General features: G+C 43.5%; 1 long non-coding RNA gene across 1 annotated transcript; it reads left to right on the top strand.

Moving 5' to 3' along the window:
• The first annotated feature begins 18417 nt into the window (after nucleotides 1-18417).
• On the top strand, nucleotides 18418-121162 carry LOC149873643 (uncharacterized). Its single transcript, XR_016439873.1, has 4 exons — nucleotides 18418-18546; nucleotides 18636-18692; nucleotides 112940-113021; nucleotides 120923-121162. It is a non-coding gene; the product is annotated as an uncharacterized LOC149873643 (long non-coding RNA).
• Nucleotides 121163-144179: the final 23017 nt, after the last annotated feature.

The raw sequence follows: 144179 nt of genomic DNA on the forward strand, positions 1-144179 counted from the left end.
CAACTTTTTTGTAACAAAGAGCAGTTAAAAATGATATCAAACCTGATTTCTACACACCTTTAAATTTCAAGAGCTGAAGCACTGTGATCGGAGCTGAGTCAGTGTTTTGGCTTGGTGGGTTCCCCCATTGGAAAATAAATTGGGAATGTGCCTGCTTAATTTGTGGCTGCCTTCTAAGACTGACAGGGGAGTAAGGGACAACCCCACAGATATTTTACGGGGCTGCCTGGCCCTACTGTATCCTGTGGAAACAGGAGTTGTGCCTAATTCAGTTGCTCCAAGGTCTTACAGACACTGTAAAAGGTCTTACAACATGGAGAGCAAAACAGTGCAAACTGATTTAGCATCAAGGATGCAAGTCTGGAGGAGTCACCAGAAGGACTTGTAACGGATCAGTGGAACATGGCACAAAGATGGAGCATCCAGTTGCCCACACTCCTTTCTGCTCTTTTTAAATGTTCAATTATTGGAAACCTTACCATTATCTTCAGTGTATTTGGAGAAGAGCCTCGCTGAATACGTTTAACATGCATACTGATCTTGCCTGTAGTAGCTCCACATTATTCAGCCTTAGCTGTACAGCTTGCTTCCATATCCAAACTTTTCCATAGTTTGGGGATATTCTGACCTAAGTTTTTTGGAATGACGAATAAAGGGCCCAGAAGAGAAATTCAGAAGTCAACATCTGCCCATCTCCTGATTACACTTCATTTGATTTCCTCCTATTTAATCTTTTTTTTTTGAGAAGTTGTGCAAGGATAACTATCTCACTGAGTTATACAACCGTGAGTAATCAATATGAATATATTCATTACCCTAATTATTTGGTTGCACCAAGGAACAACATGTTAGCTAATGATGCCCCATCACTGTGTTCTTTCAGCATTTGTTTCATGTACTGTCTACAGGAAGTGAAAGCAATTTATGCAATTATGTAGATTTTTAAAAAAATCAGACCTGACAAGTCATAGGTTTCTGGGGAGCATTATTTTATGCCTTGAGAGTGCTTTTAGGCAGGGGGTGACTTTGACAGTACAATGAACCCAATAGTCACCCAGGAGTGCACACCCACAGGGTCTTATTGCTTCTCTGAATGTTATTTTTTTAAGTATAGGTTATACCCATACAATGAATTAGGATTTCAACACAGGTATTACATCATTGGCAGCCAATCACATGGCTGTCTCTTGCTCATCATTCTAAAAGCATGTCAAAATTGTTAACGTCAAGCATTTCCAAGGTTATTAGAAAGTGACTCTGTGGAAGACACAGGCAACTTGAATCAGTAATATGAAATATTTAATTTTTTGACCTGTTTTTTTCCAATGGTGATTTCTGCTGTGAACAGCACATCCTTTATCAGTAGAAATCCTTGTTTGCTCGCATGAGGATTCCATTGATTTGTGATATATATTTTACTTCGGGGAACCAAGAAACGATTACCATTTAACAGGGAATATTCACTTAGTGGACACAAAATTAAGAGAGCTATGGTATATTTAAGAAAATATAGTGCAATCTTGTTGCTTGAAGGTTTTGTAGCATTTGGTTGAAAAAGGTAGGTGGAAAGCTAGATTTGAAAATACTATACTTCAGCCAAATCTGAAGAGCAATGAGAAGAAAATGTTCTCATAGCCATTTGAAAACCCTAGGAAACATCCACAGCTTGAATTAACCAGGAATTTTCTCTAACCAGGAATTTCAACCAAGCAATTTAGAGAATACTGAAAACAGAAAAAATTTCCATGACAAATTTCATAAAAATGTTGTCCCTATAAAAAAAAATAAAAATTTGATCCCCCCCAACAAAAAACACACCACTTGTAAACTAAGCCTACTTGTCTTTTATTTAAATTTCTCTATGGGAAAGTATATGCTCTGACTTCCTAAGGGTCTAGAAAGATATTATTTGGGTGATATTTCAGGTAACAAGAAAAAATTCAGTATTTGTTCACCAGGACCATAGTCCGTATTTTGATTGAGTAGATTCAGTAGTGGATCCAGGAATGGGGCAAGGGAGGGCATGCCTCCCGCCCCCTGGCCATCCCACTTCGGGTGTCATATGTGCACAGCGAGATCTGAGCCAACTGCTTGATCAGTGCAGGCTCCTACTGGAACCCTGCATGAGTTGTGAGCTCTGAGCTCACCAGTTAATCAGGGTCTGGCCAGAGCCCCTGCTTTTACATAGCTCTGGAGCCCCAGGGGTGAATGCTGCTGCTATTTGTCCTCTCCTCCCCACTGGTTTCAGCAGTAGGGAAAAGAAGGGGAAAAGGGCCAGTGGTAGCAGTCGCCCCTGGGGCTCTGGAGCCATGTGAAATCAGAGGCTCCAGCCAGACCCAAAGCCCACTTACATGCAGCACAGGCCAAATAGGGGTGTGAGTGCACCACCACATCCCCTCTCGTTCCCTTGCTGAGCAGCTCATGGATTACCATTTACTTGCTCTGATAGGAATTTAGACTTGGTTCAGAATATGAAACTTTCAGCTACACAAACCCATTTGAGATAAAAGGCATAGTTTGATGGAATGGCTTTGCCTTCATTATTAAAAGTATTGTACAAGGATATAGTGCAAGTACTGACAGTACACTCCAGTTCTGTTTAAATGATTACAGGAACAGGAGTGAGATCTTAATTTTTTTGTTGTAAGTACTGCAGGTGGTCATTGCAGCCTGTAAGAGTGAAACCTAATACCTAAGAGAACTTTCTCACTCATTAAAGAGGAGGTGATGAAATTTATCATTTGAGTGTGGTAGTGAAATTCGAAATTAGTGGTGCATTGTATGAGAGGTTGACTTGGTATAGACAATTTATAGAATATGTTATCACTGTTATATACACTTGGGAATGCATTGGCAAATGTTACTGAAAGTATTTCTCGGCTGATATGGAGTGTGTTCAAATATTAATTTGTGGCTTTTTCAAATTGCATAAGTTAGGGATTTCAAATATTTGACATGAAGATAGGCTTTGGTTTCCAAAGCTATTTTCTCCTACCTACTCTTCATCTCTGTCTAATTGGTCTGAAGTAACTGAGCTCCTTCTCTGCTTCCTGTTGTCCTTTCTGTACACTGTTTAGGGCAAGCACTTGTCTGAGGGGGATTTTAATATTTAGGAAGTTATTTGTTTTTGCAGCTAGATAGTTGATTCTTTGCAAAAGGCTGCATCTGAGCTGGAAATGGTGTTTTGGTCCATCCACATTTTTTGACTGCAACCCCCCCCAACCCTGTTTTCTAATCAGTTGAATCTTAAACCTTTTGAAGGTTTTCCACAGAGAGGGAGAAGAAAGGAAGTGAGCCATTTATTCCAGAATAGCTTGGTGGTTAGGATGCTCACCTAAGATGTGGAAGACCCAGATTTAAAACCCTACTCCAGTGATAGTTCATCATTTTTACAAGAAGGAAAAATCTACAGTATCATAACCAACAGCTTGGTAGCCTTGACACTTGCATAGGATGTGGGGGACTGCATTCAAATCCTGGTCTGAATTAGGTAAAGCAGGGCTGCTTAACTGGTAGCCAGCAAGAGTCCCTAGGCTCTCACCAAGTTGCTGTCCCCATATCACTGGCTGTACTGGAAATGGCATCCAGAGTCTCCAGGCTCGCCTCTCCCATCTCTGGCAGCTGTTTTCTGTCCTCACCCCAACAGGGTGGGGCAGTGTGGCAGCGTGGTGAGGTGAGGGCAAGTCTGGGGCTGCATCTTGGGGGAGGAGTGGGCAGGGCATGGGGCTGCATGTCATGGGGTTGGGGTTGTGCCTGCATGGTGCACTGATGGTGGGGGTACATGTTGCAGTGGGGGCAGGGAGCATCTGAATAACATGCCTGATGCACTCCTTATGGTATGGGATCCCTGCTGATGTGACCCCCAAGAGTACAGCTCCCCAGCCCTCACGGGCTTAGAAGGTGGTCATCCCTGAGCTAAGCATGGCCTTTTACCTGGGTGTTTTATACCTCCAGTGTGCACTGACCACAAGGGCCTTTTCTGGTTTTGACCAGAAGTTCTGTTCTGGACCCCAGGAGGTATTTTTTGTGACATTGATACATTTCTACAAAAAGTCTTGGTTTCAACAAATCCTAATTATCTGATACACAGCATTTTAGTAAAATTCCCAGCTAGCTCTGTGTACAGTCCTAACTTGCATGGTTGAGGAGAATAGTCCCATCAAAGTCCAATCCATCAAATTACTAAACCAATACCTACTCTGCAGCACAAATAAAGATTGTAGAATTGTGACTGCATGAGCTTCATGATGTCATTTGGGGTGGGATTGTTGTCAAACTGAGAGAGACCTGATTATCAAATTAGCATGGATTTAATTGTACATGTAGAAAATATCAAATAATTTAGGGATTGAAATTCAAAGTATGGCCAGGAAGGTCACATGCAAGATGGGGTTGTAACTAAAGCTTTCAAGATGCAGTTGCTGTCTGGTGGTTCTTTATCTTAACACTCGATGTCCCTGGCACTCATTCTGGACAGGGATATATCTATTTTTGTACACATAGCAGACTGCCTGGAAACTGTATTTAAGCTCCTATTACCCATAGTAAATGGTGAATGAAAGAAATGCGTGGAAAAGCTTTGTAAAAAACTTGTAACATTTCAGTCACTATGTGGGATTGCTACTTTATGGTTATTGGACATATCAAAAGTCAGCTATCTGCTCACCCAGAAAGATGGACAGTTCTGGGACTTACAAGTGGTGCAGTGAGTTAATCTTCAGTCTGGTCTATACTTAACAGTTTTGCTGGCATAGTTATGTTAAGCAGTGTTAAAAATATCACTGGTACTGGTAAGAAGTTGGATTTCACTAAGCAGGTTTGTTGACCTAGCCATCCTGGCAAAGCCCTGCTAGTGCAGATAAAGCCTTTACTTTTTCCATGCAAATCTTCTGCTGCTTTTGTAGGTCCAGAGACATCAACAAAAGCACAGAATGTCCTCCTTGTTAATGAGACAGTAGACTTTTTCTACTACTTAAAAATAACTTATTTCTCCTCCCTGCTTTCTTTACATGCCCCTCAAAAAATCTAATTTGTTCATATTTTTTGGAACATATCAGCAGGCCTTCCACAGCAGTGCTTTCACTAGAAAACCCATTTGTGGGACTCGTGTAGAATCATAAGAAGTTAGGGTTGAAAGGGACCTCAGGAAGTCGTCTAGTCCAGCCTGTTGCTCAAAGCAGGACCAGCCCCAACTAGATCATCACAGCCAAAACTTTGTTTAGCCGAGTTTTGAAAGCCTCCAAGGATGGAGCTTTTACCACCTCCCTGGGTAACCTGTTCCAGTGTTTTTCTATCCTCCTAGTGAGAAAATTCTTCCTAATATCTAACCTAAACTTCCCTTGCCACAACTTGAGAGGGTTGCTTCTTGTTCTGTCATCTGCCACCACTGAGAACAGTCTAGCTGTATCTTCTTTTGAACCCCACTTCAGGTAGTTGAAGGCTGCTATTAAGTCCCCTTTCAGTCTCCTCTTCTCTAGGCTAAATAAGCCCAGTTCCCTCAGTCTTTCCTTAGAAATCATGTGCCCCAACCCCCAAAACATTTTTGTCACCACCCTCTGCTGGACTCTCTCCAATTTGTCCACATCCTTTCTGTAATGGGGGGACCAAAACTGAACACAGTACTCCAGATGTGGCTTCACCAGTACTGAATATTGGGGAATTATCACTTCCCTTGATCTGCTGGCAGTACTCCTCCTGATGTAGCCCAGTATGCCGTTAGCCTTCTTGGCAACAAGGGCATGCTGCTGGCTTATATTCATCTTATAAGCTTATATTCAGCCACTGTAACCCCCAGGTCCTTTTCTGCAGAACTGCTGCCCAGCCAGTCAGCCCCCAGCTTGTAGCAGTGCATGGGATTGTTCTGTCCTAAGTGCAGGACTTTGCACTTGTCCTTGTTGAACCTCATGGGAGGTTTTGCCCAATCCTCCAATGTGTCTAGGTCACTCTGAATCCTATCCCTACCCTCCAGCATGTCTACTACTCCCTGCAGCTTGGTGTCATCTGCAGATTTGTTGAGTGTGCACTCTATGCCATCTTCCAGGTTGCTGATGAAGACATTGAACAAAACCAGCCTCAGGACCAATCTCTGGGGCACTCCACTTGATACTGGCTGCCAACTAGACAATGAGCCATTGATTACTATGCTCCAGCCAATTTTCTATCCACCTCACAGTCCATTCATCCAGCCCATACTTCCTTAGCTTGCCTGGGAGAAAGTTGTGGGAGACTTTATTAAAAGCCTTGCTAAAATCAAGGTACACCACATCCACCTGTCTTCCCGCATCCACAGAGACAGTCATCTCATCATAGAAGGCAATGAGGTTGGTCAGGCATGATTTGCCCCCGGTGTATCCATGCTGAGTAGGATTGCTTCTCTGTAAATTACCTCAAAATTGCTATATACAAGAGGGTACAGACTTTTTTCACAGAATTTCAGTTACATAACAATCTAATAGTACATAAACAGAAATGGTGTAGCAATTCAGCTAAATTGATTTTAAATAGACTTTTACTCATATCACTGCAACAGTGTAAAGTGAGCCTAAATTCTTCAATTTTATTTTGTTCTTCTATACAATTGTTCAAATGAGTAAATGAATAAATTAGGATTAGTGTATGTGCACATAACAGCATGCTCACTCTCCCCTTTTTTCTAAACAGGACTCTAGATAGTTCTGTTTCCTGGAGGGAAAAAGTACATGGTAACTAAATTGCCCTACTTACTTTTGCAATGCCCCAGGATCAGATTTGCAGCCTACAAGCAGAAGACAAGCTCACTTTCCTCCCAGGCAGAGACATAAACTAGGCTCAGAGAGCACCAGGGTATGGGCTGGTGTGTTCATCAAGGTAATTCTACAATATTTTGGTTAGTAGCAATCTTTGTAAAAAGCTTGTAACATTTCAGTCACTATGTGGGATTGCTAAATCTAAATGTTAAATAAATCGTGCCCCTCAATGTCACTTTGAAAACCAGATTAACCTCTCATTACACACTGAGCTGTTGCAACACACTTGGTTCAAATTTTCTGTGAAACCATGAGCATTTTTAATAGAAAAGAAAATATGTATGTATTCAAATAAACTCAGTAGTTGGTCCTTTAAGACAACCACTAGATATTTGTGATATCCGTCAAAGAATCATAAGTCCACAACACTGGATGTCTTTTTTAACGTATCATTTTTGACTTTGTGATTCTTTGTATTTATTTCACTGGATACAGTTGGCAAAAAGAAGTAGATTACATAAAAAGTGGATTGTATTTTTGCTTTAGACTCTTAGCTTCCATTACTTATGTGATGCATGTTTGAGGTGGTTAGAAGCTGTAAGGTGAATTTTCTGGAAGTGGTGTTTCAAACATTTGTTTTCCTTCATTTAAGCTGAGAAAATATTCAATTATTTCAGCTATATAACATGCAGAAAATGAAGTGATTTTTAGATAGGAAGTGGGAGAAAACTTGGAAGCTTTGTGTTTCTTTGACTTGCTTTTGGATGTGGACATTTGCAAGGTAATCATGAATTAGATATTTCAAAGCCTGACCACAGAAACTCAAGAGTTTATTATTGGGATAGATTTGGTGAAATATCTTGTACCGGTTTAGTTTGCTATGGAAAATAAACTTAGCTCACTAGATAGTGGTATTTGCCACAATGAAAAAAGGATGTGGCATGGGACTTTAGACTATTGGATAGCCCAGCAAGTTTTGGAAAGGATTGTGGAGAAAGGTAATGATTTGAAAGTTAATCTTCAAAGCTTTTTCAATAATGCATTGGATATCAAGGATTGTTGGCATATCTTCAGATATTTTGAGATAGAAATATGAATGTTATATACCTAAGTAAATACTGATGATCAGAACTCTTGTGTGCAGTATGAGCTTTTTTCATTGGATGATCTCTCTATCTTCAATGGTAGCAATAGGCATATCCCATGCTAATTTATCTGATAAAGGGTATTTTTTAGGATTACTGGAATTTAAGGAGTGTTGCAGGGTTTGGCTGATAAACGGCACATTCCAGAATAGTATGCTATAAGATAAAGTATCTAATTTGAACAAAATAGTAAGGTAGTATGGAATGCATCACAGTCTTTTCCTATCAACTGTTATGAGTATGCTTTTAAGGGAAGGAGACCACTGGGTATATCTTATTTTCATGAGGGAGAGAAGAAAAGAGTCTATTTAAGTCAAGAATCAGTTTCTCCCCACTTAAACGTGACTTTCCAGAATCCCAATTATTGTTTTTTTTTAATAATTGGTCAGTTTTTGTTTACAGAAGGCATTTTTTGAAATGCCTGTTGCCACCCTTTCCCCTGTGTTAGTTAATAACTAATATATTTTTGAAACTGTGCTTTTGACTCTTGTGATTTTATGTGTGCAAGATTTTGTTTTTGAGTTCTTTCTTTTTTTTTTTTTTTTTCCAGATTAGGTTCTAACTGGTACTTCACTACTTCTTTACCTGCCTTACCTAGAAGACCTCTTTGGGTTGTCTTTATCATTTATTTGAACATACTGAACAATGTTCTTCTTAACTGCTGCAATTTGATTCCTGAAAAGTAAATGATCAACTTTTCCAGGAAGCAGATCTTATGGTTCTATCCCACACACCAACTATTACTTCCAGTGGGTAGGATCTGACCATAAGAATGGCAGCTTCTGCTGTTATGACCTAATTCATAATTTATATAATTTCATTTGGTTTATTTTAGTACAGAAGATATGGGCATGAATAAAATTTATGCTTTCATTCCATGAAGTGTCATTTTTTCTTCTTAACATACTTTATTTATTTATTTTTAAAATATAGAAAACAGCTACCATAGATGTATGCCAGCTTCATTGAAACACACACTTCATGGTAAACAGTTACAGCTCAGATGTTCCTTGGTTTCTCCCACTCAGCTTCTGCTTAATATTCAGAAATTTTGTCAGGTGTCTGAGTCATTTTGTTTGCTTTACTTCTGCCCTTCCTTGTGTGTCTTTCTTTTTTATCATTTGTCCATTTCATGGTTTCAAAGTTGGTTCTGATTTTAGTAGCAGCTTATTGGCATCTTCTTGTGCACCTGGAATATGGATCTCTATCACAAGTGACTGAAGTGTAATTTCTCTTGTTTGCAGCTGCTTTCCACCGATATTGGTGGCTCCAACTCAATCCATTGCTTTATGTGTAGTCCCTGAAATTGTCATGGACTGACACTCAAGTCTACCTGAAGAAAGACCAAGAACCACTCATAGAAGGTTATACCTTGAGCCATATGACTCTGCCGACACTGCAACCTCAAAATATCCTGAGCTGTTTTTCAAGTTTTCTTAGTGATTGACTTTTGGGTTTTCTATGTTATGGGGCTGCCACTGCTTTACTGGAAAAGTAATACTGGCAAAGACCTCTACTACAGATGTAGTTTACAGTGGCAGATTTTTTTTCTGATGAGTTTGCTACTCCATGGGCATGTCTACATGAGATTAGAGCAAAGTACTGTGCAGTGCACCACTGTCTACATGTGCAGACGCTTACTGAACAGTAAATTTGCTGTAATGGTGAATAAATTTGCTACCTGTAAATACAAGTAGCAAATTTACTCTCAAGTAATTACTGTGCAGTATGGCACAGATAGGTAGCTGACTGGGAGCAAATTTGCTCCTGGTCACCTTGGCAGCAGGGGGTGGGAAATTGCTCCCAGCCTCTGGGAGTTGCTTGCTGTTGGGGCAGGCTCTGCAACCGGAGCCTGGGTAGGGACAATGTCCCTCTGCCTCAACAGCAGGGAGCTCCTAGCCCCTGCTCCACAATCACAGAACTGGGGCTGGGAACAATCTTCTTCCAGGCCCTGCTCTGTGATCCCAGAGCCAGAGCCAGAGCCAGGAGATAGGAATGCCCTGACCACCACTCCGCAATCACAGAGTTGAGGCTGGGAGCTCTCTGCTGCTGGGGCAGGTGGACACTGTCCTTGCTTGGGCTCTGGTGGCAGAGCCCACCCCAGCAGCAGGCAGCTCTTGGGGGCAAGGAACAACCTCCAAGTGTCTGCCAGGAGACAGCTGTTTCCTGGCCCCATGCTCCCTGCCATTACCTGGGCTAACAACCAGGGGGAGACTAGAGCTCTCCCTGGCTACTGCAGGGGGCCAGTACAGAGCCACTGGGGGTGGGAGCAGACTGCTGCCATGAGCAGCGAATCTGCTTCTGCTTCTCTGCACATGTAGACACCTGTGGGGGTGGGTGGGGGGGTGGGGCGTTACTCTACAGTAAATTACTTCAGAGTAATCCCACCCTGTAGCTTTTGTACATGTAGATGTGCTTCATGTCTCCAAATAAATGGAGCTCTAATTGCAGAAGCCCTTCTTCATTGGCCTTCTGCCACAACTGCATGCAGAGTAGGGGAAAAAACTTGGCTAAAATTGCTACATTAGCCATGGACTGAGATCTTTTTATAGCCCTAAATGACAGATCTGCTGGCAAAACTTAGTAGATTGAGTCTGTGTGTACATAGTTTATATACATTCTGGGGGGGAAGAATGTACCATTGTTTAGAGACACAGGGATTAGTCCCAGCTCCAAGCCTGAACAACACAGTCATGATCTTGATTGGGGTCTCTGGGGGATACCTCAGTTACCAATAAGGAGAACTTGTTACAACAATTTACAGTTTCTGCTGGGTAAAACCAATAGACCACATGAGGGCACCATAGCCTAAGTAATAAGGAGATGAGGCCATCTCCTCAAAGGCTAAGTGTGGAAACCAGTAGCATTCAATTTATATTACAAAGGTGTCTAGCAATGACATGGGGTGGTCAAAGGAACAAACATATCCCATGGTCATAACAACAACTACATAAGGTCAACTCCTGCTCTTTCTGCTCTTGCATTTGTGGGTCATTCTCTAATTGTTGGCATTGTGTCTATCCAAATTAGATTGTAAAGTCCTTGGGGTAGGGACCTGTCTAAGCAATGTATTGCTATGCACACCTATGACACTATGTAAATAATTAACAACCATAATTAATGTGCCAATAAAGCAGTATTGCTTGACATTGCTACTGGGCAATTACTATCATTTTCAATTTTTTTAAGAGGGACTGTCAACTAGAGTTAGACCCTGAATTTAACACATGGGTTTAAACCCTCCCCACCCAAACCCTGGTGTTATATATTTAAAAATTGTAATGAAAACAGGGTTTTGAAATGCAAACATCTCCCTGCAGTGTTACAAGCATAACAAGGATGAGAAAGTGCCATTGGCTGTCACGATATGGCTGGACATACAAGGAGCAGTGAAAGCTCCCCCCATGTATTTTCATTGCTGAGGTTTGAATGAAATACCACCAGGAAAGGAAATACTATTTTTAAAAACATGTATTTTGGTTGTTCAAAACTGTATTCTTTTCTTTATTGCTGTGACTCTTTGTCATGGGTGTCTGGCACCACTGGATGCAGAGAGAACACTGTGGAAAGGAGAGGAAAAAAAGATTAGCTCAGTCCTGGTCATGGTAAAACTCCCATGATGTCAATGGGAGGATGAAGAAGCCTTAAGTTAGACAAAGACATCTGAAGCACAGGCTGGTAATTGAAAGGGGTAAGAATGCCATTTCCCTTTAATGGATATCTTTCTGGCTGATGTATACTTGGTATTGTTTGGTACAAGAGCAAGCAATGCTTGAAGTCAATCTCTTCAGCACTTATAGCAAGAGCTTTAAAAGCTTGAGCTAAGTTCTAGGACCAGTAAAGGATTCAGGCTCTTAAAATGAGACTTAGACATCTATATTGTGCTCAAACTCAAATTTTGATCTTGAAAACCCTCAGGATGCTGGCCCATAGAGACACTTGAAGTCAGAGCTACAGCTTTTAAGGGGAGCCTTGAGTGTCCCAGTTCCAAACTGAGCATATACTGAAGGAGTTTCTGGTTCTGTATTTCACTGTATGATAATTTTAGATTGCATCATTAGAGCCTGCAGCTTATGGCCTATAAAACAAGATATTTTGGGATAATAAATGGCTGGAAAACAGAACACCAAACATTGCAGGATGCAAGCCTGAAATTTGCCTAAGAGTATTTTACAGATATTGTCTTCCTTAAGAAAAGCATACATGAACATGCACACACACACACACACACACACACACACACACACACACACAGAGTTAGGCTGAAGTTAGTTTGTATGAAATCCAAACAAATGTCCTCTGAATGAAGCATTGAAAAAATGTGTGACCATTTTCCCCTTAATTCATAAATAAAACGTGGTATAAATACAGGATGACCAGTGAGAGCTTACATCTAATAAATAGATTTCTTCAGAGATCTGAAATGCCCTTTAGTCAAGGCCCATAGGTTCTTAGAAAACACTCTACTTCCTTCTTGTTGCAGAGTCAGGCTTTGCAAGCTATCTAGGATAGTATCTGACATTCCCGAACATTGCAATGAAGGCATAATGAGAAAATATATATATGTATGTGTATATTGATATCTATATCTATCTATCTGCAATTAATGAAAATATATATGCATGACAAATATATAGGCAGACAACATTCTTAGACATGATGCCTTTTATAAGACCAATTAAAAAGTTGGAAAAATTGTTCTTCGCAAGTTTTCATGCACAAACGCTTTTCTTCAGGCATAAAGAGGGTCTGTCTCACACACACACATGCACACACACACACACGCACATTATATATGTGGTTTTGAAGCCTGCACCTGGGCTCCACTCCGCCACCTCGAGGCCACCCAGTGGGGCAGTGGTTGCAGCACAGGGGACCACAGGGCAGCCCGGGCACAGGCTCCAGGCAGCTGTAGTGGGGGGGGGGGCGCACACAGAAACAGACACAAGCATCTGTAGCCTGCATGCTGAGTGTAGAGCAGCCGGTAAGTTTGCAGAGAAGGAAAGGAAAGGGGGACGGAGGGGGGGAAATTGAGGCCCCCACAGTGGGGGGAGAGAATGGGGCAGGGGCAAGCACTGGGGTGAATGGGACCCCAGGGCTGGGGCGGGTCATGGGTTGCAGGATTGAGCCATGGGAGGCTCATCCAGGGATGGGGGGAGCTCCCCTGCCCTTTCCCGCTCCCTCCTCCCCTCCCTCTCCCACACTTATCTGCTGGGCACTTTGTGTGTGTGTGTGTGCGTGCGTGCCCCTCACTCCAAAGCCATGGCCCCCTCAGCCCTGCTGTTGCCCCTCACTCCTGACCCACAGTACACCGCACCCTTTACCCTGCATCCTTCCGGGCCATGTGGAGACTCTTCCTCCTCAGGCTCCAACCCCCCCAATATACCCACAGCCCCTCTTACACCTTCACAAATCCCCCTGCCAACATTCTCCCCATTTCCACCCCCCAATCATACAAAGTACCTGCATAATTTTGCATAATTTTGAGGTTTTCTGTATATAATTTTGAGTTTTTCGCTATGCGATTAAAATCACAATTAATTGTGACTAATTTTTTAAATTGTGCGACTATTCACAATCATATTTTAAATCATTTGACAGCCCTAACATATATATAATATCTTTTTTCTCTGTCACTATCACTTTGTTGCAGTGTCAGGGAATATCAGAGACTATTGTAGATAGATTGCAAAGCCTGACCCTGCAACACAATGTTTTCCAAGAATTTATGGGCCTTGACTAAAGGGCATTTCAGATCCATTTCTGCAGAAATCTATTTGTTAAATGTGAGATCTCATTAGTACCATCCCCACAACCCTTAAAATAAGGTTTAACTGACTTCTTCATAGAAATTAATATGCATCCTATTAATACCAAAAGCTAAGTTCTTCTCTTCTCTTGGACATGTGTACAGCTCTGTGATACTTAGCATGATCAAATGTAACTGTAACAGGGACCAGAATTTCATCTTAACTATGCAAAACATTTTAAATGAATTATTGAGAGATGAAGAAAGAGAAGGATTTCCAAAGAGTAACATAGGTTGTGAAATTGGTAAGAGATTAAGTTTTTTGAATCATGGCTCCAGCTTTGTTAATGTAGGTATACATTCATTTAAATTCTTAGTGGATTTCAAACTGCCAATTTCTGAGCTTTCATAGAGCTTTGATCTGATTCCAGAGGTTTATGATGTAAGTGGATTATTTTTTCCTTAATACTGAGGAGACCATTTCTTTCCCTGCCTTCTCCAAAAATTATAGCAATTAGACTGTAAATGAACACTGGTTTTGGCCCACAATGGATTTTAACCCACTTTGTGCTGGAGGCCATGTTCTCTGTACTGCTACAGAGAGTTGAGTGTGAGTATGATGAAGACACACTAATAATTAACTGCTATTTTAAATAGGAAAGATCCTAAAACATGCAACAGACTGCATAATCCAGTTCCAAACTGAATACATAAAGAACACTTAATCCATCATTTAAATTCAGCCAAGTTAGGGTGGGCCACATACAGCTCTTGAACAACAAAACACGATCATTTAGGTTAGAAAATGAGAATAGCTGACCCAGCAGAAATCGAAGGGGAAATATAGGCAGGATGAATGTAATTACTGAGATAGGATTTAGCCAAGATGTCTATGTTTAACTCCATATTCTTGCTGAAGTGCCATAGAAGCTTTACTGAAGGCACGGGATCGAGGTCTTAGTTGTCTATCTCATCCAACAGATGTCCTCCTATAGGGTTTGGCAGAGTACCAAGTGTACTCTGTCAGCGCATAGGTTCACTGAGTTCAGACAATCACCCAGAATTTTGGTTTCTTACATAAACTGAGCATTAGGGTATTTTGAGGATCATCCACTGCAAGATTTCGGAGATGTAAGTGATGAGTACTGTGCCTGGGCAGTCTTTTATTCCTCCTACTCCTGTACCGTCCCACTTTCCCTATGGGGGATGGGAAGGTGAATGTCCCCCCTTCCCCCCTAACACCATTCTGGTACCTCCATGCTTTAGGTAGTGCCTGGGGCTTATGCCCTGTTCATGCTACTGCAAGATTTAGTAGGTCTGTTGTGTATGCTTGGTACTTTATGCAATATACTGGGTTTTCAGTATTTTTTGGAATTGTATTAATTTAAAATGTTCTCAAACTGAAAAAATATTAAAAAATTAAATTCTTTAAACCCCTTATTAAGAGGTATTAATAAAACACAATTACAACATACTTTTTAATTTTTTTGAACTGTCCAGTGACTTTGTTCTAGGTCAGGTCTTCACTTTCTGATGGTAGTATGTGGCTGAGGTTATTAATCTGACTTGAAAAATGGGGGGTGGCGTGGAAATCTGTCGCAAGATTGGTTATGAATCTGCCAATATGCAGGGAGGAAAATAGATTCCCCAGTATACAGAAAGCTAGCCTTAATGCAATGTTAACCTGGTTATTTTATATTGGCTTGGAATGGTCATTTTTGAGGAGGCTGCAATCTCTGAAACTATATAATAAATAATGGGCTTGAATGTTAAAATTACCTTTATGAAAATACTGGTGTAATCTAGTGTCCTGTTCCCAGTAGATGGCAGTGTTTTATTGCTCATGCACAATAGTTTGCCTAGGGATGAGTTTACTGTAATATTCCAGGAAACTTGGCATTCAAATAGTTGCTATGTTTAAAATACTGGTAAACAAAATCAGTGCCTCATGCTGTATCTGATTGTTGCCATTTAATGTAGTTTGGCTCAAAGCAGAACCCTAGCTCTCATGGGCCAGCAGGGGAGCTCCGATCTAGGTCTAGATTCCCAACTAAGGGCCAAACTGGATCAACAAAGACAAAATCCGTTAAGATTTGGGGACAGGCTACCTCTGCTTCTTGGCTTTGCAGTTCCCATCTGTGTAACAGGGATGACAATCCTTTCTTTTCTCTTAGTTTTGTCTCTTACCTGCCATGATAAGGTGCTCCCATCCCAGTTGGGGACCTCCTTCAGGAGTAATAGCTCTTTATAACAAAGGTTCATGTATGTCAATATGAAGCTATAATGAATACCTGAGAGTGAGCTTCGTCACTAGCATCACAGAAGATGTACTGTGTGGAATCAAGAATGAAAATAAAAAAGTTCGAGCTCTCTCACCTTTCATAGCGTTGTTGTGGTAGCAACAGTAATAGCACATTGTATGGGAAGCAGTACTACAACATCAACTACAACATTGTTTTGGCCCACTACAAATACGGGTTTGTTTGAACAATTTTGGGATTCTCAGCTGTAGTTATGGCCACGCGATTACATCCACACGAATCATGGGTGACAGAAATTTTGAGCTCTGTGGCCATTTATTCTTCGAAATGTGAGCATCTGACACCAATCTAGGCGCGTAAATTCAAATGTGTCCAAGTGAAAGTGACCTGATATTTCAGGGATGTTGAGCAGATGTTTTCACTGAAGTCAAAGGAAATGGCACTTTTACTTAGTGCTTCACATTACAAATGCAAGATTTAATTTAAGGTTTCAATTCAGGAGTTCAAATCCAGCCCAGGTTGGTAATAACTTAATGGAGTTACCCGTTAGTGAAGGGCAGGTTCCATATACGATGCAGTGTAAAAAAAACCCATTGCACACCACTCTTTAAAAAACAAACACTATCAGTCTTATGAGTACAGGGAGGTCAAAGGCTAAATGAACCCCTCCAGTGTCAGGCATGTTGGCAGGATGGAGCGGAGAAGCTTGCACTGCTACTCTCCCCTGTTCTATGGATAGAGACAGAGCTTTATTTTCTAGGGCTGCTACACATACATATTTCACCCATCACTAAAGACACATATGTGTTAAAGCTGTTCTGCTATATTTATTTTCCTTTGACATTATGGCCTCCAGAAGTACCCAGCCAGTAGATACTTTTATGGTAGTGTGTGCGCGTGCTGTCTGGAGTAGTTGTTCTCGACCAGGGTGCTAGGGCACCGGGAGGTGCAGTGAGATCTTTTGAAGGGTGCTGCAGGAAGTGTAAAGAGATAAACAAGGGGGGAAGTGACAAGCAGATGAAGGCAGACTCAGGTTGTCTCTGCCTACCTGCCCCTGACCTTCCACTTCCTGCCGCCTCTGAATTGAAACAGGGTGCCCCTCAATTCACAGAAGTTATGGAGGGGTGCCTTGAGTCTGACGAGTGGTGCCTTGAGTCTGAGAAAGGTTGAGAATCCCTGCTCCAGAGACTCATTTCAGCCAAAAAAATGTGGAGTGACTTCACTGGAACTTGGAAGATGGGATCCCCAACATGATGTTCCTTGTGAGTCAGTGCAGAGCTTGAACCTGGCTCTTCTGCAACAGGGAAATGAGAACAACAACTCTGTTTGGCACCTAAGCACTTTTGCAAAACAGACCGACCTTCCAGGCAGTTCTTAGGAGGCAAAGAGCTCCTTTACTGTGCCAAAAGGAAGGTTTTCTCTGTTTGCATTCACTAGATGGCACAAAAGCATAGCAGATGGATTTGGAATGTATTTTTTTTTCTGCTGTTTTTATAGTTGATATTATAACCGTGCCTAGGGTAGTTCTGAATGCACAGCCAGAGCCCCAGAGCCCATTTCTGCAGCAAGTTGCATGCTGGCTGTGATGTGCATATTCATTTGGGGGCAAGTTACCCTTCCTAGCATTCACTGTCTAAGTCCTTCTTGTCCCGCTGCTGTGGTGCGCCGAAGGAGTCGTACATGCTGCTTGCAGCAATCTTGTCATGTGGGTGTCTCTCCACACTTGACTTGTATTTTGCCCCAGGTGTCCAGTACTCATCCAAACAGTGAGGCAGACGGATGCTTTTTCTTTTGCCAGAACAATGCTGACACAACAGATCATAATGCACAATTCTGTTTGCTAGGCAGGGAAACTATTTGGATTTTAGAATAAATCTGATTTCAGCTTTCTGGTTCTAACCCACTTTATTCTGAAGTAGAAGAAATGAATTAAGTACACCCTGTTCCTTTACCTAGGTATTCAGATATTAGATGCTATTTTCCCCATAACTAAGTAGAGTGGGATAAAAAATGGAAACTATTTTTCATGAAAAATGCTGAAAGCCATTTTCATTCTACAGGGTTAGTAAAGAAACAGTGTTGTTTTCAGTCTTTTTCTTGCAAAACACTTAATAGAAATATGTTAAAAACTATTTTGGTTTTTCAGTTTTTCTTTTTCCTTCTTTAGCTTTTGCTTTCCCATTCTTTTTCCCCTTTTGATTTTGTCAGGGTAGTCAAAAGGGAAAGCCAGAGGGAGGAAGAGTGAAAATAAACTTAAAACCCAAGGTAGAAATGCAGGGTAAAACTAATTTTACAGTTTTGTTAAAAAATGGATTTCAGAACTAATTTCCCTACCTCCTCCAATGTTTACATTTTGGGGATTTGTATAGAGAAATCATCCATTTGAAAAATGCTGACCAGCTCTAGTCAAAATAAAAAAGTGATGGAAATTTCTGTAGTGCAGCAGGGTTGGTCTGGTACTATTAAAATGGTGTCAGAGGGAAGCTGAGATAAGTTATTCTTCAGCTCCTCTGGGGAATAGAGTTCAGGGAAGGTAAAAAAAAGTAGCCTTATGTTTGTAATGCTACAGTGCAGGGCTGAGAAGAAGAGCCAGATAGTTTGATTGCCTTTCTGTCTCCTCTGTCTGGGGGTTATAGTGCTGGAGAGCACTGCCAGGGGCTTACGAGGTGAGAGAGGATGGAGCACTGTTGATTAGATTCACATTCTTCCTCTCTCTGCATGCTTTGATTTCTCTACCCACCTGTTTTATCATTAGATCATTTTTATCTTCCATGAGGAGGAGCTGGAACCAATTTCTGAAATCCTGGAGAAGGTGAGGTACTGTATTCCTGCTGGGGATAAGAGTGAGAGGAGCAGGGCCTCAGCTTCTGTGACTTCTTGTTTTGCATGTTGCTTGTCCTTTGGGGGGCTGGGGTGGGGGTGGGATTCAGCTGATGATATGAATTTTGAAGTGTCAGTTCTTTCTCTGAAGCCCATTTTGAGTTGAGTTGTTCAGTTTTGCACTCAGTGCTTGTGTTTTTAGGAACTGCTAGCTCAGATCCCTGCAGATCTGTCTCCTCTGTGCTCCTCCCCAATCCCCTTTCTAAGGATCTAATTTGCTACTTAAGATTCTACCGACTTAGCTTTTGCCAAGTACAATGTGTGATATTTTTTTGACTTTAGACCTCAGTAAATTCCTTCTTCTAGGGGAAAATGAGCCATGGGGCTCCTTCCCTGCTTCTGCTGTTGTGAGAGAGAGGCTGACAGAAGTCATGTGATTTCAAAGTCAAGGGTGAATACAAGATCTGCTGATTCCAGAGGTTTGTACTGCTGCTAAGGAGGTAACAGGTAGTGGCAAAAAGCCACCACAGGCATTGAAATGCAAATGGAATACTGAAGGTAGGGAGGGCTCAGGCTTTGAAAGTGAATAACCCAAACATTTTCTTTCCAAACATCTGCAAATTGTTAGCCTGATTTATTTTGAATTTAAAAAATCTTTCTTAGCAGACTGACAGCTTATTTTCATTTTCAGCTGTTAAACGTTTTCAGCCATTTGAAGTACGGGCTGTGCCACTGCCTTTGATGTTGGCGGAATGTGCCTTTCCTAGGCAGGTACACCTGGAGTGTTACCAGTGATGGTGGCTTTCTGCCATGATGGAGATAGCTTTTTAACAGCTTTACTTCCTTCTGCCTGAAGCTGTGAGTTTTCCCTATGTGCAGTCAAACTGCAGTGTGGCTTCTAAACCTGCTAACAGCAAAATAGATTTGGTTCTTCTTACAGTCAGATGAGGCACCCTCCAGTTATAAGGGCTGCTTCCAAAAAGGTATGGCAGCAGAAGTGAAACCTTGGGCTTTCTGCCTTTCCCTGGGGGATGCCTCTTTGGCTTGAAATTATATCCAATAAAAAAAGTTTCAGAACCTGAAAAGCTCCTCCCCCAGCTTTCCCTTTCATTGCTGGCATTTCACGTAGCCACAGTGGTTACTGTTTGTTAGAGGAACATTGTGTACTCAGATTCTTTACCTGGGAAGCTCAAACTCCATTAGCAGCCAGTTTACCAGTTGTTCACCTGTAGATCTGCAAAAGCTTTATAGAAGGTGGCACATTTCTTTATTCCCATTTCTTACAATTCAGCAACCTAAAACACGTAGGTTTTAAATTTGTTTATGGCTAAGTATGGGCCAGATTCAAATGTTCTGCTGGGTGCCTCCACTTAGGAGTCACAGGGTATGCCCCTATGAGCATGCATGTGCAGTTTACAGCACCTCAAAGTCATCTGAGGCACCACAAAGTGCATATGGCACATGTGCACCCGTGCACTGTGCTGCTAATTAGCAGTGTTTTTTGACACTGGGAGATTCTGGTGTAAAAAAAAAACACCACTAAAAAAATTAGCGCGGTACATGTGGCAGCAGTGTGTGCTGCTAGTAACTGGAGCCTGGCCAGCAAGAGCCATGCTTTGGCTGCCGACCAGGCTCTTGAGTGCCCAGCTTGGTGCCACTGCTGCCCCAGGAGGGCCCCAGGACCTCAGGGAAAGCTGCTGGGGCCAGCACCTCCCCTACCCCACCCAGACCCCACTCAGATTGCTGGAGCACGTGTGCAGGGGTGTGCCACTGCTATTTGTCCCACGGAAAATGTGTGCCCTTGCATGTGCACACTCATAGAGATTAGGGCTGTGCAAAGCTTCAGTCCCTGATTTGATTTGGTGGAAATTTGGCCTGAATTGGTGGCCGAGTCTCCGAATCTGAATCAAATCAGAGGCACAGCTGGAGCAGAGCTGAGAGCAGCTTGTGGGGGGCAAGGGTGGATGCAGGCTGCATGCTGTGGCCTCGGGGCTCCCTGCCCTGGTGCTGTCACCTCAGGAGTCCTGTGCCAGTCATGCTGCCATGGCAAGTTGCCCGCTGGCTGCCCAGCAGCACAGGGGGGCACAACTCCATGCTGCTGCCCTTTCCATTGGGAGGTGGGCAGGGGGTACCTCACCATGGTGGCATGGCTGGTGCAGGGCTCCCAGGGGGACAGCAGCAGGGAAGGGAGCCCCAAGGCCACAGTGGACAGCCTCCATCCACCCCTGCCCTATGCACAAATCTGGGGGGACATGTGCCCCCCCAATTGCCCCTCCCTGGAGTGTGTACAGCAGCAGGGAGATGGCCCCCACCCCACACTGGATGAGCCCTGGATGAGCTGCCCATGTACAAGCAGTGTCCCTAACCCCTGCCCCACTCCCTCCCTCACCGTTGGGGCCTCAATCTGTTCCCCCACCCATAGGCTTACCTGCAGGCAGCTGGGGGAGATGCTTTCCATTGCTGTCTGGGGCTGTATTCCTGGCCATGTGCATGTGGTGCCTCCTGTGTTCCACTCCCTGCAGCTCCAAGCAGCCAGTCCCAAGCAGCTAGCCAGCCTGTGCCAGCCTGCAATGGGAAACCTGCCATTACCCATATTTTTCCATGGTGAATGGAAAACCCAGATCCCTGCATGGCCAATTTCTGGAGAGCCACAAGTACCATGCTGGCAAGCCGCATGAAGCTCATGAGCTGTGGTTTGGTCACCGCGGTACTATTCTATGGTGGAGTTATTTATAATAGCCATAATGAACGTGTAGACGGTTACTAGGATTGTCTGGGACACAAGGGTGCTACAGTGTGGGGCTGCCTGTTGGCTAGCTCCACACTGCTAGCCAGCTCCTCTGCAGCATGTTGAACTAGGTTGGAGCCACTCTGGGCTGGCACGCTGACCCCCCCAGATCCTCTGCCAACTGGGGTGCACTGCCTCAGCTTAACATGCTGTGGTCCCAGGCACACATGTAAATGCTACGCCTGGGAGTTTTAAACTCTGGCATGAACTGTGCTGGAGTTTATTCAGGCATACTAATTTCACATATAGATGCACTTGTGATGTACAAAATTAGGTGCCTGGCCCCAGCATTGTGATCCAAAATGGCAGGGTTAGGCATGTAAGATTCCTGGAGAGTTAATAGAATGAGACATCTCCAAAAGGCAGTATGGAACATCTAGACATTGAGAAGAGGGTGGCTATCATCAGCCACTAGAACAAGGTAGGCATAGAATCACTTGAGATTTTGTCTCTGATATGATCTGTAGTGGTGCCCACTTCCTGTACTGCCTATTGGTTAAGTTCATACCCAAGACAAATGAAGTATGGATTCTAGACCCTACTCAGCTGGAGGGAGTCAAGCCCACATCTTTCAGTTTCCATGACACTGAGATAACTGCTATAGAATACTCGAGAGGGGGTATTTTTCATCCTCTGAAGGTAGCCCACTGGATGGCCAAGAGATTAAGACTTATGGGGCCAGGAGAACAAGTAAAAGGAAGCCTGAACCTATAACCCAGTGAGTATAACAGGGCTGTTCCAGTTTTTTTAACAAACAACCGTCCAACGGACAATATAAATAGATCTGGCAGCTGGGATCAGAACCCAGAAACCCTCTCTTCCAGAGGAGTATGCTCATTACTGAACTAACCAAAAATCTTAAAACATATCTGAGTGTGACCACAGGGCCTCGAACGCACGGTCATGTGTGGTCTTGGTTTGAGTGGCTGGTGGTATATGCCCTACAGTCTCCAGTAAGCTGCCAAGTAGGTGTCTGCTATTTGAGTGGCCACCCCCAATCTCGCCTGCCATGACTTTGAATGTTCCCCAGTGGTGGGGTGGCTACTTGGGGTTCCTTGGTAGCGTGAGATCTGTCCGGCAGTCACCTGTGGGGCTCCACCACCCCTATACCCCGACCTTACACCACCTTGATGGGTCAACGGGTCTTCCTGGCCATGCTCCCATTCTTGTCAAGTTGTGGAAGCCTTGCACGCCCCTTTCCATCCTGGGTAACTGGTTCTTGGGATGGACTCGCTAGTTCAGCTTAGGGTTGCTTGTAGTCCATATTCCCCAGCCTCCTAACCTATTCCCTCCAGGGAATGACTTCTGGCTAATACTTTAAACAAAAATAGTGGAGCCCATAATGGCTCTGCAGCAGCTACCTCAGCCATGGCGTTTACTCCTGCCTCTCAACCCCTCCAAATGGGGAAACACAAAGAAAAATACAAACTAACAATCTACTCTGTTGCAAAAGGGGTCTGTGTAGTTCCTCCCAGGCCCCTATGTTAGGGTGCCAGGTGCCTTATTCCCTAAATCTCTCCGGGGGATGATCCCCACCTAGGGGTCAGCTACCCGTGACCCCTCACTTGGGTCGCCTTTCCCCCTCCTTCTGGCTCTTCCCCAGTTATGGCTCCAGTCATCTTCCCCTCCTTTAGTGGAATCACTACTCGGGTGCCTCGTGGCCCCTCTGTGTATGCCCGGTTGCTCCTCACACCCAGAAGTGGCACTCCGCCTCTTTGCAGCCCTTCACACTGCTCCTGCTTGAAGCCTCTTGAAGACGGGTTTTCTTCCACCTCCCAAATGTCCTCGCTGCTCCCACCTGTTAGGGTGTCGAACATCGCATCCCTCTCTCTGCTCCCTCTGTTTTTGCCATCTTCACCAGCTGCAGGAGCTTTCTCTGGCTTGTTCTTCCCTCTGGTGAGCTGTTCCTCACTGCTGTTGTCCCAGTCAGCATTAGAACCTCCCTCTGGCTCCTTGTTAGCCCATATGGGCTGTTCTTCTGTCTCCCTGTGGGACTCCCAAGAGGCACACCATGGCGGTGCCTCACTCGGGTCTGTTTTCCCCCTCCCGTTTCCTCCACCGGCAGTTTGTTTTATTCTTACCGGCTGGTAATTGCCGGTGACATCACCAGCTGGCCTCAGCTGTATGAAGACGTGGCTGATGAGCCGCGCGGGTTTCACTCCTCGTTCCAGCTGCGTCACTGTTCCTGCTGCTAGTGAGTATTTTCTTTATTTTATTTTTATGTTCGTTTTCTTTTCTTCAGGGGGATTTCTTTCCCAGGGTTCCCCCTTTTGGGTACAGGGTCCTTCCTCCCACTCTCTCCTGGGACACTGAGCTAGATGTATAGTTCTGTCTGACTTCAGGTCAAAGCCGTGCAAAACTATGGGGTTTCTCAGTTTTAATCACACCCCATTAATTGTTTGTCAGAATTTGAAAAGCCAGCCTATATACTCAAAAGTAGATCCAGGGTCACTAAAACTTTGTTTGAATAGATTGCATTTTTGGTTCCTGAACTGGATCATTGCTGATAAGCTAAGTACAGACAGTCAAAAAGCCTGAGGCTGAATCAGTTCAGTCTTTGCAGGTTAGTCTAAGCTGCAGAGGTTAAACTGAGAAACAACTGGACAAACATTTACTTTTGATTCAAGAAATGCAACCACATGCCTACAATGGCTCAGGCCAGCACCAGGGGGCACTAAAGCATGGCTTTCTGGTGCATAGGCTGTGTGTTTGCTTCCTCTTCCTGCTGCCCCTGAGGTCTCTGGGATTTGCAGTCCAGAATCACAGCAGCAGGACTCTTCAGTGTTGCTCATCACTTCTTTTTCCTGCTTCTATATGTCTCTGGGATAAGCAGTAAGTTTAGCAGGGCAGGGCAGGGTAGCTCTGTACTCAGGAGGAAGCGGGGGGTTAACTACCTTCCTTGGCCCCAGGGTTTGCCCTGAAGGGCCAGTCCCTGCCTACCCCCACTCCCCTCTCCTTCCCTCTCCTTTCCTCCAACACTTCTGTGATGGAGCAGATGGCACAGCCCAGCCCAGGCCTAGAAAGCATGCTAGGACTCTGAGGGACTGTGATTTAACTTGAACCAGCAAGGGGTCTGGGACAGAAGTTTCAAAAACCCGTTTGACCCAAATCAGTTAAGTCTGATACTTTATCTTAAACCAGTTTCAGCCATTTTGAAACTGGTTTATGTGCACTGAACTTCTGTTCTGTTACAGGTTTAAATCAGTTTCTGATGATTTAAACTGATTTATGTGTAACTTCTGTCCCTAGCCATAAAGGCCTGGACCTGCTCCCACTGAAATTCAATGGAACTTCAATAGCAGCAGCACAGTTGAGCCCTGCATACAATTCTGTAGACTTTCCATAACATTGTCACTGAATATTATAAAGTTTTGCAGTGGGCAGTTGATTAATTCTGTCTTTTTCTTCTTAAGGTATTCTGGACATTCTGTAATAAAACTAATACACAGTATCTTAACTTGTTTCTATGCGTTATATTTTAAAGCCTATTTTAATGCCCTGTTACTTCTATTAATTCCTCTTTTCAGTAATTTCTAAATGTTTAACCTCTGGGACAAGTTTTCCATGGAATGTAGTGCTAGTACATCTGTGTAAAAGTTCAGCTGTATGAATTGTACCTCTTTAAGTGTACTTAGCCAGAGATATTACCAACGTATGAAATAGGATTTCTAGATTTAGAACTCTAGTCTAAAATTTTTAATGCAGATCTTCCTGAGTAGCTCTTTCCTGCATATGAAAATATAGATACAATGATTATAGGGAGTTCAGTAGAAAGTGCTGAAGAGACACTTGTCACAATATTAATTGACAAAGAAGCAGATCCTTGATGGATCCTGCAACATGGATATCCCTCATTATCACTTCCCACTCTCTTTAGCTGTGCCAGATGTAAACTCAGCTGAAGATTTAGCTTTACATATTCTAAGGCATACATTTACAATAACTACTAAAGTTATACTGTATCATAATAGAAGGGTGGATACCCAGGCATTGACCTAAGTGGCATAAACTTGCAAATGTGGATTTAATGTCTGTGCATCTGTTTTGGTTCTTAATTCTTAAAGCATCTGTAAGCTGCTTTTGAAGTCCTCAGACCATATAAAAGACAATATTTCAGGTAGTGCTTAATGACTGGCCACTGTTAAAACCAAATGCTATTACTGCTGATCCAGCCTAGAGATTACGTCAAGCATCTAAAAATTCAGCTACTTCTAGATACTGCAGAAATTGGACTGAAAATTTTGCCAGATTAGCCTTCCTTGTGTGATTAATGGTATTATTTTTCTATTGGGAGCAGATTACTCAGGAAACATTTCTTTCTTATGGCATTTCATCTCTTCTGTTTCTAATCTCTTTTGAAAATAAAGGGGAAGTCAACTGATCTCGATCATTAGAAAAGGTATTCTGTTTAGTGTCAGTGAAGTTTTGTATGAAGCATGTTAGTTTTAACCAGCTAATCTAAGACCATATGCTTTACTAGATTATACTGCAAAATGTGTATATCTTTCTAGTAAATTGAGAATGAAGAGCATCTCATCAAATTGTAGGAAATCCAGAATTGTTTCATGGGAGGTCTGAATGGCTTTTCCACATCTCAAGTGGCTGGCTATTCCTCTCTGTAAGTCTCCCAACAGCAGTTCTTGGTTGAAGAGTTTCACTGGCCTCCAATACACTGACAAGATAATATAACTTAAGAGCTCAGGGAAACCCACAATAGTTGCTGTAATTTGTCCTTTCAGTTTAATTAATGGCTTGTGAAGGTGGAAATCTTTGCTGTGAATGTGATAGATTTTTCTTGGAAATTGACCCTTTTGAGAGCGTTCCAGGAGACAACGCATGTTCAGGGAAATTTATGTAAAGCAATACTCATCCTAAAATATACAGCCAGGGCAGAGACAGAAGAGCAATTCCCCGTGTTTTAAAATGCCTTGCATGTATTTAGTATGCACACAATAATGCTGGGTGATTGTTAAAGCCTGAAGAAGCAGAAAATGTGGGGTCCACATTGGTTGATACAGATTTTGAAGAAGCAAGGAATCTTTTAACTATGGGCAGGCTCACATCTATACTCTTCTCTTTTTTTTAAATGCATACATCAGACTTTGAGTTCTCTTTGCTCGCTGTCTTTCCCATGGCAGTGGGCCAACAAAGAGGGTCATAATGGCAATCCAGGAGGAAAAGGTCAGACATTCTTATCCCACAAAAGAGAACTTATCAATTTAGTTGTCAAGACATGAAGTGAGAACTCAGATCCTAAAGAATGTCTCAAATAGATCATCATAAACACCTTGCAGCTCCTCTGTAAGATGTGTGTGTGTGAGGAACGTGGGAGGAACCTAGCTGGCCATTTCTTCAGGTCTAAAAGAAAGTGTCATCTTTCAAAACCCCTTTGATAAACCGTCTTCCAGTTCCAGCAAAAACAATACACAAAGACAACCGTCTGCAGTATATTGTCATCTCCCTATCCGTTCTCTGGTTAGGAATTTTAGACCAGAAAAGGAGGGGGCAGGAGAAGGTAGAGGAAGAGTAGAGCAGCTACGAGGGATTCAGATGGGTTGTTTTAGTTTTCTCTTTGCTGTTAATTGTTTAAATAATTGAATTGTTGTTGCAATATGGTTTTTTGGGGTTTTTTTTTTGCTTTGTGTATTAACTATCTCAGGATCCTGATTTACATGCGTTACAAATATATAACTACATCTCTGCTCTGAAGATATAGGACAATCACTATTAGTGGCAACCTGGGGTATTTCTTACAGATACAAGTGCACAAAGGGTTCACAGAAAATGTGGGGTCCATATTGGTTGATATGGATTTTGAAGAAGCAAGGAATCTTTTAACTTCGGGGAGGCTCACATCCTTACTCTGTCTTCTCCTGGCCTTTAGAGTTGTCTGAACCTTCATCTGAGGTGATATAATTTATAAACTAACTATTACCCTAAAGGGAGCAAAGGCAACTCCGGATGCAAATTCCATTAGATTCTGAGGAAGTTTAGGATCTGGTTATGGCCTTTGTGGATGTAGTCCATTCCTCACATTTGAGTTGCAGATGTTAAACTTGAGCCACAAGGTGAGGTGAAATTAATCACAGTTCAATACTGTAAACTGATGGTTTGGTTTATGGCCACTGACTGTCTTGAGAGCTTTATGGGGCTTTTGAGGCCTTCGCTGTTTTTGCATACAGCCTTATCAGAGGCCACTTCATTTCAAATCTGAACCACAGGTTCTAGGAAGTCTCTTACTGGTCAAGTTGTGGTATTTTCCAATTATGGCCAGAAATCCTATTTTTGGATAAGCCAGTGAACTTCTATGAAAAACTATGTGGCTTTTTATATTTCAATCTTACTGTATTTGTGTGAAATACTGGTAGTTTCCTTCCTACAGTGTGTATGAGGTGCTTATATACGTGCATTTTATCTATAAACCTGACTCATTCCATGGATGTGCAAATTGCTTGTGGTAATTACCTTACTTCTGTGCCCATAATGAGATCTAACTTGTGAAAATGAGATTCGAGAGAGACTGGAAATTTTTTATTTATGAAGATGAAGAATGAAGACAAAAGTATTTGATCTCATTCTCAGCTAACTATGGAGTAGTAAAAACAGCTCTAGGTTTCAGTACATATGAGCAGATTGGGGTGGGGGGACATTCATTTCTGCAGCCCCTTATTGGTTCTGGTTTATTTAGGAAGTCCAAAAGCAAAGATGGCTGAGATCCAGGTCCCCTTTTGTTAAAGCATCCAAAGGTGCACAGTGGAGAAGGGTTCCTATTAATGGAGACATAGACTCAAAGGTTGGACCCATCTTTTAAATGCTCCAGTATTCAGGTTCTGGGGGTGGTGCTATTAGGCTCATCATAATAGAAGCTACTTGCTAATTTCATATCTAGATCTTTGTTTGGCATTGGGTCTTTTTGGAGGCTGAAGATGGGCAAAATGATTGCAGCTTTGCCTGTTGCCAGCTGGAGTGATTTTAAAAAGAGTGGGAAGAGGGTTGGTTAATATGTTACTACCCTGAAGATAGTTTGTTTAGTCCTCACACCAGGGATTATACCAAGCAGCCATAAATAAGACACACACATTCCAAGATGATGAAGAAAATAAGGACTGATATTTTGGTTTCATTCCATTTCTGTTACCAGTGGCCAATTCTTTATAGTCCCCACCCTGACTATAATGGTTAAAGCCAAACTACAGAATCATTGTGAACTTCCTTCCAGCATTGCCAGCTATCACAATAACTGCAGCTAATAAGTTAACATTGCTAAGCCCCATCTTTCTCTGTAACTACAACTAAGTATGCAAATGATCCCATGCCCATAGGTACCATATTTAATATCTTCCTCCTGTGCACAGCAACCGTATGTTGCACCCCTCAACAGCTGAAGCTCATGGTGATGTGTGTGAATGCACATGATGGGAAGGGTTCTGATTAGCTAGACCCTACTGTGCTGACATGCCTCCTGCCCAACTTGGCTGTCACTTTGGCACCATCAGCCACAGATACCTCCTAGCTGGAGACCTGCAGGATGTTTCTTTTTAGTCCAGCTGCTGCTGAAGTCACAAGTCCATTTTTTGCCAGCATTTCTTGTTAATGAACTGTTCAGTTCCACCCCAGGAGGGGAAGATCAGCTGCAGCTGAGAACTCAATGAACTAAAATAAAAAGGATGAAGCAGGGAAAAGAAAAGAAATCTTTTAATGGGATTTTGGCTTTTGAACTGCGTGTCTTTACATGCTTACATGAAAAAGTTGTATGACAGCCTCCTGAACTTCATGCTTTATGTGTAAAAGACTTTAGGGAGCAACATCATTATTCTCAATGCTCTGCAGTTTGCACTACTTCTGGTTCTGGTTATTGTTATCAACCCAGCTGTGGCACTGTAAAGAGCTTAATTCAGACTGTGGATAGGCAGAATAAATAGCTTGAAGGCAGTGCCACATGATGGTAGCTATGCTGTTTCCCACTCAGGAGCTAGCAGGAAGCAATATCAACCTGGTGCTGCACCCAAGTTAATTATCTCTGGCTCTCAGTGGAGCTAATTAGTATAGCCACAATGACAAGCAGGGCTAATTAGTTGGCCTAGGTACAGCACTCTGTGAGTGTTGCTACACTGACTTCATGCTGCATCTTTTCAGCAGATGTAGATAACAACTGCCTGGTGCCAATATGGGACCAGATGCTCACATTTGGGGTAAAAGGTTTTTTTTTGGGACTCTTCTGAGATGACATGTCCCTGAAATTTGGACAGGTCTAGAATGTCTTCACTCGGGGGCTTCTGCAAGGCTTTGGGAAGGTGTCACTGGAAGTCCTTAGGAGCCACCCTGGATGCTAGTGGCCAGGAGCCACTTCTTTGGTAGGGTGGAACCTGCAGGCACTTTGTACTGTGCAAATCCAGCACAGCTGGTCCCTTTATGCAAAATGCAAAACCCCTACACCAGTGATGGCCTGCTGCCTAGTGAGCAGGGATCACTTGTTTTTGCAAGGTGGAAAGCTGCTTCATGCTAAGGATTCCCTTAGGGAAAACAAATGACCAATGCGAGTGGGACTCCTACCGGCCTTTCCTTAGGTACTTTGTATGGTGCAAATCCTTTTCAGATTTTTTTCTTTTTTAACCAACAGAGTTCTCCTCTCTCTGCATAACCAGGCCTGAAACTGCCACCAATTTTCTCTCTCTCTCTTCCCCTATTAGTGCTAAGAAATTTGTGTGTGTCATTGACTCCATCTATACAAGATGCTGACTATGTAGTAGTTTGTTACTACTGCATAGTAGTATTGTGCAGCATGAAGCATGATGCTATGTTAACTGTGCAGTAGGAATGAGCTACTGTGCCATCAGCATCACCAAGAAGTCATGCGGGGAGGCTATTGTGCAGTAAAGTCACGCCGGTTACTGCTCAGTCATTTCGTAGTTGTGTAAGCAAGTACTAAATCACTGTGCAGTAAAAACTGCGCAGACAGTGTCTTGTGTAGATACAGCCACTGTGTTGTTCACTGTAGCCCAGAACTTCATGAGAATAGGAAGGAAAAGAATTTAGATTTTCTTCCTCCAAAACAACATGTTCTTCCCACAAACTATAGTAAAGCAGTCTCCATTGGCTCTTAGCAATTGAGGCCTATCACATACTTCCGATTAACTCCAGTAAAGGGCTACGGTTCACATTCATCTTTATAGGTTCATTACAAAAATTAAATTTTCTCTCAGGTATGCATACATGTAAAACTGACATAAAGCAGCAGTGAATCAGATCTACTGCATGTGCCTATCTCTAAACACATGCACAATATTTAGAAGCAAGAGTCAGGTTTTCCATCTTAAGGTACATTTTACTCCATTGGTAAGTGCAGCAGGATTGTATATATACTTTCCCCTTTTCCAGATGTGAGGAGAGGACACCTAATTAGTTGGCATAAGCTGCAGAAATATCCCATCAGCATGAAGGAAGGATAACTCACAACAGTCTTAGCCTACGCCACTTTGGAGGGCACCACTTTTGTCATTTTCTCACTTCCTCAGGAATTTTTCCTCTCTGGGACAGTTCTATTTCTCTGTTCGGTTAGGCACTCCTATTTCAGAATACACTCAACCATCCAGCCTAATTATATGTGACGTTTTACTCATAGTATCATGCTCTTCTTCAGAGTAAATGCAAAACAGATTGTCTCCTTGGCAGCACAGAAAAACAAATGTGCTCCACAGAATAGTTGTCAGATGAAAAAGGGCTGCAATCTGCCTTCATGCCAGCCAATGTTAAGGACACCGTAAGAGGCAGGAGCTGCTTGCAGCTCCTGAGATTGTTAATAGTGCTCTTCAGTACAGTTAATGTTCTTTCCTTTAGATTATTTTGCAGCATTCTAAGTGGAACTGCTTAACATTTTGAAATGTCAGTATTTTATTTTGACAAAATTTCATTGGGGGTGGGGTTCACAAGTTTGAAGTGAAGTGTTTCCTTATCAGAATAGAATGTTTTGATATTTTTGTTCTGAAACAACCTTTTTATTTTTTAAAAATTGCCATTTAAAAATAATTACCAACCCCGTCATTTTAAAAGAATATAAAATAAAATTTTTTAGAAAGACAACATCAAATGTGCTGTTTTGCTTTCATTAATACAAATGTTTTGATTGATTTGAAACTTAATTTCTAATTTTGGGGGGGTTTTTGTTTCTAATTTGGAACAAAAAATATCGAGAGAATAGGAGTGCCAAGTTTTGACTAGTTCTGTGGCTAGTTCTTTAGCAGTGTAAAAGTTATGCTGCTAGAGATCAGTCATAGGCACCATGGCAGATTCCTCTGCTCTACATTTCTGAGAAACCCCTTATTTGGATGCAGGAATTAAAAGTCAGGGTAGTTCTATGACCTTACAGAGATGCAAAGACCTCTGTTACAATGTTCTCTTGGTAAGGTTTACAGATATTCCCTGATGAGATCAAAACCCCCCCAAAAATTCTTGTGCCATAAGTTTAAAAAAATAAGTATCCCCCCCCACCAACAGTGTTCTGTTTTTCTGTTTGCACAGGCTAAGATACAACCTAGTCTATTCCAGCATTTTGGTACTCCTCCTTTACCTGCCGTAGTGGTATCTGAATGCGGTTAGGATTTGGAATGCAGTGTCACTTCTTGAGCTGAACAAGGAGAAGCCAGCAGCTCACCACTGCAAACTGTTGCAGGCAGCAGAGATCTAAATACCTTTCCTGGAACTGGGCCGAATTGTTAACTATTTGGCCAACCCTTGCTGTAGTATATTCAACCTTTCTGATCAAAATGTGCCTGTCTCTTATTTTATCTTTGTCTTTTCTCATATTACCCTGCTTTGTCCATGGTCATGGTCCATGGTCAGTTCTGACATTCAGCTGGTTGCCTATTCCTTTCTAATCTGTAGAAGTTGTAGTGCCAATAGCTTTCATTTGACATGAAGTGTGATTCTTTTCACAATGGATTTGAATTGATACCTTATCTTGAAAGCCATATTTCAGGCGTTAAGGAATCTGAAAGCTTCATCAAGAACTTAGTTATTTATCTATGCCACCCTTCCCAACTAAAGCTTAGGGCAACTTACAGTAAGAGGACAGAATAACTTACAAAGCCAGGGTGTGACAAGAGACCAGAACTACTTAAAAGGGAACTAGAATATTGATATAAAACAGATACTTCCCCCTGCCCAATATCTCAGCCTAGCTTTTTTTGCTAAATGCCTGCCCAACTAGGAAGGCTTATATTGCTTTTAAAAGATGTCCAGGCTCTGCTGGGCATCAAGAGGGAGGGAGTTCCAGTGCCAGTGAGCAATTGCTGAGAATGTCCAAATGCATAGACTTGGTGTACTGATGTTATTTGCAGGAGATTACTCCCAGGTAGTGATGGGGTGTACAGGAGAAGCTGGTCCCTTAGGTAAATAAGGCCTGGACTGTTTAGGGCCTTATAGATCAAAACCAGCCCACCCCTGTCAGAAGGTAGGCTGTCATGTTCTGCACTAGCTGCAGCTTATGGATGGTTTTCAAAAGCAGCTCTATGTAGAGCTCATTGCACTAGCCTAGCCTTGAGATTGTAAAGGCATGGATGTGGTAGTCAGATCCAAAACTGAAAGAAAGGGTCACAACCTACACCAGATGGAATTGGTGAAAAGTGCTAGTACTGCCACATGGAGATCCAGGTGCAGCAGAGGATCCAGGAGCACCCCTAGGCTGAGAATCTGAGTGAGAATGGGAGTCTGAATCTCATCAATGATAGATGTCCCACTCCTCTCCCAGTCATACAGTGTGCCCATCACCACTAGCTTGTCTGGATTAATTTTCAGTTGGTTCACCCACATTCAGTCCCCAACTGCAGCCAGTCACTGGGATATGTAAGCCTAAGGAGTATCATCGTTAGAGCTGGCTTACCTCCTGAGCATCATATATTCAGATACAAGTAAATTCTGTCCACTTTTGACTTAAAGAAGAAGAACTTAATTACTTTCAATGGTAACATAAGAAATGTCCAGACTTAAGTGTTTTGTTTAGTAGCTAGACTTGGTCCTGGAATAGCACCAATGGCAGCAGCAAAGCAAAGTTTTCTGAGGTAGAGAAGCTTGGGAGAGCATTATGAATGGCAGAGGAAGCTAAGCATCAGGAAAACACTTGATGAGGCTAGGTGAGAATAGACTTGCATAGTGTGGAGAAGGGGGACATACTGTTGGGAAGAGAGGGAGTGTGATTGGGCCAAGGGATTTTGTAGTATGGAGTATCTGGGACTTAACACATTGCTGCCTCATCTTACAAATGTGCTCACATTTTCTTGTTGTGGAATCAGTCCAGACATCCAGACAGATTTTGCAGTCTATGGGGGCTGGGGAGAGGAAGGGTGGGGGTGTCAGGGGGTGGATAGAGAAAGGTTATAGAGCGAGGAGAGAAATAAGTTTAACAGAGTTTACAGATTTTAGAATTTCTTTTTATCTATAACAAGTAACTTTACTGTGTAGGACAGTCAAATCTCAGTCTTAATTTCTGCCTTAGCTTCTCTTTATGACTTATTTTCAATGCAGGTCAATTCATCTCAGAAAAGATCCTTTTTTTCAAAATTGTCCCTACTCTTCCATACAGTCCTTTCCTTTCTACCAGCTTGAACCACAGTGATATATTCACATAGTTGAAGTTGGCATTTTGACATGTGTACACACCATTTTCATCTCTTTCCTGGGGATGGCTCTAATGCTTGAGGTTTCTTTTGACAGTATGAAAAGCCTCTGCCTTTAAGTGAGGCTGGCATTCCCAAATAATATACTAACACTGTGGTTTAGCCAATGTTTACCTAATTTGTGGGAGAACTTTTTAATATTAGAAGGAAAACATTCCACAGAGGTAGATGGGGTTTGCACTTTTACAAAGAAAAAAGAAAGAAAAAAAAAACCCCAGGCCCCAAAAAACACTAGTTGCCGTTTCAGGGGAAGAGTCAGGACTACAATCAAATGATGGTTGTGGGAGGATGAAAAGATAAACAGAAATTGTTTTACAAAGTCAGAGGGGTGATTAAGAATGTGTCTGCTTTTTTAGTCTTCTCTAAAAATAGGCAGGGAAGATTGGTGGTGGGAAGCAACTGCCTTTTGACTCTTGAGAGAGAATCAGTTAATCTGGTCAACTTTTATGGAGACAGGCATAGAACATTGGTTATATGGGCCAAATACTGCATTAAGCTGATTTAAATGCAGGTAGCTCCAGTGACTATCTGGTTTTGTTGATTTATACCAGCAGAAGATGTGGCCTGATGTATCACACAGAAAGATGGTTCTAAAATGTTTGACCATGTTATCAGACCCTGATCTTGTTCCCATGGAAGTCCATGGTAAAATTCCCAAGCGCTTCAGTGCAAGTGGAGTTGGATCATTATTTAGAAAATCTGGTGATGTTAAGGAGAACATGCCTCTGTTGTCTGAGTAATAACTAAGCATACAGTACAGGGGCAAAGAGGACAAGAAGCAGATCTGAGCCATTTATTATACAGTTATGGCTCCCAAAGTGGCTGAATTAAATTAATTTGTAAATAGCATATACTCTGGAACCTAAAGCAGGCAGCGTATGCAATATATGGGTTGCCTGCATACGTGCGTGTTGCAAGGAGCAGGATTTTTTGGGGGATTCTTCTCAGGTACTGAATTTCTATTGCTGACCAAACCTATTTTGCTGGGTCTAACAGAAGCAAGGGATACTAGAACATGAGAACTGGTGGTAATGGGCTTTCACTGGGGATTCAGCACGTTATTCTTTTTAACTTGAGAAACATGCTGTCAGTGCTCACATGCATGGGCTGAAGACAGTTCATTCTAAGAACTACAAAGAGATTGCTCAAAGGAAGTATAATCAAAGTAAGCTTTATAAAGATGAGCTTTCATTCAGGGCAAATAAACTGACCCACAGCTTACTTTTTCTGCTATAATGACCCTTCATACCTTGTCCCCTGCTCAGCAGTTTATCCTTTTTTACGGTGCTACAAAATACAATGATGAACCATTTGTTTTGTTCCCACGCAAGATACATCTCAGTTGTTTCATGCGTTTTCAAATATTGTGCAATCAGCCTCATTAAACTAGCACAGCCTACAGTATTTAGCTCTGACAGCTTCACAAATGTGAAGAAAGAAGGTGCTGCTTTGTTGTTCTGAATCATTTCATGAAGATCAGCCAGTTCAAACAGATTTTATTTGGGTGTAAGAATTTTTTGTTGTTCTTGCCAAGACAGCTTCATGCACAATTAAAAACAAAATATGCTGAAGTCCAGAACTTTATACTAATTCCAAATCTGCTAATGATGTCACACTGGGCAGATGTGCACTGAGGAGACATCTATCAGCGAGGGGTGCAAACATCAGTGAGTAAGGATGGGCTTGTGGTTAAGCCACAGAATTAGGACTCAGGAGAACTATATTCAGTTTTTGAGCTCTGCTACACAATTTGCATGTGACCTAGGAAAAACAACTTAATCTCTTTCTGTCTGGGTTTCCCATATTAAATTAGCGTTGATAATTTTTACTTTCACACAGTGTCTGTTTAGGCTGTCGGCCCTTTGGCTGAGATTGTTTCTTTACTGGGTGGATCTACACATGCTATTAATGCACCTGAATAACTCTGGTGCAGTTTGTGGCAGAGTCAGCTGCTTCCTGGGTGCTGTGTCTTCACGTGTGCCGGGGGCTGCAGCAATTTGAGCTGGGGCAGAGGAGCCCTAGGCTGGTAGGGGGTTGTGGGGGTCAGCCCCCTGGGCTCTGGATGATGGCATTGGGGCTGGCTGGGGCATGAGGGTGCTACAGTGCAGCCCCTGCACTGTAACGCCCTCATGCCCCAGCCAGCCGCAGTCACAGTCTACACATGTGTTTGAGTGCACATATTATTCTGCTGTAGGATAGTCTGGTCCCAGACAGTGCTACCTTACAGCAGAGTGAATTAATTTACTGCTCTGTAATAGGGCCGCACATGTAGTCTGTGACACTTTACTGGAGAGCCAATTTGTCGACTGCAGTGAAGTGCACATGTAGATGAACAAATCCTAGATCAGGTTCTGCCATTTTAAACCAATCTGTGTGTGCTGCAGTTCTGCTCTGTTATGGGTACAGACAGATTTTATGTGCCAAACTTCTGTTCTGTTATTGGTATGGATTGGTTTCCGATCACTTATACTGGTAAAAGTGTAAAGTCTGTTCCTGGCTGATGTGATTATGTAATTTTCCAAAGCCTCTGTTTAGTTGCTGTCTAAGTTTCTAAGTGCCTTAGTTTTTGACATCAAAGTTTCCTAAAATTCTGAGACCCAGAAGTATCTCATTCTTGACATTGTTGAGCAGTTCAGTGCCTATATCACATCTTAGCTCCATGAGATCCACAAGTAGGTGTTTCTCTACCTATTATGTCATCTGGGAGGCTTGTGCTGGTACAATTTTTTAGAGAATATGTAAGAAATCGTGCTCTGCATAAAACACAGAAAGTGAGAGAGACCATGCTTTCCCCTTTTTATGCTCCTTTTATCCAATAAATCCATGGTTAAAAGGCTCACCCAGGAAGTGGGAAACGAGTAATTTTCACTCTTGTCTGAAGGGATTCTAAACTTTCTCTTAGGAGCATGGCTTAACTTTGAGACTACAGCCTATTCTGGGATTTAGGGCACTCTCAATTCCCTCCTGCTGAAGCAGTTCTAGCATACATGGGATAATCAGAAATTGTCTGGGAGAGTGAGAGGATGACTAAGACTGAGGTTGACTCAACTACTTGGTTCAGACGCTCCCAGTGGTGGGGAGAGATGTGGTTTCCAGTCCCACCTACAATGACTGTTTACATAGTTTATATTGAACAGTCATTGGATAAAATATGTAAACTGTCTGTGGAGCAGGAAGTGTGACCCAGGTGTCCTCTTTCCTAGCTCAGTGCCCTGTCCAGTGTCCACTAGGCTAGAAAGTCATGCTCACATTGACTATTTGTGACTCTGGTTCAATGTATCTTTCATTGTTTTTTGGGAAGTTAAACCGCTTCAGAGGCCAAGACTGAAAAAAGTTATCATAGCCTATTACTTAGAAACAAGGATTTTTTTGGGTGATATCTTGTTAATTAGAGCACTCTGCTAGAAGGTAAGAAATGTGGTTTTGAATCCCTTCACACAGAAGCAGGGCAAATGCTCTAACCAGTTAGCTATCTGATAAAAGGAGAATTGTTCCTCCTTCAGCTTTGGAAAAAGGGCTTAGGCATCAAATTTTGACAAAAGGTTCAGGGCCGGGATCCTGTATAGAGAGCTAGGCAATTTCCTTTACCCAAAGGGAGGCACGTGGCATAAGTTGCCAAGCTGGCTCTCTTGAATTCCACTAACCCTATTCCTATCCCTATCTCTAACCCTTCCTAAGCACTGTATAAATAGTTTAGATACCTAAATCAAGGATTTTAGCAACCAGGCCTCTAAAAGCTAGGCACAACTGTGTTCAGTCTTGAAGGGTGCAAGTTCTTTTACAAATTTAGGATGTAGGAATCTCTGAAAATTTTACTCAAGGTCAGCGTGTTCCAATATAATAAAAATCAACTGAAACACTTTTCAGAAACTCAAGGCTCCTGAAATAGAGCATTACTTGAGAAGTGAAGAAATAAGATAATAGGAATGTAGGGCTGGAAAGGACCTCACAAGTTCATGTAGTTCATGCCCTTTACTTAAGGCAGGAGCATCCTTGACTAAAAAATTCCTGCCAAGTATCTGTCTAACCTGCTCTTGAAAACCTTCAAGGATGGAGATTCTACAGTTTTTCTATGTAGCATTTTCCAATACTTGACCAGACACAAAGTCTTAGTCCTGTCCTTTATGGCTACAGAGAAAAGCTGATCTCCATCCTCTCTGTAATGTCCCTTTAGGTATTTAAATATCTCTGTCAAATCCCCACCTCCACCCAGTCTTTTCTTCTCCAGAGTAAATAGCCTCACTTCTTTCAACATTTCCTCATAAGTCTTGCCTCCCAGACCCCTAATTATTTTTGTTGCTCTGTACTGGACTCCTTTCAAATTGTCCATATCTTTCTTGAAGTGTGGGGCCTAAAACTGAACACTGTAATCCAGGTGAGGCCTCCCAGTGCTGAATAGAGCAGAAGAATCACTTCCCTTTATATGCAACCCAGTATGCCATTTGTCTTTTTTCCCAGCAAGAGCATACTGTTGGTGCAGATTTAGGTTATAGTCTACTGTAATGCCCAGGTCCTTCTCAGCAGTACTGCTGCTTAGTGAGTTATTCCCCAATCTGTAGTTATGCATGCAATTATGTTGTCCCAAGGGCAGGATTTTACATTTGTCCTTGTTGACTCTCATCTGGTTAATTGTGGACCATTTCTCCTGTCTTTCCAGGTCATTCTGGATTCTGTTTGCAACTCCACCCACTTAGTGTTGTCCACAAATTTGTTAAGTGTGCACTCAATCCCATAATTAATGAACATATTAAACAGTACCAGACCCAGGACAGAATCCTAGGGAACTCTGTTCAATGCCTTCTCTTAACTAGACATTGAGTCATTGATGAATACTCACTGAACATGATGATCCAGCCAGTTATGTATCCACCTTACAGTATTTTCATCTTGTCTGTATTTCCTTACCTCATTAATAAGATTGTCCTGGGAGACAGTGTCAAAAGCATTGCTAAGGTCAAGGTATAACACATGCACTGCTCTCTCCCCATTCACAGAGTCTGTCACCCTATCATAGAAGAAAATCAGGTTGGTCGGGTATGACTTCCTCTTGGTAAATCCAGGCTGACTCTTCCTGGTCATCTTGTTCTCCTCTAGGTGCTTCAGAATAGATTCCTTGATGACCTGCTCCATGATATCAAGGTCAGACTAACTGGTCTGTAATTCCCCAGATCCTCCTCTTTCTCTGTCTTAAAGATGGACACTATATTTGCCTCTTTTCAGTTATCCAGGACCTTACCCAACCTCCATAAATTCTTGGCGATGATAGCCAATGGATCTGAAATTATCTCAGTAAATTCCTTCAGTACTTTACGGTGCATCCTATCCAGACCTGATGACATGAAAGCATCTAGCTTCTCTAAGAAGTCGCTAACTTGTTCTTCTACTGTTCTACACCATTTGTCTCCTTCCCTGTTTTTGCATACCACTGCATTCATAATCTAACAGCTGCTTCTACTTGTGAAGACTGCAGTAACAAAGTTATCAAATATTTCAGCTTTCTCTACATCATCTGTAACAAGATTGCCTTTCTCCTTCTGTAAAGGACTTATGGTTTCTCTGGTCTTCCTCTTATTTTTGACATACTGGTAGAATCCCTTTCTATTGTCTTTTATATCCCTTGCCAGCTACATCTCAAATTATGCCTTGCCTTTCCTAATTTTCTCTCTGCATGCTTCATGCAATACTCTTATACTCTTACCAAATACCACATTTCCACTTTTTGGTTTTCAGCTCATTCAAGAAACTTCTGTCTAGCCAGGCTGGTCTCCTGTTGTGTTTCCCATTCATCTGTTGGATAGCTTGCTTCTGTACCTTTTAATATGATCTTCTTAAAGTAAATCCAGCTCTTGTGACCTTCTTTTTCTCTCAGACATGCCTCCTAGGGCATTCTTCCCACCAGTTCTCTGACTTTGTTGAAGTCTGCTTTTCTGAAGTCCAAAGTCCTTATTCTGCTGCTCTTCTTTTCTCTCATTAGGAGTTTGAACACTATCATTTCATGGTCATTTTCACCCAAGTTACCTTCCATTTTCACATTCTTAACCAATTCCTGTTTGTTTGCAGTAAGTCAAGACGAACTTTTGCCCCAGTTGGCTTCTAACACCTGTATCAAAATGTTATCCCCAAAATGCTCTAAAAATGTATTGGATTGCATGTGCACTGCTGTGTTTCCCTTCAGAAAATGTTCCAATTATTAAAGTCCTCCATGAGAAACAAGTCTTGGGATTTGGAAACTTTTGTCAGTTGTTTAAAGAAGGCCTCGTCTACTTCCTCGTCCTGGTTTGGAGGGCTGTGGCAGATGCCCACCATGACATCCTACCTGCTGCTCTCCTTTCTGACCTTTATCCTTTAAGTAGGACACCTTTACAAAAATCTTTAAAAATGTAAGTAAGGTTTCTTTAAAAATAACGATTCAATAATAATAATAATACACACACACATATAATCACATACACACACACGCAAATGCACGCATGTATACAAACTCTCACATTCTCTGACAACTATGTAAATAATTGAATATATGCTTTGGTTACCGGAAAAAAACTGTTTTGGGTAAACTCACAGTGAATTTTTTTTTCTGGAACAAAGCACTCCCAAAAGTTCCCACAGCGCTCCCAAAATTTCATTTAAGGTCAAACAGAACATATTCTTCAACCTAAAACAAAATGTTTAATTTTTGGCATGTTTTATTTTTAAGTAAATTTATTCTCAAAGTTTTATTTCAAAATAAAATGAAACAGAAATATTTTATTTTTCCATTTACAAATGTTGTTTTCTGCTTTCTTCAGGTGCAACTATTCTATGAATTCTAGGCCAGTTCATGAATACCGATGGTAACCCAACTCTGATTTTTTTTGGTGAATAAAATATTAATATAAAAAAAATCCCTTAGCTTGACCCCAGGTCTAATTGATCTCCACTTTTCTTCTTTGGTTGAAGAAGATGTGTCATGTCAAAAAGTTATTCTCATGGCATTCCTGCTTTGGCTGATTTAAGGAAAAAAATATTTTCTCTTTAAGTCTCTATTGATTTCATTATATATTTGACATATGTAGCATTACAGCATATATGTATGCTGTAACTCTACCTGTAGGCAGCCCTATTTAAATCAGTAGAACTACTTGCAGAGTGAAATGCTTTTCTGTATGAGTGAATCAGAGAACCTTGCCCTTAGTAATGTATTATTCTAAAAATAACCGAGTAAGTATGCTATTTTCTTCCTAGAGTTTGTTGTAATTTGCCTTTTTGTTGGATTACAAAGAAAGCTGATAGTAAATGTTGGACCATTCATAACAGTGGTAGAATGGAAGTGTGCTCTTCAGTAGAAGCAGCATGTGTTTTATTGGGACTGATGGAGGAGGAGTTGCTTTGTACTGTTGAATTCTGTCTTTGTTTGCAGATTATGTGCCACAAACAGAAAGGCTTTCAAATATAATTAGGATAAATTGATAAACTGAGCATCATGTGATTTAAATTGGAATGGATCAAGACTTTTTGTTTTCTGTAACAAGATTTTACTATTGATGTTTGATTTTGACATTGTGGTGGGAAGGAAGTTCATTCTCAACCATTGGTTACAAGCTAAACCAATAGAACTCCATGAAATGGGGTTGATATTGTCTTTTTAGTGACCAGTATTTATGACACTTTCCCCATCTGGCTTTAATAGCTCTACTTATTAGCAATATTGGAGACAGGTGAAGGAATGGACTGTGGCTAATGCATTGTGTTTTACCATGATCTTAAAATCTTGATCAAGTAATATTTTGTGGCCACTGTCCTTACTCTGTAGACAAATAGGGTATTTTATTATTCAGGGCTATCCATCTGACCTTTCGTCATCTCAAGGCTTGGATTTTCTAAAGGGATCTAGGAGAGTCCAGTGCACAATTTCCACTGAATTTTGGTGGAATATCCAGTCTGAACATCTGAACACACCATCTAGTCAACCAAAGACTGTGGTGCTGGTGTCATAGGGAAGGCTTTGGCTTCCATGACCACAGCCTGCCCTTTGGTGAGAGAGACAGCGAGCTGCTGGGAAGAGATGGCCTCCACCTCTCCCCTGGGGAGAAGGCTCTTCTCAGCCAGACTGGCTGACCTGCTGCGCCGGGCTTTAAACTAAGCCCACTGGGGAACGGGGGGACTACCGCCACTGCTGACCCACTGTGCAACCTTTGCAAAGTTAGCAGGCCAAGGCACTTAAGGGAACCCACCCCTGCTCCAGCCCTGGTACAATCTGTGGGCAAGGCAAGAGCCCCCAAGGGGACACTTGCCTGCCTGTACTCAAATGCCAGGAGCTCATCCTCCTGCTTAATTCAAATAATTATGATGTCATAGGGATAACAGAGACCTGGTGGGACTCCACCCATGACTGGACCTCGGCTATAGATGGCTATACTCTGTACAGGAGGGATCGTGTAGATAAAAGGGGTGGGGGTGTAGCTCTCTATGTTAGGGAAAGCTACATGTCCCTGCAAGCTGATATTGGCAAACAGGGTGGACAACTGGAGACCCTCTGGGTTAAAATCCATGGGGAACACAGCACAGGGGACACAATCGTGGGAATCTACTACAGACCTCCCACCCAAAGTCAAGAGCTTGACTAGGTGTTTGCCCAGGAACTGGCTGAGGCCGCATGCTCCAGGACCATGGTTGTCATGGGTGACTTCAATTACCCGGACATCTTGTGGGAGCATCACTCAGCAATATCCGAGTGGTCACAAAACTTCCTCTCATGTGTGGATGACTTCTACCTGACTCAAGAAGTCTATGGGCCAATGAGAGGCAAAGCGCTGCTCGACCTGGTACTGGCTACTGGGGATGACCTACCCAGCAACCTAGTGATCGATGGGAAGCTGGGTGACAGCAACCATGAGCTGATCACCTGCATCATCCGCCGTAAATCTGGCAAGTCAGTCAGCAACACGGAAGTCCTTGACTTCAGGAAAGCCAACTTTGACAAGCTCAGGAGGCTTGTCAGTAAGGCCCTAAGGGACCATGACCCCAGGGGGAGGGGAGTTCAGGAAGAGCAATTCTCAATGCACAAGCTAATTCTATTCCATCTGGGAGGAAAGGCAGAAAGAGGGCACAGCAGCCCCCCTGGCTCTCCAGGGACCTAGCAGACCTCCTGAGGCTAAAAAGAAAGGCCTACAAAGGATGGAGGATGGGATTCACCTCCAAGGAGAATTATTCTGCACTGCTCTAGTCCTGCAGGAAGCAAACCAGGAAATCCAAGGCTGCAACTGAACTCCAACTAGCTTCGAGCATCAAGAACAATAAACAGTCCTTTTTCAGATATGTGGGGAGCCGGAGGAAAAGCAAGGGCAATATTGGACCCCTGCTGAACCAGAAGGGGCAACTGACAACTGATGCCCAGGAAAAAGCCAACCTATTAAATGGGTACTTTGCGTTGGTCTTTTATCAGTCCCATGGGATGCCCGTGCCCGCTATGGGACAGGGAGGTCCGGGTGAGGTAGATCCCCTGCCCTCCATTAATGCTGACCTCATGAAGGAACATCTTGAGAAGCTGGATACCTTCAAGTCAGCTGGCCCTGACAATCTATACCTCAGGGTCCTCAAGGAGCTGGCGAGCATCATAGCCCAGCCCCTGGCACGGATCTTTGAAAACTCCTGGTGCTCTGGTGTAGTGCCTGAAGACTGGAAGAAGGCCAATGTGGTGCCTATCTTCAAGAAAGGGAGGAAAGTGGATCTGGCTAACTATCTGCCCATCAGCCTGACTTCTATCCTAGGGAAGATCTTAGAAAAGTTTATTACAGAGGCCTTAATGGACTGGCCGATGCCAACATCCTGAGGGATAGCCAGCACGGGTTTGTTGTGGGTAGGTCTTGCTTGACCAATCTCATTTCCTTCTATGACCAGGTGACCTATCACCTGGACAAGGGAGAAGAGATTGATGTCATATATCTTGACTTCAAAAAAGCCTTCAGTCTGGTATCCCATGATCACCTCTTGGTGAAACTGGCCAATTGTGGCCTTGGGTCCACCACAATCCGCTGGCTGGGAAATTGGCTCCGTGGTCGGACCCAGAGGGTAGTAATTGATGGAAGTCACTCATCATGGTGTCCTGTGACCAGTGGGGTCCCCTAAGGCTCTGTCCTTGGGCACATATTGTTCAACATCTTCATTAATGCTGTGGACATTGGAGTCAGAAGCGGACTGGCCAAGTTCACCGATGACACCAAACTTTGGGGCAAAGCATCCACACCAGAAGACAGGTGGGTGATCCAGGCTGACCTGGACAAGCTCAGCAAATGAGAGGACGTAGAACCTGGTGATGTTTAACACCAATAAATGCAAGGTTCTCTACTTTGGGAGGAAAAACCTGCAGCATCCTTATAGGCTCGGCAGTGCTATGCTGGCTAGCACTATGGAAAAAAGAGACTTGGGGGTCATCATTGACCACAAGATGAACATGAGCCTGCAATGCGATGCTGCGACTAGTAAAATGACCAAAACGCTGGCTTGCATCCATAGATGCTTCTCAAGCAAATCTCGGGACGTCAATCTCCCCTTGTATTTGGCCTTGGTGAGGCCGCAGCTGGAGTACTGCATCCAGTTTTGAGCTGCACAATTCAAAAAGGATGTGGAGAAGCTTGAGAGAGTCCAGAGGAGAGCCAAACGCATGATCAGAAGTCATGAAAACAGACCTTACGACGACAGGCTGAGCCATGGGGCTCTTTAGCCTGGAAAAGCACAGGCTCAGGGGTGATCTGATGGCCACCTATAAGTTTATCAGGGGTGGCCACCAGGATCTGGGGGAATGTTTGTTCACCAGAGCGCCCCAAGGGATGATGAGGTTGAACGGTCACAAACTACTGCTAGACCGTTTCAGGCTGGACATAAGGAAGAATTTCTTTACTGTCCGAGCCCCCAAGGTCTGGAACAGCCTGCCATTGGACATGGTTCAAGCACGTACATTGAACACCTTGAAAAGCAAATTGGATGCTTATCTTGCTGGGATCCTATGACCCCAGCTGACTTCCTGCCCTTTGGACAGGGGGCTGGACTCGATGATCTTCCAAGGTCCCTTCCAGCCCTGATGTCTATGAAATCTATGAAATCTCCAAAATCCTGAGGAGAGGAAACAATAGAATTTGAAGCCCAAGTGAGCAGATGAACAGAAGACAATAAGGTCTAAAATATATTTTCTTTAATTAATTCTAAGCAATGCAATTGCTATAGGTTCTTCTCCAACTCCAGCAGAAACAGTTGTTTGGAAAAGTTAATATGGGTCATGGTATGAGAAAAGAAGTGAACCGAGTGGCACATGGCAGGGAAGGGAATTGGATGCAAAGTAGGAATGCAGTGTTTGGACAAGAAATGTTACTGCGCTGAGCCAAGGGAAAAGCTTAAGATCAATCAGCCAGAAGACAAAAAGCTTTAAAGGCAGAAGAAATGCTAAAGTTAGCATGTGTGGCTTACTATAAATTGGGGTAATCTGAAACAGATATTCTCTGAAGAATACTTTCAATGTTTCCTGGCTCAGCTCCAGTTACTTCAAAGCCCTGTTATCAGTGAATTGTGGTCCCAGCGTTAGGAAAGCTGGGCGATGTTCTGAGGAAATGTCAGCTTCAGATCACAGTTTCCTCTCATTTCTGTGAAAAGAGGTCAAATTAGCAAAAGCACTGCCCACATGCTGCCTCTGTCACAGCCGTACACATTTTAATGTTTGAGTTAATCCTCAGGTTAGAGAATGAAATTGCATTGAAACAGTAGGCCGTTTGATTTAGGAAGCAAAGTTTAAAATAATACCCCATTGCCCAGCAATGAGTGTTGCCAAAAATGTGCTTTGCTGTACCGTTCATTAGGGATGTGCAGAACAATTAAGGGAAGCATTGACTGCCCTTCTCCACCTTTGGCTCCTTCCTCCCTTTGGGGTCTCCCATTAAACTGAACCTTTGTGATTATGTTCTGATTAGTACAGCCAAAGCTTGAAATGTAGTCATGGAGCAAAGAACAGTTTACACTCGGTCTTCCAGATGTCCCTACACATTCCCTTTCTCTGCCAGCAAGGCTCTCACCATGCTCCTGCTTACTATGTGCTCCCATGAGGTTTGCCTGACAGAGCAGGAATTGTTTGCTTTTCTGTTTTATATGTTTCTGCTGCACAAATCTGGATGTGCCACTTACATTAAAAATGTAAATGGCTCAGTATGTTGAAACTTTGGCTTGGTAGTTTCAGATCTCTCTTTGATTATAGATCATATATAAAACAACTCCATTATCTCAAAGCTATTTTGATGTTTAAAAGACTTGTTTTTGGACAATACTAGAGCAGCTCTGTATGGAATGAATACAGGCCAAGATTTATGTCAGATGTGCAGTGACACTGTACAGCTGAGAGAAATCCTTATGAGCTAAGAGCTCTTAAGAGCCATAATGTTTAGTTGTAGTTCCATTTAGACATCTACAGTGTCATCATCCTTCATAGAGAATCCCTTTTGCATTCGCAGATGGATTCAATCTCTCCTCTGTTATGAGATGTTACATTTATCCTGATATGTGTAAAAGATAGGGAATTGATAGAAACACCAGAGGTTTGAACCAAACCTAAAGGATGCAGCAGCAAAGTCTATAGTTTCACATATTGCCAGAATAGAAACGAGCTAATATGTTATATAATTAATAAAGGCAGAGCTGTGAATGGACAGCAGGAGATGCTCAGTAATGTCATCATGATCAGCGCAAAGAGGGAATCTGGCATCATCTTCTTCTTAGCTAAATTTGAATTCTCCAGACTACTAACCTAATGCTTTTGAAGGGGAAAGCATAGCTTGCTGTTAACATAACTTGTTTTAAGGGCGGTGTGCATATATGCATATGGATGCACCTTTCACATTATATGTTTCTACACTCACACAGTCATAGAAAAATATGATAGGAAGGACTAAAGTTAACTGAAAACGGATTGTTCAATAATTGTAAAAATAGATGAGAAAAATCATAATAAACTGCTTCTAATGTATGTTTCCTGATCAATGCTACAGTAGAATATGAAAGTTTTCCTGCAAGTAGGTCACACAAGAAGGTCTATTATCCTAATCATTACAGCCCTTTCCTTGTGAGCAAGAATCATTTGAATCAAGCACCAGTACCACCTATACCCCAAGACCCTATTTAAGATCCAAGAAACTGTCCAGTATTTCCTCTTTGAATCCAACTTGTGTACAGAAATAACAGTGTTTACATCATTTCACGTTTCCAAAATACATAAAGGTCATATTCCATCCAGCTGATACACACAGACCCCTGAATAGAGAGAGTGGTAATGCTCAGTAGTGTCACTCTGCCAGCATTTCCTGAAGCTCAGGATATGTTGATCCAATAATGGAACAAAAATGTTTCACTGGTGTGTTTTAATCTATAATTGTGCTAAGTTTCTTTAAGTGTCCTGCCCATGACTTTTCCAACTGTTGCTTATAAAAAATAGATCCCTATCTCAAGCAGAAGGAAAGAATTATCATTTTTCAAACAGTCTTCTTTTTGCCCCGCTGAAAACACCAGTTACACCTCAAACTTTGGAGATACATATTGACAAGGAATTCTAAGATAACCGGGCTTTGGATGTGTTTATTTTTGCTGCTCTGGGAGTATTAATATCTGTCAGGTACAATCATTTACTTGACTGACCACAGATGCAGTTCTAGTAAGATAGGTGGCCTCATGAAAAACAATTGGCAAATACACATACACCCATATGCATTTCTCTCTCTCTCTCTCTCTCTCTCTCTCTCTCTCTCTCTCTCTCTCTCTCACACACACACACACACACACACACACACACACACACACACACACACTGTGTGCAACATTTTATACCTACAAGGTGTCTTGTCTTGCATTTATCCTACAGCTCATATAAACAAGGAAGCCTGTGAAGTAGGTGATATTTGTTGTTATATTATTATTTATGAATATTTCTGCAGGATTGTGGCCTAGTTTCAGACATGATGACAGGAAGGAAAGAGTGGCACTAACACAACAGCAGGGAGAGGAGGCAGGAGGGGTAACAGCAATAATATGCTAGTGCACATCATGATATTAACTTAAATCAGAGAATCCCAGAACCTTTGGAAACAAAACATTCCATTGCATGCTCAGTACTTCCCTGACTTGCAGGTGGCCAGATACTGCGATGAGAAGTGTGGTGTGAGAATGTACATAGAGCAGAGGAGAATAACTGAGTCAGAAATGTAGAGCAAGTTGCTGAGGCCACAAACATAACTAACAGCATGTCTAGGTAGCACAATACAGTGCCCTACAGAGATACTTGAGCCAGCTGTGAGAGAACTTGGGTACAAGAAGCAATATGACTTTTAGTGTTGTGCTCCGCCTAGCTAATTAGCTACATAGCAAAGCACAGTATAGCATCAAGATTCATAGCACTGCATTGTATCATGTAAACATGAGCTCAAGAGTTTTGACTTCTATCCTATTGTGTACAGCAACTTCTTTAGTTTATGTTTTGAGTAAGTCTCTTCATTTGGCTTATGAATTACTGCTGTTTCTCCCCCAGTTTCATTCTGCATATTCCAAATAGTATGAGCTAACTCATCCTCCTTCTTTTTAATGAATCGATCAGTCAGGGTACAGTCAGCTGGATCCAGCACCAACAACAACGCTCCAAGCACAGTCTAAAGAATCATCTTACAAACTAGTCAGAGGGGACCAGCAGGCATTGCGGAAGTCCCTGTTCCCCCGAGCACTGCCAGGAGGGACCAGGAATAATGGTCACAAGCTGGCAGGGGGTAGATTTAGGCTTGATATCAGGAGGCGCTACTTTACTATCAGGGCAGCTAGGGTCTGGAACCAACTCCCAAGAGAAGTGGTGCAGGCTCCTACCCTGGGGGTCTTTAAGAGGAGGCTAGACGTACACCTTGCTGGGGTTGTTTGACCCCAGTACTCTTTCCTACCATGGCAGGGGGTCGGACTCAATGATCTACTCAGGTCCCTTCCGACCCTAGAAACTATGAAACTATCTTTTTGAATGTTACTCTGTTATTCATTTAAGGTTTGTTTTGATATTTTGAATTATTTTACTATTTTAAAGAGTAATATATCACAGTCAAATATTGTAGCAGATAACTTGGGAAACATTGTCCATTGCTCCATTTGTACATGCTTATGAACAGTTATAATTTGTTTGATTAGCCTGAAGTTGTCTATTTAAGACAATTTAAGATTATGGTTGGTTCGTGGAGTGCTTGCATTCCAGCGGTGTGTTTTACAATTTGTAGAATAAGACTTGTTGCATATGTCCATGTTTGTGTCTATTTCCTGATTTGCTGACTGGAATCTTAGTGAATGTGAGAACAAAGCAAGTTTTTAAAATGATTTCTTTAATGCTTTGGATGCAACACTTCTTTTCTTAGAAGCTGCCATGTGAATTATTGTAAGGCTTTCACTTTCCCAAAACTGTCTAGTGGACCCAGAAGCATTTACATATAATTGCAGAAAACTACTAAAATTATTTGTGAATCCTATCAAAGTTAATTCCTGTTTTCCATTTGAACAAATGTTCATAAATACTGTTGACAATTCTACATTGGGAAGAATGAGCTATCATGACATTTCATCAGTGGCAGGAGATGCCCATTCTGTTTATTGTAGCAAGCTTGTGATCTCATGAATTTCTGATCCCTAAGGATTTAAGCTTCTCAGAAATGGAACTTCCTCCAAATCCGTGCTCTCCTGTTCCCAGAAAATCATCCAAACATGTAGAGCTCATATAATTGAATAAATGATTGTGTCTATGGAAAGGGATTCATCTAAGGCCAGGTCTCAAATTTATCATAACATTCCTTCCTGAGGTACAGCAAGAAAAAAAAAATTAGGATTTTGTTGATGGAAACATTTTTCAAAGGGGAGGAATCCCACTACCATAATGAGGGAGGACAGGCTGGATATTGTATTTTAAACATATGGACGGGGGTAGCCTAGTAATTTTTCTTCCTTGCTCTTTCCTTTCCACTTAGCCTTCAACAAAAACAGAGCTGTCAAGAGAACTTTGGGTGGGCAATGCTTTTTCTGGGTCTGACATAAAAATGAGTAAGTTTCAGGGATCCCGTAGGACTTGAGATCCAAGGAATCAAAGAATCATAGAAAAGTATGGCTGGGAAGGATTTCCAGAGGCCACCTAGTCCAAGCCCCTGCCTGAGAGGAGAGGAGGGGTCCAAACCATCCTGTATAAATTCATAACCTATTAGCTAAACTACAGTCAGCCATGAGATACAACACCCTAACCTGTCACAGGTAAAGCAGAGGGACAACAGTGGCCAATGTCCTGTTTCTGTGTAGGTTGTTAAAAAATACTCTAGAGCTGCAAGGAAGAGGGCCATGTCTCTCTACTACAGAGGAACGCAATGACCCTCCCCTCCCTTCCCAGTCCATACCTATCTGTCTGTGGGGTAAAATTCTTTCCTGACTCCAAATATAGTGATTGGTCTGAGCAGAGGGGCAAGGCCCTCTTGCCAGGACTCTCCAGGTTTAAGTCCTAGCAGTGGCGACGTGTAGGGGGCGCACAGGGGTACACGTGCAGCCCCTGAGAACACTGGCATACTCCCTGACTGCTGCACTTACCAATTAGGCAATGGGTGGGGAGAGCAGGCAGGAGTGTCAGTGCCCCTACTGCAAGTGCTGGCTGGGGAGCAGAGCACCATGGTGCTTCCAGAAGCTGCTGCAGCCACTTCCAGAAATGACTGCAACAATTGCCTGCAGCCATTGGCTATCTTGTGATTGGCTATGAGATTGCCCGGGGGGACACTCCCCCCAGTTGGTGGGATTGGCTGTGGGGGACCCCGCCCATCAGTGAGATTGGCCGTGGGGGGGGACTCCCCCAGTCACTGACTGGTCACTGGGGGGGCACATGCCCCCACAAGAAAGGCAGCACCAGTCGCCCTTGAGTCCTGGCAAGAACACTGGCACATGCCATTCAACATTACCAGACTTGGGTGCAGTCAACACCCAATGCTTATGAGGAAAGTGAAAAAAGAAAACCCTGACACAGCAGAAGTAGGGGGAATAAACTCCTTCCTGGCCTTATGTGGCAACCAGCAAATCCCAGAAGCCTGGGAAATACCTATAATAGAACACAGACATACACATAGCTACTCCTAGATCATTGCCGATCAATGCTTATTCAACCTCTTCTTGAACTCGGGCGGGGGGCTGGACTCAATGATCTTCCGAGGTCCCTTCCAGCCCTAATGTCTATGAAATCTATGAAACTCCTTCAGTGATGGAGACTCCAGTTTCTATTAGCAGTCTATTCCACTGTCTGACTGTTCTGATCATGAAGAAGTCTAAACCTAATTTGCTGCAGGTTCAAGCCCTTGGTCCATACTCCTTTTTGCAAAAAGAGAGAAAAGGTGTTTTCCCTCTTCTTTATGGCAGCCCTTCAAGTCCTTGAAAACTGCTATCATGTCCCCTTTTAAGTGCCTTTTATGCAAGCTGACCATGACTGGTTCCTTCAGTATATATCCTTATATGACTTACCTTCCAAGTCCCTTATCATTTTTATTGCCCACCTCAGGATCCTCTCTGGATCCTCTTTCTCCATTTTTAAAATATGGAGCACAAAATTCCATACAATACTCTATATGAGGCCTAACCAGTCCCACATAAATAGGCACTATTACCTCCTCTGTCTTGCACCTAATGCTTCTATTGATGCATCCCAAAATGACATTTGCTTTTTGTGCAGCAACAGCACACTGCAGACTAGTTTTGTGTCATCGAATTTACTCAAGAAGCTCTCTATTTCAGCATCCAAATAATTAATAAACATGTTGAACAGCACTGGGTCCAGGACATACCCCTGCAAGATGTCACTCAACCTCCTGGCATTCTGACATGGATCCATTTATAATTACCCTATGCTTGAGGCTATTGAGGCAGTTGTCTGTCTGCATTGTAGTAATTTTTTCTAGCCCTTATTTCTACAATTTGTTTATGGAAAAGGTCATGTTGGACTTTCTCAAGAGCATTGTTGAAGTCCACATCCAGCATTATCTTCATACATCCAAGTACTTAATGGTAAAACCCTTATTACAGTTTTAGTCTTGTTCCTCTTCATAGCTGGCTCTCTCTGGCCCTGTTTAAAACTTTAAAAGCATCATTTTAGCAATACCCTATCCCATTACCTCTTAGGGTAATGATACTAGAAGTAACTTTGGGGAAGATCATTGGCCAGGCTGTGAATCATTAGTTCACACATCAAGAACAGTTGCTCATACAGGCAGTTCCATTGATTCCATTGGGGTTACTTGTGGGAATAACTATTCACAACGTAGAGTAAAGGGTTCACAATTGGTATCTTAAAACTGAAATAAATAAAACATCTCTACTTGTTATTTGTATCATATCATCATTTGTACCTACCATTAGGTATGACAGTGATGCTGCAGTCATTTGAAAAAAAATGTATAAGAAAGCTTGGTGTGGTAATGTCTTCCTTATCTCCTTCTGAAGCAGGATATTTCACTCTCTTCCACCCTGCAAATTGGACTTCCTTCCTTGAACTGGCTTTTAGTGTCACTTACTGATAGTAACAAAATACAACAATGCTGCAAGGGTCTGGTTAATAAAGCTTGGCACTGATCAAGGATGGTTATTCCAGGCCTCCAGTTCAAAGATCTTTGGCTTCCTCTCAAATCTCTTGAAAAGCTCTGTGTAAGTAGGGAGGAGGTATGGGTGAGGGGGAGTTCAAAGAGAAGAGTTCACTAATTGTAGTTCTCTTGTTAGACGAATAACGTGTTTTTACATCTACCTAACTAAATAGCTACATAGAGACACACACATACAGAATAGCAGTGGTACCATAGCAAACACCAAATTCCCACTTTCATTCTTACTTTAATTTTTAAATTGTTCTTAACTTTCTGTTATATTCTAGTTCATCATCCTCATAATCTTCCTTCCCCTGATGTTTTAAGAAAGTTTGAATGGTCACTTCGACCTTTACCCAGTCACTGCAAAAATAAGGTTAATGTAACATTAAATTTGTGAAGCCAAGAATTCAAAATTAAAAAGTTCTGAAGACTGGTGTTGCTCCAGCAGTCCTAATTTAGCAGTTAATTTAGCAATTCTGTTGCCTATGCCTTTCTTGATTTACATCATTCATGAAAAGCAGACCATTTAGATTCAGATTTAATAAGGTAAAAGGGTATTAAAAAGTTTATAAGGTCAACTGCCATTATTAAAATTAACAAAAGTTCTGGCATTGATTTAAGTGGGAACAGGATAAAGCTACATACTGAAAATGTCTCAACATTAATGTAAGGGCAACCTCAGTGTGTGAAATTTCCTGATTTGTTTTTGTGCTGAAAAAGTTGAGTCTAGTAATTTTGTTGAAAGGGCGTAACATTTGCCATTGTGTACTACCCTTACTGGGGGACAAGTAGTGTGGGTAACTGGACAGAACACTGGACTTATAGGAATTATTTGACTCAATAATTACAGGCATAAAATGAATGAGAAGAGCTAACAACAAACTTTAATGATGGAACAGTAGGCAACCTCTGCAGACCCTTTGTCTGGCTATAACTAACAACTACAACCTACCTGTGGGATCCCCTCACAATTCTCCAAACTCTAAATTGGGGGATGTCTCTACATTATAGCTTTTATCTTCCCTCTTAATAGCTACAAAAATCAATACACCCCAAAATCCATTTATGCCCCTCTATACAAGAGAGGTCACTTGACTCTGAAATGAGTCCTTACCACTCACTTTCCTATCCCCCATTTTCTGAAGGTCTTTTAACAAATCTTTAATAGTCTTTTAGGAGGTTTCCTTTTTACTCCCAGACCTATGAGACTAGAGGGGCATGTTTGTTGATGATCTGGTTGTGTTTCTATTTCTGGTGCTAAGGTAGGAACTATTGTCTGAGAATAGTCCATATTTACTTCTTTTTTACAGTCTTGAGAGTTCTCTGGCAGTGTTCTTAGATCCTGATGATTGATTTTCAATGTTGTCCCCGTGGTCTGTTCAGATCAGGTCTGACTATGGATGCACTGAGCATCTGACAGTGCCACACTGACCCTATGTATTTGAGGCATAGTTTGTTAGATTTCCTCTGTCCCTAGATTTTGTTTCTGCTTCTGTGTTTATTTTATTTCTCTGACAGGTTTATTATCCTGATCTTTTAGTAAGCTGTCAGAGATTGGTAGGCTAGAACATATCCATTGACCCATTAATAGCAGCTCTGGAAACCGGTCATTTGCCATAGGTGTACTTTGATATACCAATAGTACTTTCAGAAAATCACTCCCATTGGAAAATGATTTGTTCAGTAGTTTTTTTTTAATGGTCAGAATAGATTATTCCATAAGACCATTCAACTAGGAATAATTAGGGCTTGATGTACTGTGCTGAAACTCCCAATCCTCAGCAAATTGCTAAAATTAAGAACCAGTGAATTGAGGCTAAAAATTTTCTCTGAAATCCCATGCTTTGCAAATATGACCTTCATGGTGCAGAGCCTCTTATCTCTGAAATGCTGCAAAGTTTCACAATAGGCTATGTATCTTGTCCCCGCAGGGCCTGCATCTGGACATGGGGGAGAGGCCACTGGCCCTGGGATGCCACTGGGATACCACTGGGCCTTGGATGCCATGGGTCAGGGATACCACCACCCAGCGCTGGAGCCCTGAGGATGCCCCAGCTGCACCAATGATGCATGCAGGAACAGACCCACCCTTCTCTAGTGGCTTGTCGCAGTGGCTGAGTAGTGGAAGGAATGGGCTCAGGCCAGGTGGGAGGAGGACCTGGCCTGTCTTTCTTGAGAGGTGGTGGGTGGAAGATATCATCCAGGAGACTGCCTGGGATGAGGCATGGAACCAGGTGGTGCATGAGTTTTAGGCCAAACTCCTGGCCCTAGAGCAGGAGTACCTGAAGGTCCTGTGGGCCCAAAATGACATCCTGGGCTAGACCATGGGGGCCATGGATGATGACCCTGGACACTGTCCTGGGCCTGGTGGTCTTGTGTGTGATCCCCACTACCCAGCCTCCTGCCCTAGTCATGAAGGCTTCCTGGCAGCTGAATCTAGTGCCAGGTCCCTTGACACCTACCCAAAATCGCTTACTGCTCCTTAAAAAGTTTATTAAGGAGGCCATCCTTGAGGGACTGGCCCAGGCTAACATTCTAAGGGACAGCCAGCATGGGTTTGTTGCAGGTAGGTCTTGTTTGACCAATCTCATTTCCTTCTATGACCAGGTGACCTATCACCTGGACAAGGGAGAAGAGATTGATGTCATATATCTTGACTTCAGAAAAGCTTTTGATCTGGTATCCCATGATCACCTCTTGGCCAAACTGGCCGGTTGTGGCTTTGGCTCCACCACGATCCGCTGGGTGGGAAATTGGCTTCATGGTCGGACCCAGAAGGTTGTGATTGATGGCAGTCACTCATCGTGGTGCCCTGTGACCAGTGGGGTCCCTCAAGGCTCTGTCCTGGGACCCATACTGTTCACCATCTTCATTAACGATGTGGACATTGGAGTCAGGAGTGGACTGGCCAAGTTCGCCGATGACACCAAACTTTGGGGCAAAGCATCCACGCCAGAAGATAGGCGGGTGATCCAGGCTGACCTGGACAAGCTCAGCAAATGGGCAGACGAGAACCTCATGGTGTTTAACACCGAAAAATGCAAGGTTCTCCACCTTGGGAGGAAAAACCTGCAGCACCCTTATAGGCTTGGCAGTGCTACGTTGGTTAGCACTACAGAAGAAAAAAACTTGGGGGTCATCATTGACCACAAGATGAACATGAGCCTGCAATGCGATGCTGCGGCTAGTAAAGCGACCAAAATGGTGGCGTGCATCCATAGATGCTTCTCGAGCAAATCCCGGGACGTCATTCTCCCCTTGTACTTGGCCTTGGTGAGGCCGCAGCTGGAGTACTGCATCCAGTTTTGGGCTCCACAATTCAAAAAGGATGTGGAGAAGCTTGAGAGAGTCCAGAGGAGAGCCATGCGCATGATCAGAGATCAGGAAAACAGAACTTACGATGACAGGCTGAGAGCCATGGGACTCTTTAGCCTGGAAAAGCGCAGGCTCAGGGGTGATCTGATGGCCACCTACAAGTTTATCAGGGGTGACCACCAGGATGTGGGGGAACATCTGTTCACCAGAGCGCCCCAAGGGATGACGAGGTCGAATGGTCACAAACTCCTGCAAGACCGTTTCAGGCTGGACATAAGGAAGAATTTCTTTACTGTCTGAGCCCCCAAGGTCTGGAACAGTCTGCCAGTGGAGGTGGTTCAAGCGCCTACATTGAACACCTTCAAGAGTAAATTGGATGCTTATCTTGCTGGGATCCTATGACCCCAGCTGACTTCCTGCCCTTTGGGCAGGGGGCTGGACTCGATGATCTCCCGAGGTCCCTTCCAGCCCTAATGTCTATGAAATCTATGAAAGTTTAGTTGTGACTAAATGCATATGTAGACATGCCCAGTAACTGTTAAATCTTTGAATTCTACATAAATAAATTAATGCTGACCTTTTCAGATGCCTGGGATGGAACCAGATGAGGTTGTAGTGGCTCAGCATGCTGACATAGCTGAAACTTCAATTAGGTGTAGCAGCTTTCTACTATATTTGCAATGTCATTATGTATCCCGGGCCAGTACAACATTTTGAGTGTTTGCTTTTTTACATTTCTTGATTCCTTAACGGCCCTCAGAGATCTTATGCTGCATTTCCTTTTGGAGGTTCCTTGATATCACCAATTTATTGCTTTTAAACCACCCTTTTACTACTGAAAGTTTGTGCCTGCAATTCTAGTAAGCTGTTATATCTATGTTGCACTCACTTTTGTACACAGGCCAACCTTTAACTATCATTTCTTTCATGAGTCCCCAAAAATTGTCTTTCTCTGTTTCTTTTTGCTGCAGTTTCTTGTTTGCTGTAGGGAGTGACTTGATAATTAAATCTGCATAGGTTTGCACTTCTGTCTCAAAGATCTTTTCTGGATATATAGCTCTAAAGAGTTCATCTGCAGTAAAAATAAATGTAACTGACATGTAGGTCACAACTAAATCACTCTTGCAGCTTCAGCACCATGTTTTGAATCCTCAAAATACAGTCATTTAAATGCTTATTAAACAATGGTATCAGGAGTTTGTGGTTTGTTTCCACATATACTGTTTGGCCATAGGTATATTGGTGAAATCTCTCACAGGCAAACAGTATTCCCAATAACCCATTCTTAATCTGTACATATCTGGTTTCTGCCTCAGTGTTGATTTGGAACCATATGCCGCTGGTTGTCAATTGTTGTATTTTTGCAAAATCATTGCACCAACCCCTGACTGTGAAGTATCCAATGACATTTTTATAGGGTTTCTAGGTGTATTACATTTTAATACTGGCTCTTGCATCAGCTGTTGTTTCAACTCAAGCCATGTTTCCTCCTGTTCTGCATTCCAGCATCACTCATTTTTCTTCTTGAGGAGTATCTTCAATGGTGTTGTTTTGGTATGCATTTACCATTCCAAGAAAACATTGTACCTCTTTCTTTGACTAGGGAATGGCATCATTTCAATAGCCTTAATTTTTATCTTGTCAGGTTTTGCTCCTTTAGTGAAAATGATAACCCCTATGCAAGACAGTTCAGTAATGCACTTTGCTCTATTCAATTTTGAATTTGTAGCTGTCATACCTCCAACACATCCCAAAGCCTGAAATCAGATTTTTCTTTGGTGGAGCCCCAGATGATAATATCATCCATAGAGGTGTCTGTCAGTGTGTCCGTGGAGTACCCCCTCTATCCTCGTGTTTCCCGCCTGCCACGACTTGGATCTTAAAGAAATAAAAATAGGGAGGAAGTGATTGTTACCCAAGGAGGTACCCGCAGGAAGCACCACACTGGAATAACTTGGTTTTCTCCTTTTGGTTTTTATTCAGTGGTTTGCAAGTTCAACAGGAAATTCTCCTTTGGGGCGGGGGGGGGGGGGGCGGTGAATCACAGTCCGAAGGGTTAATCCTGAATCCAAGCTGGGCCATTCTCTGTTCTCAGCAGAGGACCTCCGGCTCCTTACTTGGAACAGTAAATGCGGTAGTGTGCCTACTTGCTTGTTGGCACTGAAGAATCAAGGTCCACAGGGTCTCTTCTTCAACCTCTGCCCAGTGAAGGGAGTCTCCGGGCTTCTCTGTCTTTCCTGAGTCCTAGCCCACTCCCCCACCCTGTAATTGAAACAAAGTAAAAAAGAGAAAAAAAAGAAAGATTTTCTTTTGTTCTTTTCCTGCCGCTAATTGACCAATTAGCGGCTTGTTACACACACGCTGCTTATCTTCTTTTGTAGTGCGGCTTCAGCAAGCAGGCTCCACGGCTCTCCCACGGCCAGGGCTTGCTTGCTCAGCCCTTGGTATCCCTTTTCCCTTGGGGTCCTGGAGTCACCCGGACTCTTCAGGGGCCTGGGTGGGAGTAATCCCTCCTGCTGCCCTTCTGACTCAATGTCATCCCTGATCCTGAATGCCAGCTGCAGCTCCAGCCTGTGACACGGTCCCTCTTCTCCTTGCACTCACCACCACTCCGGTGGAGTCAAGGTAAGATAAGGTGAAGTCTGGGTTCTGTGATCCCTCTGATCTTGCGCCGGGGTCTCTCTTCCCAGATCCTTCTCTCTGGGGGGATCTCTCTCGCAGCTCCTCCTCTCTCTCTCACTCTCTGGGGAGCCCAAAGGCACCTTTCCTCTTCTTCCTCTCTTTTTTATCCTCCGGGGTTTAGCCACCATTGGCTCCTTAGGGCCAGGGGCCCACCCTCCTCATGGTGTAACTATTTCCAGCTCCTCTTTTCCTTAACAACAGGGTCTCAATGAGAAACCTGTTACAGTGTCCATACCAGGAATAAGCTTGTCACGGAGTGGGGTCCTAGGGGTGGCCGTGATTTCCCCCACTTACCGTGCTGAATTCGCTTCAAAGCACCCTTGAATCTCTCCTGCCACATCTTTGATGTTATATATATTAAAGGGAGGCTGCCTTTCCTTCTCTTGATCATGGTTCTCCTGCTATCCTTTGTCTAGTTTCTATAATGGGGGGTTCTGTGCACCCTGGCCTTATGGGCTTTGTGTAGCTCTAACCACCCCTGTACCATGCCCCAAGCCTCGCAGATGTACCAGACATTGTTCAGTCTTAGCCACAGCCCTTGCCTCTCTCTTCGCCCTCTGGTGCTCTGGCTTTCCACAGCCTTGTCTCTCACTGTGCTCCACAGGCGCTCGTCAATCACTGCCCCCGTCTGGGGCTTCTCGCTCTGCCCCCTTTGCCTGGGGCTTCTCACGCTGCCCCTTTTGCCTGGGGCTTCTCACACTGCCCCCTGCTCTGGGCCTGGGGTCAGTGCACCCCAAAATGCTGTGCCGTTTCTGACGCCGGGGTCCTCACGCTACCATGGATCCCCTATGAGGCCTCCTCCAACCCCTAATAGCTTCACCCAAACCACCTGTAGTAAACAGCAAACAGAAAACTCAAGCCCCTAGGCTATAATATAAACCTTTGCCAATCAGCTACAACAATCTCCGAGCCACCCCCAAGGGTGCTCCATCATAAACTACTACAAGACCGTTTCAGGCTGGACATAAGGAAGAATTTCTTTAATGTCTGAGGCCCCAAGGTCTGGAACAGCCTGCCATTGGAGGTGGTTCAAGAACCTACACTGAACACCTTGAAGAGCAAATTGGATGTTTATCTTGCTGGGATCCTATGACCCCAGCTGACTTCCTGCCCTTTGGGTGGGGAGCTGGACTCGATCTTCCGAGGTTCCTTCCAGCCCTGATGTCTATGAAATCTATGAAATCATTCACCTGTAACAACTGTTCATGCATTCTGGCTTCCTCTCTGTTCTTGCTCCGGCAGAGTTCCCACCCCTTGGCTGCCAGCAGGGAACTGCTTGCTTGGCCTCAGCCTGGGAGTTACATAGGAGCCAAGCCCTGCCCCTTCTGGTTAACTGACTCCCACCGGTGGCCCTAGCAACCTGCATCTGTGCCTCTCCATTACTACTCCGCAAGTATAGCAGGCACCTTAGTGCCCTGCTACAAGGCTCATAAATCATGTTTATTGTTTTATGGTACACTTTAGGAGTGGAGGCAATACCAAAAGGTAGATACAGAAATCTGTACCTTCCAAAGGGAGTATTAAATGTACACAATTTAGTGTTTTCCTCCCTGAACTTCAGCTGCCAAAATTTATGAGGAGGCATCCAATTTAGTGAAAAATCATGCATTTGTGATTGGGCCATATTTTCTTCTCTAGTTGGCAATTTTAAATGTTGTCATTAGGTAGCCTTGTTGAGGTGCCTCAGATCCAAGCATAAACATAACTGTTTATCATTTTTCTCCAGTTCCCCAGGAGCTAACCCATTCTGTAGGTTCCTGCATTTTCTGTATCACTTGTAATTTTTCTGTTCTTGCTAACTCTGCCTTAAGTGTATCATGGAAACCAAAAGTCACTTTTCTTCATGTCTGACTAGCAGGACACACTTGCTTATTTATCTGAATTATATGTTCACCGGCGAGAAACCTAGCCCTTCAAATAAATTCTTGTATTTTGATGTGAGTGTCTCATATTATGAGCCTGAGCCTTCTTGTATGGCAAGCACATACCTGAGGTTTTCATAAGCTTCCAGACTAAAAACTGGTGTCACCTTCCTAGATACCACAATGAATGGGAATTTTTTATGCTCAATTTTTACATTGAATGCTATCGCTGCATCTCCCTTCACTGGTATATTTGTTCCTGAGTAGCTAGCCAGTTATTTTGATGCTTGTTGAACTCACCTTTTGTCTCAGGTTTAATATTCTATATTCATGCTCTGGTAAAATATTAACCTGAAAGCCAGTGTCCAATTTAAATGAAACCGTCATTTTTTCCATGTCCACTGGCATAATTTAGTTCTTATTGATTTTGCTTGATTCAGCCATATCTATAAAAAAACTCCTTTTCCATTTCATGCTCAACGGTATGCACTTGAGGTTTGTGTGTTTGGGATCTGCAGTACTTTGCAAAATGCTTCTCTTGTGATAGTTAAAACAGCTTACCAAATGCAGCACAGCATTTGGGGCCATGTCACCTTCCACACTTTGTACCCATCTGTTTATATGCTCTTTCTCTCTCATAGAATGGAAAATTCTGCCCTGTGAGGTGTTATCTTTTGGTCATATTCTTTCATGCTTACTGCATGAATGACACCTTTTGGTGATTCAGCTCTGCACCCTGGGCCTTCACAGTTTCTGTTGGCCTGCACATTTGGATAGTCTTTTCTAAGGAGAAATCTCTCTTATGCAATAGCCGTTCTTGTAATGCAGTATCTGCAATGCTATAAATAATCCTATCTCTAATTGGAGATTCTGTCAAGATCAGTGTATTACTGACTTTACTTTCACAAGTTGTTTGCTTGAAAATAAAATAAATCTCTTTATTTCAGGGATCTAATTCTTTCTGGGAATTCACTACTCCTTAAATTTGGGCAGTCTTACACTTAACTGCTTATTTTGGCCTTTTGCAAAGGTAAAGGTGTTATAAACATCCAGGGCTTCCTCCCTGACAATAATAAAGAAAACTGAGGGTTTGACTTCATCTTTTTTCTCTTGTGCTTCTGTGGCTGCAAGGTACCACTCAAACCTTTGGCTGAATGCTATATTGTCCAACATCAGAAGGACAGGTGGGGGTTATAAAATGTCCACAACCAATTGTTCATTTACTTAGACTATGACTGTGCAGGCAGATCATTTACAGTGGCCTTTTTCCTTCCATGTGGCTGTGTTGCTCTACTTCCAACTTCTTTTTCAGGTTGGAAATCAAATTCTTTCAAAGTCTTTCTCAATTGCCACTTCTGAACAATGTAGTGGTCATTGGGTTCAGTAAACATAGGCATACAATGACTCAAAAGAGCTAACAAGAAACTTTAATTTTTGAGCAATTGGCAACTTCTGCAGACCCTTTGTCTGTCTCTGACTAACAGATGCAAAGTAACTAAGGGGCCATGTCCTAAATCCCAACTCTTCTAAATTAGGGAGTGTCTCTAAATTATAACTTTTATTAAGTCCATAACAGGGAGTCAGGTAGGAGCCCTGTTACTTAGGCAAAGTTGGGCAAGGTTGACCTACAGATGAACCCTGCCAGATGGAGGAACTTACATGCCCGAAAAGGTATCGGGTGATTAACCCGCCATAAACTGGCATAAAAGCTGGCAATGTGGAGAGACCCCTTGCCTTTGGGCATGAGAGGACAATGAGGGGCAGCCAAAGCCCCAGATGGAGAGAGAAAAGACAAAAGGCTCATCTAACGACTTCAGAAAGACACCAGGACCCCAGGATCTGAGTCTGAGAAACACCAGGCAAGCCCCGTACCTTATATTCTCCAGCAGCTCCAGTGAGTGAAGGAAGAACTGGGGCTGGGCAGAGCAGCACGGTGGGGAAACCCTGAGTGGCAATAAGGGACCCCGAGACTTTGGGCTGGCAGGAGAAGTCCATGCCAGACTCCAACCCCCAGATTGATAGTGTTGCCAAGAGCGGCGGCATGGGAAACAGGGGAACAGCCAGTACAGCTCCTGATAAGCAGCAGATGGGGGAGACGCGGGGAACACACCTCATTAATAAGACAATCAGCGCTTGGAATGTTCAGTACTACATTCTATCTGTAAGGTGTTTGAAGCTGGATTATCTCTCCTGCAACCCTGAAGTGCTTTGCTAATGGAGTAATTAGTGAGGCTGTTGGGCTGGAGCTACTTTGTTTTGAGAAAATAAAATCACAGTAAGCATGTTCCATCTGGGTGGCATTTATCGATCACTTTCCTTAAGAAAATCACTGAACTCCTCCCATTTCCTTTCAATCTAAGTTGTGGCAGATGAGTACAGAGGCAAGACAATGCTAAGCTCACCCGACACGGTCATGAAGTCTATTAGTGACATTCTGGCTTTCTTAAGCTACTATTTTCTCAGTGTGCTTGCTGCTTTACAGAGAAATAGGAATAACTAGTTTCTGCTATCAGGATCTGGTTACAAAATGCAGAATATTGTTTAATGAAAATATTTAATCCACGTGTTTTGTTTTTTAAATCATGACCATGATTGTTGGTCACAAAGAGCAACATTTAATTTCTGTTGAAATTTTGAAAACGTTCCCACCAGTTTTAACTCATGAACAAAATAAGCCTGGGATGGTAGTGTGCGCTACAAGAGGATTGAGAAGAAAGCAGGGGCCATTTTTGAAAAGTTTAGGGGTCCAGGGCTGGACTCGATGATATCCCGAGGTCCCTTCCAGCCCTGATGTCTATGAAATCTATGAAACATACATGTTTTGTGAATGATTTAGGAAGGAAAAAGCAACTACTTGGAGTGCAAAAAAAGAGATGACTGCTATAGGGGAAGGTGTGGAATCCAAAGAGCCATGAAGAGAATGGTGGTAAAAAGCTACAAAATGGGTAGATAGGGTGGACAATAAGTCTGAGTAAAGGGAGCAAGAGAATATGAAAGCAAAATTTAAAAATAGTCTGCACCCATTGAAGTCAGCAGCAGTTTTGCCATTTATTTAACTGGGGCCAGCATTTCACCCTTTTGGTCAGACTGGAAGCATTCTATAAACAGCTGCTTTTGTGGCATCTTTTCTTTCACTTCCAGCCTGAGTCAGAACTTACACTGTGGCACAAATATGAAAAATATAGTATGGGGACAAATGCTGTCCAAAACAAATGTGGCTCAGGTTCAGGTCAAACATCTGGGTGAGTTTTGACTTGAGTTCTTATTTCCTCCACCCCAGCCCATCCATTCTTTGTCTGAGTCATTCTCAAGCAGACAGCCTCTAGTTTAAAATTAGAAATTAGAATTGGCTACTGAGAGAAATGACTTGGGGAATTTTGCAGGCAGAGTCTGTTTAATTTCTTTGTATGGCTGCAGCAGGCAGCTATCTTACGTGGTGCCCCTGGCTATTTAGATTTGTAGATGTCTGTAAGCTGAGATTTCCGTATGTGATTCAGATTTGCCAAACATAAGCAAATATATGTGCTGAATGCATCTTGTGGTTGGTAAACAAAGTCTAAAATTGGTATTTGATGTGCCCAGTATGAACACTGTGGGGTTTCACTCATTACAGAGTTCCATTTCCATAGTCAGGTTCTGTAAAAGGAATTTGCACAATAGGCCATCTTCAAGAAACACTCCTGAAGGATAAGTACACATTAGCTATCATGAGCAATGGCATTTATTAAGCATATAGACTTTTGAAAGATGTGTCTGGCACCGATATGCAAACAAAGGTTTCATATGCATTCACAAGGAGAGCCAAAGGACATTTTTAAATATGTAGAAATGACAGAATAAAACAAACCCTCTCACTCTTTTATTCTAGTCATTATGATATTATCTCAAGAGTCTCATTCAGAGCCCAGGCTGGGGAAAATGTTTATCAAAAGCCAGATAATTTATCAGACTACTGAGCCAGCTAATTCCCTAGGGATGTAAAACATACTTAACCAAACTATCTACAGTCAATAGTCATTTGGATTGAACCTGACATCACTATATGAATACATAAAAAGAACACCTATTCCAGCAAGATATTTAAAATTTGGTTGGAAAAAGTTAGGAGACCTGATTCTGATACCTTTGTTTTTATACTGGGGTAACTATGCTTGCTATAGCCTAAGGACATGACCTGTGGGGATCACCCAATGCATTCTTTTACATGTATTATTACTATTGTAACACTTGGGAGCCAAGTCATGGAATAGGACAAACACTACCTACTAAGATGGACTAGAACATTTTCATATCCTACTGGGTGCATCTATATGACACTGTGAAGTAGTATAATTTACTGCGCAGTAAGCATGTGTGTCTACACATGGACATATTTTTGCCAATGGTTGGGCTATGACACCTGCCAGCTCCCTGAGTACTCTAGGGTGTAATCTGTCAGGACCAGCTGACTTGAAAGTGTCCAGTCTCTCAAGGTGATCCTTTAGTAGATCAACACCGATGCTGGGTATAAATGCACCCTCATTCTGGCCGTCTCACATCTTGCTAGGCAGCTGGACTGACGAAAGACTGACACAAAGTACCCATTAAGCAGATTGGCCTTTTCCTAGGTGTCGGTTGTCAGCTGTACCATTTGGTTCAGCAGGGGTCCAATGTTACCTTTGCTTTTTTTTTGACTTCCTACAAACTGGCTAACTGTGGCCTTGATGTCACCACGATCCTCTGGCTGGGGAACTGGTTCCGCAGTAGGAGTCAGAGGATGGTGGTTGATAGGAGCCAATTGTCTTGGTGTGCTGTGACCAGTGGGGTCCCACAAGGCTCTGTCCTAGGGCTTATACTGTTTAACATCTCCATCAATGATGTGGACATTGGTGTCAGAAGTGGACTGGCCAAGTTCGCCAACAACACCAAACTCTGGGGTAAAGCATCCACACCTGAGGACAAGAGGGTGATCCAGGTAGATCTGGACAGACTCATGAAATGGGTGGATGAGAACGTGATGGTGTTCAACACTGAAAAATGCAAGGTTCTCCACCTTGGGAGGAAAAACCTGCAGCATGCTTATAGGTTTGGTACTGCTACACTGGTTAGCACTACAGATGAAAGGGGGTCACGGTTGACCACAAGATGAGCATGAGCCTTCAGTGTGATGCTGTGGCTAGTAAAGCGAGCAAAACACTGGCTTGCATCCATAGATACTTCTCAAGCAGATCCCAGAGCTTCATTCTCCCTCTGTACTCGGCCTTGGTGAGGCCGCAGCTGGGGTGCTGTATCCAGTTTTGGGCTCTGCAATTCAAAAAGGATGTGGAGAAGCTTGAGAGAGTCCAGAGGTGAGCCACACACATGATCAGAGGTCAGGAAAACAGACCATATGATGACAGCCTGAGAGCAATGGGCCTATTCAGTCTGGAAAAGCACCGGCTCAGGGGTGATCTGGTGGCCACCTATAAGTTTATCATGGGTGCTTATGAGGATCTGGGGGAATGACTGTTCACCAGAGTCCCCCAAGGGATGACAAGATCGAATGGTCACAAACTCCACTGTGACCGATTCAAGCTGGACATAAGAAAGAACTTCTTCACTGTCTGAGCCCCTAAGGTTTGGAACAGACTGCCATTGGAGGCAGTTTAAGCACCCACTTTGAACACCTTCAGGACACATTTGGATGCTTATCTTGCTGGGATCCTATGATCCCTGCTGACTTCCTGCCCCTGGGGCAGGGGGCTGGACTTGATGATCTGCTGGGGTCCCTTCCAGCCCAAATGTCTATGAAATCTATGAAATATCTGAAAAGGACTTTTTTTTATCCTTGATATGTGAAGCCAGGTGGAGCTCAGTTGCAGCCTTGGCTTTTCTGATCCACTATCTGCAGGTACGGACCAGTGCTGAGTACTCCTCCTTGGTGGTAATTCCAGCCTTCCATCCCTTGTAAGTCTCTCTTTTGAGACATAGGAGGTCCTCAAGTTCCCTGCTTACCCAAGGGGGTTGCTGTGCCCTTTTGCTACCCTTCCTCCCAGATGGGAAGGCTGTCCCTTTGCACTGTCAGGATTGCTCCCTTGAGGAGCAGCCACTCCTCTTGGACTCCTCTTCCTGTTGAGTCATATCCCTTAGGTCCTTGAAAATGAGCCTCCTGAGCTTGTCAAAGTCAGCTTTCCTGAAGTCGAGGACTTCTGTATTTCTGACTGACTTGCTAGCCTTGTGATGGATAGTAAAGGTAATCAGCTTGTGGTCACTATCACTCAGCTTTCCATCGATTCTTAAGTCACTGACTAGGGCATCCCCTTTGGCCAGTACCAGGTTCACTAACACTTTACCTTTCATCGGTCCATAGTCTTCTTGAGTCAGGTAGAGCTCGTCCACGCATGTGAGGAAGTTTTGTGACGGATCAGATTTGGTCAAGTGCTTTTCCTATGAGATATCTGGGTAGTTAAAGTCTCCCATGACAACCATGCACTGAGAGCATGCAGCCTTAGCCAGTTCCCTGGCAAATTCCTGGTCCAGCTCTTGTTTCTGGTTAGGAGGTCTGTAGTAGACTCCTACCATGACATCCCCTGTGCCACATTCCCCATGTATTTTAACTCATCCTTCCTGGGTGCCAATGTCAATTTGCAGGGATGTGTAGCTGTCCTTGACATACAGGGCTACACTCCCACCCCTTTTATCTGCACGATCTTGCCTGTACAGGGTATAGCTATTTATACCTGCAGCCCAGGCATAGGTGGAGTCCCACCAGGTCTCCATTATTTCTATGATGTTGTAGTAATTCTTGTTTAGCAGGAGGACCAGTTCCTCCTGTTTATTTCCCAAGCTTTTGACATTGGTGTACAGGCAGGCAAGTGTCCCATTGAGGGCCCCTGCCTTCCCTACAGATTGTTACAGGGCTAGGGTAGGGGTGGATTCCCTTAAGTGCCTTAGCCTGCTGGATTTACAAAGGTTTCTCAGTGGGTTTGCAGTGGCGGTAATCCCCCCAGCCTTTGGTGGGCTTAGTTTAAAGCCCGGTCAAGCAGGTCAGCCAGTCTGGCTGCGAAGAACCTCCTCCCCAGCAGAGTGAGGTGGAAGCTGTCTCTCCCCAGCAAATGCGGGAAGCTTCCTGCTGGCAGGGCTGGGGAGCCTGTTTCCCCACCCAGCTCTGCAATTGCAGAGCTGAGCAGGGAACAAGCTCCCCATACCCTGCACGCAAAAATGGAGTGGGGACTGGGAACTGTCCTGGTCAGGGGCAGGTCTCTGCTCTAATCAGGTGATCAAGGTGCAGCCCCCACTCCTCCCCAGCTAAGGGTTCACTCCTGCTGCACCCCGATTAGGGAACTGGGGCTGGGAGCTCCCTGCTGCTGGGGCAGGGGCACATTGTCCCTGCCCTGGCAGCAGGCAGTCCCTCCAGGGGCAGGGAGCAATGTCCCAGACCTGGCCAGGTCCATATCACCATCACTGAATTTAACTGGGTTCATACGAGTATTAACTACAGGGTTGGGCCTGAATTTTTTAGTAGTAGGTTTGGATAACAAGCACACAAAATCAGGAATGATTCTTTGAAGCCTACATCCAAAGAATTAGTTTGAGAATAACTTATACTATTTTCCAGATTTAAAATTCTGCCCTTCTCTGTTAGATGAAGGGCTGAGTATTAAATTAGCCTGCACCAAATCAAAATGATAACCGAGGAATACCATATTTCACAGTGTACAAGTCTACATGGCATATGAGCTGACCCCATATTTCTGTTAAAAAAGTTAGGATTTTTGTAGATCCAGGGTATAAGATAACCCTGCCACTCTGCCACTACTTGCAGCTGTGCCACTCGCAGCGCCACTCACTGCTGTGCCACTCACAGTGCCCCTCATTTCTTCCTCTCTGTGCTCTGGTGCTGCTGGTGGCAGGCCGTTCTCTGCTGCGGCTCCTGTGCCATCATATGGCAGCTCCACCCACCTGGCCAAGATCTACTCGTGGGGCAAGCACTGGGCTGTGGGTAAATGTCTCCAGGCCAGATTTGATGGGTGCAGAGTCTGGGCACCCAGCCTGGCTCCAGGGTGTCAGACAGGGGCACTGGGGAGGCAGAAGCCTGGCCTGGTCTCAGTCAGTGATGGGGAAGCCCCTAGACTCCAGCACACCACCTCCCCATGGGCTGCGTTTGGCAGGGCACTGGTATGGGGTCCAGGTTTGTATTGATATAGTGTGTAAGTTGAGGTGGAAATTTAAGGTTAACTATTTTGGCTTCAAACTTTGACTTATACACCTTGAAATATGGTAATTCTGCCCCGACAAGCGCATTCTTTATCTACTTATTTATTGTCTACTCAGAAATCAAAATCCTTTATTGCATATATATTTCTTCTTTGTTTATTCTCATGTAAATAACCAAAAGTGGTGTTGGAGGTTTTGGAGGAAAGTGTACTGCCTGGTTCTCTGGGAAAAATATACCCTTGAGAACTAAGCCTTCATATATGCTTTGAAAACCTGAATAATACTATTCCTGGCAACTTTTTTACAGCAAATGCTGAGTGGACAAGAAGGCCGTATAAGAGTACAAAGTAGCAGTGAATAAGGTCATTATAACTGTACATTTTCTTTTTAAAAACAATAGCTAGTTTATTCAAATATGTTCTATGTTGAAGGAACAGATTTTCTGTTCCATTCTGCTCCACTTAAAATAGCACTTAGGTTTCAGGCTTGAAAAAGGGTTCACACAGCATGCACAGTTGCACTCTGAAAAATGCTTTTATATGTTTTCCTCTCTGAATAGCTACTAAAATTTGATGTGAAACAAGACAAAAGGTTGGACTGAAAGAAAAGTCTTTCAAGTCCTAGTATTATTTTAAAATAGGTCTGAATTGGAAGTGGATTTGCTGCTGTTCTAAAATATTTTTTAGTCTCCTTTTGATGAAGTTCTGTCTTTAAAATTTCAGTAAACATTTGTATAGAAAATTCTATTAAAGAAACTAGACTAGGTTTTGCTAAATAGACTGTGCTTCCAAAACCACAGCCTTCAAGGCATTCTGATACTATGGTGATGAGCAAGATACAAAAATGTAGATAACTAGGCTCTAGAATACAGATAATTTTTTCCTTATGAAAGTGTTCTATAAAATAGCTTAGTCTTAAGGGCTAAGAAGCAATATTTGCTGACTGCTACAATGGCATTGGCTGGGTCTCATGATCATGCTCTTTATATGCAGCATAGCAACAACTAACAAATTAAGCTCTTAAGTACCCCAATGAGGCAGAAAGTTATGTACAGGGGTAAGTTCCCTAAATCGAAATTCCCTAAATAAGTATCTCACTTCTGGAGTAGAGCAAAATAGAAGTTTCACAGTAAACAGAAAAGTTTCCTAACATTTTAGGAGAGGATGTGGAGAAACTAATGTACCCAGTTAAAACCCAGTTAAGCTCATAATTTAAGTATTTGGATTGGATTTTCTGGGAAACTGAAATTAAAACATGAACATATATTGGAAAGAGCTGGGGTATCTTTTCCAGATTCAGGAACTTTTTGGTGCACTTCTTCTGAAAGATCCTCACCTCCATTTGCAAAATGGCCCTTGACACAGTGCAGAGTCATTGGTTCAAAATGGACTCAGATGGAAGAGACTCATCTGTGCACTACTTCCTGAAATACTTACATGTTCCTTGGAGGTCTCTTGTCCAAGTACAGAACTAGTCTGACCCTGCTTATTTTTTGAGATTCAATGGTGAGATCTTTAAAAAGTACATAATGAGATTTATAATGGTTTCACTGCCAGAAAACGGCACATACAGCTGGGAGACCACAGGAAAAATAACACCCACATGGTAATGCTTGAATGATTACATGGTAGGGGGTGGTAAGTACACACTTTGACACTAGCCCAAATTTATACTCAGATGGCTCATAGTTTGTTTGTTACTTAATATGCAGTAATATTGCCCTGTAGGATTACTAGGGTCAGGGTGGAATTATGTTGGGATCAAGGGACAACTCCTTTCTGAGGTGATGTTAAACTAGGTTTCATTACCCTGTAAGACACCTGAAATGAAAATATTTTGGATTGAATGAGATCAGCCTGTTTACCTTTCCATTCTGTATCTGAAAGTTGGCACATAAGCCTTTTATTGTTGGACCAGCATGTCTAGCTTCTGAGTAGTTACTATTTGGTAATAGGCTCCAAAAATTAGTTCTTGATGCATGGTATATCTTGCTTCATAGCAGTTGTATTGTAGATAGGGCTCCATAACTGCTGTTGTGCTTGAGGTTAATACAGGCAACCCCCGCTTAGCACTCTTAATTGTTTCCTGAAAAACCGAGTGTTAAGTGAAACGACTGTTAAGCGAAACCGAAAGTATTTGATGAACCAAGATGGCGACCACAATTGTTTTTAATGGCCCAAGAGATGGGTCATTAAAAACATGGCGACTGTGAGCAGTACAATGAAACTCGCTGAGCACTAAGTGAAATCAGGTATTAATTTCAAGGAAGCATTATAGTGAAATAGTGCGAAATGAAACAGTGTTAAGCAGGGGTTGCCTGTATATTTTGGATATTCTTTAAGATTATCTTCTAGTGCATTATTCATTGCACACAGTGGTTCTGTAGCTTTGGCAACTCAGGCTTTCTGTTGTATGAGCTCTAATATGGACAATATCTTAGAAAAAGTTAAGTAAAAATTAGTATAATTTGATGCCATTGTAAAATTAATCTTAACAGTGCAAGAATAGTTGAAAACATGTACAGTTGTTATATTTGGTTGAGCTCCAGATGTTACATTTCATTATTTGTCCTTGATCTTTTTAAGACCCAAGTAGACAAAACCTTGGCTGGGATGATATAGTTGGGGATGCTCTTGCTTTAAGCAGGGGTATCACTAGATGACTTCCTGAGGTCCCTTCCAACCCTCATCTTTTTATGATTCTATGACTATTTTATAATGTAGGTTTGTATGTTCCATGTAGGTACCTCAAATACACTTGGGCAGCATTATGACATATTCTAAGATATTTCATTTATACAACCAGGATTTACTTTTTGGACAAAACAGTGGCTCATATCCTGTATGTATCCCTTCTCTTCACAAGATAAAAAAAAGATGAGTTTTGTCTCATATCTATTAACATGTGGTTTCTAATATGAGGTAAAATTCTAGGGAAGAGAGGGCAGTTCTTAATTTTAATACGTGTTAGCAGATTGGAGTAGATCTCATGTCTCCCTATAGTTTTTACCTGAAGCTACCAACTTGTGAGAAAGCAACAAACTGCCTTCAATAGGAATGGATAGTTACCATATGCTAGCTGCCTCAGACAGTGGCTACCAACAAATGCTTTAAAGGAATGCAGAATGAACTTCCCTTATGTAGTAACCAGGCCACTGTGGAAGTTTCTTCCTCACCCCTGTCATTTCAACATTGACTTATGCCACAGAACATGTGTCTTTGAATCCCTTTTTGTTTTTTCTTCTTTGGGGTAACTTTGGATATTCTCATCATGTATACAGAACTAATTTGGTTCTCCTTGTTTCATGTGTAGCGTTAAAATATTGGGTTAATTGAAATTTAGATGGGAGGCCAAGTCAGAAAAATTCAGGGCAAAGCTGTCTTTTTGTACATACATCGGGGTTGCAGATGAGAGGAACAGTGGAAAAAACCCTGGGCATACCCTATTCACTCTCCCTTTTAGCATCCACTGTCTGCCACTGTGATACAGGATAGTGGGCAAGATGAACCTATAGTCTGACCCAGTAAGTGGCAGTTCTTATGTTTCTACTGACTCTTCTATAATAACCCCATGAATGAAAACCTAATTAGCCACTCATTTCCATTCTACATTATACCTAAGTAATGCCTCAGTAATGATCTAAGGGTGAATACCCTCCATCTTATGTTTCAATACAATGTGACATCCAAGCATCAGTTTCAACTGTGAATTGTCTTTAAATACATCTATATTTAAAAATGTATAAACATTCCAAATTGATTTTCTTTTTTTTTTTGCAAAAGAAAGAAGAAATTCTTAAAAATGTATTTTCAGCTATCTTAGTAATGTAATGTATTCAGAATCATTCTTAACATGATTATTACTTACAGACTTTTATGCATGAATGTTTTGTGTTATCCATTTATACCAGGCAGAGCTAGAAAGAGACAATCTCTTTATTTGGTCTAGTTCCAAAAATAGAGAAGGATGCCGCTTAATGTGATTAGGTATACGATTTAGTTCCCAGGTCATGAAGATTTCTTTTAGCTTATTATTTCTGGTGCATTAATGAAAATGCTGTCCATATCTCTGGATGGTGTTACTCAATTAAACGTATTTTCCAAGGTCTTCTATCCCCATGGTGGAAGCAAGCAGTGCAGACATGTGTGTCTGCTGAGCTGGTACAGTATTTCCTGCTAGCTCAGCAGCTTAAAGTCATTTAAATACTTTCCAAGAGGAAGAAACCACTCTAAAGAATTATCTGCTGTAATGATTCTTTCAGATCAGAAGACTGTTTCCTTTTTCAGCACATCCACCTAGCATGGCACTTTTGAATGCATTACTTTAACATGTATTATTTGCAAGTTTATAATCAACATGCATCTGCCAGCAGATCTCATTTGGGATGACAAGACTCAGTGCACCCAATGGTTTTTGTCAAACATAGATTAATAGATTCATAGATGTTAGGGTCGGAAGGGACCTCAATAGATCATCGAGTCTGACCCCCTGCATAGGCAGGAAAGGGTTCTGGGTTCAGATGTCCCTAGCCAGATGCCTATCCAACCTCCTCTTGAAGACCCCCAGGGTAGGGGAGAGCATCACCTCCCTTGGGAGCCCATTCCAGACCTTGGCCACTCTAACTGTGAAGAGGTTCTTCCTAATGTCCAGTCTAAATCTGCTCTCTGCTAGCTTATGGCCATTATTTCCTGTGACACCCAGGGGAGCCTTGGTGAGTAGAGCCTCACCAATTTCCTTCTGCGCCCTCATGATGAATTTATAGGCAGCCACAAGGTCGCCTCTCAACCTTCTCTTGCGGAGGCTGAAGAGGTCCAGGTGGCCTAGTCTCTCCTCATACGGCTTGGCCTGCAAGCCCTTAACCATACGAATGGCCCTTCTCTGGACCCTCTCCAAGTTATCCACATCCCTCTTAAAGTGTGGCGCCCAAAACTGGATGCAGTATTCCAACTGCGGTCTGACCAGTGCCTGATAGACGGGATGTATCACTTCCTTGGTTCTGTTTGTAATCTGCTGATGCACGATAAAGTGCAGTTAGCTTTGCTGATGACTTCGTAACACTGCCGACTCATGTTCATCTTGGAATCCACTAGGACTCTGAGATCCCTTTCTGCTTCCGTGCTGCCGAGCAGGTCATTTCCTAGGCAGTAGGTACACTGGACATTTTTCCTCCCTAGGTGCAGCACTTTGCATTTCTTCTTGTTAAATTGCATTCTATTGTTTTCTGCCCATTTGTCCAACCTGTCCGGGTCTGCCTGTAGTTGTTCCCTGCCCTCCGGTGCGTCCACTTCTCCCCAGTTTTGTATCATCCGCAAACTTGGACAGAGTACACTTCACTCCCTTGTCCAAGTCACTGATGAAGACATTGAAGAGTATTGGTCCAAGGACCGAGCCCTGTGGGACACCACTGCCCACATCCTTCCAGGTCAATACTGACCCATCCACTACCACCACTGTCTGGGTACGACCCTCTAGGCAATTTGCCACCCACTGGACTGTGTAAGCACATGTCAGCACAAGATTAGTAAAAATATTGATATGAAAGAATACCAACTAAGTAGAAGCACGGAAGTGTTAAGTGACATCTACTTCTTGCAAAGCAGGCAGCATGAAAAAAATAGGCTAGACTTTCTTTTTCTTCTGTTTTCTCACCATTTTGTGGGCATTGGACCACTCATAGCTTTTTTTATATCAGGGACCTATTCCTGTACTCACTAACTTTAGTAGGGACAAGATAAGTCACTTGGACAAGTTTTCATTTGAAGAATGCGAGGCTCAGGTCTGTGAGTGCCTGGGGGGATCTCAGCCCCATTCCAGGAGGTTCTGAATTCATGGACCAAGCTTTCTTACTTAAATCGTTATGAATGTGTTGTGTCTTTACTCCCCATGCAATACTGAGGGTGTATCTACTGGGTGCACTCAGAAAAGTCAAGATGAATTAATTAAAGGAGTAAAGTGAGAGTATATTAGTAAAAGTACAGCAAATATCTTTAGGGATGCTCTTATTCAGAGGGAAAATAGGCATTGCTTAGTATAACCTGCAGTATAACTTAGTAACCTGCTTAGTATAATCTTGCTTAGTATAACATCAGTACTGTGTCTGAAGTGGTAGCAGAGCAAACTTCAGTGGCCAGAGGTTTTCTGATGCTAGGGAAGATGCCCCAAATGGTATATGTTGACAACTCATCATGCATGCCAGCAGCAAAAATGGAGGTGACATCTCTTGCAGTAGTAACAAACCAATGACTGATGTTGCCACTGCTTCTCTGATCTCCTTGCTGCTGGAGTTGGAGCTAAAGTGGCTGCAAGGAAGGTGTGGGGGGAGGAGGGATGGGAGGGTGAGACACTCCCTCCTCCTTTTAGCCAGTGCCTGGGGTTCATGCCCTACTTGCCCACCCACTGTTATGCTACTGAGAATTTGGTTAAACCACAGTTTACTTCTAAATGAGAGCATGAACATCTCATTGCAACCCGTATTAGAAGAAGACCCAACTCTTAAAGAGATCTTTCCAGAACAACCCATCCTAGCCTTTAAACAAGCACCAAACCTTGCTAACCTCATCACCAGAAGCAAACTTCCTATGATCCAGACCACATCCAATGGATCCAGACCACATCCAATGGATCCAGACCAAGCCATAGACCTTAGGGGCTGGAAGAGACCTCATGAGATCATTGGGTCCAGCCACCCCGCCATAGGCAGGAAGTCAGCTGGGATCAAGTGACCCCAGCAAGAAATATATCCAGCTGTTTTTTGAAAGAGGTGGTGCTTGCACCACCCCTGGGGGGCGGGGGGGGGGGTGTTGTTTTAGACCCTGGATACTTGCATCATAAAGAACTTTTTTCTTATGTCTTGTCTAAATCAGCCTTCCTGGAGTTTATGGCCATTAGACCTTGTTATCCCTTGGGGAGCTCTTGTGAACAGCTTCTCTCTCAGGTCCTGATGTACCCCTCTTATATAATTGTAGGCTGCCACCAAGTCCCCCCTAAGCCTCTTCTGAGCCTTCTCTTCTCCAGACTGAAGAGTCCCAAGTCCCTCAGTCTCTCCTCAAATGGCCTGCCCTCCAGGCCTTGGATCATACGAGTGGCTCTCCTCTGGACTCTCTCAAGCTTCTCCACATCCTTCCTGAATTGGGGGCTCAATACTGGATGCAGTACTCCAGCTGTGGTCTCATCAGGTCTAAGTAAAGTGGGAGGATGACTTCCCTGGTTTTGCTTGAGATGCATCGATTGATGCATGCCAGAGTTTGGTTTGCTTTGCCAGCCGTTCTTGGATCTTATTCTTGCACCTCCAGAAATGTAATATATCTCATCCAGCGTACCACATGCCCTAATGAAAATATGTAGGAGAAACAAAACAACCACTGTGTATGCACACCGAAAATCCATCAAAGACAAAAAATATCCAATTACTTGTGGGGGCACACTTCTCACAAAGCAATCACTTCTCTCTGATTTCTGTTCTAATCCTCAAAGCAAATTGAAAAAACACCTTTTGTAGATGAGCCTATGAACTTCACTTCATAAATCTATTGGATATAAAAAATCATGGACTTAATATAGACATTGGATTTATGACACATTGCAACCTGCCTGACATCTGATACCCCAGGTAACCTGCCTCCAGATGTCCACTTGTATTCCTTCACACATTTCCCTCCCTTTCCCCCTCCCCTCCTATCTCCATCCACTGTCTTCCTAACTTCCGCTTATTTGCATTTTCGCAGACATGCTTGTTGTAAATTAGCTTCTTTTGTACCTTGGAGAACACATAACAGCAGCAGAGTCTCCTTTTGCCTGATGAAGGCTGTTTGTACCGGAAAGCTTGCAAAGAACTTTTCCCCGACTATTTCAACTATTCTAATAAAAGATATATTGCATCTACCCAAAGAACCTTGCCTAAACACTCTCATGCACTTTAAGTAATTTACTTTCAGTGTATGAATTTAGCTGCTTTCTTTTAATTGTCCTTAATTGTAGTTAAGACCCAAGAGTACGGGGCAACCACAAAAAGCCATTGGCTTCTGAATAACCATTTTTACTAACTCGGTAGAGGGCTCACAATATATTTGAACAGATTTTACCCAACTCCTGCATGCTAATCACTGGATTTTCACTGGATCAGCAAAACACACATCTCAGGTCAAACTTTAACTTGTTTCTCTTCCTGCTGAGATGCTGAAATGTTCAAAATAAAAAGGTTACTAGCTTTTTTAAAAAAAACAAAAATAAAAATTATCCACAGTCATTACCTACATACTCAAAACGCAACTTAACTCTTTGTGGTCAAGTTAAAGTAAAAAAAGGCACCCTTGAGCAGAAATTAGATCTGGACAGTTATGGCTTAAAACCAGCTGAATGCTAGATGAAGCTATAAGCAATTGGAAAAGATCCTTTGAAATGGAAAGGTTGAAGTAGCCATACTGATTGCTGTTCTGTCCCAGATGTACAGGATAATTCTATAGTTTTGTTCAGGATTTCTGACAATATAAAAAGGATCTGTTGCCACTCATGTCCTGAGACAGTGAAGGGGGATCATTGGTATCGAAAGGCAAAAGCTTCAGACTGCAGAAGTAAAAGCTAACAGGTAGTGCTCAGAAACTTTTACAAAGGGAAGAGGTGGGTCTGGGTACATGTCTGTTTTTTTCATCTGTCTTTTCTTCCTAAACTGAGACAAGGAGACTGTGTTTATTTTTCCAGCCCGAGGGCTTTAGTTTCCATCTTAAAGGAGAAGGACTTGAGATTGTTTAAAGAAAAAAATAAAGTCTCCAAGGGTTTCCTGTCTCCCCAGAAGGGAGGATCCATGGACTGTCTGTATGTACAAGCCCACGAGATCTTGTCTTTGCGTTGGTTCATGTTCTAATTTGGTGCAGCTGAATGGGTACAAAACACGGTTTACAGCAGCATGTACACCTATGTAAGAGGCTTATTCTGATGAAGCTATGTCTGGAAACTATGGTCAACTCTGGAGTCATTTGGAGGGAATGTGGCTGGTAGGCAGGAGGAAGTAATTGTGGCTGTCCTAGACCTGATATGAGCTCCAAGAGTGGAACTGTAAAGGGTAGTGGAGGCTGGTCTCTTTCTTGCCATAGTACTGAGGATCCATAAGGAAATGACTCAATGTCATGCTGAATGGGCTTGTTTGACTTAAGGACGTGTCTGACTAAGAAACAATAAATGAAATCTAGTACTAGGGAACACCGGTGAAGCACATGTTAAGCAGATTGAAAATGACTAACTGACATTTAAGAAAAGGTAGTCATCAGTGGGGCAGTATCATCAAAGGGACACTTTTTCCTACTGGAGGATTCACTACTAGCTAAAACACCATGATGTTTTCACTTATGATATGGAAGTCTGCATAAGACTAGTGCTGATCAGATTTGTGGGCAATACAAAGCTTGGTGGAATGGTAAATAACATTGAGGAGAGGGCAGATATTCAGAGTGATCCAGATTGCTCTATATGCTGAGCCTTTTTGAACAAAATGCTCTTGAATACAGCCAGATTGAAAGGATGTAGGCCATGCCTACAGTGTGTGGACTGTATATTGGAAAGTAGTGACTTTGAAAGGTTTTAAGTTTGACTATGAACAAGCAAGTGAACATTAACTCCCAGTGTGATGCCGTAGCAACAAGGGCTTGGATATATGAAGAGGTGATCTCTGAGTAGAAGAGAGATGATTTTTCTTTTGCACATGGCACTGGTAAGAATGCAGCTGGAATACTGCATCCATTTCTGGTGTTCATGTTTTAAGAACGATGTTGGAAAACTGGAGAGGATGAAGAACCACAAAAAAACCCCCTTACAATGAGAGACTGAAGGAGCATAATTTGCTCAGTGTATCAAAAAGAACAGGCTCGTTGACTAGATTGTGGTGTAGAACACCTTAATGGGGAGAAAATATCAGGGTCTGTAAGGCTATATAATATTTCAAGAACAGGCATAATATGAATCAATAATTGGAAGTTAAAGCCAGACCAATTCACATCTTAGAAACATGGCACTATTTTTAACAGCAGAGCTGATTAAACAAACTCCTAAGGGCAGTGGTGGAGTCTCCATCTCTTCAAAGGACCTCATCAGTGAATGATGGCTGACCTGAACTCTGATTCTATTCAATATTTTCTTCAGTAATTTAGAAATAGTTATAAAACCACTCTTTAAAAATGTGGAAGACACTAAAGCCATGTTGACACAGCAAACTTACTAGGCCAGGCTACTTTGTGTAGACTACCTGCTAAATTACCTGTCTCAAGGTAGTGTACCGAAGGTAGGCTAATTAACTGAAGTATTGGTACTGTCACTCACCAGTGTTAATTACCCTGCCTGAAACTCCAGTTGGATATAAATGGACTGCTTCAAGTTTAGAAAGAAGATGGTGTAAACTAACTTGGCATATTTGAGGACACCACTGGCTGGCATGGTAAGTTTGCTGTGCAGACATGCTTAGTGATTTGGTGGAGTGGTAGATAGTGATAAGGATGGGGCAGCCATATAAGCTTTCTGGAGAATGTGTGCTAATCCGACACAAGTTATTTGCCTCAATACAGGACTAAACATCTGAAATTCTTGAGCTAGTATTATACAGGAGGTCAACCTTGATGCTGAGGTGTAATGGCAGCTGGGTGCCCTGGATAGCATTGACTTCTGGCTGCCAGTGTGGCTGTGTGGTATGGTGGCAACTGTTGTTCTTCCCCCTGCCTCCCCCCACCCACACAAGTTGGCACCTGGACTGCTGCCTTGGTGCTCCAGCCTCAGTTGTTTTACCACCTAGGTGATCTAATGATACCTTTGGTCTTAACATTTGTGTTAATGGTATGGCTCATGTGAATGAGAGTAGGTCTGGGGCCACTGACCTTGAGCCCTAGTGTAACACATTTATCTTTTACATGGTTATAAAATATTAGGAGCCTAGCCTATGTATGCTTACCTGCATTTTAAAATATTTTAAAGCTTATACAAATCTTTCTGTGGCAGTAATAAATTATAGATACATCTGGTGAAAGTTTGCTATTGAACATCTTTATAACTACTCAGGGTTGTGAAAGTGATATCTCTATTGATTTTTAATGTTACTTACCATAATTTTATGTAATGGTATATTATGATCAGTGACAGTACGGTGTAAAATACAAAGCTTCAAAGGTGTAAGAATTCCAAGGTACTAAATACTGGTGCACTATGTTCATATAAAGCTGGGACAATCTCAGAGCATAGAAGTACATATTTGGGGTACTTGTTTTACCAACACAGAGACTTTGTTTATTTGAAACATTATCTAATTACTTTCCATGTTCCAAGAGGTTTCCCAGAGCTTGTCTTGAAAACAGTTGAGTCTGATTACAAAAATGACAATAGGGACTAATATCAAAGTTCTGCAAGGTTCTAACAGAGATAAAAGAAATGCATATATACCAGCACACAGCTCTAGTTCTCAATGCCTTATTCAACTTAAGTATCATAATACATGGTTAACAATAACATAGGTCTTTATATATGACAATGATTTGAAAAAGCTTTGTTTCTTCATGTGCTGTCCGACCTCCAGAAGAAGACCAGGCAAATATGACTGCACCAACCTTATGCCCTCCCATTCTGGGTTCTATCAGTGCCTGAAACAGGCTCTTCCATGAATGAGAGCAGGCTCCTGTTGCCTAACTTGTGGACCCCTGTCACAGGCTACGTATGAGATTCTTGGCTGAAGTGCAACTCAAAGGGTATGTCTACATGTGTGTTTTAATGTGTAGTAGTTTATTTTAATGCACATTAAAACATCATTTAAAATCCAGTACTATTTAGCTAATCCACATTAAAATAAGACAGTACGCATTAAGCGTCACTTAAAAATGGTGCTCTTTTGTTCATGCACATTAAGACAGGCTAATGTGCATTTTCCTAGTACCTCACAATGGAAGGCATTTATATACATGCTCTGGGAATTGGGGGTGGGGTGGGGGAGGGCCTTTAATTAGAGCAGTTCCGAGAGCCTCTCTAATTAAAGCTCCAGAGTTTCACATGTATCAGTGTCCCGTGCTGAAAAATGGTGGCAGGGGCACTGTAACAATACTCATCAAAGGAGCTTTAGTTAAAGTGCCCCTGCCACCATTTTTCAGTGGGAATGCTGATACACATGACGCATGTATAGTAATTGCCACACTCCAGCAGACTCAATTGATTGAGTCTGCTCTGACACGGTGTAATTACAGTGTGTTAGAGCAGCCTTGCTGCACATGTATTGGTGCCTGGAGGTACTAGATTTAATGAGCATTAACTAAAGCGTGTTATGGCATGTATATGCACTCCCAAAGGTATTAAGTTCTACAGCCCTACTTTCACAATGGATCACTAGTCCTGATTTGTGTCTTCTGGTCACTACAGTACAAAACCCCCCATCTTCCAAGGTAACATCATTTTATTACCTAGCCACTAAGTACAAAAATAGAAATTGCAATGTTTGAAAATGAAGGAACCAGCTCCTCTATACCTTAGTTTTAACTGTCTATTCCTGGATAATTTTTCCTTAGTTCTTTGTAGCAGTCTCTGCTGTGATGTGAACTTGTTTTCAGCTCTTTCTAAATAATCATTAGATTCCATAGAGCTTTTAAAGGAGTTATATAATCTGCAATTTAATGAATATATGTGTGTATTGTTACGGAAACCCTAAAAATGGTGCTGATTTCTTCTTTAGGGATGTTAAAAATTCCTGTAGGGAGTTTATGCTCTTTTCTTTGCTCTAACTTTCTGCCTCATTCCCTTCTTTTGCAGTACTTTGTGTTTCATCTGGCAGCACTTTGATCATGTGAGTCCAGCTTATGAAAGACTTTGGGATTATGTTCCCCTTTCTGTTAGTCAAATAAAAAAAAATCTTATTTTTAATGGTCATCTTCCTCCTGAGTTAAGAGTGATATTTTGTGTATATATGGCAGGGGAGGAAGGGGAATGGAACAAAGTATACTAGCATAAGTATATAAATTGAAATTTGTGTCTTCAGAGGCATGTCTATACGTGTCACTGTGATGATAGTTACTATGCTGTCATTTAGCACTTCCTTTTGGAAGTGCTAAAAGACAGAGCAGTAACAGCCTGTACTGCACCATGAAGTTATTTTTAGGCACTACATCACTGTAGCGACACGCTATATTGAGGTAGTGTGTTGCTATGGCAATGTAGCTGCAGTGTCACAGTTTTTGCTCATGGATGCTATGTCGCCATAGTGTGTTGCTATGGTGACATAGTGTCATATGTAATACCTCAGTTATCCCAAAAAACTTCCCCAGATAGATTGTAGTAGGCTTTTTAGTTTTTCTGTTGGCCTTGGTGGTGTCCTCCTATCATGATCCTTCCTTCAACAGCATGTCAGGGCTTGTGGGGTGCCCTCATAAGGCATTCTTATATTTCATCCCACAGGGCCTACTCAGGGAGAATTTTTCCTCTGATACATATGAGATTTTTAGAAACTCTTTATACCACTCTTGCCCTCTTACTTGGCACCTACATTGAACATGTTCAAGAGTAAATTGGATGCTTATCTTGCTGGGATCCTATGACCCCAGCTGACTTCCTGCCCTTTGGGCAGGGGGCTGAACTCGATGATCTCCCGAGGTCCCTTCCAGCCCTGATGTCTATGAAATCTATGAAATAAGGAGTATGCCTCTATCTTACATCTTGGGGGTAAGAGCTAAAATATTCTTCTAAGCACATTTGACAAGGTGCTTAATTTCTCAGGACCTAAGCATGTCCTTCTTGCAAAATCCAAGTAAACAGACAGTGCAATGTGGGGCTCCCCCCAGCTGGGTAGACTCCTGCTTGCGGGGGGGCCAGGAGTGGGTCAGGGGGGCTACCCCCACCTGCAATGTAGGTCAGAGGAAGAGACTTGGTGGGGGTGGGACTGTGCAGTTGGGCCCAGCCAGGTGTGGGGGGGGAGGAAACATGCATGGCATGGGACTCCACCCGCTGGGCAGACTCGAGTTTGGGTGGAACCCAGGACAGGATGGAAACTCCCGCCCCCCATGGAGGGGCCAGGGCAGATGGACTCTGTTCCCCTGATTCCCCTCCTTCCTGCCGTCTGGCCACATACTGCACATTCAGGTGTTCTTCGCACTACAAGGTAGCAGCACAGGGGGGGTTTTTGACCCTGGAAGAACTTGGAGCAAAAAAACCTGCACAAAAACGAAAGAAAAAAGCAGGGCAGTATATGCGGGGACAGGCTTTGAAGTTCCAGCTGTGCTCTGAGCAGCAGGATGCCTGCTGCTGCAGTCCTGGGAGGCCCTCAGGTCAGGGTGCTGGGGCCAGCTCAGTTCTGGGGTGAGCTTCCCCTACTCCACCCACGGTAACCTGTCACACTCTAGAGGGCACATGGTATAGGCATTCCCTTGGCTCAAGTAGCAGCAGCACACCTTATGCTGCTGCTTCTTGTCCTTGGGGAAACAAATGTCCACTCTTGTGTGGATGCGGCCATTGTTTAGGTTCTGCTTCTTTTTGGACACTACAGGAGATTTGATCCACCCTGAATGCTGTGTTCACTCAGTTATACTGGCTTGCTTACTTCGCATGAACAAGTTGGAGAGCTGTGCTCTGTTTATCCTGAGTGCTTTGAAATGTGAATCACTTCAGGCCAGCCTAGGAAAGCTTATTATCACTGATTTACAAGTCTTTAGAGATCAAAATGGGCCAAACCAACATTTCCTCACTTCTCCTCTAAAAACCACAATAGAACCTCTGTCTGCTTTTGAAAATAAAAATTCTTTCCGTAATGATTTTACTCTTTGCACTTTGACTGACAAATACTTTACTAATTCCACCTCCCTCCCTTGTTTTCAATGGTGCTTGACACTAAAATGAGTTTTTTAAAATTTCATTTTACGCTTTTTGTTAAGGTAGAGCCATCATGACTAGTTTCAGTCCTGCTTTGGGAATAATGGGCCTGATCTTGAGGCGATTCTGTAACAGTAACAAACACATGTGTTGACGTCAATGGACACAATCCTATAACCAGTAGGACTTAAGGAGTAGAACTGTGAACCAAAACATAGGCCACATTAGCCAAAGTTGAGTTCTTGAAGCAGCTGTTGGCATTAAATCTCATATCCTTTTTTTGGCTGTGCCACTAGAGGAAAATACTGCTCACTCAGCCACATAGCTATAATACTAATACTATGCCTATGAAATTCCCATTGAAATCAAAGGGGGCTCTGAAGGGGAAACAGGCGTCTGGGCCAGAAGCTGTTAGTTAACTTCTGTTTCAGACACAGCAGGGGAAGCATCATATTTTAGATTAGGTCCCATAAAAAGTGACTTATTTTTCCTAATCTATTTTTTTAGCAGAGGGGTGCAGGATTGCAAATGCACATAACCAAGATATTTAAATCCACAAGACCACCAATTCACCATATTTGTAAGGCAGATCATTTGATGGTATCTCTAAATAATTAAAATATTTTCTTTTTTTTTTTTTTTTTCGTGCAGAGGTCTCTATATTAGGCTTCTGCCAGAAGGCAGTTTTAAAGGTAATTCTGCATGCTTTAGACTATTGTCCTTGATTGCTAGTCAGAACATATGTGTTCAATTCACTGTCCTGCTGTTATCTACCTTTGTCTCACTTAGGCAAGTCATTCTACTCACTGTACCTGTTTCCCAAGGACTGTGATAGAGATTGTAAAGTATTATTAGTGACAGAGCTGTAAAATTTCATAAACAAGGGTAGCTCATGTAACTATCAACTTCTTAGATTCTGATAGCCCTAGCTGGAAATTCTGTCATGAAATAATTGACTATGAAAGAGCATAAAAAAGGAGAGCTAAAGACATAATGTGGCCCAAGGCAACACTGCATTTTTTGCCAATAACTTGCATACAACTTATAGTTTCATAGTTTCATAGTTGGTAGGGTCAGAAGGGACCTAAGTAGATCATCTAGTCTGACCCCCTGCCATGGGTAGAAAAGGATGCTGGGTTCAAATGACCCCAGCTAGGTAGCTGTCTAGCCTCCTTTTGAAGACCCCCAGGGTAGGGGCAAGCAGCACTTCCCTTGGAAGTTGGTTCCAGCTCCTAGCTGCCCTGACAGTGAAGTAGCACCTCCTGATATCTAGCTTGAATCTACTCTCAGTCAACTTATGGCCATTGTTCCTCGCAGTACTCCAACTGTGGCCTGACCAATGTCGCATAAAGGGGGAGGATCACCTCCTTGGACCTGCTCTTGATGCATCTATGGATGCATGACAAAGTGCAGTTAGCCTTCCTGACCATGTCCCCACATTGGCGGCCCATGTTCATCTTGGAATCAATAATGACTCCAAGATACTTCTCTGCCTCTGTGCTGATGAAAAGGGAGTTCCCCAGCCTATAGGTATGCTGCTGGTTCTTCCTCCCCAGGTGCAACACCTTGCACTTGTCTGTATTGAAACCCATCCTATTCTCATCTGCCCACCCCTGTAACCTGTCGAGATCTAGTTGTAGCCTGTCCCTATTTTTTAGCATGCTCACTTCTCCTGTCATCTTAGTGTCATCTGCGAACTTGAACAAGGTGCTTTTCACCCCCTTGTCCAAATCGCTGATGAAGATATTGAACAGTGCAGGCCGGAGGACCAAGCCCTGTGGAACCCCCCTGCCCACATCCCTCCAGGTCAAAAATGACCCATCCACCACTACTGTCTGGGTGCAGCCCTTAGCCATTTGGCGACCCATTTGACTGTGTAGGTGTCGACACCACAGTCCCCCAGTTTCTTAATGATAATGGGGTGAGAGACAGTGTCGAAGGCCTTCCGAAAGTCCAGGAAGACTATATCCACTGCTACCCCTGCATCTAAGGATTTGGTGACCTGGTCGTAGAAGGCTACCAGGTTGGTCTGACAGGACCTGCCTCTAATGAACCTGTATTGGTTGTCCCTAAGCATAACCTCCTCTGCTGGCCCCTCTTGAACATGCACCAGGATAATTCTCTCAAAAAGCTTCCACAGGATTGAGGTAAGACTCGAGGTAAGAGGTTCTTTGGGTAAATCTGATATCTTTTATTAGAGTGACTCAAATAGTTGGAAAAATTCTTCTTAGCAAGGTTTTGGGTTTCAATATCCTTAGTTAGGCTGAGGAAGCCCCTGCAGTTGGTGTGTGCTCTTCCTGCTCCTCCTATTCATTCCATCCAGGAAGAGCACTGGTGAGATGGCAGCTGGAGTTCTGCGTACAGTTCTGGGCTCCACAGTTTAACAAGGATGTGGTCAAGCTTGAGAGAGTCCAGAGAAGGGCTACCTATATGATCAGAGACTTTCACGGCAAGCCATATGAGGAAAGGCTGAGGAATCTGGGACTCTTCTGCCTGAAAAAGAAAAGGCTGAGAGGGGACCTGGTAGCAGCTTACTGCTACACCAGAAGCGTACATCTAGGGTTCGATGAACAACTGTTCACCAAGGCACCCTTGGGGAAAACTAGGAGTAATGGCTGAGGTCTCACCAGTGCTCAGTAGAGCCGAGTAGAGCAGGAGAATCACTTCTTTGCAATGGTTTTGCTGGAGATGCATCAATTGATGCATGCTAGTGTATTGTTGGCCCTGATGGCTACAGCATCACACTGATGGCTTATGTTCATACTGTGGTCAGTTATTACCCAGCAGGTCTGTGGTTGCAAGTGAATGGGGATCTTCAGTCCTGCTGCCTGATGAGAGGCAACAGTTGCACAAGCACCCATGTCTGTCAGCAGCTAGGGGTGCAGGGCCCCAGAACCCGTCTGCACCAATCTCCTTGGCAGCTGGCAGGCTTAGTGGCCACAGCAGGGCCTAGCAGCCAGGCATGCAGTAGTTTCCCCTCCCCTGTTCCCAAGACATAGTTGCACAAGCACCCATGACATGAGTTTTGCCTGTCAGCAGTTAGAGGTGCAGGGCCCCAGAACCCAGAAGCCCTGCACTTATCTCCTCAACAACTGGCAGGCTTTGTGGATGCAGCAGGGACAAGCAGGCCTGCAGCTTTCACCCCACTGTGCCTTAACACACACAGTGTCACCCATGTCATGAGTTTTGCTTGTTTGCAGCTTGAGGTGCTTCCCCCAACCCCCTGCACCTATCTCCTTGAAACTTGGCAGGCTTTGTGGCCTCAGCAGGGGCTAGCATGCCTGCAGTCTTGACCCTGCTGTGGCTTAACACATACACGACACAAGTTTGGCTCTCAAGACTTTGGGGTGCAGTTTTTCTGAACCCTCTGCATCTATCTTCTTGAAACTTGGCAGGCTTTATGCCCTGAGAAGGGGCTACCACTTCTTCAAGTTTTATCCAAATATGGCCAGAAATGATAAAGTTATAGGCTGTTTCAATCTCCCCATTATAGCCTATGGGCAAAACGTCAAAACAGCGTCGAAACGGTGAGACGTTTCGACTTGCCTCGTTTTGTTTCGAAGCTGTTTTGACCATATCTGTTTCATTTTGCTATTTTGATCTCAAAACAGGTCAAAACAACGTTGAAACAAAACCGGTGGTGAAATTTTGCACAGCCCTAGTATGCAGATACTATAGTGTTTAGCACAGCATAAGATCTTACAGGATATAGAATAAAATGCACAGTAGTCTTTAGCATGGAATCCAAACCTTAATCTAGAACTGGCCTTAAACTTGAATTCCTAGTTAGAATGTAAACTTGATCTGAATGGCACCTCCATGGTTCATGTGTAATACTGGATATTGAGTATTTGGTACTAAGCTGCCTACACTGTGCATGTGTGTGTGCACAAGAGCGTGAGACAGAGAACTATGTTTTGGCCTTTTGTCCAGTTATTCTGCAGAATCAAAGAGTTCATTCTGGCATCCTGAACCATTCTCTCCCCTCCCCCGTTGCCCCCAACCACATCAAAAGCATTCCTAGCTTAGGAGGTTACAATCATTTCAATCATAACTTGAACCAAAAATGTTGGCATTTGTCAACACATTTATAAAAACTTCACCTGGAATCTCTCTCTTCTTGTTAATGAAAAACACCTGACTTCAGAAAGGCATTAATTGACATTAGAAGGGCTGGCAGGGAGTAGTACAAACAGCAGATAAGGTCCTCAGGATTCTGTTCATACTGTGGCTTTTGTATGTTAAAGTTCTAAATACTTTGGCCCAAATTATGGCTGCCTCTTATGGTAGTGTGCTGGGGAAGGGAGAGGGTTCAGAGCACCTGGCCAACACCTCCCTTATGGGAGTACAAGAAATGAAGAAAACTGAATAATGCTGCCAGCCTTGTGGTTGGAATGTAGAGAAAAATGAAATGTACGTAGATGGTATCACAGTTATTTTTCTGCATAATGGGAAGAGTAACACTTGCTCAGGTTTTCATGAGATGCTTATTAAGAACACTAAATTACTGGGGAAATTCCTTTATTCCAAGAAATTCTCACATGCCACTCTTTCTTCAGAAGCTGGCAGCAGTGACAGAAGCGGCCTGGGGTTTGATTTTGAAAATACCACAATCTGTATGTATCCTTTAGCCTTCTCCATCCTTGAAACCCCACAAACATAATGTCTTCGCTCTTTGGGACACAAAGTGTGTCTTCATCCTTTTCTGGAGAAGATGAATGTTGTAAGAGGATATTTAAGTTTTTAGTTTGGCACAATAATGCAGTTATAAATTAACTACTTAGTTCCTGTGGGTTAATAGAGTAGTAATAATATGGCTCATTGCTCTGAACACCTCTGTAAAAGGAGGGGTGCAGAGCTACCTTGATGACTCAGATTAGCAGCTGCACCAGGCAGGTTTCATTAGCTTCTGCTCAGGCATATCATGGTTTGAAGTTGAGATTTTCAAAGTCAATGAGGGAATTTAGCCACCTAATTCCAACTATTTTCCAAAGCTCTAAAATTCTCAACCACAGTCAGTTTCTCATTCATTGGAAAGCTGAGGGGTGGGACAGGAGGAAACATGTGCTGTAGTTCATACTTGTCATTACTTAACTTAAAGGAAAACCCCAGGAAGCAGAAAGTGAAATTGGAACAATAATCACTTACGTTTGTGTGTTGTGTTGAGAACAGGAGGGAGACCCTGCCCTGGGTGACCTGTTCTGTTCTTCCTCTTCTTGTGAGATGGCCAAGGAGAGCTGACTAAGGGAGATCACATTTCAAAACCATGTGAGGCAGCAAGTGAGAGTTCTAATACATATCTAATTCTATCCAAAGCAATCGCCTGCATAAAGGCAGTCTCCAAGTTGTAAAAAAGTCAGGGCTGGGGAACTGAATAAAGCACTGGCTCTGTTCAGAAGGTTTATAGTGACAGGGGACAATAACATTTCATCAGTGCAACATGTACCCCGTTGCTGCCCCTGAAAAGGAAAAAAAAAGTAACATCAAGTAGGCCACCTGGTCAGGGCAAGAGCACAAAAAACCAAACACCTGTATGCCAGGCACAGCTGGAGACAGGCTATTGTGGACCCATGTGCAGAACAAGCCATATGCTGGTTGTTTGATCTGACTGGTTTGAGAAGAGAGAACATTAGAGAAAAATTTACAGCAAAATTAAGAAGCTGTATTTTTCCTGGCTGCCTTCATTTCCCTCCCCTTACATTAAAATTCTCCTTGGTTTTTAATGACACTTGCTTTAGGCATGTAGTCAGGGAAGGAGAACTTGGATAATTTTTGTTACAGGCAACCATGTGTGCTTGCCAGACTGATTTTCTCAAAGGAACCGGTTCCACCTTGCAAAAGAGTCAGCTGTATGGTAATATCACTGCTGTACAGTGAGGAAGCCTTGCAAGTAGAAGTAAGTTGCATAGATTAACTAAGCATAGGAAGAATTTGCACAAATGAACCAGCCACAAGAATTATATCTTAAGAGGCTTTGACACAGTGGTGTACAAGTGTCATTGGTCAATGCAAATGACACTGGAAAGGAAAAAGAGGCTTAAGGAGAAAAGGAGGAAGAGTGAAGAGTCAAGGATGAGGAAGAGAGAGAATTGGGGAGTGAGAAAGGGATGATGATTTTGACAGAAAATGTGACTAATAAAATGAGAGAGAATGGTAATCAGAGGCTGTAGACAGAAAAAATAACTATACACTTTCAAAAGGTAGAGCAGTGTACCACTCGTAAGTATGTGTTAGCTGGTCTGTTGTAATTGTTTCATGTGTCTGCTCTCTCCCACAGGGAGCACAAGCTAAACAGGGGTACTTACTCCAGGATAAAAAAAGCCTCTAATCATTATGGTTTAGGTTCCTCTATTGAGATTGAGTGAACTCACAAAAGTTACTGTCCTTCAAGCTGTAATGAGTAAATAAAGCAGCTAGAAGAGATGGGGAAATTAGAAAGAAAGGGATAAAGAACGGAAAGAACGTTGGGGAGGTCAGTTCTATAATTTAGTAGATTATTACTATTAATTTAATATTCATAACAGTACCTAGATGCCTTATAAGGTTGGGTCTCAATTTTCCAGACACTATGCAGGCACAGAGTAGGTCATAGCCTCTGCATCAAATGGTGCTTCTCTATCTTATTATGTATTGCCTGGTTATTAGGGCTGTGCGAAATGGCACCATTCTGTTTCACTTTGAGTTTCGATGGTTTGATGAAACAGTGTTTCGTATTGAATTTCATTTTGAGTTGAAACAGCTGTTCTGTTCCGTTCTGTCAAAACAGAAAGGCTGTTTTGATGCTATTTCGAGTTTCACTGGGGAGACTTCTCATCTCCAGTGCTAGATTGCGCTGGGGGCGGGAGGCAGCTCAGCTGGGCTGCTTTCCCATCCCCCATGCTACATCGTGTTGCTGGTGGGAGGCAGCCCAGCTGGACTGACTTTCCATCCCCAGCCTATGGTCAAAAGATTTCAACTTTTTAAACATTTCAACCAGCCTCGTTTTATTTCAAGGCTATTTCAAGGGCCTTTGTTTCATTCTGATTTTGTTGTTTCAACCTCAAAATTGGTTGAAACAGCGCTGGAATGAAATGGCCGGTGAAATTTTGCACAGTCTTATTGGTTATATACTATATACTGCCCTGGTGGGGGCTGGGCAAGATGACTTTGTGAGGTCCCTTTCAGCCCTACTTCCCTATGATCCTAGCTGTTATCTCTTAATATAGCCCTTCCTTAGCTTAGGAACCAGTGGGCAGATTCCTATAGAGCATCCAACCTAGGGACTGGCTTTCATAAAAGCTCAGTGCTTATTTAGGTACCCAAATAAAATGGCCTGATGTTTGGGAGTGTGCAGCCATCTGACCATTTCATTAGGTGCCTAAATAGGAGGTTGAGCTGTTTTTAAAATTGGACCCCTAGAGGATCCCATGTCATTGGCTTATTTGAAAGAATGTCCTTTGGGAAAAAGTAGCATGTTGTCAGCAGTTCACAGAGACAGTGTGCCCTTGTTGACAAGAAGTCTAATGGCATACTGGGCTGCATTGGTAGGATTATCGCCAACAGATCAAGGGAAGTGATTATTCCCCTCTATTTAGCACTGGTGAGACCACATCTGGAGTACTGTATCCAGGTTTGGGCCCCCCCCACTACAGAAAGGATGTGGACAAATTGGAGAAATAGGGTGACAAAAATTGTGAGGGGCCTGTGGGACATGACTTCTGAGGAGAAGCTGGGGGACTGGTCTTATTTAGTCTAGAGAAGAGAAAACTGAGTGGGGATTTAATAGCAGCCTTCAGCCACCTGAAGGGTAGTTGCAAAGAGGATGGAGCTAGACTGTTGTGAGTGGTGGCAGATGACAGAACAAGGAGCAGTGGTCTTAAGTTGCAGCATGTTTAGATTAGATATTAGGAAGAATTTTCTCACTAGGAGGAGAATAAAACACTGGAACAGGTTACCCAGAGAGGTGGTGGAATCTCCATCCTTGGAGGTTTTTAAGACCCAGCTAGGCAAAGCCTTGACTGGGATGATCTAGTTGGGGATGGTCCTGCTTGGAGCAGGGGGTTGGATTAGATGGCCTCCTGAGGTCCTTTCCAACCTAATTTTCTATGATTCTATGGGAGACTGGGCTCTGCTGCATCTATGGAACTTTTCACCAATTCAGGATCTGCATGTTACACTTAACTGATGGAGGCAGATTCACACACCTAGTCATTTGTCCTGTTTTTATGGATATGGAGTGACCAAAGTTTTCCGCTGAAGTATAATTGAGCCTATATTTTTTAGAGTTGAATGTCACTGTAATTTTCTTCCCATCTTTCCAACCTGTCTTCAGTGGTATGTGCAGTTCTACCCTCTTCTGCAGAGTGCATTCCACTAAATAACCTTGAATTCCTATGAAAAGAGACACTGACTTTCTGAAGGACAACTGGACTTTTGAAGTGCCTAGGAGTACATCTTCCACAAGGATTATATTTATTTACTGTGGTTTTTAACATACTTTAAAAACAGAAAGTATTGAGTCACCTAGAGATGAGTCTAACCCACAAAACTAAGATCATGGTTAAAACTCCCCAAGCAGGTGTCTGCTGTCTACTAGTGATGCAAATAACAGCATCCAAGAGCAAGTCTCATTCCAGCCCCTACTCTGAAGTTAGGTTTTAGCATTTCACAATCAGTGAACCAGCTATCACTATTTTATCGTCTCATGATAGCTGGTGATCTTAAAAATGCAATTCCTGGATTAGAGATTATGAGAATCTCAGCGTTCCTATAAATAGGTAAGAAAGTCCATTTCTAGTCCTGATAATTGTGGAGGATGAACATGCACCCGAGAAACTTAGAAACCAAAAGCCAAATACAAAAGTACCCAGTGCCTAATCATGTTTTTTTAAAGCAATCTCATGATTCTTACAGTTTGTCTTATAATTTTTTAATACAAAGGATGGCAATACTGACATAAAATAAGGTAATTCCCCATGACCCAAATTTAGCTCTTTTTCTGCCTTTCCAAAACTTTTCAGCTACCTTTATTTGCTGTCACACTCTTTCTTGTCCCTTAGACATGCAAAGAGTTTCAAAGAGTGTGATTAATTCTTTCCTTATCCTCGTTCTCCAAACCCTGTTCAAGTCCCTCCACTTTTTACCCCCTCTCTGTGATCAGTCATTCCCTCTACAAAGCTCTTGTTCAGGCACTTGTTCTTCCTCTTGTATACACTGTAACTTCTTTCTTTCTGGCTTCCCAAAACACATGTTCTAGTCCAACAAATTTCTGCCCTAAAAGCCAGTCCCCTTGCCTATCCTTCTGATCTGGGTTCCAGTTCTTTCTCTGCACTGAGTTCCAAACTTCTTCAAACTCCACCTTCATATCCCCACAAAGTTTTCCCTTCCTTATTGCCCTAGGGCACTTGTACACAACACGGGGGGTATAATTCTCCCTAAACTGAAGCAATGTTTTTTTAAAAACACTGCTTGAATTCAGGGCAAAGTAAACCCCCATGTCATGTATACTTATGATCCTTACCTGCCTCTCCAGTGGCAGCTCAGGCAGGCAGGCTCCGCGGGGCTGGGAGAATCAGCCTCACCACTTTTTTTGTCCCCCTTCTGTGCAGCCTGCCTTCCTGGGCTGCCTCTATGGCCCCTGAGCTGCACAGAGCCCGTGCTTCCCTCTGCTGCTGTATGGTAAGAAACTAAAACTCTTCAGAGGTGTTTTAAAATGTTGTCTACAAATGCTCCTAGTCCCATTCTTTCTCTCCTCTGCCAGAACTCCCCTCTGTTTTCTTGTTCATTTGTCCCTATCGTCTTTTTCACCCAAATACCTTTGTGCCTTCCTCATTGCTGCCCTGCCCTTCTATGGAACACCCTTTCTAAAGTGATCTGCAAGTGATTTTAGTGTCTCCCTGAAGACCTTCTTCACATATGGGAAACTATCTTATATTGACTTGCTTGAGGAATCCTTCTGGTCAGTTTATAAATTGTGGGAGGGTGGTGTGGGGAGGGGAGGCTGCTCAGTTTATATAACTGTATTATGAATAAAGACCACCTTGACAAATTGAGAAATATGCTTTTACTGCCTCTACCCCTTGTTTCTTTGTCTTTAGATTCTGTGGTGCAGAAACTGCACCCTTTTCCTTCTTTTTTTTGAAAACTGAGTGTAGGTGAAAATGTAATATATAAGAAATATTAAAGTTCCCCATCTCTCTCTCTCTGTGCACATAAGTTTGTGTCCTTTAGGTTGGTTATTTGCATAGGAAACATAATCTAGGTTTCTGGAGGTTTCTTTAGTATTAGCAGGTGCAAGACAAATGGGTCCAGGGAGGTGATACTTCCTGTCTATGCGGCATTGGTCAGGCCACAGCTGGAGTACTGCATCCAGTTCTGGGCACCGCACTTCAAGAGGGATGTGGACAACATGGATAGGGTCCAGAGGTGGGCCACTCATATGGTTAGGGGCCTGCAGGCAAAGCCGTACGAGGAGAGATTGAAGGCCCTATATCTTCAGCCTCCACAAGAGAAGACTGAGAGGTGATCTTGTGACCACCTACAAATTCATTGCGGGGTAGGAGCAGAGAGCAAGGAATAGGAGATGCTGTGTTTACCAGGGCACCCCTTGGAGTAACTAGGAACAATGGCCACAAACTAGTGAAGAGCAGAATTAGGTTAGACATTAGGAAAAACTTTATGGTAAGGGTTGCAAGGATCTGGAATGGGCTTCCAAGGGAGGTGGGGGTCTTTAAGAGGAGGCTAGACATTCACGTGGCTGGGGTCATCTGACCCCAATGCTCTTTCCTGCCCAGGGCAGGGGGTCAGACTCGATGATCTGCTAAGGTCCCTTCCAACCCAAACATCTAGGAATCTATGAATTATAGGAGGAAGCAGCAAGTATGTTGTATGTTGCTACTCCCATTTATCATCTGAAATAAGAGCACCTAGGAATTTTCATAAGAACTTTTGTTCACTGTACTATGGGGAATGAATGTATGCTTGTTCTAACTCAAGAACAGTGTAATACAGTTTTCTCAGATGCTGTTCTTTGTTAACTTACTCTTTTCTAAATCTTGAAGGCTTTCTCCCCACATCCAGTTGTGTAGGAATATTTTTAGCTGGCTTCTCTTGACTTTAAAATGCCTCGTGGTTTCATTCAACCAGGGACCTCAATAAATGATTTTGTTCAGAAAACAAACTGAGTGTGGGTGTCTGAGCTCATACCCTAGGTTCAAAAGTTCACAACACAAAATCCCATCTCTGTCTATTGTTGTTCATACTATCAACAGTTTTTACTCTGAGGGGTCTAGAACATGAGCAAGTTTTAAAGATTCAGCTCGACTTCAATCCCCAGAGCAACCTTTGAGGGGGAAAAGTGACTGTTTATGTCCCTCACATCTCTGACACCTGTGGTTGGACTTGAGAGGAAGCCACACCTAAAGGAAATGCATATGCACTCTTGCGCACACATGCGTGTGCGCACGCACACGTACACACACACACACACACACGGCATCCAAACCCGCTCACTTTTTTCTTCAGTCTTAATTAAACAGTATTGTTTATTGCATGGGTCTGTTTTCTTTCTTTCAACACCTCTGATTTTAGATTATAATTCCTTTGTATCTTCTTTGTTTTTAATAATTGGACAAAGTGTTTCCCAGCTTAGCTTTTTAGAGAGTGGCAAGAATCCCAGCAGTCATGTTACTGGGCCAGGATTTCAGCCTTTCCAGAGCCACACATTTGTCCAGGATATTTATGTCGTATTTAGCTTGGTTACTAGAAGCAGAATTTTAAGAGTGGAAAATTTTTTTTAACACAGATTTACTTCTATAAATCTGGGATTAGTACTGTAGCAGCTATGTGTTTGACTCTGAGTCTAGGTGCCTAGGCCAAAATCCTGGGCCCAGCCCTGACTGTTTTGCGGCACTCTGGTGGCTTAAAGCTGTTGTAAAGCTTTCCAAATGGGGAATTGTGGTTCCTAGGTTACCACAGCCCTTTCTCCTCCCAACCTCAGTGTAAGGAACATGCCAGGTTGAAAGGTAAATAGGAATGCCAGGTTGAAGGAAGAGTCTGTCGGCTAGCCACAGGACTGACAGAGCCAAAAGGCCCCCTTCCACACAGCACTGCCCTTTTGTTCCAGGCAGAGTGCAGTGACACTAGGACAGGGATCTGATTCTTGTAGCTTATGGGCCAGATCCTCATTTGGCATCAACTTCAACTGAGTGTTGTCAAATAGCATGAGGTGGGAGTCTGGCCTTATGTTTTAAGCCCAAGGGGAATGCAGTGGAAACTAATTTTCCCATTTAAAAATGTATTTTTAAAAACCATTTCACTTCAGAAAGGGCATAAAGCTCGTGGAAAACAATTAATTCCACTAAGAGTAGAGAGAGGTGGTTAGCTGTGTTAGTCCCAAGTTAGGCAGAAAGCAGGGTGGCATGGCACCTTATAGATTAATTTATTTAGAGTTAGTCTATCAGGTGCCATACTGCCCTGTCTTTCACTCATGATATATCAAGCTCTGATTTTCACAGCTACCTGAACATTGGTGAATGTCCAAGTCCTCTTCCCACAGCTGTTTTTGACTTGCATCAAATGACTCTGTGTTGTAGACTCCAAGGCAGTCCTTAGAGCAGGGACCAGAACCCAGGGTTTGCTTGTCCCAAATGAAACACATTTCATTGATAGCTTTGAAAATCTCAAGTCTTGCCAGCTAAGGAATGACTCCTGTGTGGTCCTGAACCACCTTACCTCCCATTACCTAGAATGGGTGCAGAACTTACTGGTTTGTACATTATAGTACCTTGTAGAATTGAGCTTGAATTGTTTTTAGTGCATTCTTCTTGAGTTACCCTCATAAAATATGAATTTGCAAAACACTCATTTGTGCATGCAAAATGCCAGGAAATGAATGCAGACCTTATTTTGCACACAAGAGTTGCACATGCACATGTGCTTAACTGTGGAGTAGACTAATTAGCTGTGGAGTAAAGCATCACTGTCTACATGTGCGATGCTATTAGGCCACAGTAAACTAATTAACATTGCTGTAAGATAGTATTGTCCCTGATAGTACTGTCCTGTGGGGACAATACTATCTTACGGCACGGTAATTAATTGCGATTAAATGCACGTGTAGATGCTGACCATGGTCATAAATTATGCCCGATCAGCCCAGGCAGCAGGGTGCCAGACACCTGTCTGTCACCTAGCCACATGGTTCTGCATTTTCAGCACCCTCGTGCTCAAATTGCTGCTGTCCCAGGTGTACATGTGGATGCTGTGCCTAGGAGTAGTTTACTTTGGCTCAAACTGCTCTGCAGTTTATTGCTTTGAATTAACTGCATGTGTAGATGCACCTAAGGATGCATACTGTGCACCTTTTACTTATAAGCCTAGCCATAAGATCCCATGTTCCTTGTATATCCAGAATTCTCCCTGACTTCACAAGGGTCATCAGTGAGATTTCTTAGTGCTTGAAGAACACATGTTTAGGAGTTATGCCTGGAAATTTGGCTCTAAGTACTTCTTTAGTTCATGTACAGTTCTATCTACAATTGGTCATTTAAGCGTAAATACTGTAAGCATGTCAAAAAATTCTGTGTCTCTTTAGCTTGTTTGCTAGATTTTTCAGGAGACATTCTTCTGTCTGAAGGCCCTTTAAAGGGTTTGTTAGATGACATTAGATACCTCCTTAATAGACAGTTCCAGATTCTTTGGAGTCTGTCAGCATCACAGGATTAGGAAGGTTGCCAGCCTGACCTCCTCAGTCCCCATAGGCTGCAATCATAAACCTGCTCTAGAATTTCCTGGCAGAGATAACTAGATCACTCTGAATTTTTCCCTTTTATTTTATTGCCTTTTAAAAATATACATAAGTTTATATTTAAGTGGAAAGTTACAATAAGCAAACATTTCCAGTAATCCTGCTGGCTTCTCCCTTGCCTTCATTCAGTAGGCATGAAAAAATGATGGAAAGAGTGTACCCAGAAGGAATTGGAATGAAGGTGGAAAGGAAATGATCTTTTTAGATGTGCATGGCATAATTTGCCATCTGCAAATGGCACTCCACTCCACTCCACTCCATTTACTGCAATGGAGTGACAAGAGGCTTTTAATATCAGGCTTATTATGTGTAAAAAACTCCTATGTATGTAATGCTAAGGTTGCATAATCAAAATAACCATAATCAAAATAAAACAGGCGATAGACATGTAAAAATTCCATCAGCAAAGTTAGCTCAGCCATATAATATGTCTTGTTGTATAATAAAAGATAGAAATATATAATGTATAATAAGTATATATGTATAATATATGTATTATATATATGTAATAAATCCTGTGTCACATATGTAATACTCTTTAGTCTTTTAAATTCTTCTACTTACTAGGATCACCCATCGTTACAACTAAAATAGTTGTGCATTTCTGTGACCTAGTGAGACTCATTGATTTGCAAAATGCAAACAGAAATATATGGGAGTTGTGAAGTATCTGTAGGACTGGACTTTATAAAATACACAAATGTTTGCTAATTGTAAGCTGCAGTCTTAAAAATATGATTACAGCCAAATATAGCCCTGGTTAAAATATTCATGATATAGCAATTATCACCTGTGGGAAAATGAGAAATCAATCAGTTGTATTTCTACAAAAAAAAAGAACAGAAGATTTAGGCTACTAACATGGATTAATGCTTTCCCCCAAGGTAGATTTTAGGCACCTAAATACAAAATGGTGATCATGTAAACCCCTGCTTAGCTACAGCCAAACTCTGGGCATGCTCTTATCCAACCACTTTCTGGCTTTGAAATCCTCAGGAACTAGAGCTGTGCTACTGTGTGCACCCAGAAGTCTCACAGTCTTGACAGGGCTGAGCAGCACAGCCCTTAAATCATGCCTAAGTCTGACCCTGATCCAGAAACTAGGCTTTACTCTGCTTAAGTTATTGGAGAAATTTCATCTGCTAGGCACTCTCATGGTAGGACTAAAACACACTGATAGCACAGGGTTCCTTACAAACTGAAGTAGTGGTTACTCCTGTCTTTTAAAGCACAGCCAGAGAAGGACTAGCTTAGTGGTTTGAGCACTCATCCAGGCTATTGGAGGCCTTTTCTGCCTGTGACACTCACCCATGTCTCCCCTCAAACCCATTTTACCTACCTCACAGGAGCATATCCTAACCACAAATCTATAGGCTATTTTCAGGTGAAAGGAAAAGAATTCAGGATTCAATCTATGGTAGAGACAGTGCTAGCATGTATTGCCCAATATTTTGGAACAAGCAAGCCCTGGGTTCTGGTCTTTGCTCTAAAGACTGCCTATATTTTACAGTACAATACAATAACCATTCTTGGAAGACTTGCTGACAATGTTGACTGTAGGAGGCTCTCTACTCTTTATGCTGGTATTTTTGGATTCCATCCAGCTGCCTGACTCTCCTGGTGCACTGAATACAGGGAGCCAATGCACCTAACATAGGGTGTTGGATTCCACTCCGGAGCTAGATGTTAGTCATGACAATGCTCTTCATGGGTCCTGCCATTTACCTATTTTAGAAAGCCTCTACTGCTGGCCAGTGTTTGTGTAGAGACATTTAGTCGTTGTACTGGTCCCATCTAAAATACACTTGAGGCTCTGGCTCAGTATATTCAGCTATTATAAATCATCAAAGCAGCATTGGCAGTCCAAAGATGCAAGATAAAATATTCCATGACGTACTGTACCCCTGAGTCCCTGGATCTGCAAAATATTTTGGGCTTTGTGTTAGGATATTAAAACAAAGTAATTTGAGGGCATTGTGGATGCTGCTAGTACCCGGGTTGGGGTCCAAGACTGAGTGAACAGGAATCAGCTGCTGCAGTAGAGCTTTGTGGTATAATTTATTTAGTCAGTTTTATGGAAATATGTCTGTGTGATCTAGATGATGGGAAAAGGGGATGCAATGCATCCCAAACTAAAAATGGACAAGGCACACTGTTGTCAATGAACTCAAGCTTTTTGCTTGCCTTCCTTTTCCTGTGGCCTTCCTTTAAATCACCTGGTTGCCTTTTTTCTGTTATGGATGCTAAATAGTTAAACCTTCAGTAAATTTACATTTTATTTTGCACCATTCTTCTTTTTAAAGCAACTGACCCCCTCCCCCAGCAAGTAACTCCTAGCGTGATGTACTTGTATTGTAATAAAGATCATCTTGTAATTAGTGTATTTATTTTCAGCCTGGGTCTGTGCCAGTTAAGAAGAGTATACTGAACTGCAAACAGGTGGCAGCTGTGAAAAACTAGGAATATTTCTCTGCTCAATCAGTGACATTGAAACAATAGGAAATGGCTTTCCAAGAATACAGCCTTTTTGGTGGCCTGTAAATGGAGTACATAAACTCAGAATTGCATATAGCTTATGCATGATACTTTCTAGTTATATTACCTACCTTTTTCAGTTAGGACATACTTTTTTATGTTGTGTCACTGAAGAATGTATTCCATATCAATTATCCCCAAGTAAATTCCAGTTCAACAGATGTGTGGCCGCATTTTTATGTTGTAACATTTATTTATTTAAGTGTGTTTGTGTGTGTGTGTACATGCTCAAACTCTGGAGAAAGGACTTTAATGAGAACAGTTTGCTGGTCATCAAAATGCTGGGTTTTTTGCTTGTTCTTATTAAGCTGATATTTTAATCTATAGAAACAACTGAAACCACCTGCATTTTCTTTGAATTAGGATGTTCCTTTCAGGTGAAGGTCCCGATGTTGTAATACCTCATCACTCACACAGTAGGGAAAAACACTCACACCTTTTGCTCCCTCCGTATACACATGTTGGAAGCTGCCAGACGTGGAATTATGCATGCATCACTAGAAGAGAGCTAAAACAATTTGTGTCTTATTGCTGCTATTCTGTGTTTCTAAGTGACCGACTCAGAACATAGGGGAGGAGCTAGGTACAAAGATTTGTGGGTCCCAGTGACCTCTGTCTTTGGGCCCTGAGGTCCCCATAAGGCCCATCTCAGGCAATCTTCCTGATGGAGGGGAGCTCCTCACCATGTGTAGAATTAGAGTAGCTAATTCCATATTGTACTGGCAAGAGTTCCTGGCTTACCAAGGGAGGGAGGAAGTGTGGCCAGGCCAGTAGCATTACTAAAGTGGGGTGCAGGTGGGGCTGGAGCACCTGACTTAAGGCAGGGAGGGGGCCACGTAAAAATAGCACTGTTGCCACTGTTCTCCAGGGTGCTGCAGTGCCGCTGGCAGTCTGATTGTGGCCACTGTCCTGTGTGCTGTTGCTTCCCAGGGCACGTATTTACCCAGTTACACCTCTGGGCTGGGCATTTTTATACTCCCACTATTCCTATCATTCACAGTGGCATATAGGATCTACTGTGGGCTGAAGTGACCTCTGACCAGCAGAGGAGTTGGAAGAGAGTTGTGAAGCCACCTCTTCTAAGTACAGCACAAGAGTTGGGATTAAATGGGCCCTAATGGCCTTGATAAATGTCCAAGTGATTTATCTAAATGTGGATTCAGCTTCATCCGATTTAGATGCACCCACTGTCTACAGGGGTGGTATACATTCATTGGATCATGTGTTAAGTTATGTATCTCATTGCAGCACTGGATGATGCTTACACGCCATGATTTTTTTACAGAGAAGATTCATATAGTTTGAATTTTCGTGCTTTGGGTGGTGCTGTTCCAGACAGACAATCAATCTATTTAATTTTAATGTAGCTTTAATTACTTAGCTTTAGTTTAAATACTCTGAAAGCTTAAATATTTAACCTTAAATAAACTAATATCACAAGCTCAAGTAAATAGCTGGCTTTAATAGCTTAGCTTTAATTTACCTGTAATTTATATGTATGTATGTGTGTGTGTGTGTATATATATATATAGCAAGCAACTTAAAGCTTTCCTCTCTGTAAAGAAAAATATTTGCTTGCTATCTGAGCTTGTTTTTTTCTTGAGGGAGTGGGGAAGGGGAGGGAGAGGGAGATGGCCATCCCACCATTGTTTGTGGTCACGGGGCTACTTGACTTCACAATGGTAGCAACTATGTGCTGGCCTTCCTATGCACTGGCCTTCCAGTTTCTATCCATTTGCTTGTGAAACTTTATTGTTGTGGATTGAAAAGCGGATTTCAGAAAGATCTTTTCTGAATACTAAGTCAGCCTTTGGGGGTATAGGTTGGTTCAGATGCTTCCTCTGCCTGACAAAGAGTTATTGTACCTGAAAGCTTGCAAAGAAGAATTTTTAAAACTATTTGAGTTGGTCTAACAAAAGATATCAGATTTACCCAAAGAAGTCAGCCTTTGGGGATTGGTTTAGCAAATGTTCTGCTACAGGACTGGCACAGCTCTTCTGTTAACATGTCAGTCACAGTGTGGCCCATATTTCACAGAATGGGTTATCTTCACCTACCTTCCAGTGCATGTTCCCCTAGCATGGATGAGTGGATAAAACTTAAAGTAAAAATTATCTCCAGTAATGTGTCAATGGGAGACAGCAATGCAGAACTGTTGTAGAAAAGCTGTGAATGGGGAAAGACTTACCATCCAGTTGGCTCTAACATCTCTCCAAACAGCCTATCTGACCACTGTTTTCTCACAGTCCAAAGTATAAGGAAACTATGCAGGCAGGGGAAAGGGGCAAGGGGAAGGATGTGCCTGAAAATAACTGCATTTCTATTTCACAGCTTCATTCCCAGCAGCTAGCTAGCAGTGTGTGAGTATGCAAGTGAAGTAGTGTGCATGAACAATGTGAAAGCAGAAACACGTACAGCAATATGTGACATACTTCCACCTGAATCTGGAGGACAGCTTCCACCTTCTGAGCTGGAGAAGTGGTAGTGCAAGCTCCTCAGCCCATCATGGACAAAAACAGTGCATGTCTGGGAATCCCGAAGGAATGGGAGACATGGAGCATTTAAAAATACAAGAAATCTCTGTATTAAAGAGTCATTATCTTTGTAGCTTTGGGTGCAATGTAGGTGGCAAGGAAAGGAGAAGTTGGATCTAAACCTTATTTTTCCTTTATTTTCCCTTACAAAAAAAAAAAAGACCACTGATTTATCTCTGTTTCTCTAAGAATCCTCTTTTCTTGAATGGTTACTATAGAAACTATAAGAAAACACATACATGCATGATCAATATATTGAATATAAATATATACATATCATCTAGAGGCAGCTAGTGTCAGTCATTCCCTTAGCCCAGCTGTAATCCTGGCAATGTTTACAGAAAAGGGCAATTTGCCTGACCCCTTCAGGTAAAACAACCCAAGCCTGCATTCCTTCATGAACAACTTGAATAAGGAAGAAGGCAAATTCAACACCCTGCCTGGCATCTGACACCTTCAGGTAACCAGATGCTTCCATCATTATCTGCTCCTAATTTACATTCACTCAGAGCAGCTTTTTACAAACTGACTTTTCCACTCAGGAGAAACCCCAATGTCTCTGATGTCTCCTCTGCAAGATGTTCTACCTGGGAGAACTCCTAACATCTTTGATTTCTCTTTTGCCTGATGAAGGACATCTGAACCTGAAATCTTGCAAAGAATTTTTTTTTGCAACTATTTAGTTGGTTTAATAAAAGATGTCACCCCACCCCAAGAGTTTTGTCTTCCTTAATGAATGACATTTAAGAGACATATACCCCAGCCCCCACAGCAGTAACAACACAATGTTGGTAGCAAAAGAACTCTTTATTTGGAGGATCTGAGTTTGCAGAACTTGCCATGATTCCTGGCAGAAAACTAGCAGTTTCAATACATGTCACGCTCCAGCTTAAGCTTGACCTAGTTGCAAAACCTAGTTCAATTACATCCGGTTCAGCTAAACTACATCCATAGAGCTTTAGTTATCATGTGATGATTGGGCCCCAAACAAGATTTAATTCCATGCACATGTATCATGTTACAGGTTATAACACATTATCGGGTTGGAAAGTGTAACATCTATCATGGCCTTTTAAAAGACTATAGATCAGACTTTAGAAAACACAAAAGCCCTCATGTAATCAATGGGAAACAGGTGCCTGAACTGCCTAACCTTGGCCCTGCCCCGCAATTGCAGGATTATTAGAACTATCAAGACTGGGGCTGCTTCAGGTGCTGTGTTGATTGCACCAGTCACAACCCTGAAAATGATATTCAATAAAGAGAAAATATGGAGGTAAGTTCAGTCCAGTCAGGCTGAAAAGGAAGAGAGTTTTTGAGTGCTTTATATAATTTGGATGAACACTTTCCCTAAACTTTTTCTGAGTACACATTAGGGCTATGCGAAGCTTCAGTCCCTGATTCAATTCGGCAGAGATTCGGCCTGATTTGGTGGCTGACTATCCAAATTCAAATCGAATCAGTGGACCCTTTAATCTCTCTGAATCAAATTGGAACCCTCCAAATAGATTTGGAGAGATTCGAAAAGATTTGGTGATTTGGATTGATGAGGAATGGAAAAGTACTGAAAGAAGTGTATACATGTTGGGTCAGGATGGAGGGGGAAGATCTGGGTGAAGGCCGAGCAGGAATAACACAGTGGCCTTCAGGATAAGCTTATCAGAAAGCAGCTTGAGAAAACTCGCTCGGCTCAGCCAGACACCGAGATGAGTTGCTGTCAGACTGCCAAGAGCCTGCTGAGGCAGATTGACCTGTATGTGATTTATAAAGCAGCCTGATTTTATTCTCGTTGAGCATCAGTCACTTCTTGCTGTTCTCCCGTGGCCATGCAAAATAAAGCACTTCTGTTAGCCAAACAGTGATCCTGTCTGAATTTCTACACCACGACATAGACACAGCTTAAATTTTTTTTTCTACATACCACTAGGTACCAGGCAGCTCATGAATGCTGTGATATTGGGGTGCATGGAATGTCCCACAGAAGCATGGGGAGCTCCTCAGTGTGTTTGACAGTGGACCTGGAAGTGGACCAGAAGCACTTCCAGAGCACTTCTGGGTCCACTGGGGAGTGTGCAGGGGGCCCCTCTGCGTACCTCCTGGATTGGCAACTGGTGCCTCGGGGGTCTGGGGGGGCACCTGGGGTCCCCCCATGGCTGATTGCCAAGCTGAGGGTATGCAGGGGGGCCCCCATGCGCTCAGCAGTGGACACAGAAATGGACCAGAACTGCTTCCGGTCCACTTATGGGTTCACTGCCAAACATGTGGGGGGTCCTCCCGTGCTTCTGTGGGATGCCCCATCTGCCCCAGCATCACAGGGTTCATGAGCCATGCTGGTACCTCAAGGTATGTAGAAAAAACATTTAAAGCTGTGTCTATGTCCAAATCGCTGATTCTCTGAATCGGCATTGAATCTTCAGATTTGGATTCAGCTGAATTGAATCAGGGACAGTGATCTGAATTAATGAATCGAATCACTGTCCATGATTTGGGCTAAATCCAAATCCAACTGAATAGGGCCTGCTTCGCACACCTCTAGTATATATTTTTCATAAGCAGTGGAAGAAAATATTATTTGCGGGGGCCTCCTGCCCTTGCCCCTCCCTTCCTCAGGGCTGTTGCAGGGGATGGTGATGTGCTGTTGCTGTTGCTGTACATGTGGTGGTGGTGGAGTGCATGGCAGGGATGCAGGGCATGGTGCTGCAGTAGCGGGGCATGGCAGTGGCACTGTTGTTGGCTGCCACAAAATTAGTTTTGTGGGCCTTCCACTGCTTGTGATATTACTGTTAAAAGACTTAAAAGACCAAAAGTGGTCTTCCTGGAAACCACTTACAACATTGCTGATTTTAATGGAGTCACACAGGTAAAACTAAAAGTTAGGATTTTACCCTAGCAGTAAGTAGCAGGAGGTGCAGTGTACTCTGTTTCAGAGCATACTCCTGTGGCTGTAAAGAAGCTATGGATTTGCATGGAGCATGTATTCAATGCAAATAATACCCGTTAATTATAGGGAACAGCGTATATTAAAGCCTTTTGCATCATATTAAGGCTCTGTACTTTGTTTTGTAAAGCCTTATGCCTTTAAGAGTAGCCTTGAAATTGACAGGACCTAATCCACTGAGGGTTGCTTTAGAAACTTTGAAAATATTGGCTCCTCATCAGCATTATCAATTATTCAGATAAATAGAGTAAAATTAAGTTATTAATAAGACAGTGGAGGTATACACTTCAGCCGTTTAAGTGCTTAATGCAGATAAGCATTTTTTGCCGCAGTGTAAACAATTAGCAGCAAGTCAGTACTGGTATTGTGTCCTACAATTAAGCAAAATATGCATGTCGGCTAAAATACTCTATAATGAAAGTTTTTTTCCTCCTTTTAATATGGGGGGGAGGGAGTCCCTTATCTTAGAATTGAATATGAGGTGGTGGCATTCAGTCAGCTGCTGCCAGCTCCCACGCCACTTCTGCACCCTCTGCCTCTCCCCCTCACAGCCTTGGGGCCTCTCCCCAATCTGCCCCTGCTTCACTTTCCCTGTCTCCTCTCTGTCCTGCTTCTGCGCCACCCCCCCAGCTTTGGGACCTCTCCCTACCTTCTCGTCTCCCCCTGCCCACAGCCTCTGCCCCTCCCCTGCTGCTCCCCCGACCACTTGTTTTTGCTCTGCAACAGCTGGCTCCATCCTTGCCACAGCCTGAGGCATGGAGCACAGCCCCAGAAGCTCCCATAGCAGTGGTGACAGCTCAGTGCCACTGCTATGGAGCCAGACTGGGGCTGTGCTCCATGCTCCAGGCTGTGGTGAGGATGGTGCCTGTTGACGGTGGAGCAAGGGCAAGGGGTTGGTGGGGAGGGGCAAGAGTGCAGGGGGAGGCTAGAGGCAGAGGCTGTGCAGGGACGGAAAGGGAGGAGGATTCAGAAGCAGTTGGGGGAGATGGAGGGCAGAGATTGCAGGGGCAGCCACAAAGCAGGGTAAGTGAGTGGGGGCAGGTTCCAGGGGGTAAGCTGCTTGCCCTCCCACCTGTCCTCCACTGCCTTCACACTGCCTACCCCCTACCATCTGCTCTCTACTGTCTGTCTCCTTACTCCCCCACTGCCTTCCCCCTTATTGCCTCTCTCATACCTGACCCCCCACCACCTGTCCCACTACCACTGCTTTCACTGCTGCAATGGTGAGGATGAATCTAAGATGATCCTCCAACAATTAGATTGTATACATAGAAATTATAACCAATTGATAATTTTTCCTATGTATAAAATCTAATTATGGGGGTAGGGGGTCTTTTTAAATTCATCAGAATTATCTTGTAATTGGGCAAATACAGCATATCATGCATTATCTATTAAAAAACACAACAAATTAATAACAGCAAAAATAATCAGAAGAGCTGCTTAAAGATGTTAAAACCCCTCCCCAAAAATGCTCTTTACCGGAAGAAGCAGTGTGTGACTTTGACCTGGCTCCACAGTGTCTGTATAGATTGGGTGCTTCAGTGGGGCTTTTTGGTGCTTTTAGCTAAAGCTGATTCAATTGGCTATTAGATAAAAGCATCAACAAAGCCCCGTTAAAGTGCCTGATCTATACAGACATGGGGCAAGCCAGGTCCAACTAACACGATGCCTATTCTGGCCATGCACTGGGCTCAGCGTGGGTGTGCAATGAATTTAAAGTACCATTTTTTTAACACCTGTTAGCAGCCAAGATGTTGTTTCTTTAGTCTTATAGGGCATTTATACACATACCTTTTAGTTCTCGGATGTGCTGGAGATCCACTGCTTTGGAGCAGATTCATTTAATCATTAAGAGATGGTTTCTAACACTTGTGGAATGAAAAGTATAGAAGGAATCAGATAGATTACAATGGATCACAAAGTCAAGTGACATCATCAGCACTGTCTGACTAGAAATGCTGCTGCCATTATTACCAGGCAGTTGTTTTTAAACTTTTGGTGGAGAAGGAATCAAAGGGGGGTGCAAGTGCAACAGTGCAATTCTCTGGATCCACCCCTGTAACTATGTATGAGAAATGCCTACTGGCATGAGGCAAGACTGCATAGCCCTTTAAGTAAGTGATAAAATTCTACCAAAATGGATTAGGTAGGGCATTGTATTAAAAATATGGACCTGATTTTGATCTCTCAACAGTTTTACACTGTCATATCATTGAGGCTTCTAGAAGGTGTTTTATGATTTACACTCCCAAAAATGTGAGGGCTGTAGTTAGGTCCTTTAGTGTACTGCTGTCTTGGTAAGTGACATCGGACATGGTTGAAAGTATTTTAAAAGTCTAGTTTATTTTGCTCTATATTTGCTGCTTTAGGTTGCTTGAGTGGGAGAATGATAATGGTTTAGTTTCCTTTCTGGTTCGCAGGTGTTATGGGCATTTTTACATGTGCTCTGGGGTTGCAGGGAGGGCACTTTATTAGAATGGCTCTGAGACCCTCTCTAACTGAAGAGCCCACAGCATCTTGTGTTTAGTTAAAGCACCCCCGCTGCTATTTTGAAGTGCAGGGCACCTGATGCACAAGACATGGAGGCTGCTGGAGGTGCACTAACTAGCATGTTCCACTAGGGTTGCCAACCTTTCAGGATTGCCCTGGAGTCTCCAGGAATTAGATTAGAGTCTCCAGGGCACTGCTGAGAATCCCTCGGGAGATAAATGATAGGGCAGAGGTGATGTGTAGGGAAGGCATTCAGGTGCGCATGCACCCCCTGAGTGTGGCAGTGCACCCCCTACAAAAAGGCGCTGCCAACACTGTCGGTGGTGCCTGCGGGCGGTTGCTGCTCACCGCACTACCACTGACACTGCCAGCGGCATCTGTGGGTGGTCCGCGATTGCCGCTGGTGGCTACTGCCGCTGCTGGTAGGATCTGCAGGTAGTCGCCGGCCCCTGGTTGGCACTCACCCCCTGGTAAGTGCTTGCCTCTCCTGCCCCACCACCAACAGTGCCGGTGGCATCTGTGGGAGCTCTCGCTTTCTGCTGCCATGCTCCTGCCACTGCTGCTATACTCCCGCTGCTGTTGTGCCCTGCCCAGCCGCAAGGGCCACACATCATTATGTGATAGGGCATTCATTAAAAGAAATATTAAATGTTGAATCTGATTTATACAGTCTAGTGGGTTTTAAAAATGTAATAATAATGTGCATTTGCCTTCCTGACATAAAGTCTATGCACTGTAATTTGTAACTGATATACGCAAGAAAGCAGGCACATTGGTGCTGTGTGTCGTGGGCACCCTGGTATTCTGGAAAACTCCTGGAATTGATTCAAACAGAGTTGGCAACCCTATACTCCATCAGACTCAATTAATATACATGGCAACAGGCACCCTATGTTGCACGTTTTGCTTTCAAATTTACTAGGGAACTGTTTAATTTTTTTGAAGAGAGCCATTTCAGTGACATCAGCAATAATGATAATGATAAGGATGACATTATTATTAATAAGAACAACAACAAAAATAAAAAACTCAGTTGGGTTTGGAAACCTTTTGTTACAGAAATGAACATTTAGGGCATAAGTAACCTGACCTGATTTTCTTACACTTCACTTAGATATCAAACACCTGCTCGGCCTTAATGGTTGTTGTTGTTGATGATGATAAACGCAACCCCCCTTCTCCCAGTGGGCCTTGTCACCTAGTAGTGCTTCTTATTCCTGTGTTTATGCCCATCTTGGGTCTGTTTGTGCACTGCTTTGCATTTTGTTGCCTCCCCGCCACTATAATCATTTATAGCTGTGCTATAATGTAAAATGCTACCACCTGTGTTGGTGAGTGGGGACTTCTGATGTGGCTATGAGTTATATTCCCTCTGCAAAGCTAAGGGTCTGAGGGACAAGTCAGTGGAGAGTTGGGGCTTCACATTTAGGAATGTCTCTTTTGTCAATCTTCACTAATTAATCTCTCTCAAACACAGTTCCAAAGTTTCTAATTTCTTCTGTTCTCCATTTCTAGCTGTGTTGTCATGAGATCCCGGAAATCCTGACCTCTTCCTCTGGGTGATGATGACAGGGGTGTCGTTGATTTACTGTAAGCTTCTCTGCCTTGAACTCAGCAAACAAAAATCTCCTGACTTCAGCAGATGTTTCTGCTTCTTTGCCAAATGTGAACTTTATGGACCTGTGAAGTGAAGGTCTAGAAACTTATTGCTTAGGCCATTACCCAGGGCAGCTTCCCTGGCTGTATAAAAACACTTCATCTACATGCATTCAAAGTGACAACTACTTTAAAAAGGAAGGGGGAGCCTGACACTATTTTGGGGCATATTTAATGATTGCTCAGTTATAAAAATATTGTTTCTAGATCAGGGGTCAGCAACCTATGGCTCATGGGGCCAGATCTGGATCCAGCCAGTGGATATGGTGCACTGGGGACATCTGGTGGGCAGGGGACTTTGGCTGCAGGTACTCTTCTTGTGCTTCTGCTGGGATGAGCGCTGGCGGCAACTGGGTTCTTGTACCAGCCCACCTCCCCCCTGCCTCTGGGGTGCGTCATTCTGGCCTACGGTTGGAAAAGATTGACCACACCTTTGGCTCTGTCTGTGACTGGGGGAGGGCTGCTCTGGGTAGGTTGATCAACAGGGATCCTGGTTTAAAAATAGCAAATTCTCTGTTTAAAACCCCCAAACCCATGATCAAAATGAAATGCCACAATGTAGATAGGTATCAATTGAACGCATTGTTTTATTGATATATTTACAATTTTAAAGCGATATGGAAGCCTACCAGTGCCCCAGTCACTATAATCAAATACATTCTAAATACCTATACATTTTGGCATTTTTATCATGGAAAATCAGAGCTCCCTCTTCCCCCTTTGCTCACCAGGATGCAGATCCAGGCCCCACACTGCCCACCCATAGCCCTCCTACCCCCTCCCAGACCTGCTGCAGGAGGTCCCCAGATACCAAGTCTATGGGACCAGGGACCTGGGTCTGCAGACCCCTGCAGCAGTGCCCGAGCCCTGGCTGCCACCCTGGCTGCAGTGGAGCAGAGCACGGAGCCTGGCTCTGCCTCCCCCTAGGGTGGCGCAGTAGGAATGGAGCCCATGGTGGGGTGGATGCAGGCTGGCAGCTATGAGCTCAGAGCTCCCCTCTGTGCTGCCCTATCCCAGGGCCTCCACAGCCCAGCAGGCAGGACTAGGCAGGGTGGCTTGTGCCACTGCTGGGAGCTCTGTGTTGCAATAGTGAGGCACCCCCTGCCCACCTGGCAGCAGCAGGGGGCACAACTTCTCACTGCCACCCTGCTGCTGCCAGGCAGATATGGGGTGCCTTGTCATAACAGTGCAGAGTTTGTGGTGGTGGCACTGAAGTTCCTCACCCTGCTCTGCGCTGCTGCACCGGGTCCTGAATCCTCCCCTGCACCATGCACAAATCTGCGTGGTATGTGTACCCCATGGCCCCACTGGGAGTGCATGCAGTAGCAGGGAGGCAGCCCCTACCTCCCACCCCCTGAGCCACCCATGGCCCCATCCTGCTCCCGGCTCAGGGAGCCAGCAGGGAACCAGCCCCTCCTGAGGCTGTGCATGACCCTGGGCCCCAAACCCCAAGCACTGCCTTAGGTGGGCAGCAGCCCTAGCCCCAGCCCTGCCTCACTTCCTCCCTCCCTCCCTCCCTCCCTTACTATGGAGGCCTCAGTTCCCCCCATCCAACTTACCTGCAGGGAGCTGTGGAAGCTGTTCTCCAGGCTGCCTGGCGGCCATGTGCATGTGTGTGTGTGCACATGGTGCGCCTGCTTGACCGCCATCCTCCCACTCCCCCCAGCCCCTTGCAGGCTGGAATTGTGCCAGCCTGCAAGGGGAAACCCATTCCTTCCCCATTTTTCTCTTTAAAGGAGAAAATCTGGGGTTTTCTCTTTAACATGAGAAAATCTAGGTTTTACTGTGTTTTCCATGGCTAGCAGAAAACCTGGATCCCTGCTGATCAACATTGTAACTCAGCAGTATTAATCAGCTTATCTGAAGAGCTGTGTAGATGGGGCTATTCTTTTCCTTGTTTAGAGGTCAGAGTGCCAGGGGCAGTATGGCATGGAAGTTGTCCAGGAAGTTGCTCTGAAGCATGGAAAATTTATCATATTTGTGCTATGTGGTAGCTCAATCAAGTCAGAGGGTCAGAGTCCAGAAACTACAGTTTATTGAAAGTAAAAGATAACCCACTAGGGACAGCTACTGCTGACTGACCTAGCTAGCTCACACACTGCCCCTGGCCAACTTCCTTCCAGAACAGGCAGATATAATGATTTTCAGGGCTCTAACAGTTATCAGCACAGTGCAGACAAGGCCTTGGCTTCCCTCAGCCTCAGTTCCCCATCAGTAAAATGGAGATGACAGGACTTTCCTACTTCAGAGTAAAGTAGTGAGGAGGACTATTTAATATCTGGGAGGTGATAGTGTTCATATTAATACCTAAGGTAAAAACTCATAACAAGAGGCAGGTCAGAAAAGCAGGAAAGCTTATGTAGTTTTTGGCTGTCACTTATTTCTAAGGTGCAATTTCATCCATGACACTGTGTCCACTTTTCTTTGAGGGCAGGATTTGTGTGTACACTGTGAAAAAACAGGCAAGGAGAAACATCTAAAAACAATAATAAACCAGAGTCACAGACAGACCCATCATTTTCTGCAAGTTCAGCCCTAGAGCCTTCAGCAGGACAGAACTTTCTCACTTGAGATAAAGAAAAGACTTGAGCTGTATGAAAGCAGCAGGTTGTAATTGTCACTAGGATCAGACACTAGAGACAGATCTGACCCATGCATTAAACGACAAGTCCTGTGAGATACCCAAGCACTTCCTGAGAACTGAGGCTGGTAACCATCTCCAAGGATCAACAGCACAAGTTTTAATTTATTATATGTGCATCCCTTGTTTCCCTTCCAACAAGGAATGGATTCACTCTAAATACCCACCTTTTACTGAAACTTGTTTGGTAGATGGGATGATCTAAGTGTATAAGTCTGTGGGACTCCGTAGAGGGTCATTGCTTCCTGAGTAAGATCCAACCAGAGGCAGATCCAGTAGGAGTGCACTGATGCACTTGCACCCTCCTTTGATTCCTTTTCCATCTAAAGTTTAAAATCAACTGGCAGTGGCAGCAGCATTTCTAGTCAGGCAGTGCTGAGGGAGCTGATTGACTACATGGCTCATTGTAACCTACCTGACCCCTTCTAACATCTTCATTCTACAGGTGTTAATGGTCTTAATGTTTCACCAATCAAGCTATCCTGTTTTCTGCAATTGTGTGTCTGGTCGCTGCTCCTGGTAACGTAGCTCCTGTTTCACAGCCGTGCAGACTATTTTAACTCATTCCCATGAAGTTATATTTGTTTTTCCTTCAATGCAGCCTTAGGCCCCTAGCATATAAGTAAAGCTTCTAATTTATTTTTAGCTGGAGAAAAATATGTGTTGTTTCCTATGTGATGATGCACCTCATCACCTGCATACTCCTTTTCAAAATTCTAGATCCACCCATGGAACCATCATATGGATTTCTAAACCCACATGCCAGCAAAAAAAGAAAGAAACCATGTGGTACACAACCAAGGTACAGTATATTATTCACTTCATACTTAAATAACATTCAAGGCTATAATTGGCAATGTGATGAAAATACTGCCTGACATGATATGGATCCTTCCATTTTATGAGCCAACTTAAAGTTTCCAGCTTTATGGTTTGCTTCAAGAGGAGCAGAATTTTTCATCCCTGCAATCTTGACCTCAAATTACATTTTAGTGTTTTCCCCATCATGGAAGGGATGTGATACAGACGGCATTACCTCATGTAATTCATGACAGCAAATTACATTCCATCACTGCATGCATGGTATTACTGCATGCTAGCTCTGGAAAATCCATGCTGTCTCTTTTAATGACAATTTATTTGTTTTCTATAGCAGACAGTCAGGAATGAGGCCCAAGGCAATACTGTGAATACAACACTCCTCAACATTTTGGAAAAACTCAGCATCAAAATTGCACTTTGTTGCTAAGTCCAATATAAAAATGTCTCAGAGCCAGATCCTAGTTTTAATTTATGTAGCTAGACCCTTGGGTGGTATACACTGGTACAACTCAATCAGTTACAATGGTTAGGTCCTTCAGTGGTGGAAACTAATGTGTCCTGCCTATCCTCTGTTACCATCTTTAGGGGATAAGGCTCCGAAATAATATTCAGGAGATTTACTTTCGATTTCTGGTTCTGCCAAAGACTTTATGAAACCTTGGACAATTCAGCTGCAGTTTCTTGCATCATCAAGGTGTTGAGAGTTTCTCAGATGCTCCATTGATGGTTCTGGGACCTAGTCAGATCAAGTGAACATCTCTTTAAGGATTGGCTATTTTTATTATTTTTGACATTTTTATGATCCCTGTTTTGTAAAACATACTTTTCTCTTGAAGTATATTTGTACAGAAGCCTAGGAACTCCCTGTTATCTGGATGAAAACAAAACTCCTTAAACTTAGATTTTTTTTTTAAGGCAAAAAAGGTCTAATGATGGAAAACACCAAACCTTGGTCAAAGAAGAAAAATAAACCTCTTTGAGGCAAGCCTCTTTCCCATAAATCGAAACCTCTGAATGAGGCTTCTGCCAAAGAATGCTCTTTTTCCTGGAACACAGGGAATAGAGAGCCAGCAACTTGCTTTGAATATGTTCAATGAAGTTTACAGCTATATGTGACTTCTCGACTGACCCCTAGTCTCCCTTTTTTCTTTTGTTTGAAAATATTACTACTGCTTCTTTCATTTCATTGGTTTATTCCTTAAGGATTTCACATTAGCTTGCAGATTTTTGAAAAAGAGTGTGTCCTATATACGAAAACAAAAGCTGGTAATAAAGCTACCAGAGACCTAATATTTCTGGCTGGCCATTCTTGTAGTATAAAAATATAACTACTGTTAGTCCAGTGAACAGTAAGACAAACTCTGGAGGGCTCTCTGGAAGGCTGTTTTGGCTATACTATTTCTTTTTCCTGCTTAACTTTGTAAACCTATAATTGGCAATAAAAGAGACCGCACTTTTGCTTTTTTAACTAATATTTATTTAAACCTTACCATAAGGTGTGCTAGTGGTTTCTTTTGTTTCCAAAAGGATAAAATTTATAAGGAGAGACCATTTTATCTTTTATGAAATTATTTTAAAGTACAATATGCAGAGCTGGAGAAAGTATATTTTTAGAGATTTCCTTCTTTCGCAGCCTCTTCCCTCATGCATCCTTCAGCCTTCCAAGTTGTACATACACTTTGTCATACACCATGTTATGTCATGACACTTTTATGTCATACACCAACCTCTGAGCAGGGGTGCAGCAGCCATTTTAACAAAGTATATCTGCTTTTGATATGTAATGGGCTCGATTCTAATCCTGGCTTTGCTGCTGTAAATTTGGAGTTATCTAACTAAATTATATCAGATTTATGGTTATTCAGTATTTATAGCAAAGAGAAGTCAGAATCTGGTAGTTAGATACCCTGGGTGCTAGTTATGTATTTTGAACTTGACTGCTTTCCCAGTGAAGGCAACAGGAGTGTTGTCCATTAGAACCAGAGGGTAATTTTTCTAAACCAGGTGTGCCAAAGGTATAGCTCACAAGCTTTCTCTGGCCCATGGAGCCCCATCATCTGGCCCCCAGTGCTGCCCCTTAAATATCAGAGTTGACCTATATGCTGCATGTGGCATGCACTGGACCAGCCCTGAGTGCAGGGCCTGGCATGCACGCTGCACACTGTGCCCACTCTGGCCAGTTTGGAAGATTTGCAGCATGCAGCACCCATGTGGGGGCCAATCCGGAACATGTGTTGTACATGGCACCAGCTCTGGCTGGTCTAGGACCAGCGCTACGTGCGGTGCCTACCCCAGACTGGTTGGGGTGGTCCTGGACTGGCCAGAGCCAGAGCCAGAGTGGGCATAGCATAAAGTGTGCATCCTGGACTGGCTGGATCAGGGACAATGTGTTCTGGATCTGGCAGGCAGGAGGTGTGGAGAAGAGGGAGAGATGATGCATGGGCCCAATCTGGCCCCACACCATTCATCTAGCTTGTAGGGCCAGATGAGTTTGATACTCCTGTTCTAAACTGGCAATAATAACAAAATAAAAAGACAAAGAGTGAATATTTAGAGATGAACAATATATTTGCAGTGAAAGATTATAGTTCTTGACAGAGGATTTTTGAGTTTTATTACAAAATAAGGCAACCTTGCATATACTTGTATACTTCTTTAATATCACATTTATGAAGAATCCTATTCATTTCAGGTGAGTTCACTGAAACCAGTAGTACTGGTTAACTATAACCATATATGCTTGCAGATGTGCAGTCTAAAATTTTATTCTACTCTGGCAAAAAAATACCATGATAATTGTTTGTAAATAATACGTTTTCCCTAGTAATCAACCTGTTTCAGGACTAAAATGGGATCTTTCAGCAAAGGTTGATATAACAACTTGAACCCTTTCACCCCCACTCATTCACCTTGTTGCCAAGGCACTTGCAGACACACAGATAAGTGAAATCTATGGCTCAAAAACTGCCTGCCAATAAGATGCCAAACTTTTCCCCACTTGAAGTCACATGGATATACATGATCTTCATAAAGTCCTTGTGCACAATCTAAATTATTAAAGTTTAAAAGTTCACAAAGACTTTATGAAGACCCTGTATTCTGTAGTTTTTTTTAAATACCAGTACTCTCAGTCCTGTCAATAATGCTGCACTGAGGAAGGTCAGTTGTCACAGAACAGGATTCTCCTTGTGCACATCCTTGAGCTAATTAACTCAATAATAGGATGTAGAACATTTGAATGTACCTAAAACATTTTGTATTTATAATTTGCATGGATGAGCAATTAAAAATTATTATTCTCCAATACTGAATCTTTAATGCAAAGCATCCAAACCATAATGACCCTCATCCCACTACCATAGAATCACAGAAGTATAGGGCTGGAAGGGATCTCAGGAGGTCATCTAATCTAACCCCCTGATCAAGGTAGGATCATCCCTAGCAAAACCATCCTATACAAATCCTTATGTAACCTATTCCTAGAAATACATAAACAATTCTGTAACACAATATGCGTGAGGCATATTTCCTTATAACACCAAAAGCATCCTAACCTGCCATGGGTAAAACAGGGGGATGATGGCTGTGTCAATGGCCTGTTGCTGCAAGGTTGTTAAAATACACTTGAGAGATTCAAGAAAGAGGACCACACTTTATCCTAAAGAGAAAGGCAAAAACTCCTACAGTCTCTGCCATTCTGTCTGTGGGATAAAATTCTTCCCTGATGCCAAATATGGTGGTCTGTCTGACCCTGAGCAGAGGGACAAGCCCTCCCCAACCAAAAATCTCCAGGTTTTGGTCCAGCAGGAGCATTGGCACATCCCCAGTCAGACTTTCCAGGTTTGGCTACAGTCAACACCCAGTGCTTCTGAAGAAGGTGAAAAAACCCCCTGAAATGTAGCAACAGGAGGGGGAATAAATTCCTTCCTAGCCCTGTGTGGCAAGCAGCAAAGACCAGTTGCATGACAGAAACCAAATTCTCTGCTCTTTTCTGTAATCTAAGGATAGAAAACACAATTTCACACATCATACCCTCTAACTGGAGGGTCAGAACTCCCCTTTCTGTCATTCTATCATCCCCCCCATACACCTATCCTACTCCCTTCAGTCTTTTTCTGTTACTAAGGCAGTCATGGATAGTGTTAATATCAATGGCATAGTTATGGTCTATTTGACAGTGGAGAATCAGATCCAATGGGTGTATCTACACATGTAATTCATGGCCGTGTCGACATGAGACATTTACTGTGCAGTAGGCTAATTAGCTGTGCAGTAAATGTCTTGGTGTCTGCATGTGTGGCCTTATTAGACTAGAGTAAACTAATTTACTCTGCAGCAGGATATTACTTGTATTTACAAATACTATCCTGGTGCAGAGTAAAAAATTCCACAGCAGCACACATGTAGATACTGGAAGGGCTGGCTGGGGCATAAGGGTGTTTCAGTGCTGGGACTGCTTGCTGGCTAGCCCTGCGCTGAAGAATTCTCATGCCCCAGCCAGACCCTCTGCAGCATGTTGAGCCAAGGGGAGCAGCCCTGGGGTGGCAGGTTGACCCTTGGGGCCCCCTGCCAGCTGGGGCAGCTCTACCTTGGTTCAGTGTACTGCAATCCTGAGTGCACATGCAGACATATGCCTGGCAGCAATAATCTATGGATCTTATTGCTTCACATTAATAGGCATGTATAGACATGCCCAATGTGAAGCAATTAACTTTGGAGCAGTTTGAGCTGAAGTAACTACTCCTGGGTGCAGCATCTACATGTGCACCTGGGACAGCAGCAATTTGAGCTGGGGTAGAGCAGACTCAGACTGGCAGGGGCACAGAGGGTCAGCCCTGGGCTCCAGATACCAGCATCAAGTGGCAGAGGGGCTGGCTGGGGCACAAGGGTGCTTCAGTGCAGCTAGGTATATAGCTAGGTGGCAGGCAGGAATCTGGCCCCCAGCCAGCTGGGCTGATTGGGCACAATTTACCCCCGTGGTCAGCATTATACATGAGTTTAGTCACACTAAATGACCCCAGCATAAGATAGTACTGTCCCTGACAATACTGGTGTAAATATGGTGGTGTAAATTAATTTACTGGTATAAATATGCTGGTGTAAGTTAGTTTACTGTGGCCTAATACTATTGCACATGTAGATGGTGAGGCTTTACTCTGCAGCTAATTAGTCTACTCTGCAGTAAAGCACATGTAAAGATGTGGCCAATGTGTTTTATTTACAAGTTTGGGAGGAACAAAATCTAGGGATATTTAGCTGACAGAAGTTTTCTGAAAAAACAGCTTTATCTGTTAGTTCCTCCACTGTAAGCAAATATATAATAATTGTCATTGTCAGTCCCTTGATATGAGGATGACAGGTTTTCAGTAAAGAGGGAAGTCATCAGTGAGTCCATAGATGACTGAGGAGGCCGATGTGAAATCCACACGCTTGCCTGCAGACATGACAGATAGTTGTGGGAGGAAGAAGTAGATCCTGGTGATGTCAGGTCACAGCTCTTTCCCTGTCTTTCTCATCTATCCACCTTCAGAGTGAAGCAAGTTTGCTCAAAATGATCAATGCCTTGTCATACATCATGGCCACCGTTGGGGATGATTCAGTACTTCGGTCTCTCAAATACTGATGTGAATATCATAGCTTTCAAGGTGTCCTTGAATCTTTTGCCCACCTCAAGAGCAATGACCATTACTGAGTTGGGAGTATAGGGCCTGTTTGCTGAATCAGTTGTCAGGCATCCTTCTGACATGTCCTGTCCAACAGAGCTGGTGCTGTATAAACATGGCTTCAATTATGGTGGTGTTTGCTTGAGCCAGAAGGCTGGTGTTTGTCCTTCCAATTGATATGGAGGATTTTCTGAATGCTTTGCTGATGGTAACTTTCTGAAGCCTTTAGGTATTTTTAAATATGTAGCGGGTAAAAAGAAGGTACTAGGTAACGTAGGACCTCTGCAGGATATGCTAGAAAATCTAGTGGTCACACCCGATGACAAAGCTAACCTCTTTAACAATTTCTTTGCCTCCATCTTTTTGAGCAGGGACCAGGGCATCCCCCCCACTGGGATCCCCAACGGACCCAGGGGAGGCACTGCCAGGCCCAGGGTCAGTGAGGACCTAGTCAGGGAACTTCTGGTGGGACTAGATGTGTTCAAATCAGCAGTTCCTGATGATCTCCACCCCAGAGTGCTGAGGAAATTAGCAGAGACCCCGGCACAGCTTTATGAGCACTCGTGGTGCTCTGGTGAGGTGCCAGAAGACTGGAAAAGGGCCAATGTAGTCCCCATTTTCAAAAAAGGGAGGAAGGAGGACCCAGGAAACTACAGGCCTCTTAGTCTTACCTCGGTCCTGGGGAAGCTCCTTGAAAAAATTATCCAGGAGCACATCTGCGATAGACCAGCAGGATCATGCTTAGGGGCAACCAACAGGGGTTCATTCGAGGCAGGTCCTGTCAGACCAACCTGGTGGCCTTCTATGACCAGGTCACAAAATCCTTGGATGCAGGTGTCACGGTGGATGTAGTCTTCCTGGACTTTAGGAAGGCCTTCGACACTGTCTTTTACCCCATTATCATTAAGAAATTAGGTGACTGTGGCACTGATGCCTACACAGTCAGGTGGGTCACAAATTTGCTGGAGGTTTGCACCCAGAGCGTGGTGGTGGATGGGTCATTTTTGATCTGGAGGGATGTGGGAAGTGGGGTCCCCCAGGGCTCGGTCTCAGGCCTGCACTGTTCAACATCCTCATCAGTGACTTGGACGAGGGGGTGAAAAGCACCTTGTCAGTGCAGAGGCAGAAAAGGATCTTGGAGTCATTATTGAGTCCAAAATGTACATGGGCCACCAGTGTGGGGACGTGGTTAGGAAGGCTAGCCACATCCAGAGATACATCATAAGCAGGTCCAAGGAGGTGATCCTTCTCCTCTATGCGACACTGGTCAGGCCGCAATTGGAGTACTGTGTCCAGTTCTGGGAGCTACACTTCAGGAGGGATTTGGATAGCATCGAGAGGGTCCAGAGGAGGGCCACTTGCATGATCAGTGGGCAGCAAGGCAGGCCCTATGAGCAGAGGCTATGGGACCTGAACCTGTTCAGCCTCCACAAGAGAAGGCTGAGGGGGGATCTAGTGGCCATCTACAAAATGGCCAAGGGGGATCAGCAGGCTATGGGAGAGACCTTGTTCCCCCTGAGCACTACCAGGAGTAATGAGGAATAAGAGCCATAAGTTGACTGAGAGTAGATTCAGTCTAGATATCAGGAGGCACTACTTCACAGTCAGGGTGGCTAGGATATGGAACCAACTCCAAGGGAAGTGGTGCAGGCTCCTACCCTGGCGGTCTTCAAAAGGAGGCAAGATAATCACCCAACTGGGGTCGTTTGACCCCAGCATTCTTTCCTGCCCATGGCAGGGGGTTGGACTCGATGATCTGCCCAGGTCTCTTCCAACCCTACCAACTATGAAGCTATGAAACTATAGGTATTTCTGATATGTCATCCAAATTTCACACCCATATAACAAGGTAGATATAGCAACAGCCTGGTAGACAAAACATCTGGTTGGGTCCTGCTCTCATGATCATTGAAGAAATGATTTCAGAGATATCCAAAAACAGAACTGGCACATTTTATTTGGTATTGAATGTTGTCTTTTATGCTAGCTTTCTGGGACAAGTGGCTTTTTAGTCAGGGGAAATGCTCAACATTCTTCAAGGATTTCTCTCTATTTGTAATATGTGGAGGAGCAGCTGGTTGGTTTGGGATGGGTTGGTAAAGTGTCTTTGTTATAGTATTCTTGAAATCAGTGGGACTATTTCTGTGTAGTTAAGGGTCTATGTAACTGTTCACACAAATAGCTGTTTTAGTGACTTTTGTTTTATGAATTATTTTAGGAAACAGGTGCGACTTTCAGCTGGAGCCAATGTTTCTGATAGTGAACAGTGGAAACTTGTATTTGAAAACAGATCTTTGGCGATACTCTCCACATTTTCAGTTGTTCTTTGAAAACCTGGAAAATTTCATCGCAAGTTTTCAAATAAATAGATTGTTTTGGTTTTTTTAGAAATTTTTACAGGATATAATTACTTTCTTCCAACCACTCCTGGAAACAGAGCAGCTTTTGTATTCCTGTGTTTTTGTCCTCCTCCCCACAACTTACTGTGATTTGTCTGAAGCGTGGGTACTTTGAATCTCACCTGATATGCAAAGTTTGCAGGAAGCCAAGTGGACAACAGAGAATGTCTGGGAACTAGTTTTGTATTATAGGCTAAGTACAGACATTTGGGAAGTTTCAATCAGGCTCAAAATGGCCACCCAAATTAAATTTAACTCGTCCTGGTGCTGACTTTGCACTTACAGACCAGGTCTCAGTGACTGGCAATCAGTCTAAACTTATAACTATACAGAAGTTCCATGTACACAAACCGGTTTAAAAATTGGAGAACCTGATTTAAGATAAATCTGGACCTATATAGTATCAAACTTATTTGATTTAAGCCAAACTGGTGCATGGAAATTCTGTACACATTCCCTGTGCAGTCCAGCCACTGGCCCCAGTCCTGTGGCTGCTTTTTTCACCTCCCCACTACACTGGGCTATTTTTTGTCTCCCTGGCCCCTTTTCCTCCTCCACCCCTATCCAGCCTTGTCAAGCCCCATCCCAAAAGCTGCTTGGGGTACAGCTGCTTTTATCAGTGTTCACCAGTGCTGGAGCTGAGCAAGTAATTCCAAATGGGGGAAAGGTAAAAGGGATGGGGATATAGATTAGCTGGAGGAGACCCCACCCAAACTGTGGGTTGTGCCTGCCCCTGCCCCCATAGGCTTGCCTTCCCCCCGGCTTGTGGGTCACATCTGTCCCTCCATCCTCAGGTCACTCCAGTACTGGCCACTCCACCCACAGGTTGTATTTGCACCCCCCAACCCTCCTGCGGGTCATGCTGGCTCCACCCACCCCACCTGCAGGTCATGCCAGCCCCACCCACCCCATGCATGGGTCATGTCAGCCTGACCCATCCCACCCACAGGTACTGCCAGCCCTACCCACCTCACCCATGGGTTGTGCCAACCCTGCCCACTCCACCCATGGATCATGCCTGTCTTGCCCCCCCCCAACCGGCAGGTTGCACTGGCCTCCCTTACCCCACCCATAGGTCACAGCTGCCCCTACATCCCACCCTCAGGTCATGCCTACCCTGCCCACCCCACCCACAGGTCATGCCCCGCTATCCCCCAGAGGACATCTACCCCGCTGCTAATCCCCCATCCAGCTTTAGCTGATATCGGGCAGCCATTCTGAATTGATTTAACCTCCCGCTACCTAACGCCCCTGAATATCTGCACTTAGCTATAAAGCTTGGGCCAGCATTCTTGGGTTGGCTTTTTAAAATGATCACTTGGATTGTTTTCATTGTCTAAACATGAACAACAGGAAAAATCATCCAGTATTTGCTGAGATGCATCAAAACAGATAAGATTTTTCTTAGCTCTAATTTCAAACTTTTATAATTAAGCCAGCTGTTTTGGGTCTCATTTGTTTTTTTTTTTTGTTAGGGTGGATAATCTCTGAAGACCATTTTTTCACTGTGGTTCAAGGGGAAAGCAGCAATAGGTTTTGCTGTCAAAGAAGGCACAGGATGAGTTTTTGTATACAATGGAAACTTCAAATGGAATTTATAATACTGAGTTCACTAACATAACATAAGAAAATGAATCCTATGGAACTGTGATGGCCACCATTCTGGCTTGCACATCAAGGATGAAACCAGGGATCTCTCCAAAAGTAAATATGATTTGCTGCCTGGCTGGGATTGCATAAAGCCCCATTTTCTATGGACTGAGGCACCCAGTGGGACTTGTAGCACATTCACCAGTGGATTTCAGAAGATACACTGGGAAACCCTGTTATAGTTTAGATGACTTTTGTCATAACACCCTATAGCAAACAATATTTTATCATTTGAATTTTCTGACTTTTTTAAAGAGACAGAAAGAGCTAATAGCCCTGGCCATGAATGAAGTTAAAGAGAAACAATAAGATAGTATGGCTTATCTGTCCTTGTGGTGTTGAGGAACTCTCCAAGTTCTTTGGGGCTGGTGCTCTGTATACAAGTTGCCATGAATGTTTCTTTCTAAACAGTAGACACTATTCCAGCTGGCTACAGCATAGATCACAGCAGAATGCCTGCATCAAAGGATTCTGTATTCTTTGTGAACAAACAAAGCTGGCTCTTGACCTGCTCTTCACAGGTTAACACGGGTGAGTCACAGAGAAAAAGGGAAAGAAGAACACAGTGGGTCTATGCTTGTACAGATCCTGTGGCTATGATGCCTTGATTGGCCAATGGACAGGGGTCAGAGCCTGTTTTATCTCAGGAATTGAGAAAGTGGCTGTGGAAGGACAGTAGGATTGCTGTGGACTGTAGTTGCAGGTTGGGAGTAGTATCCTTTTGCCCAACATCAATAAGCTATCCTTAAAGCTGTCTAAGTACACCTCCATTTTAATGCCACCCCTCTGTATTCTTCCAGTTCTTCAGCTCTTTTGAGCAGAAACTAGCTGTTAATTATGTGTAATTATAATACACATATGTCTAAGTCAGTGGTTCTTAACCTCAATACACATATGTCTAACCAGTGGTTAGACTCTAGGCACCCTTCATAAAATGCCAGGTCTTAGCTCTCATTCATTTGTTGACTGTGGAAAAACAGAGCAATTCTTCTGTTGAAAAGAACTCAGAAAGACAAGAACAGGTTAGAGTGCTTTTGACACTAGGTAGATTTGCCTATTTTCTTGCTTACATACCTAAAAGTTCTAATATTGCCCATCACCCTGAAAAGGATCCCATAGTACCCTAGGGTGCCACATTACCCTGGTTGAGAATCACTGGCCTAAGCTCTATAATGCTCTACTTAAACTAGCAGGAAAAGAGTTAGCCCAGGGTTGTCAAACATAAAACTCATGGGCTAAAGCCAACTGATATGATGTATTTATACAGTCCCTGTAACTCCCAGGTGTCCTGTTTAATGTGGCAGGATTATCAACTTTGAAACCCAATGGTGACATTTAGGTGTCAACGTTAACTATGTGATCTATGGTAATTTCTATGGATGAAATAAAGTTAGAGGATGCAAGTGAAGCTTACTTGGCTGGGACTGATGAGTTGTAGTAAGTTAAAACTAGGTGGATTAAAAAAAGGAGGAGCAAAAGACAAAGACATGAGTTAGAACCAGAGGAATCTGAGGAAGGAGAAACAAAGGGCATAGAAAACTGTGGCCAAAAGGGAACAGAATTTGCCACTGTGTTAAAGAAATCAATGTTTGGCTGCCTGTATTCTCCTGTCAATCCCTGTGCAAACTCCTACTGACAGAAAATGGGCATTCACTTAGCATTCTAGGAAGTATATACTCTTGAATTTATACCCAAGTGTACACACCACACTTAACATTGTGAATGGCCTTGACACTTTGGGGCTAGTGGAAGCAACACAGCTGGCTGCCCTAAGTGTGCGATTTGCAGGATAGGAAGTCTGGGCCAGCTCTTGGGAATTAATGAACTCTTCCAGCATGCTTTATGAGGGATGCACTATGGGGACTCAGAGGATATTTAGTGAGGGTATAACTGGGGTAGAAAGAGCTTGAAATGAAGAAAGCAGGAAAGGGTATTTTTCTCTCTTTCCTTTTGTGGGATTTGGCAGAAGCAGGCCATTCTTTTTCCCCTTATTATTTTACTTTTTGGCTAAAAGAAGCCTGTTGTGTTTTACATTTAGAGAGACAGGCATTCTTCATATTAGTTTTCTCTTCTTACATAAAAATAACCCACAAACATTTAAATTCTGACCTTATTTTCAGAATCCCTTCCTACTCAGTGGGTATGTCTACACGAAGTGCTTAACTGTGCAGTGGCATAGTTTACTGTGAAGTAAGCATGTGCATCTACACATGCATATGCTTACTATGCAGTAAACCATGCTAATTACAAGTATATTTGCTACCTGAAAATGCTAGTAGCAAATTTACTTTCTATTAGTAACAGAGCAGTAGCTGTCATGTAGATGACTGACTGGGAGCAAATCTGCCCCCAGTCAGCCATCCACCAGGGGGGCAAGAGATATCTCCCTGCCCCCGGGAGCTGCCTGCTGCTGGGGCAGGCTATGCCACTGGAGCCTGGACAGGGACTATGTCTCCCTGCCCCAGCAGGAGGGAGCTCCAAGCCCCATGCTCCAAGATCACAGTCTAGGAGCAGGGGCTGGGAGATCCTTATCTCCCACGCCTTACTCTGCCATCATAGTAGTGGAGCTGGTGCTGGGAGATAAAGGTCTCTCAGCACTGGCCCTGTGGTCATGGAGCTGGCACTGGGAGATAAGAATATCTTAGAGATGGCTCCATGACCATGGAGCTGGTGCTGGGACATAAGGGTCTCCCAGGGCTGGTCCCACAGTCATGAAGCTCGGACTGAGAGATAAGGGTCTCCCAGCCCCAGCCCTGCAGTGCAGAGTTGGTGCTTGAAGCTCCCTGCTGGCAGGGGCTGGTGAGCCTTGCAGGGCTTGGGGACCCTGTTCCATTCCCAGCTCCATGCTTGTAGAGCTGAGTGGGGAACAAGCTCCCCAGCTTGTTCCCCACTCAGCTCTGTGCTCATAAAGTTGAGTGGGGAACAAGCTCCCCAGCCTGTTCCCCAGCTTGTTCCTCACCCAGTTCTGTGCTTACAGGGCTGAGCAGGGAACAGGCTCCCCAGCCTCTGTGCCAAGTGCAGGGCAGGTCCTGGCATCTGTCTTGGTCAGGGGCAGGTTCCAGGCCCATGCCCCGATTGGGTGATCAAGGCACAGGGCTTGGAAAGAGTTGCAGGGGTGGGATAGGTACCAGCCCCCTGTCCTGATCTGCTGGGGGTGCAGCTAGCAGTGAGCTAGCTCCTAGCTGTCCCACCAGCACATCAGGGCAAGGGCCTGGGACTTGACCCCACCCCAAGCTGTTTCCAAGTCCCCTACCCCTGACTGGGGATCCAGGCCAGAACTGCCTGCTGCTGGGGCAGAAGGACATTGGGGGCAGGATGTAATGTCCCAACCCTGACCAGGAGACAGCTGTCTTTTGCCCGCGTGCTCCCTGCCAGAGCCTGGATTAGCACCCAGGGAGAGCTCCCTCTGATGGTGGCAGGGGCCTACTGCAGGGCCCCATGCTGTCATTAACAGCAAATCTGCTTCTACTACCCTGAATGTGCAGATTCCTGCTCACGAGCGTTTACTCACAAGTAGTTTACTCACAAGTAAACTGATTCTTGATCATGTGTAGACATGCCCAGTGAGTTGTGGTGCCTATTGAAACTTGTCTTACATATGAAGTAAGCCAGTAATGATTTGGGCTAAATGGAGTGGGGAAAGGCATTAATACCATGCATAGATCCCCAGCTCCTTCCTCCCTTCTTGTTTGGTGACCTACCATGTACAGTGTTATTTGGGAGAAGGTCAGACTTTTCTCTGTCTCTCTAACACAGTACACAAAGGATTATTTTCAACTTATTGCCTTTTTTAAAACCATTCTCTTAAAAATATTCATAAGAAAATGCCCTAGTTTTATCTGCCAAATAACCAAATTCAGGTTATTTTTAGAAATTACAATTGTTGCCAATTTTCTACTCTTGTTTCTGTGCAGTGACATTTGGGTTAAAACACAAGTTAGGGACTTTCTGATCACTTTTGGTCACCAAAAGTGGTACAAATAGGGGTAGAATGAAGAATTAGTCCTTTTGCCCACAGCATAAAAAATTAAGACAGTAAAGGAGAGAACAGAGGATAGGAAAGTGATTCTGAACTAGGGTGTGAGGGCACAATGTTAGTATTGTTAGGTAAGCAACATAATTCGCAGGATAAAATCAGAGATGTCAAACAAGAATCCATAGATAGACTTTCTGACCAGTTTTGATCTTTCTGAGTTCTTTGTAGCAGTAAAATTGTCCTACTGTTTTTCCATAGTTACAAACCAAGTGATAGCTACGAGCTGGCATTTTCTGAGGAGTGGCTTGAGTCTAGTGAGGGGTGCCTTGAATCTAGCAAAGGATATGTTGAGACTGAAAAGGTTGAGACCCACTGGCATAGGCACATGAACAAGTTAGCCTTCAGTAAAGGAAGGGTAGAAGCTTTACAGCATGTCAGCTTCTATGTGGTTATTCCCTGTGTACATGTTCTTACTCTGCAGTGAGTAAAAGCTAATGGGTAGTTAGTTTGCTCTTTTTCAGTTTTTAAAGCATGCATATTTTAACTGGAGTTGCTTCTGTCCCATTTTTTAAAAACAAAATTATAGGAAAATTTCCATCTTTTAAACAAACTGAACAGATCTTTTACATATTGTTTATTTATCTTTCCCTTTCTTTTTCAATGCTTGTGCTCTATTTTGTCTGTCTACCTATTTTAGCTCTTTCTAAGTCAGTTATCAACTTGATATATTTGTTTTTCAACAAATTTCTGGTTAGGAACTTGAATTACCATGCCACAACATGGGTTTTGCCCTTGTGGGAGTATACAGTCTTTGATTAGATGTTAATAATAGGGATCACATCTCTGTGGGCATGTCTACACATGCACTTGCTGTGGCACCAGTTTACTCATGAGTAAATTACTCATGAGTAAGCAGTGCTGAACAAGCGTCTACGTGTGAAAGGAAGTGCTTATGCCTTCCCATGCTATGACTGCTCCAGCCCTTGCCCCTGACAGTGATGGGCTCAGTAAAGCTCCTGCTGGCCTGCTGTGCCGACTGCCGCCTGACCCATGGTCATCTCACCCCTCCTGGCTCTCCCATATGCAGCAACCAACCGCTCACTTGCTGTGCGCCATCCCAGGGCTGCTGCCATGCATCTGTCACCTCCACCCTGTCTATCTGGCTGGATTCCAGCAGGAACACTGATAAATGAGCTCCAGGATGCCATCACCAGGGCTGCCATTGCCCTCCTGGGCCACCAGCCTTGTCAACTCTGGGCCTGATGGGCCAGCCAGGACTAGTGGCTGCAAGTTGTCCAGCACACCTGGGATGATGAGCAGTAGCTGAAGGGCTTCTGCATGACCTGGGCCACCTGCCAGGACATTCTAGGATAGCTCTGGCCCCACCTAGAGCTGCAGCACACTGGCGCATGGCTACCCTTATCTGCGGACACTCACCTGGCCCTAGCCCTGCTGAAGTTGGCAATGCCCATCAGCCTGCGGTACATTGACCACCTGCTTGGTGTGGGCAAGGCTGCTGCTGGAAAGGCCATTTTGGAGGTGTTCTGCACCCTCCAGAATGTGCTGGGGGACACCATGATCCATGTGCATGGTCCCCTGGCAGTGGTGGCAAGCTTCCATAACCTGGGAGTCCCCCAGTGCATTGGGGCCCTCAATGGAACCCACATCCCCATCACCTGCCTGCCCCATGGAGACTGCCTCTATTACAGCCAGAGAGGCTTTCACTCTGTGATGCTCTGAGCTGTCATGGACCACTGGGGGCCCTTCATACATGTGAGCGCTGGCTGGGCAGGCAGCGCCCATGACACCCATGTCTTCCAGAACTCCAACCTGGTGGGCCTGGTGGAGAGTGGACGCTTCTCATTGGGGGTGCTGGACCTACAGTTGGGAGCAATGGTTGTCCCATCCCTTCTCACTGGGGACCCTGCCTTCCCACTCCTGTCCTGCTCATGTGGCCCTACACCGGCCACCTGGACCCCCACAAGGCTACTTCAACTGCTGTCTGGGCTGGACCCGCACCCTGGTGGAGTGCACCTTCAGCTGCCTTAGGGGTCACTGGAACACCTTCACCACGCCACTTGAGTTCACCAAGGACAACCTCCCCTGGGTTGTTGTTGCAGCCAGTGTGCTGCATAACATCTGTGAGGCCCAGGGAGCTCTTCCATGAGGCCTGGGTGGAGGGAGCATGGTGCATGGAGGACACCTGGCAGTCGGAACACCACTTGCAGCAGTGGCAGTGGCAGCAGTGGCTCCCCCCCACCAGCTGAGGCCTCAGGAGAGCCACGCATCCACCAGTGGGGGCCACAGCATTGAGTGTGGGAGGCACTGGCACACCATCTCCTCCAGCACTCCCTGCTCTAGCCTGCCTGCACCACTGCCCATGGATCCACCATCCCCCCTGCCCACCCCTAGCACCATGATCACAGACACATCTCACAAGAACAAGTTTTTATTCCCCTAACATCAAACAGACCCCCCTCCCTCACCCTCCACAACCAACAGAGCCCTCCTACTCACTCAACAAACAGAGTCCTCCTCCTCCTCAACAAACAGAGCCCCTCCACCACCCATCCCACCAACGAACAATAAAACATCTTCTTTCTTGTGAAACCTTTGTTCAATGTCCTTTGTGTGCCATCCCATGGTGGGGGGACATGGGAACAGGGTGACTAGGGGTCATAGCTCAGGGACAGGCGGCCAGCACCTCAGCCCCTGGATGCTCCCCTGTGGGTGTACACACTGTAGTGAGTACAGTGGATGGGGGCTCACCCAGGGGTGATGGAGGCTGGTACTCCCCCTATGTGGGTGGTTCCCCCTCTGGCAGGTGCTGTCCAGGCCCAACAGAGCCAGTGTGGGGTCCTGGCTCCACTGCAGGTAACTCCGGCTTTGGAGGTAGCATAGGACCACCCCCCAGGCCCAGGTGGTGGCTTGCTGCTGGGCAGAAGGTGGCTGCCAGGCAGCAGGCAAGGCTAGGGTCAGGGGCTGGGCATCAGCTGACATAAAGGCAATTGCCAGTGTCCAGCACCTGGCAGTCATCATCCATGGCCTGTGCAGCCTGGGTCAGGATGGCATTCTGTTACCACAGGGCCTCCACCCACTCTTTTCCAGGGCCAAGAGCTGTGCCTGGAGCTCCTGGTCACCCTGGTTTTCTGCCTCCTCACAGGTGACGTCCTCTGCCCACTACTTGTCCTGGTAGGTCATATCCTCCACCTGGCAGGCCCAAGTGTCTCCCAGCCAGTCCTCCAATGCCATGACCAGGCACTCCAGGTTTCTGTCCAGGGTCCTCCTCTGGTGGAGCTGGTGCATCTGCAGATCCTTGGCTGTGGGCGGTGGTGATTCTGTGGCTGCATCCTGACTGCTAAGGTATCCTTTTCTCCATGTGCAGCTGCAGACCCTGTAGAGCCCTAAGAAAGAAGCTGTTTGAAAGAGTTGGCAATATTTCAGAGATAAGATGTTCTGTACCAGGAGCTGTGCACTGCCCAACCTCAAATCTGGGGTTGAGCATGGCCAGGTGGCCAGGGACCATGGTAAGTCATTCAGGCAGACCCAGGCCCAGGCCCAGGCCCAGGCCCAGGCTCAGGCCCAGGCCTAGGCAGCCATTGGCTGATCCCCCCATCCCTGTTTGCTCCCCTGGGGTCTGTACCCCTGCCCCCTCTTCAGGGGTCTTTCCCTGGGAGGTGCCCCAGGACCAGCTCCCTCCCCCCCCATGCCACCACCATGCCTGAAGCATGCCCATGCTCTGGGCCATGTGCAGGGAGCTATTCATGTGGATCAAGGGGTGACTAACCCACTAAGCCCTCTTGCTGATTGCCATGCTGCCCTGGGCTCACCTGTGCACCTGATAAGGGACCCTGAACCATGACAGTGTGGGGGGAAAGCCTGCAATGCCCTGCAATCTCTGCCACCACATGGAGTGCTACCTGTGTCCCTGACCATCCCCCCCCCACAACTGAGGAGGACATTGCTGCTGGCATTGATGCATTCCTTGGTATGTGGGAGGCCCATGCCCACCTAGATGTGGGGGCATAGGCTGCTCAATAAAGTTTGGCACTGCCTCCCACCTCCCTGTGTGCTGGGGGGTTGGGAACCTGGGTCCAGGGGAGTGCAGGTGGGCAGAGGCAGAAGCAGGGGCCGGGGTGGGGAGGGCCCTTCCCTCAGAGTGGGACTTGCCACATGGCCAGGGATGGCTTGGCTGATAGCTCCATGTGGTAACAGCTGTTGGCACTGGCATGCGGGTCCAGGTAGTGCCCTCAGACAGTGGGTTGTAGCGGGTGGGTGCCTAGCCAGGGCCCACCCCTGGGAGGAGATGGTGCTGCTGGCAGATTATGGTGTCATGGTCAGCCACTCCTTGTGGCAGGAGCTGGGGCTGTGGAGCTGTCATGGCAGGTGCTGGTCTGGGCTCCCCAAGCTGCTGGTAGAGGGTGCAGGTGGGGAGCATGGTGGGCTGGGCTGCTGGATGCCCAAGGGGCCCTTCTTCAATGATGTGTCACTGGGGGTGCCAGCCTGGGTCTGGGACTTGGGCAGGTCCCCTGTGCTGCTATAGACAGTATGGCTGTGGCCTGGGTCCTGGGACATGAGTATATCTGTTAGTTGCCACATAAAGGGCTGCAGCCTGGTCCCAGCACATGAGTATATCTGTCAGCTGCCACATAAAGAGCATGGACTTATGGGCACTCCCCAACCAATGACTGTGGTTGGTGATAGCAACCCACTGTGCCCACAAGGCCTTGGCCTTTTAAAATTAATCTTCTAACATGACAATAAGCTTCATAGAGCACATCTACACATGCGCTTTAATGCACATTAGCTTATTTTAATGCATATTAAAGTGTCACAAAAAATGTTCACTTTTGCTAATGCACATTATAATAGGCTAATGTGCCTTTTCTAGTACCTCACAATGGAGGTACTAAATTTAATGAGCATTAGCAAAAACACATTAATGAATGTGTAGACACGCCCACAGGAAACAATACTTCAATCAGGAAAAGTCACTTTGCATGACTGCTGTTTAAAGAACATCCTTCTAATGCATATCACTGCCTCTGAATATCAGATGTTTTTTACAGCTCTGAGGAAGGAGGAAACTATACATGTACGGTGTTTTTTAATTTAAAAGGTAATCTGGTATTTTTATTTTTGGCAAGGTACAAACCTAATTTATAGGCCTCAGATGCTACATGTATAAACATAGAGAGATAAATAGATAGGAAGAAGGAGTATGTTTCAAGGGCTAAGCAGCAGAATAGGAAACATGAAGAGCTCTGTTTTGTCCTAGCATTCTTCTCTCTGCTACTGACTCAGTGCGGGACACTGGGCAAATCATACCTTTTTGGGCCTTCATTTCCTCATCTGCAAAAGGCTGATATTTATCTTTCCCACAGAAGTTTTATGGGAATTCAGTTTTTGTATCATTCCAGTTGATTGAAAGATGCTGTACAATCACAAAGCATTGATTCCCAGTAATCCCTTTCAGGTAGCTCCAACAGTCTGGCTTCTCTGTCTCCTTTGGTTGGCAGTGAAATAAAAATCCTTTCTTTATGATTATATTAATTTGTAGCTATAGGAATGAAATAGGATGACAATCTGGCACTATGTCTCTGTTGCAAGATCAAGCAGTAGGAGCATATTATCTGAGAGAGCAAACAATTGACACATAGCATGCACACAATAATACACATTAATAGGGTAATTAGAAAAATCCATTAAAAATAAATGTGAGAAACAGCTGAACACTTGAATGGATTTCAGCTTTAGTTGGGAAATTTTTTCTCATACATGGTCCCTGTTTAAGAATATAATCTTAAAGGATGTGAGGTAACATTTTTATCATCTGTGATGTCTTTTATTTGACACAGTTATATAGAATATAATAGAGAGGAAAAACTGATTAGTTAAAATATTGATTTGTTTTGTTGATGTTATACAAAGCAGTCAGAGATGGAACTTCATCCTGAGGCACATCATTCCTTGTGAAAGTCATTCTGCTGAAGTCTCTGGCTATGATTCACTTCTCATTTATACTAATATAACCATTGATTTCCTGCTTTCTGTTGCATAAGAGAAAGCCTGGGCCAGTATGTCTCATCATGAGAAAAAAAATACAAAGATACATGACTGGGGCCTTAGTCCCTGTTAAATAAACAAGTAAGATAATTCATCTGTATCCTATATGAGAGGCCAGATTCAACTGTAATGAAAATTAAAGGGAACCTTTCCACTGGTTTCAGTGGCATTTGCACTGGTCTCCAGGGGACCAGAATGTGCATTTAATTTTTTTTAATATAGATCTAGCAACACATCTTGCTTGGTAGGTTTATGTTATACCAGTTGCATGAAATAAATATGTTCAAGAAGGACATTAACGGCAAAAGGGTGGAAGCTTGCATCCTTTTTTTTTATTGTGCAAAGCCTCTGAAATGTCTCACGAAACAAAGAGTAGATAAATAAGGCTAACGTTTGTATGTTTTACTAGGGATTTGATGGACTTGTTTGATTTGTTAGATATGTGCATTATACTTTTAATTGTTTTTTTTTATCTGGTAGTATACAACTTTTGTAGCAGTGTCTCATATCAATGACAGGGAATGACTGTTTCAATCCATAGGTATTTACTACAAGAACTCACCATGAATTTATTAACACATTTTTTTTTCATTGAAAAATGCCTTTGTGTCAAACCCAAACCTTTTGTCAAAAATTTTTGGTGGAAAGAAAGATGTAGTTTTGGCATATTTTTCAGTTTGAAAGAATTTTGAAGCAAAAATGTCAAAACTGGTGAGTTTATACTTTTTAAAGATTTTCAAAATGAAGAATTTCAGCTTTCTGGTTTAAAATTACTTTTTGTTTAAAAAATTAAGCTTTTTTTTAAAAAGGGTTCAGTTAAAGCATAACATTTAGATATGAGTGAAGTGGAACTTTGAATTTAACTTTAGCACGACATTTTTTAGAATTCTGGTTCACAAAAATCTTTGAAATATAATTTTTTCATCTCAATTTGGGACAGAATAAAAGTCCCCAAATCTGAACATTTTTACGTGACAGGAAAACCATTTCCTGGCTAGCTGTATATCCCATTTGCAGTTATCAACAAGAGAAGAAATGCCTTTAAAATTACAGTAGAGTACAAGTGATGTTCATGGTCACACGCCTAGATGGACCCCTCTTTTTGTCCAGCATTTTCACTTTTCCACTTGTCAATTATTTAAGTCATAAATGCTAACTCATTACATTGAAGTTCCAGGAACTATGGTTAATTTTCTGGGAATAAATCTTATCACCCAAGTGTGTACTCTATTATTTTTCCCTTGTCTCCACTGAATCTCTATTTTTCCCTTTAAGGGAGCAAGCAGCCTGAGAGGCAGCTTGCAGGTGGCAAAGGGGTTAATTAGGGACTCACCTGACTAGCAGCAAACCATGCTTGAGCTATACAAGCCCTGGACCTGAGCTGGTCAGACAGCCCAACCCTGAGAGTCATGAAATGAGATACTCCTGGCAGCAGAGCAGCAGACCTTCTAAATTGACTAGAAGGAAATAAGTCTGCAGACCTGGGAACAAGGGGAAGGAACCTGTGCAGAGGGAGGGTTGTTTATATAGGCAGGTGGCCTTAGTTTTATGTGAAGCCAGGAGAAGATTTGAGTGCCTGCCAGAAGGTGCAGGTACTTTTGATTAATTTGTGTGGGGATTTAATCTCGAGTCCTGCTGAGGGCAGGCTCAAGGCCTGTTTAAAGAACTGGTAGCTCAGGGGGGACTGAGAGTGGGCCCCAGCAGGGAGTGCAGGAGCCCAGAGAGTGGGGATCAGGAGATCCATGAGCCTAGAACCCAGAGAGTTTGGTACCAGGAGGTCCATGGGCCAGAGAGGGGCTGTGAGTCAGATAAGAGGGTCCATGAGTCTGAGAGAGACTGCAAGTTGGACCAGAGGTTTCCATGGGCCCAGAGAAAAGATGCTAGTCAGAGGGTCCACAAGCCCAGAGGCGGGCTGCATATGAGGCCAGGGAGTCCAAGAACACAGAGGGGCTATGTATGAGACCAGGGGGTCTGAGGGCTCAGAGGGGGGACGGAGCATGAGACCAGAGACTTCAGGAGCCCAGAGGTGGGATGTGCAGTTGACCAGAAGGACTAAGAACCCAGGGAGAGGGCCTGAGAGTACTGAGGAGTCCCAAAAGGGGCTAAGGGGAATGAACATCAGGTGATATCATTGAGTGATAATGCCCATGAAGCCTGGTGTAGGGGAGGATGGAGCTACACAATGAGCCCTTAAGGCTACAGGTGCCCTGCAGAAGCATTGAGAGGCTTAGAGGGTCTATTTAGCTTGAGGGCTGAGCCAAGACTAAGGAGGTCCAGGAGGAACCCAGTGGTGATTTTGTGCAGACTCAGGCTCACTCTAAAGCCCATGGGCAGCTTCCCTGACAACAGGAACAAGGCGTGGTGGGTGAGTGATCAAGGGAGGGCCACATTAGAGCCTGAGCTGGGCAGGTACTGCATGGCCACCAGGGAGCACCATGGCCGTCTCTGTGCCTTGGACCTGCTACACTTTGCCAAGTTGATATCCTTCTGTCTTCTTTTCTCTTTCAAATTAGCATCTAATTTTTGAACTTACTGCTATTTTGGGGCCTAAATTTGCAGACCTTGGGGGAATACTTACATGGGAAGTGCTACTGACTTAATTATATCTATTACCTTGCATGGAATAACAATTTTTAAAAAGGATTTTAGAGTTAAACTCTACTCTAGATTATCTTTTTCATGTATAAAGAGAAAATGGATGGAAGTTGAATAGAATAATAAAATAATGAAAATATCATGTAAAGCTGAGCTGTTCCAGACAACTTTAAAAATGCATATATTTGGAAAGGTATAGGACCATGCCGTCCAAAGACAAAGTCTGTATTCTAGGTATTTGGCTAGGATGGTTTGGGAATAGTGCACCCTGCATCTCTGCAGGGGGTTGTACTTAGATGAACCTTGAAGTTCCCATTGAATCCTATGGCTCTATAAACAAAATTTCAAAACATTAGTCAATTTATACAGACTATATGTCATAATCTGTGGTTATGAGCTCCACTTTCAAGTTTCCCCTTTAAAAGTTACCACTTCAAAGAGGCCTAATAAGTCTAGACCTTCAAAGAATACAATACATACAGATGTATTCAAACTTAAAGAAAGCCAACAAACAAATTCTAAAAACCAAAAATGTTGAACTTCACTAGGCTTGTAGATTTGCCCTGGACTAAAAATATACGTGGACAACTGGTTGTCTGTCTGCACTGCTTCCTGGTATAGTTTACCTATGGAAATTATACTGGTGTTGATGTGTCATGTCTTGTTCTTTAGATTGTAAGTGCATTTTCTTGCCGGTAAAGCATCTCACATTAGCTACTATGTAAAAGTTAAAAAAAAAGTGATGAATTCCTTTAATGATGCTTTTGAATTGTAGCATTCAGGAAAAAATCTCTAACAATACTCATCCCTAGACTATTTAGAGGATTATCATACTTGAATTCCACGTGGTAATTAGGAAAAATATGCCATTTGCTGAAAGTGGGGTACTGTTGTATTTGGTATTTGATGTTTCAGTTATCTTGTAGTAGACTTCAAAGATGTAAGTGGTTACTGCAAAGACGAAAGTTAGATATTCTTCTCATTGTCCATGCAGGGTGGAACTAGAAGTCACATTGGTGCTTCATTGATTTTTAGATTAGACATTTGGAAAAACTTTCTAACTGTAAGGATGGCTAAGCACTGGAGGGGATTTCCATAGCCTCCAAAGGCACCTCCCTTACTGGCGATTTTGATGAGTAGGTTAGAGAAATATCTATCAAGAATGACAGTATGTCTTGTGTCAAGGTCCCTTACAGCCATATTTGTCTATGATTTTGTGATCACAGCATATAGAATGAGAAGACTGTTCTTTTCTTCTTCATCTGCCAGCACAGTGTAGTCTACCTTCCAATATTGTCTGGAGTAACTGTTTCACAGCAGATGTATTTGCAGCTGATGAATAAGTCATCCACATTTCCCCAGTTGAATTACAATAGCAAGTCAATATTAGTGTTTACTCTTTCGTCTTTTTTTCCTGAGGATTTCTTTGGTTTCACCTCACACACCGGCATATCTGTCCTATCATCTTAAAAACCAAATCTCCTAGAAGCCAAACCCATATTAAAGACAATGCCTCTCAGATCACTTATTACAGTCAACGGGGATTAGTTCTCAGGCAGAGACAAAGCATAATAATGGTGCAATTCAACTGTGTCATTTGATGGCATTCTTCCTGTGTGAATCAGTACAGGCACAACATTTTGAGCCTGGTATTGATGGGGTGACTGAGGTCTTGACCACCCTTGAGATTCCAAGACGCTTTTTCAAGAGCAGGAAACTTACCCTAGCTTCCTAAAAAATCCAAATTAGGTAAATATAGTCTGCCTCTTCTATCCAGTGTAGATTCTAGTTTCAATTGACTACCACTACTTTTCACTTCCTCTCCTAAACTGTTAGGTAATGTTTCTCTGTGCTGTTATGTCTCTGCTAATTCCTATCCTGGAAGTGGCTGCTTGAGATCATGTTTGAACATAAGAAGTCAGATGAATGGTTCATCTAGCCCAGCTCTGAGAGTGGCAGAAATGGAGTGCTGAGAGGGTGAGCCCTGAACAAGATAGCTCTAGACTGATCTATCTCTTAGTCAGTCTCATCCCTGGCACCCATTATTATTGGTTTAGAGATGCCAAAGGAAACGTCTCCAACCATTCTGTTCAATTGCCACTAATAGATATAACAGCTTGAAGTGGTTGGAGATGTTTCCTCTGTTCTGCTTGAATCACTTTTGAGATGATTCCTCTGTTTAAACTTTATAGCTCATAAAATTCTTTGGGAGCCCTCAAGATAATCGGTGCTTTAATTATGCTCTATTGACTTAACAGAAAGACAATTCTTTGTTGTAAATCAGGGGTTAAGTTTCAGGCTCCTGTTCCACTGCTGTTCCTGCTGTCACTTTAGCTGCAACAGCAGCGAGGAACTCCAAGCTCCCCATCCCTCCTCCAGCTGCCACTTCCTCTAGAGGACAGGGCGGTGCATTGTGCAGCATGGGGGGCTGGGGGAGGCAAAGGTGAGTCTGGGGCTGCACAGGCATGTGTTGCAGCACTGTTTGGAGGGAGGGGCAGGAAGCTCCTATGGGTATGCAGTGCAGTGATGGGGGTGTCCACACAGCCTAGGGGTCCATTGCTCATTTGGTGCAGCCCACGTGGCATGTGGCCCTCAATGGCCTCTGTGGCTTGCAGCCCCTGGCTGTTTGGAAGTTGGACAGCCCTAATGTAAATAGTGAAGGCACTTGGATTTCAGTGGGAACAGGAATGGTTTTTAATATTTCTCAAACTGAAGAGACAAATACAAACAATATGGTCTCAACACAGGCTGTTTTTTTTACTGAGATGCTGAAAAAGACTGACAATTTGACAATATTTTTTCTTGTTTTTCCAGGGTAGGATTCTACAGTGTATCAACTTACAGTGAGAACACGCAGATCAAACGCTAAATAACACTTGGAAACATGTATTAATGCAACAAAGATGCCAGAATAATATAGGAGTGGACTCCTGCCAGGGAAAGGAGTTGTTTTTTGCTTTTTCATTCAGTCTATTATAATGTGCTTTAAAAAAAGCAGCTTGTGTGGGCTTTGGAATGTCTCAGATGAGGCCTGTTTTCCCTAGGTACCTTAAACAATACTCTGTATCAATAAATGCACAAGATTGGCGAGGCTAAGCTCTGTGTAACAGAGCTACTGAATGTTTAGAGGAAAGCTCTTTCAATTTATGAGTCAGAGACTGAGGAGTGGGCACCAAGGGCAGCAAATTGAGCTCTCTGAACCATAATTGCCTTATTGTACATTAGACACATGCTAAATTTGCAGGCAATTTAGGCCTCTAAACTTTTCTGTAAATATACATTAAATTTTATGCAATCAGATTTATTCCCCCTCAAAAATAAAAAGTAAAGATGCCATAGGGGATACAATCAGCAGCCTTCCCCTTAGCTATCTGGATTATTTATCTCATCATGATTTTGCCTGCATGCAGATGTGGAGGCATTAATAGCTCTGTTATCCCAAAGCCTATGTTTTTCTTCCTTGCTGACAGGAGGAGAATTTTGTGCTCTTCTCATTAGAGTAGAAATGGCATTCGCGATTCAATATGAATGTTTCAAGTGAATTGGACAGGGCCATTTTTATGTCAAAGTGTGTGTTGAAGGGTCTGTTTAATTATACTGGTGAACACTAACAGCACTCCTTTTGAATTATGAGGTAATACCACAGGAAACAGGTTAAAAAAACCAAAAAAATCCCACTTTATTTTGTAATTCCCCAGGTCTCTCTCTCTAAGACTCTGTATAGATATAATACTACAGAGTACCTTTAACGATTTTTATGGAAACATTTATGAACACTGCCACCACGCATGCACACATGGAGCCAGCTAGCTGGAAACATGGATATACATCAAAAGTCCTTTCCTAGGAGCACACCTTAACAATGTAGAGTCTGAAGATCCCACAGCTGAGCATCACCAGATTAAAATCTTAAACTTACTGAAATTGAGGTGTAACAAGCAGTTTTGGTGCCCTGCAGGGTGCTGGCAGCCAGGCTGTCAGAGCTGGCAGTGGCAGGAGCAGCAGCCACCAATCTTAAGCTTCCCCTAAGTTGGGAAGCCCTTCTCACTGGACCCTAGTTACATTACAGCACTGAAGGTTTCTGTCCCCAGCTCTGAGTGTGCTTTAGGAGCCACACTGCCCCTGGCTGCTCATCTCAAAGGTAGAGGTCTCAGAGCAGGATCAACCCAATTTCAAGTGTATTTCTGCTCTTAACTTAGTTCCTGATAATAAATGTTCACCACTCTATCCTGTTTACAGCAATGGGAATACATAGACATACATTTTGAAGGTAAAGGCTATGCTTGTCTTACGTTGAAGTTTTCTCATGCCTCATAATAGCATCTGGCAGTAGGGGGAGGTCTAAGACAAGCAGGAGTTGTTGAGGGACTGGCAAAGAAGCTAAAAGAAGCAGCCATACAATGTGAGAGAGACGTGGCCGGAAAAGTTTAAGAAAGTTTCTTTAAAAAAAAAAAAGAAGAAATGTGTGGATGCAAAGAGAGAGGATGGATAGCCAAAAAACAAGAGCAGCCAGAAAGCTAAATACATGCAGCTGAAGAACTTAAAAAATTCAAGAGGAAGACATGAGAGGTGGCCAGAACAGCATTAACAAAACAGACTCTCCCTTCCCTTCCCTGATCATCTTTCATCCCACTACATCCTTCCCCTCAACTCTTGGCTTCCCTTTCTTTCCTCTTCTCTCCTTTTCTCCTATCCATTGTCAAGAATGGCTACCCCAGAATTGTCAGTTTAGCAGCAGTGCAGCAGTGTTAGATGCTAGTGACAGCAGCTAGAGGAATAAATGGATTTGGGGAGGAAACAAACTCTTATAAAACTAAAAATCAGAGCACTCCCTCAACTTGAGAACTTTATTACTTGAAAACAAACAACTGTCTCTTTTAGATAAGGGGGCATTTGAAAATAGCTATGCATGAATAATACAGTTGTTGTGGCTCATGAGAAATGTATCATACCCTCTGCATGGTTATGACTTCATATTCATTTTACAAACATAGTGCAGCCCTATTCCTAGGGCAGACAGTGGAGTTTTATGCTCTAGACTTGCAGATTCAGTGTTCATACTGATTGCCTTTGTGGCATTTTGGAGAATGAACAATCCACTTCCAATCTATCTCCAATGTTATTGGATGGCAACAGCCATTCCAAATCTGTCTCTGTAAAACACTTGCTAAACGAGGAATATTTTTGTTAAACTGGGCTTTATTTTTAATCTTAGTTTGCAACAGCTGTAGTTTTCATATAGTATGGCAATTAAAAAGACAATAAAAGAACACTGCCATTGTCTGTCCAGGTCCAGAGAAGCTCTCTTTAAATGCAGGGGAATGGATCTTGAGAGGTAAAATACATTGTTGGTGGTGGGTGGACACTTCTGGAAACATCAGTGCTGAAGATACTGATTACAATCAAAATGGAAATTGCCGTAGCACCAATCAAGATCCAATTAAATTAGGCCCCATTGTATTGCACACTGTACAAATATATAGAATGGTTCACACTCAAAATAGAACATAATTTTTGCACAAGCCAGGAAGGAGGAAGGAAATACTAGTTTCTCCCATTTTTCAAATGGAAAACTGAATCTGTATCTATAGTAATATCTATATCTATTTTAGTGTATATCTGTATGTATATGCAAGGGTGTTTCAGAAACTAACAGTAATTTCAAAACAAAACTATTTGGTGTACAGTGATTATTTACTGGATGGCATCACTTCTCCACATGGTTGTCAACAATGGGTACATTTGGCAAAGGTACCACTACTGTGTAGTTTCCCACCCGTTGCACACCAAAGATTTATATTTTGAAATTGCTGTTACTTTTCCAAACACCCTTGTGTGTGCATAAATAAAATTGGGAGATTTTCAGAAGTGCTCAGCATAAGGTGGGAACTTTACCATCCACTTCTGCAGAAGCATTATAAGTCATTTGACTGGTGTCTTATCCTTCGTTTATGGCAGAGCTACAAATAAACTCTGATCTCCTCATTTATCGTTCAGTGCCTAAACACCAGAGGATGATTCCTGTTCTTCTTGCTTTGTTACTGGCATGCCTACTGTATGTGGGGTGCTTCTGTGACACTGAGACCCCCCTCTACATGTTACAGGTATCACACAACTAACTGGTTAATTGTGCAATTACTTTGAGACCAGCTACATGTGCAAAATACTTATTTCACAATAAAAAGCTCCAACTGGCTATAAAGCCAGATCTTGAAAATGTGTACTAGCTTTAGAGATGGTTGTAATGTTACTGAGCTTTAATTTGTACATGTAGCAGGGTATCCCCTGCAGCTGGGAGCTTCTTCACCTGGGACTCTCAGCCACAGCCAAGGATGTGGGGGTCTGAGGGCCCTGACCTGCCTTGGGAAGAGGGCTGTTATCTGAAATGCATAAAGCTTTCTACATGTCCATAATCTTAGCCTCCCCTGCTTCTCCAGCACAAATAAAAGTCGCCGCCTATAGCCCCAGCAGCTGTGGACTCTGGGTCCTGGCAGCACCCTGCAGCTGCTGGGACCTAAAGTCCCACGGCTGCAAAGACTGCGTTCCCCAGAAGCACACCTCCTGGTGCTGGGGCCTAGCTGCAGGAAATGGCTATGGTATCTCAGCCCCAAGGGTGTGTGGAGCCCCCAGAGTGGGGAGATCACTACTGCATCAATCTCCTTGCCTTGAGGGTGTGTGAAACCTCCGAGGCAGGGAGATTGCTGCAGCAGCAATCTCCAAGCTGTGAGGAGTGTATGGGGTGCCCTGAGGCTGGGAGCCCCTCAGCTGAGGGGGCTTCTGGCTGTGAGAGCTTTCTTTTTGCTGGTACAGGAAGAGTACAATCCTGGGGTCCCTGAGCACTGCAATAAGGCACAATGGGATCAAATGTGCAATCCTGCAGTCATGCTCCCTGTCATGCCCATGTGGAACGAGTGCCGGGGTCATAACACCCCAGCCAAATATCTTTCCAGCCTCCTCTTGAAGACCCCCAAGGTAGGAGAGAGCACCACCTCCCTTGGGAGCCCATTCCAGAGCCGGGCAGCCCTATGTACAGTAATGTCTCCTGATGTCCAGCATGAACCTTCTCTCTAACAACTTGTGGCCATTATTCCTAGTAACCCCCAGTGCTGCCTGGGGGAGCAGAGCCTCCCCCAATTCCTACTGGTCCCCCATGGTGAGTTTGTAAACGGCCACCAGATCCCCTCTCGGCCTCCTCTTGTGGAGACTGAATAGGTTCAGGCCCTTCAGCCTCTCTTTGTAGGACCTGCCCTGCTGCCCCTTGGCCATGCGAGTGGCCCTCCTCTGGACCCTCTCAATGCTAGCCACATCCCTCTTGAACTGGACATCGTACTCTAACTGAGGCCTGACCAGCACCACATAGAGAGGAACGATCACCTCCCTGGACCTGCTTGTGATGCATCTGTAGATGCACAATATGGTGCGGTTAGTCTTACTTACCACTTCCTCACATTGGTGGCTCATGTTCATCCTGGAGTCAACAATGACTCCGTGATCCCTTTCTGCGACTATTTTGACAAGAAGGGTGTTCCCCACCCTATACATGTGTTGCTGGTTCCTTCTCCCTAGATGCAGCACCCTGCACTTGTCTGTGTTGAATTCCATCCTATTTTCATCCGCCCACCTCTGTAACTTGTCCAGGTCTAGCTGGATTCTGTCCCTCCCCTCCAGTGTGCCCACCTCACCCCACAACTTGGTGTCTTTAGTAAATTTGGTTGCAGCAGGACACCCCAAGGAGAGTAAGGAGCTCGCTGTACTAGTGATTGTTACAACTATTCAACTAGTTGGACTGGTGAAAATATGGAGCCATGATGTTGCTGCATGGTGAACACTTTGAATGTACTGCAATTGGAGACTGTAGCTCCCCAGCTAAATAGAAAAACTTAATCCCTAGCAGGATTGGTACACACAAGATGTGAAAGAAATACATGCAGGAAGGCCAATAATGATTACTTAGATGTCTAGTTTTTAAAAGAGAAACGAAGGAGAGGGAAATTACTTAAAAATTTGTACTGGGCTTGTAATAGTTTTGAATGCTGTGGAGTTGCTGCTATGAAACCATTCCTAAACCAGGCTAATCTTCAAATTTTACAATGATACAAATTGTTCACAAGCTTACAGAAATATTAACTGACTGGCTGGGGACTGACTGGCTGGGCAGCAGCCCTTCAGAAAAAGACCTGAGGGTTACAGTGGACAATAAGCCGAATATGAGAGTACAGTGTGCCCTTGTTGCCAAGAAGGCTAATGGCATTCTGGGCTGCATTGGTAGGTGTGTTGCCGGCAGATCAAGGGAAGTGATTATTCCCCACTATTCAGCACTGGTGAGGCCACATCTGGAGTACTGTGTTCAGTTTTGGGTCCCCCACTACAGAAAGGCTGTGGACAAATTGGAGCATGTCCAGTGGAGGGCAACAAAAATGGTTAGAGGGCTGGGGCAAATGACTTATGTGGAGAGGCTGAGGCAACTGGGCTTATTGGCCATTTGTACATGCCATGGGGGTTTACTTCGGTTTAATTATCCCTAAATTGAAGTGGTAGGTTTTTAAAAACACCACTTCAATTTAGGGCAAAGTAAACCCCTGTGGCATGTACACAAGGGTCAGGCCCAATCCTTACCTGCCTCTCCAGTGGCAGGGAGGGAAGGGTGAGCTGCCAGTGGGCTGGACAGTCCCTGAGCTGCACAGGTGGGTGGGGGCTGGTGCTTCCCTCTACAGCAGCAGTGTCACCCCCTAGGTGGCACCTGCACTTAGGCATCCGGCTTGGACGATCCTCAGGGGCACTGCAGCTGT

This window comes from Crocodylus siamensis, chromosome 1 (assembly GCF_052110815.1).
Source record: "Crocodylus siamensis isolate JL-2025a chromosome 1, ASM5211081v1, whole genome shotgun sequence".
NCBI lineage: Eukaryota > Metazoa > Chordata > Crocodylia > Crocodylidae > Crocodylus > Crocodylus siamensis.